At 38.7% G+C, this 137,355-nt stretch overlaps 2 protein-coding genes and 1 long non-coding RNA gene across 3 annotated transcripts in view; 1 reads left to right on the forward strand and 2 right to left on the reverse strand.

Annotated features, from left to right (window-relative positions):
- The window catches only part of LOC114230743 (uncharacterized), a 161,787-nt gene extending 156,731 nt beyond the window's left edge, over nt 1-5,056 (reverse strand). The window contains exon 1 of the long non-coding RNA XR_008557181.1: nt 5,011-5,056. This is a non-coding gene — a long non-coding RNA (uncharacterized LOC114230743). The remainder of the gene's footprint in view (nt 1-5,010) is intronic.
- Nucleotides 5,057-23,509: 18,453 nt separating this feature from the next.
- On the forward strand, nt 23,510-26,761 carry CCN2 (cellular communication network factor 2). Its single transcript, XM_008162448.3, has 5 exons — nt 23,510-23,797; nt 23,929-24,148; nt 24,430-24,681; nt 24,813-25,024; nt 25,405-26,761. The coding sequence occupies exons 1-5, from the start codon at nt 23,732-23,734 to the stop codon at nt 25,699-25,701; spliced, it is 1,047 nt and encodes a 348-aa protein (XP_008160670.1). The 5' UTR covers nt 23,510-23,731; the 3' UTR covers nt 25,702-26,761.
- A 33,271-nt stretch (nt 26,762-60,032) lies between these two features.
- ENPP1 (ectonucleotide pyrophosphatase/phosphodiesterase 1) lies at nt 60,033-120,526 on the reverse strand. Its single transcript, XM_008162454.3, has 25 exons — nt 120,290-120,526; nt 99,021-99,093; nt 96,588-96,704; nt 95,776-95,901; nt 93,658-93,718; nt 91,198-91,295; nt 89,887-89,966; nt 88,774-88,893; nt 87,612-87,721; nt 85,848-85,913; nt 85,484-85,556; nt 84,379-84,487; nt 82,807-82,938; nt 80,245-80,276; nt 78,896-79,023; nt 77,186-77,255; nt 76,194-76,281; nt 74,502-74,671; nt 73,655-73,706; nt 71,587-71,741; nt 69,892-70,021; nt 68,739-68,819; nt 67,515-67,647; nt 65,154-65,316; nt 60,033-61,550 (listed from the first exon to the last, which is right to left on the reverse strand). The coding sequence occupies exons 1-25, from the start codon at nt 120,524-120,526 to the stop codon at nt 61,380-61,382; spliced, it is 2,775 nt and encodes a 924-aa protein (XP_008160676.2). The 3' UTR covers nt 60,033-61,379.
- Between the last annotated feature and the right edge of the window lie 16,829 nt (nt 120,527-137,355).

Below are 137,355 nucleotides of genomic sequence, written 5' to 3' on the forward strand. Positions count from 1 at the left end.
AGATGCATGGCAGTTGGGGAAGCAGTTCTCATGATGCAAATTACAAAGATTTGGATAAAAAAATTCTGCTCTCTGCCTAACTTTCCAGAAACAGAATACCTTATAGACTTTTAATGTAGTAAAAAGGTAAGGAACATAAGCACTGTACAGATAAAAATGGGAAGCAAGAAAACAGGAGAAAGTGGAGGGGGCAGAGATCTGCTAATGATCCAAATTGTTTTGAAATGAAAACTAGAATAAGAATAAGAAAGAACTAAAACACAGAACTAGTAATCCATTCTCATGGCACTGCATTATTTCCTATAGGAAGAAAACTTGGTCCAGATTATTCCTACTCCCCAGAATTTTACTCTGTTCAGTCATTGTCAAATTTTGAAAATAATGCCATTTACAGAAGAGATTTTCCATTAACATTAAAGTTAAAAGTATCTCTCTATTCCTTAAGTTCCATTGAAATCTAAATGATTTGCATCAGCAATGGAATTAGGTGTGTCTAAGTATGTTTCCAATAGCATCCAATAGTCCAGAAGAAAGCAATTCATAGAGCTCCTAACTGTGAAATCTCTTTCTGGAGAATAGTGACTTCCGAAGTCAGTATGTGTACTACATGTCTTTTATGCTCTGTTCTGTTTTCTCTTCTACCCTAGCTTATTTTTACCTGTTTTCTGGTTTATTAAACCCTGGTGTATTCATCTGGCTGTTCAAAATATCCAAAGTTCTTAACGTTAAATATTGTATTTTTCAGTTCAAGGGTATCCATTTGACTAATTTAAACAGATTCCAATCTTCTGTTGAAGTTACCCATCTTTTCATCTCTTTTGTACATCATTTTCTTGATCTTATCAATCAGTTATTTTAAAGTCCCTATTGGATAATTGTAATATCTGAATCGCCTATGGGTTAATTATTGTCTTTTTCCTCTTGGGTTTTGGTTATTTCTTCCTGTTTTATAGCATGCCTTGTAATTTTTTATTGAATGATGAATAGGATGGAGGCTCTGAATGTTATCTTCCTTCTAAAAAAATTAAAATTTTTCTGACATTTAGAAAAAAAAAAAACTCTGGTAGATCATCTGATCCTATCTAGGCTCAATGTAATGCTCTGTTAGGGCTTGTCTATTTCAGCTTTCCCAGGGTAAGGCACCTACTCCTGGGCTTGACAGACAGTGTCTCCATTGAAAGCCTGCACTTGTTTACCAATGCCTCTCTACCTTGGCAGTGCCTGGATTCCTCTTTCTCCCCAGCATTATGTGACTACAAATATCCCAGGTCAGTTATCTGGCCACCTAGATGTCCTTTTGTGCCAGGTGTTGGAGGGTCTTTGTCCTTCCTGCGAGCAGATTAGTACTTGAGCAGAATTTATTTGCAGATATTTGGGCCATTTTGTGGGTTCCTCCTCTGCAGAAATTTGTCCCTCTTGTCCTAGCCACTTTGCCCAACATTCTGTCTTCTTTCTCTTTGGTTCAATAACAATGACACTCTTCTTGATGCATCATTCACCTGTGTTATGATTTAGAAAATGCTCTCCTCATAGGAAAAGCCAAGGAGAATTTAAGTTCAGCTTATAAACTCTTTCCCTCTAAAGGATCATACCCCCTCTTATGTCCTATGTTGGTTACTTTCCAATGCCTTCAATGTACTGTCTTACCGATTCCGTTGAGCTTTACAGTCATTTACTGCAGAAGGATTTGTCCAATACAAGCGATTCCATTATGGAAACGGAACCTTCAATACAAACTTTATTATACAGAATGCTTAAAGAATGAGGTGAGATTTCAGACAGAAACAAGCACAGACACATGCATCATGACACAGGCATCAAATACCCTCCTTAAGGTTGGTATATAATTATGTAAACATGGCTTGACATAGAATAAGGTTAGGTAGTGTTCACTGTATGGTGGACAGCCCACTATGACAGAAACAGCCTGATTTACTGTCGCAGACAAGGATAGGCACAATTTAACATCAAGATGGCAGACAAATAGGTACGCACTCATAGTGGGGAGGCTAGGTGACCCTCAAAGCCCTGAACTCTTAACATGAACAAGGCTTCAAGATGGCAAGGAATCCCGGAAGGAGACCTAGCATAGCCGTATGGGTCTCTGGTGCTCCAATTAATTTTCCCTGTCAAAGGAAGTCTTTACTTTGTCTAGATAATGGCTAATCAATCAAGCCCAGTCATTGAGAGGAAACACTCAAGGCTGAAAGCAATTTTGACTAGTTATAGTAAACAGTGACCTTCGCCATCAGTAATTACATAAGGAGACATATTTCTATCAGGACATCTACAATCCACCACCTCCACACCACCCCTTCAGGTTCCACTGAATTAGACTGAAAGTGATAGACCCCTTTCTCCTAAGCATTATTCAACCTCTCAGTGACCTAGCCATCCAAAAGAGATCAGGGACAGCCAGCCCACAGGATTTGTGACTCACAACAATAAGTAAATTATCTTCTTAATAAAAATCATTTACAAAAAAATAGGTTTTTTGCTTTAAATATATCAAAATAAAAAATCAATTACCCTGCTTTTCTGTAAATATACATGTTATATTTACCATGGAAAGAGCATTATATAACAGTTAAATTTTAATGTTTAAAGAATCAACATTTTAAACACAAATTTTACTTTCTAGCTAAGCAGCTGCAAGAGGCACAGTACTTATTTATGTGTCTATTTTTATATTTCTCTTATATTTAAGAGGAAAAGATGGAGTTTTATCAATGTGATATTCCTAGGGCTTAGCATGATGCCCAGCACATAGTAGATGATCAAGAGGTACATAATTAATTAATTGATTAAACTTTGAGATGGGATTGTACTGGTCAAACAGCATGCCCATCATGCTGATACCAAGTTAAATGGACCTGCTCATCAGATACAGCTCTATAATAAAGGCGGAGAAGAGAAAGGAATCTGGATTGTTAAAGGTTCTAAATTATAGATTCTTTACTACGACAGACATAGGGTGTAATCGAAAGAGCTGCAGAAGAAACAATATTTGTTCCAGGACTGGCTCTACCATTGTTTGTCTGGGAGGGAGTATCTAAGCAAGGCACACACTGCCTACAGAGTCAGTGTCCTCACCTGTACAAGGAGAGGTGTGTGTACCTGCTCTGCAGAGCCCGGGTTCCACAGGGGTGCTAGGCCCAGCTCTAGTCCCCTCCCTCGCAGCAAGCACAGCAGCTCCTCTTGGCTTCTGTAGAAGATTACATTCGAGCAATAAGGGGCCGTGGTTAGAAGTTTGAAACGCACAAGACCACATGATCCCAAAGATGTTTTCCAACTCCATGAGTCCCTAATACTATGAATATGTTTAACCAGATTAGGAAAACAAAAGCTGTCAACTTTTATAATCAGAACCAAAAATGAAACTACTTTCATGGTGCTTAGTTTTTGGCAGATTTTCTAAGACAAATTCCCAAGACTTTGATCAGTTTTAAACTTGCATACTTAATAAATATTTAATGCATGTCTTAAATTTATTTACCCCAAATTCATCACAATGCTTATTTTCTGAGAAGTAAGTTCACTTCAAAAAAGGACTTCTTAATCTATTTAACAATTTTTTTTAGCATAAAGCCTGAGTTTCGAAGCAACTTAATTTAGTAACTAAGCTGCTAATTAACCTGGTTTATGAAGTTTTTACTAATTGAAAACGCTGTCCTCCTGTTTCTCACTTAATGGCCCTTACCATGAGCTAACACCATTTTTAGCTCAGATCATGGGAGCACTGAGAAGCACTCTCCAGAGAGTAAACTCCCACTTGATCCACAATTTTTTTTAGTATTTAAATTGGGATAGCAAAGCTTTCATCTTCCTGGATAACATTCATTATTAAAGTAACATAATAATATCTAACATTTACTATATGCATCAACACTATTCTAAACACTTTAAATAAACTACGCTTCACCGAGTTCTCACAACAACCCCATGTTTTAAAGGGAAACACTACTCTCACTCTGAGAGGCAGAACCAGCTTCATCCAGGCGGTCTGACTCCAGAGCCCAGGTTTGGAACCACAGGGCCACATGCCGCATCAGCATCCACTGAGGGACATCCATGTCGTGGGAATGAAATAAACCAGGATGTTGAAAATTACTAAAAACAACAGTCCTAAATTAGAATTCATTTTACTCTTTTCCATTTATTTTTATTTTCCTCAGAATATATTTTCCCATAAATTAAATAAATTTAAATAAAATAGATAAGTTGATTAATTAAATAAAATAGAATGCAGTAATGAGGAGGGAAAAATAAACAAAATAAAGAACTAAAGTCAGGAAACCAGCATTTACCAGTTCTGCCACTAACTGGCTACATGGCTTTAGACAAGTCTTTAAATATATAATCTAAGACTTAAGGAAAAAAAAAAAACAATTCTAATTTTGCTTGCATAAAAATTCATAAGGAAGTCATGTCAATTGTGTTATTAATGACCAAAACCAGTGTAATAATTTTATTACTAAAGGAATAACTGCAAATAACAGTCATGCTTTAATTTCTATTATATCATCCTACAATGAGCTTAAAAAACTATTCTAAGTTTAAGAATGGTTTCCTCTGGTTCATGGCACTTTTCCTATAGATAAAATTGACAGCATTTCCTGTATGATTCTTCCTCATTACTCTGCAACTTTCTGAAGTTGAACCACATTGAATAAACTCTAGAGAAGCCACATTTAGAAGAAATGGTAATTAGCATACGCTGCTTAAAGTTTATTCATCTTATAGGACAAATGCCTTGCCTTTTGTTTTCATGGGGGAGGGGAGGACATATTGATCGCACCTTACCATTTAGTATTTCCATTTGTAAACTAGATTTTTATTTGACATAAATATATCCAAAAATATGTGGATATATTTATGTCAAATTTTTGGATACATTTATGTCAAATAAAAATCTAGTTTACAAATGGAAATACTAAATGGTAAGGTGCGATCAATATGTGATCATATGTTTGAATTTCCACAGCTATTGCTCCTTTCATTCATTCTTACCTTTTTCATTGTGGGAAGTCAGGCTCTTTAGGTCACTTCTTCATCCTGTTACCTGAAACCAAAGAAAATAGTGTTATTTTCATGACAAGCTAAAAAGAAAAGTCCTATTTCTAAATTTGTTAGCTGTGTATTCAAAGTGGCATTGCATTTACCTCACTCAAGACTTGCCCTTATAACAATATCTGCTAACATCTATATATGTAGAGCTTTTATAACCATTTAGGTCAACTCAGCTTTAATCAACTCAGTGAAATGTGTGGGTTAAATATGTCTAAATTTTTCTTTGAGGGTAGGGAATGGAGATAGAAATTTGCCCTCACTTTGCATTTGATTTTTTTAATTTGGGGTTAAACATATGCATCAAGAATTAGTCTACAAATCAAATGAGTATAATATTAAAAGAAAAAAGCCACCAATTTTAGTTTATTTTGATTTAATGTTCTAAGTCTCTCTCTCTCTCCTCTCTCTCTCTCTCTCTCTCTCTCTCTCTCTCTCTCTCTCTCTCTATTATATATATATAATCACAAAACACTGACTCTATATCATTTTACCCATTCATCTTCTAAGTCAATTGTTGTTTCTTTCGATTGATAATAACAATCACCCACCTTCATAACAATCAGGCAGATATAAAAGTTTCCACTTGGCTCTCAACGAAAGTGATTTAAAGTCACTTTTTTATTTATGTTGGGTTTTTCAAGACAGTTTATATTAACTGAAACTTGGAATAAATATTATGCCTTCATTAACAAATATATTTTAATTAGGCTTTATAAATTTAGGGGGGGAAGCTCAGTCTGAAATTAATGAGGTGATAGGCTTTTATCCTGGTATACATTAGACAACTTTATAATTTCTTCCAAGTATACTATACTAGGAAAATTGTTCATTTTTCTTATTATACAAATCAATCAAACAAAATGTATGCTCTATGGATGCAATGGTTATTAAAAAATTTAATTTAATTTAAAAGTTCCTGAATTTGGGCTTTCACATTCATATTTACATGTAATTCCAACTTACTGTAATGATCATAAATCTAAAAGGGTGATTTTTTTTTCTTTTTAAGAATAACATATATTAGTCACTTATCTAACAATGGATAAGCATTTAAACTCTATAGAAAGCATTATGCTTTGTTCTTAATATATCATATTATCTGACATACACTGAGTGGCCAGATTATTATGATCTATGAATGCATAATAATCTGGCCATTCAGTGTATATCCTATATAATAAAAGGCTAATATGCAAATTGTCCCCTCGACCAGGAGTTCGACCAGCAGGCAGGCCGGCCAACTGCCCATGTCCCCTCCCCCAGGCCAGGCTGGCCGGACCCCACCCATGCATGAATTCATGCACCGGGCCTCTAATATATATGTATATATATATACTGAGTGGCCAGATTATTATGCGTTCAGAGATCATAATAATCTGGCCACTCAGTGTATATTGATAGGTTACTCCTCTTTACATTATAAAAGGTGATGTGGGATCTGGTAAAACCTATGGAATTTGGGGAGCTAGAGAGGCCTGGTGGGAATCTTGGCTTTGCCACATATTGGCTTTGCAACATATTGGTAGCCTCCCACCACCTCTCTTCCCCTTATCTGTAAAAAGAGAGTAAATTTCATAAACTTGCAGGGTTGTGTGAGGATCTGCATTAACCTACATAATCAGTCTAGCATAGGTCCTCAATAATGGCAGCCACTGTTGTTGTTAGTAATATATTGTAAGTGAGGGTCCTGTACAAACACCTGTACTGTGGCAACTCCCCTCTTCCTCCAGAGCATACGGATGGTCACAGGGAAGCAGTATGTATGAAGAAGCAGGACCACCCACCAGGCACCTGCCCCACCCGAGCTGTTCACTGACTGGGAGGATGATGTGGTGGAAAGACTGGTGGTGGCAGAGTTAGAGGAACTCCCTTCGCTTTATGTGAGTTATAGCAGTTGGAAGACGAGTGGCTTTATTTCTTCCATAAAGCAGAATCTGAACTGAATGATCTCTAAGGCTCCTGCTGCCCTGCTCTCCCATTCAATGCACACCGTAAAGTTTTAACAGAAACACTAGATGCACAGTAAATCTGTGCCACAATAAAAATAAAATGTATGTCTTCTCACAATTTGAAGAGTTTATTAATGGTAATACACACCTCATTTTATATTTATATTGTCTTTTTATGACTTTTCAATTTTTATTTCTTGTTCAATCATCTTTTGTCTCCCAACTGTTATAATCCTTAGTAGAGTTTGTTGTTGGTGTTTTTTGTTGTTGTTTTTTTCAGTTAGTTTTCTGAACACAATACTTAAAAGCCAAATTTCCGGCTCAGAGCCAGATATCTGACAACACCATCATTAGGATTATATTTGTTCCACAAACACTTACTCAACAAACTTTCATCAAGCGACACCTATAAACAAGGCATTAGGCTTGGTACTAGGGACATAAAGGTGAATGACTCAATTCTGCTCTTATGGAGCTCTGTCTGGTAAGGAACAAAGTTAAATCACCATACAGTTAGACAAAGGGTAAGTACCCAACCCAGTCTGGATTGCCAAAAAAGTAAGTGACATGTGAGCTGAGAGCTGAAGAATGAGTAAGAGTTGGCTAGCCTATACAAAGGCATGAAACTCTTGCTAAAATCACTATGAGACTAATAGTCCTCACATTAGACAGTGTTCAGTGAATGCACCCATTACTGAGTGATTCAATGTAAGAATTTGTCAGATAGCTTGGCCAAGTAATATTCACTTTAGCCATTTTTGTTCCCCAATAATATAAACACTTTTATACTTTATAGTTATTGAACGTCCACTGTGTGTAAAACATCCTAGTAGGAGTCATGGAGAGGCAGAGAAAGAAAAAATATATAATCTCTGTCCTGAAGAAAGATGCGTTAATTCAACAAATATTCATTGCGCTTTCCGTCTTTTTCCATATGCCTGGCACTTTGCAATTTGCAGAGAAAAAACAACAGATACAGTTTATTAAAGCAAGCGGGGAGAGCAGAAACATAACAATGATTTCAGCATTACTAATTCTTAGTTTTGAGGCTATCTTAATTTTACCCTCTAAATCTACAAATGTCTTTTAGCATTCTCTAAGCCCTGCAAACCATTATAAAGTAAAATGTATATGTTCTGAAAGAATAGAGGACTAAAAATTATAAGTGATGTATTCAACATTATAGTCAAGAAAAAGCTTAGGATCCTGGTTCCTACACTGCAATCCCTTACCCAAACTTTCCAATTCATCCCTTTGTTGGTTTGGATCAAAGCAGTCCATTTACTCTCTTCCATATATGCCACAGCATTCGCAAAGTCAAGACGGTTCATACCATTTACTTCTAAATTTTAAGGTTTAAAATGCTCTTGCTGCTCCTCTGTTCCTTGTCCTTTAATTAAGCTTATGGCCATAAAATTCATACTGATTACTTCTCCCTCCTCTTCACTCACAAAACACTTAGCACTATATCCCTCCATACCATCCAACCCATTGACAGTTGACAAAGAGCTCTAGAGCCTCATAGTGTGTAGCTCTATCACAATCTGTGCTTCAAAGTTCCTCAAAAGTTCTAATTCCAGGGTCATGAATGTTACATCACACCAATTCCCCAGAGTTTTCAATGTCTCGAGGTTCCCAACTGTGAGAATAACGGTTTAATGCAAAGTCCATATATAACGTTCTGTAGATAGATCACCACCTCCTTATAAGTAAGAATGAGGTAGCATTTACTATCCCATTGTTTATCACCTTATTAGAATTATAGCCAAAGCTCGAAATATTTGTGAAATATTTATTTCATTGAGAGGGAGACAACAAAGGACTGACTTTTAATTTAGGGCATCTGCATAAATGTATTAGTCTGGAAGAGTTTCACACTAAAATCTTATGTTTAAGGTTAGGCAACTTGGACAATTGCATTACCTTTTAAAATTACAACTTTTCCTAAACACCTACTAATGTTACTATCCAATTTTCTAGAGAATTATTTACTTTAATAAATTATTGCCTTGAATAACATAAACACTGTTTTCTCTAATATTCTGAAGAATATAAACTTACCAGGTATGAATGCATGAGCCTCAGAAATTTTATTTATAATCAATAAGTACAAAATGCTTACCTATGAATTGATATAAATATAATATCATATAAATCACCATAGTTCCTAAGACCTTAGTAATTATGCAACTTGAGCTAAATATAGAATATTTTAAAGTTCAAGCTAGTTCTCAAACTTTACATAAATAATTCATTCAATGGTGGATTTGTTTGTACTTGATGCTGTGAAAGGTTATTCACAAATACTCAACTTCCAAGAAATACCTTAAATTACTTAAAAACTTTTTCTAAAAGGAAGCAATTTTCCAGTTAGCTCCCCTATGATCTTTGATATCTTTACATCAAAGGGATTTCTATGCCATCACCATTCCAAAATTTTAGAACTTTTAGAAAGCCTTTGCCCCAGATGCCATAAAAATGTTGTCGTTTTCTATGTGTTCCATTATGTTTTTTTAAATAAAAAGACTCTCACAGAGGTGAAGTCTGCATCAGCTAGGACATTTTATGGTACAATATTCAGAAACCATTGATAAAAAGGGACATAGTAACTCATGAAATTTACAAGCTTTATTTAGTACCAAGAAGCCAGGCTTTCTCTCTGTCTCCATTTTGTATTTCACTGGAACTCCAAACATTGGTCTCCCAGCCACTACAGGTGCTCCATTGTTGGTCCCAAAATGTCCATAGCACCCCAAACCTCACATCCTCACACAAGCTCCCACCTCCCTCCACTGCTTATTCAAGTAGCCTACCCTGATCACCTGGGGTTCCAAAGCCATATATATGTGTGTGTGTGTGTGTGTGTGTGTGTGTGTGTGTGTGTGTGTGTTCAGTTAGACAGTAAAATAAACTGTGAGGTCAAGACCAATGTGTGTTTTTTTTTAATGAAATATAACATAGTTTAAAATACCAAAGGTAGCACACATAAGCATTGTTTCTCTATTTGTTTCACTGTCTATGTGTATGTGTGCCCGTATATACACTAGACCCGTGGTCGGCAAACTGAGGCTCGCAAGCCACATGCGGCTCTTTGGCCCCTTGAGTGTGGCTCTTCCACAAAATACCACAGCCTGGGCGAGTCTATTTTGAAGAAGTGGCGTTAGAAGAAGTTTAAGTTTAGAAAATTTGGCTCTCAAAAGAAATTTCAATTGTTGTACTGTTGATATTTGGCTCTGCTGACTAATGAGTTTGCCGATCACTGTACTACTAGACCAAATGCGAAACAAGTTCCTACCAAGTCAAAGTTCATTTAGTGTAAATATACCTTACAGCTCCTCTAAGTGCTGAGTGAGAAAATGAGCATGTTATAAAGGTATGAAATGGCATGATAAAATTGTGAGTTACTGAAACTGACTAGAGCAAAATAGGAGGCAAGAATGGTGGGTAGTGAGAGATCAGACTGAAGTATACAGGAGCCAGACAAGGGGCCTTATCTTAGGGGCAATGGACACCCTGTGAAGGCTTTAAGTAGGCGAGTAAGCACTTTGCATTGACAGATTCTTCAGGCAACAGAGAAGGGAATAAATTGAAGAGGGCAAATCATGTGGTCAGATTACCAATTAATCACATGAACCTTTGAATTGCTCTATCCGGCTTCCCTAGGACTTTTGTTGTACCGCACTTTCTCCAATGAAGCAGAGGAAATAACCACATTTTAGGCTATCCTATATAATAAAAGCCTAATATGAAAATTGTCCCTCAGGCAGTCATTCAACCGGATTTGACCGGGAGACTGAGTCCGACCGCTCACTATGATGTGCACTGACCACCAGGGGGTGGTGCGGAACATGGCGGCATCAAGACACGGCGCTGACAGCAGGTGGTAGTGGAGGCACTGCCGCACTCCAATTGCTAGCCAGGTCTACGGACCACGTCTGTGCACAAATTTCATCCACCTGGCCTCTACTTAATATTATAAAATTTTTGCAACTATCTATTATATAAAAAGCCTGTGGTCATCACGCCATCATGCCGTTAACAACCGATGAGCAGGAGGCTGTGTGCGCGGGATGGAGGGGACTTGACTCTGGAGCACTGGACCAGAGGCGTGGGTGGGTCTCTGGGTCCCACTGAGCCACAGGACTCTGGGTCCTGGGTCTCATACGATTTTGCACACTGGGCCCCTAGTTAAGTATAATTTTATTATTCAAAGAGATATTTCATTTTCCACTTCTCCAGTTGTCTATATTTTGGAGTTGTCTTGTCTAGCTATTGAATTTCATAAGGTTAAATGTCCCCATGTGTACACATGGGTTCAGTACCATCCATGGTGTGGAGCTGTATCACATTCCTATATTCAAGCCATTCTCATCCTTGTTTTATATATATTAGCACTTACTCACCTTTTCTCTGTCCTTCATGATTTTAATGGCAAAATTATAAACTTAATTTTCTTCCCTCTCCTACAGCGCCAATATTGGTCATGTATGCGCGCGCGCGCGCGCACACACACACACACACACACACACACACAGAAACTCACTTCTCCATGTCACACAGAGACATTTTCCAGGCACTGTTTTTTGCAACAATCACAAAATTATTAAATCAAAGGTTGAACAGTGGTCCAATTTATTATTTCATCATCAAGATTTGTACTTAATGTAATCTGCTTAGATGTTTTAGATAAGGTATTCTTAATAATAATTGGTATCAAATTCCTATATTCTTTGCATCTTTCAGGAACTTACACTACCTCTTGTGACAATGTGATAGCAAAAAACAAACAAAAAACAACAACAAAATGGGATCCTTAGAAACAGAATCACAATTCATAACGCATTCACAAGTGGCATAACAATAGTATGTGTCTTTCTAGAAAAAGATTGTCAACAGAAACTGTCACAACATTCTTCTCTTTCCATGTAATCTGCATAATGCATGACCTAGGAACCTCCTGGGCTAAAGGCTAATATTTGGCAATGTGTTGTTAAGGCAGAAATTTAGTATCTGAATGTATTTAGAGATGAACTAAAAGGAAAGTTTTATTGTACTTTTAACAAACATTTATTACTCAATTACTCTGTGACATGCAATGTGCCCAATTTAGGATATATAATCCTCACAAATAGTCACAACAATCTTCTGTGGTGACTGCCATTAGTTAAGAGGAGTGAACTGAGGCTTAGAAAGATTAACTAGTTTCCTCAATGTTAGGTAATTTAAAAAATGGCTAAATAATGAAATAAGGGAAAAAGAAAAGACCTCTCCTGAAATAGGAAGGGAAATACAATGGCCATCAAATTATATATTCAAATAAATTTTATATTGTCTATTAACAAATAGGACATTCAAAATCAAGGTAACAAAAAGTTGGCCTTGCTCAATCCAAAATGGTGGCTAATTTTATTAAATGCTTTAAACTATAGAATGAACCTATTTTAAAGTAATAACATTTCATAGTAGGATATCAAACTAGAATTGTTAAAAATCTCATTTAATTAGCCGAAACCGGTTTGGCTCAGTGGATAGAGCGTTGGCCTGCGGACTCAAGGGTCCCAGGTTCGATTCCGGTCAAGGGCATGTACCTTGGTTGCGGGCACATCCCCAGTGGGGGGTGTGCGAAGGCAGCTGATCGATGTTTCTCTTTCATCGATGTTTCTAACTCTCTATCCCTCTCTCTTCCTCTCTGTAAAAAATCAATAAAATATATTTTTAAAAAATCTCATTTAATTAAATATGAATCCAGTTTATTTTGTCAGACTTTATTTTTGAGCTCTTAAAAATAAATGTAAATACCAAAAAGGTATTTTTTTATGATCTATTAGTATCTTTTTTCCCCTTTGCTTTTCTTGCCTAGCTTGATTGAATACTGAGCTGTCTGAAATAGTAAAACGGTAGTGTTTTTCTACTACCACCACTGCCAGGAAAAATAAGGAACCCCAAGCAAAGGGACCCTCAGCAGTGCTTCTCGGAAGAATGTCAATGCATTTGGTCACCTGCCCTCCGTAAAGTCTAAGACTTCCCCTAGCCCTTGGCACTTATTGTAGACCAAATGGCTTCCTGAATTGCTATTTCTGCTCAATATAAGGTCATTTTCCCTTCTTGGAAAGTTGGATGTGATGTGTGAGAAACATAGGAGTTTGGAGTCCCTGAGCCCTCTGGAGATTAAGACCAGGCTTCGGTGAGTAAGAAGAGAACATCAGAGACGCATAAGTGGTACCACCACACTGTGGGGCCTCCCTCGGTCAGCTCCTGCAGAAGCTGGCCAAGAAAAATCGGCTTCACTGGTGAGAGAGGAGCCTGCCCGTAAAGTAGTCACAGCCAACAGGAGATCCATTTGGCTGTGGCAGTGCCCAGCTCTACTGCAAAGTAAAATTGGTTCAAAGTCTATCTGCAGCTGGACGGGAAGTTTGCTTACTTCCCTACAGAGCTGAAAGCAAGCAGCCAGAGTCTCAGGAAGCAACCATATATGGAAACAGCAGGGCAAAATACATGAGCAAGAAGAATCAACAGAGAGCAGTCAGAAAGGATGAAACACCACAAAAGATTCATTTGATCAAAATCCGCTTTCACCATCTGTACGTGAGAAATGGCTTCATGGTGAAATCTTTCCAGACATTAGCAAGTTTATGATTAGACGAAACTTTATCCTGAAGTTGTTAACTTTCACACACATGCATGGATCTATAAGAAAGCTCCCTCATTATAAACCTGCCATTCCTAGACAACACTCTTAATCTCTGCCATGTGTAGGTCTGACATAGATCTCATTCCATCAACAATATGAAACTAGTCGTGATTCAAATCAAATCATTCCAAGGCAAAATGAGAGAGGAGAAAGCTGTAAGCCTAAAATACAAACTATATTCTGTCTGAGGAAGGTGCATTTGCACTGAATATGAAGTTCATAAAATAGGCACTATGTCAATAACATGTGGGGACATGGCTATTAAGGGATACTAGTGAAAAAAGATCTATGTGTATAGTAGACATTGCTTCAATGCTGAGGGCCTGTCTGAGACTGTCATGATTTTTATTCAAGAATAGCTTATCAGTGAATGATGCAAGTACTTAAGAAGACTTTTATGATGTCTGTGGTTGGTCCCAGTCTCAGCCTAAACAAGATCGCCCTGAGTTAGAGACTGAGCGTTTTCAGTGTGGGCTGAAGCTGATGTCACAGTAGTACACACCCTGATATTAAGCCTCCCAAAGCACACCCATCATCTTGATTCACTTTTCCTTTTTTAGCTACACCAGTTCATTAGCGGATAAGAAGCAACACATCTGTCGACAAAGCAAAATCACAAAAATCTTAATAAAAGAATCTTTGTCTGAGTCCAAGGTTCTCTCCTAATACTGATCAGTAAACATTATCTTTCTACTTCATGCTCGTCTCAGACAACAGCTTAATACCGACTGCCAATTTAGCCCACAGTGTTTGATGTGCCTTCCAGGGTGTGCTCTTTAAGAATATCCTATCTAATAAAAGAGTAATATGCAAATTGATCGTCACTCTAATACACAAGATGGCCGTCCCCATGTGGTCAAAGATGGTTGCCCCCATGTGGACACAAGATGGCTGCCACAAGATGGCCAGCAGGGGAGGGCAGTTGTGAGGGACCAGGCCTGAAAGGGAGGGCAGTTAGGGGTACTAGGCCGGCAGTGGAGGACAGTTGGGGGGGGACCCAGGCCTGCAGGGGAGGGCAGTTGGGGGGGACCAGGCCGGCAGGGGAGGGCAGTTGGGGGGAACCAGGCCTGCAGAGGAGGGCAGTTGGGGGTGACCAGGCCGGCAGGAGAGGGCAGTTAGTGGCGACCAGGCGATCAGGGGAGGGCAGTTAGCAGCGACCAGGCCGTCAGGGGAGGGCAGTTGGGGTGACCAGGATGACAAGGGAGGGAAGTTAGTGGTGACTGGGTCAGCAGGGGAGGACAGTTGGGGGGACCAGGCCAGCAGGGGAGGGCAGTTAGGAGCAACCAGGCTGGCAAGGGAGGGCAGTTAGGGGTGATCAGGCTAGCAGGGGAAGGCAGTTGGGGGCAATCGGGCCGGTAGGGCAGCAGTTAGGTGTCGATCAGGCTGGCAGGGGAGTGATTAGGGTGATCAGGCTGGCAGGCAGAAGGAGTTAGGGGCAATCAGGAAGGCAGGCAGGTGAGCAGTTGGGAGCCAGCAGTCCTGGATTGTGAGAGGGGTCCCAGGGTAGAGAGCGTGCAGGCTGGGCTATGGGAGACCCCACCTGCCCCGTGTACAAAATTCGTGCAACAGGCCTCTAGTCTTAGATAACTATCTTAAGAACAGAGATTGCTACACTGTATATAGAATGTGAAGAAAAAAAAGCACTGGAGTTTGGAAGAGAGGCAAGGGTGTTCCCTTTAGAAGAACTGAATTAAAACTCACATCTCTACTCTACCTCTAATCAAGCTTGTGTTGTTACTTAGCCTTCTTGGACCTTAATATTCTCATCTGCAAATGGGGAGAATAATACCTCACAGGGTTGCTATGAAGCTGAAGTGAGATTGTGTTTTCAAAAGAGTTTTGAAAAAGATTTCTACATAAACAGAAAGGGATACAGCCTTATATCCATTTTGGTTACCCAGACAGAGCTCTAAGAAGCATTCTTGTTAAATTGATCATACAAAGTTGGTATTGTGCATTCTAATGTCAAATTAAACAATGCATTATGATTTGTATCTGGTAGAAGAGATACACAATGGGTTATTGCCTTGTAGAACATTAACCAGTTTTGTGTCAAACTATCAATCTTATTCTAATACTAGAAGCCTGGTGCACGTGGGGTCCCTCGGCCTGACCTGTGGGATAGGGCCGAAACCAGCTCTCCGACATCCCCCGAGGGGTCCCAGATTGCAAGAGGGTGCAGGCCAAGCCAAGGGACCCCACTTGTGTACGATAGGGGCTGGGAAGAGACACGGGAGATTGGCCAGCCGGGAAGGGACACCAGGAGGGCTCCAGGGCGTGTCTGGCCCATCTAGGTCAGTCTCGATTGGCCAGACCCCAGCAGCAAGCTAACCTACTGGTTGGACCATCTGCACCCTGATGGTCAGTGCACATCATAGTGAGCAGTTGAGCGGCCTTAGCATATTACACTTTGATTGGTTGAAGGGCCGACTGGTCGACCGGACACTTAGCATATTAGGCTTTTATTATATAGGATTCTTTTTTTTTCAAGTTGCCTATAAATAGTTCCTCAAAATGTCTTATGGAAACCATTTTATATTCTGCTGGTGTCTTCATTAATTAATGAGTTGAATAAATTTTGTACATGTTCATTTAAAAAATTAAACAATGCATTAGTTCACTTTTACTTTAAATCTGATGATGTCAAGAGTTTAGAGTGTGCTTTTCTTCTTCATAAATGGTGTAAGCTCCAATCCAGAAGGAAACACATCTTCTCAAACAGTCCTATCCATTTTCTGATTTTAATAAATCATTCCCATAGGCACCGTCATTTAAAAATTCACAGGTAGGAAAATATTTTAGAAACTCTTTGGACAATTTGAACAACTTAGTTTGCAGCATTCTAGAATGTACTGGCTGCCAGTTTCCACTTAAGTTGAAAATTTACTTGTCACTGTCATGATACTACAGTTTACATTACAAAATGAAGTAAAACTAAAGTGCTAAAAAAATAGGTAGAGTGTAAAATGTCTGTGGCATTATGTTAAACAAAAGGACACCATCTTGGTTCCTGAGAAATAAATAATCTAAAGAAAACATCATATATACAGGCAATAACAAATTTTTAGCTGTTTTTTTTTTTTAATATTTACACACCATTTCTTACTTAAGGATTAGTGGCACATGCTTTCACTGAAGAAAAAAGAACTATTTTGAACCTTCCATTCCCTCTAAAATGGAATGAAAACTATAAAACAGAAGTGAAGGGAGTAGATGCTATCATGTGACCAAAGCTGGGTATAGAATTTCTTTTTATGTATCCTGAAAACTATGATTAAAAGAGAAATATATTGTCATATTTCTTTTATACAGGTAACATGTAAGGGACATTAGAGGCATAAGACAAAAAGTTTCCTTTGTTAAATATCTCTACCAATTGTGAGCATCTAATCTACAAACTGAAGAAATAGGATTTGATTTTTCTCAGAGTTTTAACACTAAAATTCCTGCAAAGATGAATGGTGTTATAAAGACTGTGATGGGCTTTTATAGTCAAAGCTGAGTTGGATTCAGTCTTAAGGGTAAGGAAGAGCGACTGAATAACAGAAGAAATGGGTAAATTTAAAATCCTACTACATTATGTAAACATACTTTCATAAATATGATCTCCTTGGGCTGAAAAGTAACCATGACCAGGTGGGTAATTTGGGGCTCAGAGAGGATTACTGCCTTCCCTGAGCTTACATGACAGGTAAATGGCAGGTATGGTAGCCAACCAGTCCTCTGGGCCCTAGCTAATGATTTTTTAAACTGTTCCAGGGAGCCCTGAAGTTGTGAGAAGGGACTCGGCCTTCTGGGCAGGAGGTGGGAACACATTTCCAAGGATGAACCAATGACATCTGGCTTGCTTTGTCTCCACCTCCACCCCTCCAGCAGAATCTCTAGGGACACATTCAGGTACATATTACACTAGTCCTTTCCAAATATTTATCCCTTACCTTACTCTCATTCTTTAAAATAAGTTATCTGTTTCAATTCTCTCTTCCTCTTAAGCCTATTGATTTGTTTCACCAAATTACACATTTGAAAGAATGGTTATCTCCACTCTTTTTCATTCCTACACACTAACACTTAAGTATCACCAAAAAGGCTCTTCACATTTAGGCTGATAAAACCAAGACTGTAAAGACTCCTGGTTGCTAAATTGTAATAAATTTGAGTTCCTGATCTATCAGGAAAAGTAGTAGAGACATATCTCCATCAGTAGTAGCATCCGTGTTCTACAGCACCATCTCAGGGTAATGCAGGATTCTTTTGTTTTCTTCACAACAGAATTCTAACTAAACTAATAGAATAAATTAAACTATACCACCTTCTTAAACCATATATAATAATAAACTCTAAATGGATTAAAGATATAAATGTAAGACTCAAAACCATAAAACTCCTAGAAGAAAACATAGGCAGGAAAATCACTGACTTTTCTCTTAGCAATAGTTTTCCTGATATATCTCCTCAGGGAGGGAAAACAACAGAAAAAAATAAACAAGTGTGATTATATCACACTAAAAAAATTTTTGCACAGCAAAAAAAAAAATCAATGAAATGAAATAACCTACTAAATGGGAGAAGATATTCGCCAATTATATATCCAATAAGGAGTTAATATGCAAAATTTATAAAGAACTCATACAACTCAACACAAAAAAAAAAAAAAAAAAAAACCTGAATAAACACTTCTTCAAAGAGAACATATAAATGTCCAATAGACATATGAAAAGAAGTTCAATGTCACTAATCATCAGAGAAATGCAAATTAAAACCATAATGAGATAACACCTCACACCTGTCAGAATGACTATTATCAATAAGTCAACAAATGACAAGTGTTGGCAGGAATGTGGAGAAAAGGGAACCCTTGTGCACTGTTTGTGAGAATGCAGATTGGTACAGCTACTGTGGAAAACAGTATGGAGGCTCATCAAAAAATTAAAAATGGGACTGCGTTATGAGCCAGCAATTCTACTTCTGGGTATATATCTGAAGAAACCCAAAACACTGATTCAAAAGAATATATGCACCCCTATGTTCATTGCAGCATTACTTACAATAACCAAGCTATGGAAGCAACCCAAGTGCCCATCAATAAACAAGTAGATGAAAAAGCTGTCGTATACATGTACAATGGAATATTACTTGGCCATAAAAAAGAATAAAACCCATATCATTAGTGACAGCATGGAGCGACCTAGAGGGCATTATGCTGAGTGAAATTAAGTCAGCAAAAAAAAAGACAAATACCATATGTTTCACTTATATGTGGAATCTAAAGAACAAAATAAATGAGCAAATGAAATAGAACAAACTCATAGATACTAAGAACAGACTGATGGTTGCCAGAGGGGAGGGGTATTAAGGGGGTGGGTAAAAACGGTGAAGGAATTGAGGGGTAGAGATTTGTAGTTGTAAAATAACCACGGGCGTGTAAAGTACAGTATAGGGAATATGGTTAATAATATTGTAATAACTATATGGTACCAGGTGGGTACTGGAAGTATTGGGGGGGGGGGGGCACTTTGTAAAGTACATAATTGTCTAACCATATGCTGTACACCTAAAACTAATACAAAATAATATTGAATGTAAACTGTAATTAAAAAATAAAAATTTAAAATATAAGTGAGACAAGCAGTAAACTGAAGGAAATATCATATTTTAAAAATATATATATTATCCGTTCTCACTCCTCTAGCCTCTACTCCATCTACAAGTAAATGAACAGGCAAACATAAAACCCAGACCACATGAAACAACTTCGACTACCTTCTGACAAATACCTTTGCATCAGAAAATATGCTAAGAAAGTCACAGAACTAATTATAAGGAGGAAAAGCATGAAGGAAATGAATGTAATTTAGATAGTAAACATCTGTGCTTCGTTCCCACCTCTGAACTCCCAAAGAGTACACCCTCTCTTTAACCTTCATCTTAAGCAAATATAAGGCAATGTAAACCAAGCCAGGTCCCTGAAGTCTTCCAGATAATATTTATTAGAATTTTCAAAAAGCCTTCTGGCACATTCATTTACATGATTGAATTTGAGGCATGCTAGAAACATCAGAAGCCCACTCCCAAGCCTCCATCATGACAAATCGCTCACTGTCCAGATGCCCTTATACGGCCAGACTTCCTATAAATCTGACCGTTCAGTGTATGCATTGCGTATGTGTCTTGGCTCTGAGTCACATTCCTCCGGTATGTTTCCTTGGGAGCTTTGATTTCCGCTTTGAGGGCTGGCACAGACTCCTACTTGCTCTTATAAGAAAATGCCCAGGATTCTAAGTTGAAAATGTGCAAAATTCCTTCTTTAAGTACACAAACACTCCAAGTCTGGCCACTTTCCTGTAGTCCTGCCAGGTTTTCTCTATGTCTGATACCTGATCAAGTAACCTTTTTTTTTTTTTTTTTTTTTAGGGGGGAACAACAACAAAAAACATAGGAGAAGGAATATAGTACATCCACAGCTGAAGATCTTACAAGACTTAACTAAACGACCTGTACAAATGATGCCCACATAGACACACACATACCTTATATAGCTCTGTAAACAGGGTTCAGTGGCCAGCTTACTGAATTCCTCATTTCACCAGGGGGGAAAAATGCTCTCTAAAAAGCATTTGCTAGAAAAACACTTGCTTACAAGACAAAATTAGTGCATCTTAACCGTTTTGTACACAAATTCAAAGACCTTTTTCTCCCAATGCTGGACCTGCTGTCAATCAAAAGGGTTGGGATAAGTCAGAGTTGGACAAAGTTATAAGAAGCCACTATATCCACTCTACCGCCCAGGCACACACAAACATTTGCTGAGTCATTTATAATAGTGCAAGAATTCAGATCCCCATGGCATGAGTTAGGGACTGAGTGTCAGCCCTTCCTTTTGAATTTCCTGGCACTTAAGATCCGTATCACAATATAAACATACTTTTGAGTCTGTGAATGTCTTGGGTGTCATCTCTCTCTCTCTCTCTCTCTCTCTCTCTCTCTCTCTCTCTCGATAACAATCTTTTACTTTAAACCCTTCAAAAGAGTTTTGATCATATACCTTATAATGCACAGGGTATTTTTCTATCCTGAGATTCTATGTTCTGTATATTTCAATATGCTTATTTTCTCTTAGCCATTATTAAAACCACCCATTTGGAGCTGCGATGGACATTTACGACTTTGAGGGACCATATGAATTTTATAGTAAAAAAATGTACAATGTCATGGTATTTTTACCATCACAGCAGAATGGTAATGTATTTCTTATGTTTGAGGAGAAAGAGAAAATAAAGGAAGACTAAATAATAATAATAATAAGGAAGCAAGTCCCCGAAAATTAATCTAATTAACCATCATTAAACCCTATGAAATAAAACATTCTCATTATTATCATCATTTTATAAATGGAAACTTGGGAATATGGCTCCTACTGGTGACTTCCCTAAGATTTGTGAATGGCAGTTCCCAGAATACAACCCAGGTCAAACAAATGGAACCCAGTCCAGCAATGTATCGCCTCCATGAATGAAAGTCTTCACTCTGTTTCACACGAAGCTGTTGATGGTGGCTCTCAGACTCTCCAGAAGATTCAAAAATCCCCAGCCTTTCTCTCAGCTCCCTCACCCTGCAAAGCTGAGAGAGCTCACCGCTGAGCCCACATCCCACCTTAGGTGAGGTTAGAGCTTCACATCCCTACCCTTCCCCATTTACCACACCTTTCCAACTATTAGTGGTAGATGTAATTGGGGGTTTAGGTCTTGAAAGATTTCGCTGTGGCTTCCCACATATTTTGGACTTTTAAAATCATCCACAAGGGAAGAAGCAGTTGGGGGCCAAGTCGCCTTTAATACACATGTGGCTATTAACATAACTTGGAATGTTCCTTCTTTAAATAGGAACTTTTAGGCCTCTTCTCTTTGAGGAATGCTTGGAAAGAACGTTCAATAACAATGATGAAAACTCCTCCTGAGCTTCAGAGGCCCCCTTGGCTGGCCATTCACACTGTTGACACGCAACTACACTGTACAACATGTGGATTGCTTAACGAGGTAATTGTGCACAGATGATGCGGTCTCTGCTGAAGTCGGAGTGGTTATTTTTTTTTTCCCCTTGGCTATTTTTCAACAGAATGAATTGAAACTTTAAAAAGATATATATGAAAAAAAATATGGCCAGCTTACACGGGCTGTTTTCAACTTATAAAGCTACAGTGTTGTTTCTGAAAGTTTGTCTCTGCAACAGAAACAGATACGGGTATCTTAAACCAATAAAATGAAGCATCAACAAGTCATTGGTACCACCACTGTCAAATGATGTGGCATTACAGTAGAAAACACTGGGATGGCACTGGAATCACTCTCTTTACACAACATGGTGACTGGAGCTATTAACAAACAATAAAAACGACTAAACTATAGATGCCAAATGCAAGCACAGTTCATTAACTCAGTCCTTGGTGAAGCTAACTAGCAAAATTAAGAAGTGGAGAGAGGCTTAGGCTTTGTTGGCCATATTTGAAAACTGTACACAAGCAGAGGGAATAAAAACTGTTCTTTCCTTGACCTGATCTCATCCCTTTAGAATGCATGCTCCTCAGGTAATAAGAAGTTACAATCACTATTCATGGATGGGTGGAGAGTCACTAACATCTATTATTCACTGACACTCTCACTTCATAGCCAGACAAATGGAGGACAGTGTTCTTCCTATATAAACAGATATTTTACTGCAAAACAAGCCAAGTATAATCCACATTTGAATATTATAGGTTTGAGTGTAAGAAAAATCACTCATTCAAAGACCCACAATGGTATTTTCAACACAAGTAAACCCCAAGCATCTTGCTGGCGCGCTCCTGATTCCCCTCTCTTCCCACTCCTGTGCTCTCACCCCAACATCCAGAGCCTCTACCTACCCAATTCATAATCTGCTCTGACATAACAATAAGACCATTTTCTGGAAATATTGATGCCCACTCATCTGCTTTCCCTCCCTACACCCCAATAATAAAAATGCTACATGAGTTAAGAAAAAACCAAGCCAGAGTGCTGGAAATCTCCCCCAGAAAGCTGCGCGCGCGCACACACACACACACACACACACACACACATACACACACACACCTCTGGCTTTGTTCCCTTTCTTGTCTGGCCATGGGCATACAAACCATTATCCCAAGACCCTAAAGATCAAAGTCCTACTGTCCAGTATGGCATTCGGGGTTCTGCAGGCAGGCTTCTTAGGGATTTCCACTTAAAAGCAACTAACTCCTCGTCTGCTCTCTGAAGAGTTTCAAAGGCAGACAGCCTCTAAAATTAAAATCATTACAAGATTAATAAAGAGGAAACCCTTTCGAATTTTTTAGGAACCCCTGCTGTTAGCCTCTTTAGCCACCTACATCCTAAGAAGGATTTGTTAGGGGGCAGAACAGGCACAGCTGTTAGAAAGAGAAGTGAGTGGTATAAAAATAATAATAATTGCTGATGTGTTTTTAAATGATATAAATCAGGAGTGGTGCGAAGAAGCAAGGGGGAGGAAATCCTATTTGGTGCTAGAAACACTGAGCCTTTTTTTTTTTTTTTTTTTTTTTTTTCTTTTGGGAGAGCTGGAGTGTGCCAGCTTTTTCAGACGGGAGGAATGCTGAGTGTCAAGGGGTCAGGATCAATCCGGTGTGAGTTGATGAGGCAGGAAGGTGGGGAGGAATGCTAGGAATGTCCCTGTTTGTGTGGGACTCCATTCAGCTCATTGGCAAGCCGGGGCCGCCTGGAGCGTATAAAAGCCGGGGCCGCCCGCCCCAGCCTCACACAACAACTCTTCCCCACCGAGAGGAGGCAGCCAGCGCAACTCCAACCAACCACAGGCGACCGACCGCCTCCAGCCCGACGGCAGCCGCCCGGCCGACACCTCCAGACACGACAGCCCGGCAGCCAGGCCTCCACCTCCGGCCCGAGCCCTCACTCAACCAGCGCCCCGCCGACCGCGCCGCGCCCTCCCCCGCCGCACGCTCCGACCCTCCGTCCGCTGCGCTCCGACCATGTCCTCCGCCGGCCTGGGTCCCATCCCTTTCGCCTTCGTGCTCCTGATCGCCCTCTGCAGCCGGGTAAGCGCCGGGAGACCCCCACGGCCGGCGCTGGCGGGGAGGGACTCGGTGGGAAGGGGAAGGGGGAGGGGAAGGGGAGGGCTGGCGGCGCGGGGGGCGTGCGCCCGGCTGACCGCCTCTCCTCCCCGCAGCCCGCCTCCGGCCAGGACTGCAGCGGCCAGTGCCAGTGCGCCGCCCCGGCTCCGCGCTGCCCCGCCGGCGTCAGCCTGGTGCTGGACGGCTGCGGCTGCTGCCGCGTGTGCGCCAAGCAGCTGGGCGAGCTGTGCACCGAGCGCGACCCCTGCGACCCGCACAAGGGCCTCTTCTGTGACTTTGGCTCCCCGGCCAACCGCAAGATCGGCGTGTGCACCGGTAAGACCTGCAGCCCCGCCCAGGCCCCTAGCCCCCAGATACCACCACCGCCCTCCGAGGTGCCGGGACACTTAGGGAACCGCCACCTCCTCCCTCACGCCCACCTTCCAGCCAGAAAACGAGCCTCTGGAGTGCCTTCCTCTGGCTGTTTCCAGCCCCCCTGCCCTCCCCAGCCCTCCCCAGCTCTGCTCCCAACTGGCATGTCCAGCGCGCCTACAGGAACCAGGGACCTATGCCTGACCCCAGTAACCCCCCCTCCTTTTTTCCTTCCTCTCCTTCAGCCAAAGATGGTGCCCCCTGCGTCTTCGGAGGGACGGTGTACAGGAGTGGAGAGTCCTTCCAGAGCAGCTGCAAATACCAGTGCACTTGCCTGGACGGGGCCGTGGGCTGCGTGCCCCTGTGCAGCATGGACGTGCGCCTGCCCAGCCCTGACTGCCCCTTCCCGCGAAGGGTCAAGCTCCCCGGGAAATGCTGTGAGGAGTGGGTGTGCGATCAGCCCAAGGACCACACCATGGTTGGCCCTGCCCTTGCCGGTGAGTTGAATCTTCTGAGTTAGTGTCGCAATTCTCCCCCAGGGACTGAGTCCTCACTTTGCCAAGGGAAAGGGGGGGGAAATGTCTTATCCTGGCATCTTACCTTGTGTTTGTGTGCTCTGCCCTCCCAGCCTACCGACTGGAAGACACGTTTGGCCCAGACCCAACTATGATCCGAGCCAACTGCCTGGTCCAGACCACAGAGTGGAGTGCCTGTTCCAAGACCTGTGGGATGGGCATCTCCACCCGGGTTACCAACGACAACGCCTTCTGCAGGCTGGAGAAGCAGAGCCGCCTCTGCATGGTCAGGCCTTGCGAAGTGGACCTGGAAGAGAACATTAAGGTACCTGCTCTGCTCCTCGTAACTGATTTTCATGCCGTGATAGTAGATAGGACCAAAGTTAGGTCTCCTACCACCCTGGTTATTATAGGCCTGTTCTGTTTCAAAAATATCTAACTCTTGTGCTATGTCGCTGGAATGAGATGTTGTGTAATCGGAACCACCAGCTTTCCACTATAAAATCTTCCACAGTGGTAGTTAATTCAAGACATCCCAAGAGAGGCTATGCCTATTTTTGGAAAACTGGCAAATGAGACTCAAACTTCCTCTCCCCAAAATATAAACAGAAGTCAGACAGCATAAGCCTAGAACACACAGAGGTTGGAGGAAGCCGCTCCCCTCGTAGAGTCATTGATTTTTCTCTTCTCCCTTGTCTTCCTTAGAAGGGCAAAAAGTGCATCCGTACCCCCAAAATCTCCAAGCCTGTCAAGTTTGAGTTTTCGGGCTGCACCAGTGTGAAGACCTACCGGGCTAAGTTCTGCGGAGTGTGCACGGATGGCCGATGCTGCACCCCTCACAGAACCACCACCCTTCCCGTGGAGTTCAAGTGCCCTGACGGTGAGGTCATGAAGAGGAGCATGATGTTCATCAAGACCTGTGCCTGCCATTACAACTGTCCCGGAGACAATGACATCTTTGAGTCAACCTACTACAGGAAGATGTATGGAGACATGGCATAAAGCCAGAGAGAGTGAGAGACATTAACTCGTTTTAGCTGTAACTTGAACTGATTCACATCTCATTTTTGTGTAAACATGATTTCAGTAGCACAAGTTATTTAAATCGGTTTTGCTAACTGGGGAAAAGGAAAATTCCCTCTGAATTCAAAATATTGTGCCATGTGACATTCAAATAGTCTTATCAACCCCAGACACTGGTTTGAAGAAAGTAAGACTTGACAGTGGGACTACATTAGCACATAGCACCAGAATGTATACTAAGGTGTGGCTTTAGCGGCAGTGGGAGGGCTTGAAATCTTAAAGTAGCAATGTGCCTGCTATTTGCAGTGTTATTGAGAAGGAAAACCTTAGCATGCTCACTGGCCTGCCCGTAGCTCCAGCCTGTAGCTGACAGCTAGGATGTGTGTTCTGCCATCATGAGTCTGAGTCAAGTTCTTCTGTAAGTCAGAACAGCAGATTCAGCTCTGACATTCTGATTCGAATGACAGTATTCAGGAATCAGAATCTTGTCTATTAGACTGGACAGCTTGTGGCAAGCTAATTTGCCTGTAACAAGCCAGATTTTTTTTATTGATACTGTAAATATTGTGTGTATATATATATATTTGTACAGTTATCTAAGTTAATTTAAAGTTGTTTGTGCCTTTTTGTTTATGTTGTTAATGCTTTGATATTTGAAATGTTAGCCTCAATTCTGAACACCATAAATAAGACGTAAAGTTTGTCTGATAATTCAAAGCATGAAGTGGATATTCAAATGGAAATTCTGCTCAGTTAGAGTGACAGTCCATCAAAACAGATTGTTTGCTGAAGGTGAGCCAGTGATGCCCTTGGAAGTCTGATTTGTAGGTTGAAATGTGACAGCCTCACTTTGAATGAACAAGTGGCTTTTATTGAAATAAGAGTGGCTCTGTAGAGCGGATCAATTTTCCACCTGGAAGCATTTGTTTCTACTTTGACTATGACTGTTTTTTGGACAGTTTATTTGTTGAGAGTGTGACCAAAAGTTACATGTTTGCACCTTTCTAGTTGAAAATAAAGTATATATTTTTTCTATAAAGAGCTTGGCTATTCATTTATTCTCTGATTTCTGAGTTTTCTTGCATATAAATGGGAAGCTTTTGTTTATCTTAAAACTATTCTATAATTTTCTAAATATCTTACATACTAATAAATTGGTGAATCACTTCAATAGACTCTACATAAATGTATTTTACAGTGAATCAAGTGTCAAACTTGAAGGAATATACACTATATTGAGAACACGGGCATTTTTTTATCTTCCCGGTACTTCATAAACACAAATTCAATTCTCTTTAGATTACTTCAGTCTCCAGGAGCCCCTGTTGTATTACTCGTGGTCCTCTTTACATTTAATGCCTCTGGCTACTGTAGGCATTTAATTTCCAACCCTTCACATCACAGACTGTGCCTTGCACAAAGGAAATGTTTAACTATTTTTTGAATTTTTATGCTCTAAGTATATCTATTTCTGAACTTTAATATCTTACTGTTAAATCTGAAAAGTATAAAATTAAATCTGCATTAAAATGGAGCAATGTAATAAATCTTATTATATATAATTGCTTTTAGTTGCCATGATAAGCAAAAATAAATGATGGCATAAGTAGAAAAGAAAGGATAAGCAAATCTTTGATTCATTAACATTAATAGAAATTTGTCTTAAAAGCAACCCCTCCATTTCCCTAAGTTGGCTTTTTCAGATCTCAAGAGTAATAGCTTACCTAGTGGTTTGTTAAGTGACATGAAATTGTTCAAGAAGCTTGGTTTGGAAATTATGTGTGGCCCATCCAGGCCTCTACTAAAAACAGTGAAGTGAAGTAAGTGGCAAACAGAAACACTGCAAGCACAACTAGAAGGCTTATTTTTTCCAGATCAGAATAGCTGTAGATTCTAGGGGGGAGGGGGACTAGAAAATAGTTGCAGACAGACTAACCCATCTCAGAGTAATTGGCAATGTTGTAGTGCCTGTGTCATTTCAAGAGACAAAAATACATCTGAAAATAAAGGCTAGTTCTACAAACAGTGCTCATGCCACAAACCAAAGGGAAAACTTCCCATGTTCAAAATGTGAAAAGTATTTCTGGTCAAAACATTGGACTTTTAGGATACACCCACAAACATATATAGCAATGCTGTCAGCAGCTAAATCCCACTTCCCCAAACAAATCCACATGAGCGAGTGTGTGTGCGCAAACACACACAAACACACACAACAGAGTACATTGTATTTAGTTCACTTTTTCTTTCTGTCAATTGACTCCTAGCTGCGAAGATGAAGGACCATGGTAAATTAGCCAGATTGTTTTCAAAGGAATTTGAGAATTCTGGGAAGATATAAGTAGAGCCGAAACTGGTTTGGCTCAGTGGATAGAGTGTCAGTCTGTGGACTGGAAGGTCCCAGGTTCGATTCAGTCAAGGGCATGTACATTGGTTGCGGGCATGTCCCCCGGTGGGGGTTGTGCAGGAGGCAGCTGGTCGATGTCTCTCTCTCATCGATGTTTCTAGCTCTCTATCCCTCTCCCTTCCTCTCTGTGAAAAATCAAAAAAATATATTTTTTTAAAAATAAACGATATAAGTAGAAATAGGAGTATAGATTTTAGATTTTCCAAATCTCCACATAAAAAATAGAGTAACTAGGTTGCAAAATCATAACCTCATGAGCAATATTTATTTAAAAACTAGGTGGCAAAGTATCCCATAAACCCCCAAATATGAATGGGATCAACCCCCACAAGACCTATACTATGTGAGCACATGTGAAGGAAAAAGCAAAGGGATGCGTATACGAGGGTATATGATGCTTCTGAGAACAGGAATGCTCCAAAACAGCCAACAGTGAAATAGAGGATATGATCTGAGAACAGCTACTGAAACTGGTAGGGGTTTTGCCCACTCTACAGACCAAGGCTCTTTCCCAAGAAAGGATTCCGCACTCTTGGGAGCAGAATCAAAATTCAGCAGATCAGAGACAACTAAGACATTGAAAAAGAAGGTCCAGATAAGAAGGAGGAGAGAAGCAGAGATTCAAAATATCAGGAAGAAAACAGCCATATTTTTTAAAATGCACAAAAACAAAAGAGGAAGCTCTGTGGAGTTAGAAAAGTTATCTAAACCAAGCCTCTTTCCTGAACAAAGTTCAAGAAAACAAATTTCACATAAAAAAATAGAAAAATAAAATTATCAAAGCCAAATCCCAAACAAAGCAATCATATGGAAAAGAAAAAAGTAAAGGACAGAAAAATATCCCTACAGATAATAAAACCATGTCAGAAATACAAGTCCAGAAAACATGTCAAAACTATAACCGGCTATTTAAAAAAAAATTTAAGAAAATGACAGTAGACATAAATGATAAAAAGAAACAACTAATAACAAAATAGTGACATAAAGCAGAGTTAATAAAACAGAAATATGGTGATAAAACTCAAGAAGAAATTAGAAATTTAAAAAGTCAAAGTAGAAGAAACACAAGAGTGAATAAATACAACAGATAATTCCTTAAGAATAGATTATGAGAAGGATAAAATTTATAAATAAATAAAAAGAAATGTAACTGTTTCAAGAAAAAGTAATAAGTATTGCAGATAGGCAAAGAAGATCCAACATATAGATATAGGAGTGCCTGAGAAATTTAAAAAAAACAAAATACTAAAAACTATAAATCAAGAAAACTTTATTGAAATAAAAAATGATTTGAGCCCTAACTGGTTTGGCTCAGTAGATAGAGCATCAGCCTGTGGACTGAAAGGTCCCAGGTTCGATTCTGGTCAAGGGTATGTACCTTGGTTGCAGGCACATCCCCAGTAGGGGGATGTGCAGGAGGCAGCTGATGGATGTTTCTCTCCCATCGATGTTTCTAACTCTCTATCCCTCTCCCTTCTTCTCTGTAAAAAATCAATAAAAAATATATTTTAAAAAAATGATTTGAAAACACATATTGATAAAGCATGTCATGTACCTAATAAAATCAATCAACACTAAGACATACTTAAGTAAAATTACTGAAATATAAGGAAAAAGGAAAAACCTTCAGGACATCTAGGCAAAAAGAACATGAGCCTTTTAAGTAAAAGAAAATTAACTCATCATCAGTGTTTTGACAGCAACACTTTATATCTGAAAAATTAGAATAACATATTTAAGATACTCAAGGAAAGAAAATGTGTGCCCAATTAATTTTTATCCTCCAAAAATGACATCCAATAATAAATGACACAGCCTAGCTGGTTTGGCTCAGTGGATAGAACATTGGCCTGCGAACTGAAGGGTCCCAGGTTTGATTCCAGTCAAGGGCACATGCCTGGGTTGCAGGCTTGATTCCCAGTGGGGGCATGCAGGAGGCAGCTGATCAATGATTCTCTTTCATCACTGATGTTTCTCTCTTTCTCTTCCTCTCCCTTCCTCTCTGAAATTAATAAAAATATGTTAAAAAAAAGAAAAAATAAACACGTTTAAAAATAAAAAAGAATAAAAGACACAAATAGTAAAAAACATACAAGAACGCGGGCAGATTTTTTCTTTGAGCTCTTTCTCAGGAACCTACTAGAAAACAAGCCCAGACAACAAAATGTCTGAGACTTATTAACATAAGAACTGGTGGTAAACATTTAATATAGTTTATCTTTAGAACCACAACTAAATAAAGATTAAAGATGTGAAAGTATAGTAAACAGTGGCTATATGTTCTGACAGTGTAGACCACAACCATAAAAGGTGGGGGAGAGAGTAGTGATAGCATATGATCCTCCCAAAATATTTAATTATTTTTCTTGGTGTTAATGGTATTATTAATACTGACATTCTGAGACTGTCAAGTATGGAATGTGTGATAAACTAAATGAGCCATTATAGATCTTCTAATTCTGTCCCTAGTGTTGGTAAGTACTAGAATTCTTAGTGAGGAAGCCAGAAAATACAAATGTAATGTAAAAATAGTTAAGCAAAATTCTGTAGTCCTGAATTTGAACTAAATGCCAGCATGAATTTATGATGCATTTTATCTTTAACACACACACATGCATACATATATTTTTTCCTTCATCTGCTCACTGAAAAGGCTTAGATACAATGTCAACCCAAGAGTAATAAATATCCCTAGGCCCAGATTGTACTCTTGAAATATTACTTTCCACTAAGAGAAATTAGAGCTTCTTGGAGAATGGCTGATTCCAGGTCTACCAAGAAATGAGTAAGATAAATACACATACGCTTGAAATATCTTTTCATATTGTATAATAATGAAGTTAGCAAGGACCACTAAGATTATATCAAAAGGACTCAGGAGGCAAATTGAAGAGAACCTTATTAATGATGGGGAAATTTGAGCTTCAATAAGGATAAGAATAAAAATTGTGTGTATTAAGAGTATCAACTATCCTTAAATGCATTAGTTCATAATGATAGTTAAAGAGAAAACCTAGTTGGTCATCTGAGAATGGTAAGAATCCTATCCATTATACTCAAAATGTAATCTTTCTATGATCACTTTAGTATCATATCTTTGGTACTCTGCACATCTCACAGTGCCTCAGAACAGATTGGCCCAATCTGTACCAACTCCAGTCTAAACCAGAGATGACTTTTAACAGAAATAAATTTCTTAGTTAATAGTGTTCATCTCATGATGATTTGTAGAAAATAATTTCATATTCTTTTTTTATAATTTTCTGTAGTTTTCCAAATATCCCATGTACTATTTTATAAATCAGAAAAAAAGATAGTTGAACTATTTTATCTCCTCATTTAAAAATATCAGAGAATATGCCAAAAAAAGTTAGAGTTTTCATGATTTCAGATTTAGATAAACAGTTCACAATACATAAATCAATAAATGGCTTAGCTATTTAAACCTGTTCCTTAAGTAGCCATGTGCCTGGATACATGTGCAACACACATATAACTTCTAAAGAATTTCTGTATTCATGGATATTCAGTATATGCTTTTACCTCATTTTCCCTGCTATAAATAAAATCATGAAAGATTTTCCTACATAAGTTCATGTTCTTTATCTCATGAATCATACTGATTACATATAGACTGTTGCTAAGACTATGAGTAAAATAAACACATAAAATATACCTTTAAAATACTAATTCAGATTCCAATTCTAAATATAGGACCCAAAGCAATACACATGGAGACTATGTCCTATGTTAGATGTTAAAAAGACAGTCAAAGATGAGTTTTAAGAAATGTAGAGTATCATTGATTAATTGGAATTTACATCTCAAGAATACAAACCATATTAAGACTTGCTTGGGTCAAAAAATTATAATACAATTTTTGTCAGGACACTTAACATATGTAATTTAGAGAAACAGAACTTTAGAAAACTGTATGACAGTATCCACTAAAGCTAAACCTAAGAAAAATGAATAAAATGCATATACAAGATTCTCAAAGTAGCTGTATACATTGAAAACAACCCAAGTGTATATCAATAGAATAAATAGAATATAGAATATTCATGCAAAGGAATAATATACATCAATACAAAGAACAACTGACATTATGCTGAATAAAAGAAGTCCAGATTATTACCTATATTTCTGACCAACCTGCTATAAATCAGAGGTTCCCATAACCATGGCTCTTGGAGCTCTTAGAAACAGGGCAAAGACCAAATGTATATTTCTTATTATAAATCCTAATACCCCAGAGTAGAAACTCAAAGCTGGAAGTACCTATAGAAAGAAAGGATCTTAGAGAGGCATTGCCTTCCCCTTTAAACATCAGATAGACTCACACCAATTCCTACTGAAATCTCAGAAGACAGGTTGACCTTTGACAACATTCATGTTTTATTAGCTTATCAGCAGGCACATTCATCAAAACATACTTCCAAAATGAAAGTAATAAGTAGAAGTCAAAAACTATATATTTGATGTACATTTAATTGGACTCAATAAACATCATGTAATTATAGAACACAACAAGATTTGAAGGTGTCTGGAGTCCCATGTGGAAAATAACCTCTCACTACATAAAGTTTCACTTCAGCAATGAGAGTTATCAACACATTACATTATGTTTATGCACGTTACATTATGTTTATGTACATTTCAACAGGATACAGGCAGGCAAAAAGTTAGAAAAAGCTACTTTTATTAAAAACAAAAACTACTCTGATTTATGCTGCCTTTACCTAATTAAAATAAACAAAACTGAAAAACTAGAGGCACCAGTTAATGAAACATTCTGGGGCAGGACAGAAGGAGCCAAGAGAAGAGAGGAGGAGGTGATAATTCCAATAAATTTTATTCATATGTGAATACATAAAAGTTTCAAACCAAACCCAGCCATCTGACTTTAAAATAATAATAATTACTCTACATACATTCACTTTCATACAAGAAACCATGATTCATGAATGTTAGTTAAGGTATCTGGGTTCTTCCCCTAAGGAGGGTGTGCTATAAACACTGTAGTGAAGACAAAGGGAATAATAATAAGGCCAATGAATCTAATTGGATGAGGAACATCTTGTACTCATTATCTTGTATTTTCAAGTGACCTTCAGGCTATCATCATTTTTATAAAAATAATATACAAAGTACACAAAGCACCCAAATCTAACTGCTGATGTGATGGGTGTTATAAAAAGCAGTTAGAATTGAAGAAATACAGATTTATCACAAACCATATGTAATTCAAGATTTAGTAGAGTAATTTGAGTTGGGAAATTGTGATAAATGTTTGAATTTATACATTGTCGTTCACCGCTAACCATTTTTCAATCCAAGTCATAGTGATTTATTCTGTTTGGGACTAAAGTCTTTAAATACTGAAACTCTTAACATTACAAAAAAGATAAACTATTATTCTTTTCATCTTTTTCCAATGTTCTTTTATATCATTCCAGAGGAATTTTTAAAAAATTAGAATAGACCTAACTCCTTATTTTTCTCCCTAGACTGAATTCTTCTCTAGCTAAATTTTTTTCTGATCTGTGTTCAGTATTTGTTATATCTTCTCTAGTGCACTATTATGAAATATTGAAAATGGCATTATATCTGAGGGCTTAGGAAATATTTTTTACACAACTGCTTTTTTAAAAAAAATTCTACTTATTTGTTTTAAAATTTTACCCATAATTTGAGCTGAAGAATCCCAGTGCAGATTATTTCCTGTCATTCATAATTTTAAACTTGGGGTTATTAGGTCTGGAGCCTAGATGCCTTGATATAGGAATGAGAGAGAAGGAACACATGTGGGGCATGAGCCAAACACTACAGTTCCCTAGATATGGGGAGGGAGTTATGGATCTCATAGTGTGACCTTTGAGGGATAAAGACAGGAGCTCTGCCAGGGCTCTGGGAAAGTCAGTTCATTTTTCTGCCTTGGTAAACAGAAAAAAAAAAAAAGTGGGAAGGGCAACAGAAATGGAATCCTGAATAATATTATATACACTAGAGGCCTGTTGCACAAAGATTCATGCAGTAGGCCTTCCTTCCCCTGGCTGCCGGCACCAGTTTTCCTCGGGTACCTGGGACCCAGGCTGCAGTGTAGCCAAGCCTTCAGCCTTCAGGCTTGGCTCTGGCCACAGCAGAGCCTTCAGTCTTCAGTCCTCAGTCTTCAGTCTTTGCTCTGTACCTATGTATGCAAATTAACCCGCCATCTTTGTTGGGTTAATTTGCATACTCACTCCTGATTGGCTGGTGGGTGTTGCAGAGGTATGGTCAATTTGCATCTTTCTCTTTTATTAGTGTAGATTCTTGGATCACTCAAACAGTATTTGGTGGCTTTCAATCTTTTGGGTATGAAGTCTTTGTACATTTTCTGCGTACATTATGGTAGTCTTTCTGTCACACTGTTTCAAGCATGGTTGTTTAGTGACCTCCCTGACACACAGATTGCTCAGCTAACTGAAGTACATAGAGGACCCTGCAATGAAAAACACTTATCAGTCTTTCAAGCCAGAAGCCCAGCATCTCTGTCTATAGGACTTTTCTTCCAGAGGCATGTGGAGTAGCCAATGGAGACATAAAGGACTTAGAAAGACAGTGTGGCATTGTAAGTGCCACAAAGGGCTTATCGGGAGCCTATTGAGAGCTGGCCTAGAGGAGTGGTGCTGGAGGTCTAATGTTCTCATTAGCCACTGAAGGAAACCAGAAGCTTTTTTGAGATTTTGGGATTGAAGGCCTTTAAAATTAAACCTTTTAGAATTTAAGGGGATCCCACAGAAATAGAAGTCAGGAGCTGCTGGCAATCACTTGGAGCAGTGTCCACCTGCAGGATGACCTGCTGGGAAGTGTTGCTGCTGGTTAGGGTCTGTGACAATGTGAGTGGCCACTGGAAGCTGCTGCTATGGAAACTCATGCTAACACTGTTGGAAGTAGTGGCCAATTGAAGCTGTCATTGCCAAGAGCAACAACCAAGAGACTACTGGGAGATGTTGACTGGAAGCACCACTGGGCGTATCTAAAAGAGAGCCAGGTCTGGGTCATGTACTTGAAGAGATTTGGGGGAAGGAAGGTTGTTTGCTTTGTTTAAACATGCTTCAGTGAATTATCCTTGGTGTTAGGGAAAAAGAGAAATATTGTTGGTTTTATTATGCTCCACACTAAAAGAACGTCATAATTTCCTTCAAAACCAGCTTCTCCTAATGATCCTGAATTTCTGGTAATCTACTTGTTACCCAGATAGAATGCCACTTCCCTTTCACTCATATTTAAATGTTTTAACTTCAGTTTAGAAATTCACTCACAGAGAAAGTAGTCCCTCACTCAATCATGAGGGTGCAGGGCACGTTTTGTGAGTTTTGCCTCCAGGAGCTATGTGAAAATTGGAGACAAATCCCCTTTTGCTTCATGCTGGGGGAAGGGGAAAGTGACCATTTTACTTATTAATTATTATTCCCTTTGCGGTTTACTTATTTATTTATTGTAATTTTAATTTTAAAATTACAGTTGACATTCAATATTATATTAGTTTCAGGTATGAAGCATAGTGGTTAGACATTTATATAACTTACAAAATGATCCCCCTGGTAATTCAGTACCCACCTGAATTTTAGTTGATTTTTAAAGAGAGAGAGAGGGAGAGCAAAACATTGATCAGCTGCCTCTATAGGGAATCGAGCCACAACCCAGGCATGTGCCCTGACTGGGAATCACACCAGCAACCTTTTCATGCATGGGATGATGCTCAACCAACTGAGCCACACCGGCCAGAGTCAAAAAGTAACCATTTTTAAATACACCAGAGCACTCTGTTCCTAACAAGGCCAACCCTCAGAAAAAATTATTTTACCAGAACCTAACCTATTGATATTTTGTCAGAGCCTCTGTGCAGGAAAGAAATTCCTAACTCTAGCTCCCCCTAACTATACGTTCACACTTAAAGTGGGGAAAAACTGAGAGGGAACAGGTTCAGCCCTGAACCATCACTCATGATAGTGGGATGGAATGTGCAGACTGGTTCAACCCAGGTGATCCTTGGAGTCCATGAGTAGAGTCAGCTTTACCCAAAGCACCTGGGCTGAAAGCTAGGGGGACGATGGTTATACCAGTGGATCCCCAAACTTGTCCTATAAAAGGCCCAATAGTAAATATTTTAGCTATTGCGGGCCATACAGTCTCTGCATATTCACCTCTGCATTGTAGCTCAAAATCAGCCATGGACATTTTATCAGGGAATGGGCACAGTTTTATACAAATAATTCTTTGTTTACAAAATCAGGAGGCAGGCCAGATTTTGCCCACAGGCTGTAGTTTGCCAATCCCTGAACTAAGGAGAAATTGAGTACAGTTTTCAGGATGGCTGTCAGGCAACCAAAATAAAAACAACAGATGTGTACATGCATAGTACAATATGGTTATGCCTGCTTCTTTAGCCCTTTTCCCTTTTTATAGTAAGAATCACAACAGATGACTTTTAGATGTATGGGTTTTGTTTGTTTGTTGTTGTGTTTTTCTAAATTCACCTGGCTTTAAATTAAAATGGTCTACTGAGTGTTCAGGTGGCTCTTGTAAACACTTAAAATCCAGAAACAACGATGACAGCCTTCAGGGTAACAGCTTGTGGGCAATAGATTTGCCTTTAGAGACAACATTTTCATATGCTAAAATATATAATCATTTCCGCCCTTGACCCCCTCCCAATAATCTGCTTCTTCCTTAGTCCTTCTCATGCCAGGTAAGGCCAGTGCTTTTCATTTAATCAATGAGGCTGTCATCCTTTTTTCTTTTTTTCTCACGACCCCACAGCCAACTAGTCAGCAAGTTCTACACCCAAGTTGCCACAACTCCAGTCCTTGTCACCACTGTCCCTTTCCTGGATTTCTCTAATAGCCTCGCCATGGGTCACCTGCCTTCTGCTTGCTCTTCTCCTGTCCTTTCTCTACTCAGCAGCCATGGTGATCTTTCTAAAATATACACCTCCCATGGCTTCCCATTATGTTTAGAATAAAATTTAAACTCCTTAGCATAGTTCACAAGACTCCCATGATCTATCTAGACATTCTCAATCTTCCTAGCTTCATCTCCTAACACTCTTCCCTTTTTAGCTTTATTCCATCAGCATTGCCTTCTGGCCACTCCTTATGTGCTCTAAACTCGGCCTGGACTTACGACTTTCGGACTTTCTATTCTATCTAGGCAGATCTTTTCCTACGAATTTTTAAGAAGGTTGAATCCAAGAGAACTGGGTGTTGTTGCTCTTCTTCTCCACCATATCTGTAGGGTATAGAATAGTACTTGACATGTAGTCAATATATATTTGCTGATTGAAGGAATGAATGAGGCCAATGTGGAAAGTCTAATGAGGGCAGGTTTCTGGACAATGGGAGAATGCAGAAATGTTCAGATTAGTGGAATAATTCCAAGATTCCAAAAGAGAGACAATTTCTGTTAAATTTTCACTGTCTAACCAGATGGCTACACCATGAAAATTTTAAAGTAGCATTTACTTAATGAATAAAGATAATCCAGAAATAATAGGAACAAAAACTCTTAGTAGTTGCTACTTTGCTATAAATGATGAAATGTTATGTTCTTCTGAGTCAAGGAACTTCATTTTTCTAGAGCTCAGAGAAGAAAAAAAAAACAGATTCACATCATGGAAAAATAAGTGGTGTGCTAAATTAAGCCATTGGGAAATGAGTTGATTTAATTAATACTGATTTTTCTATGAAGTGCAGAAAGAACCTTGCAAAGAATTACTAACACCAGCAAATTGGCAACAAAAAATATTTCACACTTGTAATTGAAAAATGAAAAATGCCTACATCAATAAATCCCAGAAGATGTCATTAGAGACACATAACCATTCAAATATCTCCATGACTTTACTCCCAGCATTCTGACATGGAGCCTTGTGGCCTTGTGAAATGGGTGGTAGAGGGAATTGCCTTTAATATTAACTTTATAATTCTGTTAAAGTGCTAATTACTATAAAGCATTCACAACACTATTTATGCTGATTAATGCAAAAGTCCACTTTTTCCGAGTTAGATCCATAAAAGAACAATGAGAAAAACCCTCTTACCTGGGCGAGCTTTCCTTCTGAATATCTGTATTAGTCCGCCTTCCAGTGGTGATAAACCAGTCCCAAATCTCAGTATAACAATAAACATTTCTTTTTTGCACAATTCTTTTTTTTGAAATATATTTTATTGATTTTTTACAGAGAGGAAGAGAGAGGGATAGAAAGTTAGAAACATCGATGAGAGAGAAACATCGATCAGCTGCCTCCTGCACACTCCCTACTGGGGATGTGCCCGCAACCAAGGTACATGCCCTTGACTGGAATCAAACCTGGGACCCTTGAGTCCGCAGACCAAAGCTCTATCCACTGAGCCAAACCGGCTAGGGCTTTTTTGCACAATTCTATGTTGGCAGCTGTACATCATTGCTATGGCTTAGCTCCATGTCTCTTCTTATAACAAGAACCAGACTAAAAAAAAGCAGCCCCATTTGGGACACAACATCATTATTGAGGCAGAGGGGAAAGAGTAAGAGGCAGAGCCATATCACACAACGGCCCTTAAATCTGTTGCTTGAATGTGGCATTAGCACTTTCATTGGCTGAAGCAAGTTGCATGGCCAAGCTAACATGGTTGCGGGAAGTGTATTTTGCCCATAGGGTGACTCTGCAAGTCACATGGCAATGGAGGGGCAATGGAAGTTATAATTATTCTACAAGGAAAGGAATGAGTCTGTGGGAACAATAGTGTAATATCCCACAAGCACAATCATCTTAAGTGTATTCTTTCCCCCCAATAGACTACACTGAATTTTATATAATTTGAGGTTCTGAAGCCTCCTGTAGTTTTTAACTCCTTAGTTAAGTCCTTGATTCTGAGTTCAATTCTGTGCCTCTGTTCAAGTCTGTTCTCCTAAGGAGTACAAGGTTTAATCCATCTTCCCTCTTATCTAGACCATACTACCAACCTACTAGGTATCACATCCTTTTGTCATCTTCTGTAATCCTCCCAGGAATCTTTGCGTATTCAGAATGGAGTGTCTGAGAGGCTAATGAAGTTGCCAAATTTCTTACTTCTAGAAATTAATATGTCCAGGATATGCATTCTATTGACTTTCTGATACCTCAATACCTACTATGTGGACTTGCCTTATTTAGGGATGGGAAAGGCCAGGTATGGGCTGGGTAGAAAGGGGTTTGCAGGGTTATTTTAAGACCTTGGTAGGCACTGAGTTCTTTTACTATGGAAGCTCTACTCTGAATCATATAAAACATATATAAAAAAAAAAAAAAAAACTTCATCCCACACTAAATAAATTTTTGGCTGTAAATTTTTTGAAAGGATGTTTATAATTTTACTTTCAAAATTATTTGGTTCTCTGCAGGATTTGATTTATGGTTGACTATCATTTGTCAACTATTACCATGTGTACTTAAAACATGTTTCAAAGTACGAAATTCCAACTTTCAAAATTATATTCACATGCAATGAAATTTGTATAAATACTAAATTTGACAATGAATACAGTTGATATAGTGTTATATTTATTTGTAGGTTTTAATTAAGCATTCACTACTTTCAACTCTCTACTTTTCTTACATTATTTGGAGCCCATACTTATTTTTTTTAGGACTCTAGCATTTTTGTGGGCCTCTGAAGAGCTCATAAGCTCCAGACTTTGTATCTATGCTGCCCAATGAATTAAATAGCCCTGAAGATGCTTTATCCCAGAACTATCTATTCTGGGTGAGGAAAAAACACATCCTCAAAACATGGAGCCCAGAGAAACGAAAATAACAAATCGGGTATTGTCCAAAGGTCAAAGAGTAGAATCTATGTGTGAGACTCCAGGGCAAGTGAGACATTTGAGATTAAGCCTGAAAATAAAATTGAATGGGAGGAAGGGTGGGACAGTGTGCTTAAGCAGTAAGATCACTTCAGGCATTGGTGCCTCTATGGCCACTGTGGAGGTTGGAGCTGCTGAAAAACTGGCCTTCAAGTATAACACATTTTTTATGGTTGATCTTGGCCAAAGATTACTTTCTAGCTCCAAATGACTACTTCCCTAGTCTCTAGAACTCCTTGCTGATGCCATTCTTGCCCTCTCCAGTTTTCTGAGAGATCCCTGTAGCTCCCCCGGGAGATACTTTTTTCTCTTGTGTGGCCCCAGGATCCTTCCCTTGGACATTTGGCTGTCCTGCACTTTCAATGAAGAGTCACTGACTCCAATCTCAGGAAAGCCTATATCCTTTCTGATGTGTTTCTCTCTTGATTTGACATCTCTAATGGAAATTGTTCTTCTGCGGGAGAACGATATTTCTGCTCCCAAGATTCAGTGATTTCCATGTCCAGCTCTCTCTCCATTACACTTACTCTATTCCTCTTAGAGTCATGCGCCTTAATGATTAAAGGATTTGTTTGGCTGTGATGGAGCATCTCAGCCCTCTGATTTCTTCCATTTCCCATTGAATTCATGTTTCCAGGCTGAAGAGGACCACTAGGTTTCCAACTGATTTTGAAGCAGAGGTGATTGACATACCATCAGTAAAATTGTTTCCATAGCTTCTCTTTAATGATAAAAGTCAGCTGTCTCTTTACCTAATCTCAGCAAAAGAACTTCTAGACTCTAATTCCTGTTTATTTTTTGTTTAATAAAAATATAATAAAAATATTTTTCAAATTTAATAACGATGCCTTGATGAGGTCCAAAATTATGAGCATGACCCCAGGCCTAATCTCATGAAATGTGAAAACATTTTGTCAAGCAAGCTTTTATGGAGATGTCTGTTCATGGTAGAGCTTTTCTAGAGAGAAGTAATATCAGAGGAAACATGGCTGCCTGCCCCAATCCCAGGCAGATTTGGAGGGAGGTTAATGAGATGCAAGATAGCACATCATGAATAAGGCTGATGGTGGGACAACCTAGAGCTGAGGATGTTCTGAATGGCCTGACCCCCCAGGCCAGACTTTAGTTAAGGTATCTGAGTGACCTTACAGTATCACTGAAACCTCTGGTGGCTATGTGAGTGATGTCCCCTGAAGTTATGTAGTTTGTACACTGTGGGCCTGACAAAGGGAACTGAGCCTGGTAGCTGAGAAATGGTGTTAAGAGTAGGACAATCTAGCAGAGGGTTGAGCCTCAGCTGACCTGGATGTCAGAACAGGAAGAGCCATCCTCCAAGGTCTAGAAGTAATCATGCAGTTCGAGAATTCATGAAAATAACTACTGCTGTATCTTCTAGAATGTAGCCACGTGCCACGTGCCATTATTGATACTTGAAATGTGTCTAATGTAACTGAGAAACTAATTTTGAAACTTTATTTAGTTGTAATTAATTTAGTTTTAAAGTTGATAATCAATTCAGTTATTGGAAAATTTTCATGTGTGATTGGAATAATGGTATATAAATGTAATTTTCAGCTATAAATTATATGAAATTTAAACACACAAAATATTTCCTACAAAAATTAGTGTCCAAATTGACATGGGCTATAAGTGTAAAATACACACTGATTTTAAACACTAAGTATGGAAAATTTAAAATATATCAATAATTTTATATTTATCTCATGATGATATAATAAATTTGTATTGGATTAAATAAAATCATCATTAATGTATTTTGTTATATAGATTAATATATTGTTAAAACATTCATAAATTGATTTATTTTATTGAGTAAAATATATCTCAATATAAATATGTTAAACATTTATATACTTTATGTAAAATATATAATTATATAAATTTAAAATAAGTAATTTTAAAATATATTAATATACCATTATAATTAATTTTACCTGTTTCTTTTTACTTTTTAAATCTGACTTCTAGAAATTTTAAAATTACATATGTGATTTAAATTTTTATTAAACAGTGCTGCTCTCTTACATATTCATGTATATCCTCTAGATTTTTAAATAATATAATTTTAATGGTCAAATACCATACAAATAACTTAACCTTTTCCTACTTCTCAACACACCAAGAACATTATATAAATAGATATTCATCCGGGTTTACAAGGATTAAAATAAATCAGATCCTTGTTTGTTGGGATAAGCTTCTTACAGAGAAAATTATGTAACTTGAATCTCCATTTTTTAATTAAATTTTTTCCTAAAATATCGAAGGCAGAAAGCTAGCAAGAGGGGAACTCTGGACCATTCAATGTGTTTCCAGGAATCTGAGTAGAGACTTAGATGAAAGGAGTGTGTATGTATGAGGTAAACCTTTCATACTGCATTTTCCCTGGTTGCAGTAACAATAACAGACTATTGTCTGTCAATAGTATCTATGAGCTATTCTCTCATACAGGTTTATGATCAAGCAATAATACTATTTTTAGGAGGTGACTCTATATTGTTGACAAATCAGGTAGTAGCCACAGACTGCCTCTAAGCAACCAATACAAAACAGATTGATGGACTTGCTACATTTAAAGTCTTATAAGAGAACAGGGAGTAATGAAGACTGAAAATAGATTTTTTATAAGAAAACTTAAATGTCAACTTTTGAAGTTCAAGTTAAATATAGCAAATCTGGACTTCTCATACATAAGGGATAATTATTTTGTACGTATGCCTACATATACTGGCATAGAAAGAAAGGCTAAATTACTTCACAAATTTCCAGATCCCAAAGCAATAGTTAATGGTCTCAATATTCCTTGCACAGTAAAAATTGTCCAGAGACAATATTCACTATTGATGCTACTTCTCAGAGAAGTATTATGGCACTGTATAAAAATCATGAGTTTCTAGTGCTTCGAAGATTGGTATTTAAATTCTGGATGCGCATTTACTGGTTGTGTGACCTTAGAATATACTTTAACTTTCCTAAACCTCAGTTGAAAGGAAGCAATAAACTATTGAATATACTATTGAAAGGAAGCAATAGTATATGCGTTGTATGTCGATGTGAATTTCAAATTTAGTATTACATTCAATAGATCCTTTAAGCATTTATTATGTGCTAGCCCATAATAGTAATATAAGATAAACCATCAGTAAATATTCTCTTTTTTTTCCTTTCCACCTTAGGTTACTTAAACATCTAACCTGGAAGTAAGAGAATAGAGATAAGAAAAAAATAGAAATAAAGCACAACAGGCTAATAAAACTATATATAGTTTTGGGGTTTTGTTTTTTTCTCATTTCACTTGCCTGTAATAATTTATTTTTAAAAGACATTTGAGAGGGAGTTTACTGAAATATATCATTTACTCTTTCCTTTAATTACACCGACATTGGTGGTCATCTCAACATAACTGGAAATTGACTAACTGGAAATTGACGATTATTATTCCCACATTTTTAACCTTCATCTGTAGGGTTGCTATATGAAGACTTGAGTCTCTACATTCAAGAGTTAAATAACAAAACACAACCGAAGTATATATACTTATTTTGGAGGCTTTATTACACATCATGTCAAACATTAAAATGCATGCATACTTCCAATTAAACATATTAGGTGGATATTTATAAAAACTGAGGTTAGTTGACTAACTACATTGTTCTCTATTATAGATAGTTGATGAACTATTAATTTTGATTTAGTTTGGTACTTTCTTCCTTTGACTTGGAGATAACATTTTGTTTTTCAAATTACAAACCTTTTTTTATAGGCTCTCATAATCTTGTGTCCCTGGGAAAGCACTCTATCTAGATTACTTAGTAGATAAAAGGCTGTATGTACTGTATGGCAAGGTTTCTCAGACTTTAGGGAACCATCAGAATCCCCGCAAGGTTTGTAAAGCAAAGATTGCTGGTTCCCACCCCTAGAATCTTTGACTCAGGAGGTCTGGGGTAGGATCTGAGAACTTGCATTTCTAACAAGTTCTCTGGTGATTCTCATACTCCTGGTCCATGGACAACACTTTGAGAGCCACGAATGTGTTTGCAACTACTAGGATCCAGAGGATCAAAAACATACCATTCGTGAGGGGAACTACACTTAAATAAGTCAGGGTGCAGGTGAATATACAGAAGATATTTGGTTTTTACCTCAAACTGCTTACTGTGCGGTAAGAGTTAGTGTCTGGAAGACATGGTGTTGGTGTGGAGAACAGTGGAGTTCCAGTTTTCCATTCATTTGCAGAATTCTCCCGGGAAAGTCACTTCCCTTCTCTCTGGGCTTCAGGGCTGCCAGCATAGAATAGGTTTTGAGTATCAATGAATTATGAGATGCTAAGCCACTATATCAATGAAAGTTATTATGTTTATTAAGTGAGAAGTCAAATAAATGGGGAGCTTAATATCCTTGGAAGAAATATATGCAGTCTAAACACTAATGCAAACTAAAAGGAGCAGGGAGGATTGGGTGAGAAAGAGCCGGTTTGGCAGACTCCTTGGCTGAGGCTAAAAGACCCTCAGTACCATCTACTGTGTCAGAGTTTTAGAAAACAGCTGCTGAAAATCTAGGAGTGAACTAAAAGGGCTACAGCCTAACTACCTAACTACCCAAGCCAGGGTTCCAGCAAATTGTAGCAATAAACAACTGGCCCCTGGACTCTTCAGGGACTCATGCTCAACAGTGACACCACATGACAATGACTGACAATAGTGCTGAGGGACAGACAGGTTCTCTCTGTCTGGGACTTGGAAGAGGTCTGATTCCCTTTGTATCCATATTCCTAGGGGTTACTGAATAATTTTCTGGAGAGGGGAGGCCTCAGAAGAGAGACTCTATACTCGTTTAATGAAGGCATTTAGATTTAAAGTGATTACACAGAAAAATAAAGAAAAGTGACCCATATGTGTACACTGAAATTGGTGATTTGAGTCATGCCTGGAATATAGTGTTTCTGCCGTGAGAAGAACCATCCAGGTCTCAGTCTTCTGTATCTACACCTGTAGAGATACAGATAAATCAGATAAGGAGCAGCTGTCACAGGTCTCACCCTGTTGTATGTGTCTATGGATGCTAAGGACTGCTTGAATGTTGTTAGGCATTAAGAATTTGCTGGATAGATTTCTGTTTCTGGGCAGTAGATAGCATTCTCCCACTAAAAACCTAGAAATTCTGGGTAAATATAGCCAACATTCTTTAAATGTTGAACTCTCAAGAAAATATGAACTCTCATTATTGAACTCTCAAGAAAATATGGCAGTTCCATAGGGCCTTCAAAGCAAAAGAAATTTAAAACTACAGCTATGAATGCAAATAACATGGAGGCTACCTGGGAGGGAAGAGGATTTTCAGTCCTAGTAACCAAGCGTCTGAGGTCTTAATACCCACATGAGCACAGAATATGAAGTCCTGAAGCCAGAAGGTAGAGATGAATGTAAGACCACCAACCCATGCCCCTGCCCCAGTAAAGCCAGAACACTTGCTGTCCCAAACCGCCAGTGAAAGGGTAAACTAGAAAAAATTCACTCACTAACTCAGGAGAAACAGTGTGGGTTGCCTGGATATTAAAAACATTTCCTCTAGGATATATAGTCATAAGCAGTTTGAGGTTTGAAATAGCATTACTTATGTAGTCTGGGAACCCCCAAAGCTGGGAAATTAATGTAAAAGTTAGTCCTAAGATGCTAAAGCAAATTAGAAACATTTTAAGAAGGCGTATTCCCAAGCTAGGCTGTGGAGCATTTCCATAGATGAAGATGAGTTCACAATTCAAAATTATAAAACAAATATTAAAATAATCTTTCACAAGGAAACATTGGGAAAATTGAAAAAAAAAAAGAATAAAAAACAAAAAAAACACAAGGAAACATTGGGGTAGACACACACACACCACACACACACAAGAATTTTAGACCCAAAAAAATTAACAGAAAGGAGGAACAGAATACCAGTTAGGGACAGAGGTGGGGGTAAGAAGTAGGTCTCTGCTCTTGGCACATGGTATCTGATGATGGTGGCTCCCTTGAGCTCTGTGTTGAGAGGATCTGAGGCCATATCCACGCTTATGGAAGAGCATAATTGTCATGTACAGTGTTGTCTTCCTATTGGCAAAGTTTGTTTATTTTTTCTCTCTGGATCAGGAATGCCAAGAACTATCAAGCAACTAATGATAAAACAGTTTGTAAAAGAAAGAAGTAGCATTGAAATGTTAAGTCCTCTATCATGTCTTCCCCAACGTACTCCCTTTATCTGTTCCCATTGCACTTTGTACAGTCATATATTATTATAACTTATCAGGAACTAAGATTAGAGCTTTACAAGTCTGCCTCCAGCACTAGGCAGTGAGCTCTTTGGAGGAAAGTAGAATGATGTTTTGTTCAAGTAGCCCTAGGGCCTATCAAAGCACTTGGCACATAGCATGGGTTTAATAAAAGTGTGTACAACTGAACTAAAGGACAAGAGTAAGTGAGAGAATTTAAAATCAGAAGATAGTATCATTTTTAATATAAGCAAGCACTTCATTCTTTGTGTTGTCTTTTCAGACAAATGAAAACCATTCACTTTATCCAAAGCACTAAACAAAAAAATTGACATCTCCTCCAGCATCTGTCACTGTTCTTGGCACATGATGGGTGCTCAGCAAATTCGGATAGATCGGCATTTCTGAAACAAAGCTTCTTTAACTCTTGGCGAAGCGACCTGTCATCCTGGAATCCTAGAACCCGTGGCCTGAGTAGTGGTACCAGCTGGTTGGGAGCATCAAAGACAGCCATCAGCCCCCAGAAGACAGTCCCGGTGGGGCACAGGAAGTGAACTAATGAATGGGTTAGCAGCAGAACTGCCTCAGATGCCTTCTGAAAGCCACTATTTTTACTCTTCACAAGATATTTTCCACTTCAAAATTGTTGCCCTTTTCACCTTGATATATCTTTTACTTCTCAATTAAGTTTCAGGCTTTCTTTCTTCCAGTTTCAAACCAAAATTCCCTCCCCAGAGATATCTCTCCAAACATGGTTTTATGGGGAAGGCTAACAGACCTGGACTGGAGAGTGTTAACGGCTCCTTTGATATGGATGGGAGCACAAACAGCCCTCTCACCTCCAGGGAGTGCTGCCAAACAGGCAACCACTTTAAATAGACAGAACTCAAGCCCTCCTCCCCCTTCATTATACCCCACATCCGAAATCTCTATCCATCATTCACACTCCTGTTTGGTCTGGACAAGGGAGTAACTTTGGCGAGGTTCTCAGAATATTCTTCATGAACTCCGGCATTCCTCTTTGCGGTCTAGTCAACCACAGTGGATTATTTCAGTTTCCCCTTTTAACGGAATTTTAGGAGTTAGTGGACAAGTTTAAAGACTCATGCTGTTGAGAGATCAGATTACTTGGAGTATAGCAGAATGGAAAGGACAAAGATAAAAAAGCTCCCCAGAAGAAATAGCATTTGAGCAAGACCTGGAGGGAAATGGGGGAAGACAGTTCATGGGGACAGGGAAGAACACACACAAAGATGGAGAAGAAGATGGGAGGTGCCCATGGGGCACACCAAGAGTCATGGTCTGACCAAAATGTAATAAATATAACAGGATGAATGGAGATGAGAAATTAAAAAATGATGTTAATACATTGGTTGGGATCAGATGGTGAATGTAAAAGAACTCCAAGTCCTTCTGTGGCAGTAACCAAAACCACAGCCATTTGAGTATCTACCATGTGCCAGGTTCTATCATAGCCACGGAGGTTACCAAGTCGTCTCAGACACAGGCCTCCAAGTCCCCTCTAGGAACTCACAGTCTAGCGTCTAGCCACTAGACTCTTGAGAAACACACATAATAAAATAAGGGCATTTTACCATGTGACTTAACAAAGTGCCTTAGAAGACAGAAGCACAGGGAAGAAACAGCAGGGGTTGGGAGAGCAAGTTCAAGGTCACTGCAGGAGAAACTGAATTTGTTTGTTTTGTTTTTACCTTTCTACCTCCTTCATCCATTTCCCCCACCCCCTACCTCTGGCAACTACCAACCTATTCTCTGTTTCTATGAGTTATTTTTTAAGATTCCATATAAAAGTAAGAATATACATTATTTGTCTTTCTCTGTCTGACTTATTTCACTTAGCATAATAACCTTAAGGACCATATTATTGCAAATGGCAATTTTTCCTTTTTTTATGGATAAATAATATTTATTGTGTATATCACATTTTCTTTATCCATTTAGCAATTAATGAGTAGTTAGATTGTTTTTCATGTCTTGGCTGTTGTAAATAATGCTGCAGAGAACATGGAAGTGCAAATGACTTTTTGAAATAGTGATTTCATTTCCTTTGGCTATATATCCAAAAGTAGAATTGCTGGATCATATGGTAGTTCTTTTTTTAAATTTTGGAGAAACCTCCATACTGTTTTCCACAGTGGCTGTACCAATTTACATTCTCACCAACAGTGCACAAGTGTTCCCTTTACTCCACATCCTCACCAACAATTGTTATCACTTGTCTTTTTACTGATAATCATACTACTAGGTGTGAGGTGACATATCACTGTGGTTTTTGTTTGCATTTCCCTGATGATTAGTCATGTTGAGTACCTTTTTGTATACCTGTTAGCCATTTGGATATCTGTTTTGGAAAAATTTCTATCCCTTTGCCTGTTTTTAAATTGGATCATTATTATTATTTTGCTATTGAGTTGTATGAGTTCCTTATATATTTTAGATATTAACCCTTCATCAGATATGTGGTATTCAAATATTTTCTCCCAGTCTGTAGGTTGCTTTTTCATTTTGTTGATTCTTTCTTTTGTTGTGCAGAAGCTTTTTAGTTTGATATAGTTCCACTTGCTTATTTTTGCTTTTGCTGTTTTGTCTTTTAGGTGTCATATTAAAAAAAATCATTGCCAAGACTAATGTTAAGAAGTTTTTTCCTCTATATTTTCTTCTATGAGTTTTATGATTTTGGATCTTATGTTTAAGTCTTTAATCTATTTTGAGTTAATTTTTGTGAGTGGTGTAAGGTAGGCATCTAGTTTCATTTATTTGCATGTGAATATTCCGTTTTCCCAGCACCATTTGTTGAAGAGACTGTCTCTTCTCTATTGCGTATTCTTTGCTCCCTTGACAAATATTGGTTAAACATGGGAGGAAGTGAATTTCAACTGGGCTTTGGAGAGTGAGATAATCTGAGGTTTATGGATGGGATGTATGAGCAAGACAAGAAGCATTGTTAAAGGCCAAAGCAAGTGTATTTGGATCAGTGGAGTACTGGTAAATATTTAACAACCAGCAGGAGTTAATGGAAGGTGTTGGTTTGTAGCAATAGAAGATTTCTATTGTAAATGCTTTTGTGATAGCCAATTTCAAACTACCAAAGCAAAGTCAAGCAGCTTGCAAAATCTCTGGCAAATTATCAATGGGCTCTTATGAGCCCATAAAGGCTGCTGTATCCAGCACACCACTGCCTGGTGTGAACATGCCGAATTTGAGATGACTCTCAGACATCTAGGTGACCAGAGAGAATTAGAGGTGGGTTGTTCCCATGAGAGGGTGAGCCAAAGCAGGGTCTTGTAAGGCCCAATGGTCTGATTTATTTGGGCAGAATGGCACTGAGAAGTTAAGTTCCAGGCCCCCAAAGCAGCTCTGCTGTGAATCTGTTTTAGGCTTAAAAGGCAGGTACCACTTCATCAGTTTAAAGGCACCAAGTAAGACAGTATTTCAGGTGATATGCAAATTAAAAACTAACTTCAGATGAGCATGATGACCAACATGCTCTTGGAATTATCTTTTCCAAACAGCCCTAAGTAAACTCCCAAGGATTTCCACTGATGCCTATTACAGTATTTCCCATAATCATTTACTGCCATCTGCTGGGTGAAGCGATGCAACACTCAAGGACAAATTGCAGCTCGAGAACCACTTGAACTCTAAGTAGCTAGGCTGTTAGTCTTCTGCTGTCACTGTTGTTATTAAAGCAAAGCCATGAAAATATACCCAACCAACTTTTGTCAAAAGTCTAAAAGTGACACAAAAGTGACACATGTGGTGTGGGATATTCATGGACAAAACTATAAACCCTGCCCTAAACCTCACATTTTGTGCAAAAATTAATCCAAAATTTTGGGTCATAGAAAATGGAAAACATAAAACTATAAAACTTTTAGATGAAATCGCCGAAGAAAATATTCAGGATCTAAGGCTTGGTAAAGGGTTCTTAAACCCTTTAAGGCACTAAAAGCATAATTCATAAAAGAAAAAGAATGGATACATTAGACTTCATCAAATTAAAACACTTGTTCTTCATAAGACCCTGCTGAGAATATAACTACAAGGAACAGACCAGGAGAGAATATTTGCCAACCATGTATCTGATAAAGAACACCTATCTAGAATTTATAAAGAATCCTCAAAATGCAAAACAAACAAACAAACCCTAACTGTTTAATTAGTAAAAAGGCAAAAAAAAAATAAATAAAAATGAAAAGTTATATCACCAAAGGGCATATAGATGGCAAATAAGCACATGCAAACAGCATTATCAAATAGGGAGATGCAGTAAGATCATCCCCCCATCACACACCCATCAAAACAACAAAAATGATATATAATGACAACCCAGAATGCTGGGGGAAATTAGGAAAACCTGGGTCTTTCATACATTAGGATGGTGATGTAAAATGACACAACCACTCTGAATAATAGTTTGGAAGTCTCTCAAAAAAATGAAACATACACTTACTAGACAACCCAGCATTCATCCTCCTGGGCATTTAATCCAGAGAAATACAAACTTAGCTCCACACAAAAACCTGCGCATGATTGTATATAGCAGTTTTATATACTGAAAAGAGCTAAACACTGGAAATAACCAATAACTACAAGAGGTGAATGTTTAAACAAACTATGTAAATCTATAACAAGAACACAGCTCAGCAATTTAAAAAAGAGGAATAACAAACTGCGGTATATGCAACAACTTGGAAAGACCTCAAGGACACTGTACTGTGGGGGGGAAAAAAGCCAATTATCAACAACTCGCATACCATACGATTCCATTTCTATAAACACCCTTGCAATGATATGGGGATGGTGGAGGGAGGAAGTGGATGCGACCATCCAGGGGTAGCACTGGAGGTCTTTGTAGTGATGATGTACTTTCTTTTTACCCATTGTTGACTTTCTGTTTTCGAAGATGCAATCACTAGGAAAGTGGGTAGGACAATCTGCACTATCTCTGCAACTTCCTGTGAATCTGTAATTATTTCAAAATAGAAAAAAGGAATGCTCTTTGACAATTAATGTACTTGTGTGCCCAGTTATGATCAAATTAGCTCTTCATAGTGACTTCTAAGGGTAGGAATCCAGTTTACTAATCATACTTCTGCTGAACCTCTTTACTACCTCCTCTAAGCCTCAATTCTTGTACTCTAGTACATGGATGAATTCTGTCACACTTAGAACTTTTTATTGCATCTGATTTAATAATTTACATGTCTAAGTCTGTTTGATGTCAAACACGGGTCCATACCAATGTCATTTTAAAAATATATAGTTTTATTGATTTCAGAGAAGAAGGGAGAGGGAGACAGAAACATCTATGATGAGAGAGAATCATTGATCAGCTGCCTCCTGCACACCCCTTATTGGGGATTGAGCCCACAACCCGGGCATGTGCCCTGACAGGGAATCAAACCATGACCTCCTGGTTCATAGGTCGATGCTCAACCACTGAGCCACACTGGCTGGGCAACATCATCATTTTTGAAACGTGTGTTTAGCAAATGTGTATTAGGGGTTAAATAAAGGTTGGTGAGTGAGTGAGCTATATACAAATTAACTGTTCATTAATTTTAAGAAATAGAAGAATGAATGAGTAAATAATTTCATAAAATAGCTATGGGAGTTTAGTGTTCCTACAGGAAATATTTTAGAGACTGAAAGCACCTTATCTTACAGAAACAGGCAGTCCTCATTTCCTAAAGCTGAACAATTTCAAGATGGCCAGCAGGGGGAGAACTATTCCTTAGTTTATAGTTGAAATCTAACTATCTGTGGCTACAGGAGTTTCCTATGTTTAATTTTATCCAAGGCTTTCATTTATAGAACTAACAATGTTTCTAAAATGACGGGTTTTTCTTATTCTTACTGCAGTTATATTCAACTTGCAAATTCCCATCTACCATCGGACTTACCATCTATCCTGTCAATATGACCTCCCCCTCCTCAATTATTTTTAAATTGCGATAAAAACAAACACACACACAAAAAAATTTTTTTAATTACCATCTTAACCATTTTTAAGTATACAAATTAGTAGTGGTGAGTATATTCTCATTGTTATGATAAGCTGTAAAAAAGAAGGATCTCTTACCCTTTGAGACAACATGGAGGGACCTAGAGAGTATTATACTAAGTGAAATAAGCCAGTCAGAGAAAGACAATTATCACATGATCTCACTCATATGTGGAATCTAATGAATAAAATAAACTGACGAACAAATAGAGCCAGAGACGTTGAAGCATGCAACAGACTGGCATATTTCAGAAGGAAAGGGGAGAGGGGAGAGATTAACCAAAAGAATTTATATGCATAAAGGCATAACCCATGGATACAGACAATAGTGTGGTGAAGGGCTGGGGAGGGGGCAGGAGTCGGGTAAAGAGGGCCAATGGGGAGGGGGCAAGGAAGGGGACCTCTATAATACTTTCAATAATAAAGATAATTTTTTTAAAAAAGAAGATACAATATAAAGCAATAGAAGGAGATTTAAAGGGGGGATAACAGGCCCAAAGAAATAATAATATAGAAATAAATTACAAATAACAAAGAATAAAATAAACATTGATGAAAAATGGAATCAGGGGTGGTACACGGATGCTTGAGATAATCACAGTGATTGAAAATGTAGAAGAAAAAGTTGAATGCAATAATCAAGAAGCTAATAAGGTAAGAGGGGTGTTAACAATAGGAGGATGCATGGGATGATTATCACTTTCCTCCTTTTACTTTACAGTATATCTTTTTAAATTTCCAAAATAAAAATGAAATGTGTCAATTAGAAAATCATTGTTAGTTTTTATTTTTTGAATATATTTTTATTGATCTCAGAGAGGAAGGGAAAGGGAGAATGAGATAGAAACATCAACGATGAAAGAGAATCATTGATCAGTTGCTTCCTGCATGTCCCCACTGGGGATTGAGCCCACAACCTGGCATGTGCCCTTGACCGGAATTGACCCCAGGACTCTTCAGTCCACAGGCTGATGCTCTATCCATTGAGCCCAACCAGCTAGGGCCATTGTTAGTTTTTAAAAGAGAGGTTATTAGGAAGGTTTGGGGAGGTGGTTGAAAAGCAACTTACTGGAGTCTTAAAAAGAGGGAGAGCTTGGTGAGAAAATGGTCAGGAAATGGAAACCAGTCCCTTATCTGTCCTGTCCCACAGTGAAAGGAGAAAACTGAGAGAGAGCTGGGGGACAGAAACAACTAGGTGAATACTGTAGGAAAATGCAGGGACAAGTACATAGTCAAAGCAAAGAGATGGATGCAGTACAGAGGTCGGAATCACAGGTGTGTGTGTGTGTGTGTGTGTGTGTGTGTGTGTGTGTGTGTGTGTGAGAAAGAGAGAGAGAGAGAGAGAGAGAGAGAGAGAGAGAGAGAGAGAGAGAGAGAGAAAGAGAGAGAGAGTTAATAATTAATGAAACAAAGCCATGGAGGAAGTGAGGAGTCAGGTCTGGGGGGAAAAAAAAAAAAGAATCGCACCTCCTCTGTGAAAGACCAGAAGGAATGTGAGCAGGTGCAAAAACAGAAACACTGAAAGTGGAAAGGTAGATGATAAAAGACAAAGTCCTGTTCAGTATGTCACAGTGGTCGGCAAACCACAGCTCGCGAGCCACATGCAGCTCTTTGGCCCCTTGAATATGGCTCTTCCACAAAATACCACGGCCTGAGAGAGTCTATTTTGAAGAAGTGGTGTTAGAAGTTTAAGTTTAAAAAATGTGGCTCTCAAAAGAAATTTCAATCGTTGTACTGTTGATATTTGGCTCTGTTGACTAATGAGTTTGCCAACCACTGGTATGGCAGAATTCAGGTCAGCATGGGCTTTTTGGAATTGTGTTAACATCGCCATAGTGAACAGCACTGCAGTGAGGGAATATCTCTTATTCACTACTCTCTGTTTGGGCAAATAGAGAGGGTGTATGTGGTTATCAGTACCCAAACTAATACTTTATGAAGTTAAACATTGTTTTTGCCTAAATGAGCTTTCTGAATTGACTTTTTTTCCAGATTATAAAATTAATGCATTGTAGAGAAAGTGAGGATCACCCCAAATCCCACCACACAGATATAATCATGGTTAATATTTTAGCGAATTTACTGCCAAGAGAAAAGTGTGGAAAAACTAAAGAGGAGAGTTACAGAAGAAGAGGAGGGAAAGGGAATTCTATTTTTCTTTTCACCAAATGGATAAATGATCATATGCTATTTTAGAAGCCATCGTTTTCAATTCCTATATTGTGTATATCTTTGTTATCACAGTAATACTACTGAAAGGTACATGAAAATTTGAGTTTTTTCACTGTCAACTGTCATCAGAAATCTGATGGATGGAATGATTTCATTCACCTCTAATACTCCTTGTTCAATACATCTCCACCAATGCTAGATTCCATTGCCCTGGATTTCAAAGGGAGGAGGAAGGGGTGGGGAAATCTCTCTCCTCTTTGGTAAAGCAAAGTTGCCTGAAATGTGTTTGTTTCGGATGTTTCACCTGCTTATACCCTTCCGGGCTGACGTGCCTCTCCCCACAGCAGAAGGTTGTCTGGAGTTGATGAACGTGAGAACTGAGATGCTCCTGTGCGTCTCCATCCTTGCCAGCGAAGGTTTACAGCAGCAGCTTGTTGCTGGGAAACACTATGTGCTTTGTAAAGAGGTTTTCATTTGAGATGTCAAAACTCTGAATAGGTCATTCTTTCCCGTTCGGTTCAGTAGGCAGCATACTTTCCACAGGATGCAGGCAGTGCAACAACTGTGAATGGCCCTTGAACGGCATTACTTGATCTCTATGTACTATTTTTTAAAATTCTGCCTTGCGGTCTAGGAAGATATCTGTAAATGAACTTCTTTTTAAACATATCCCATTTGCATCCCCATCTGGCACTTAAAAAGTAGGGATGCAAAGAAGAATTAGTTTCTGTGTGATTGCTCTAGTTGCCTTCCTGTCACCTGTGATTCCTTAGCTGTTTTAAATGGATGTTTTGGTAAGATCGTGTCATTGGTTTTTACTCATCTCAACAGTGGTTTTTAATTGACCAACTACTCTCTGCCTGGCATTGTGCTAGAAATAGGGATAGAAAGATGATTTCTCTTATCAATGACAGATGACTTTGGAGACAAGGCAATAAACACATGAAAAGGAATCTACAGATTTGAGAAACATATTCTAAATGCCAGATGAGAGTTACCACCACTGGGGGGAAATATCCCACAGTATTGAATTGTAGTCCCTGTGAAACAGCTGTCATCACATCTCATCAAAGTTACAGTTTTGGGGAATAAGGCCAAAGGATACAGTCTTCGCAAATTTAACAGAAGAACACGGGCTGGAAAATATTTAGATAGTGCAGCTTCTTGGAACTTCTCAATTTCCTCGTGAGGTTTGTGGTAAAGTGTTCTCTTTAGGATACAATCTTGCCAGGTCCCTGGAAGCCCCAAGTGGATGCTAACAATCCTTTTATACCTATAACCACACCATCCTGAGATTATTTTCTTTCCTTGTATGGTTTCAGACTGCCTCTAGTAAGCGCTGTATTTGGATCTAGCATCAAGGGTCTGGGTACTGTTGACGTAAGAAATATCCAAGCCTGTAGAGAATTTTATAAGATTTTATTTGAGCCAAATTGATGACATATGCTGGGGAGCAAGTTCTCAAATAATCAGGAGAATAACACGTTTGCAGCTTCTTTTATGCACTTGAAATTGAGGAAAGAAGGAGCAGAAGATTATAAGAAGGTGGGAGGAAGAAATGTGGGATCGGATTACAGGTTAACAAGATTAAGTGCTCTCTGGAGGATTAATACTCCCTTTGAGGGATATGTCAACGATGTGTTAATTCAGATGCATAAGAACAATGGAGAGGGCTAGTTTAAAATGTTTCACTAAAGAAGCTAACGAGATTATGTCCTCTTTTGAGGGTGGTTACACCTTCAAGGGGTCTGGAAAAGAGGGCTGCTTCTGGCATTTTAAGGGTGTTTACCCATAAGCACAAGGAAAATGAACAGGGCTTGCTTAAAAAACTTTTACTATAGAAGTTATATGCCTGAGGTGTGACTACCCACCATTACCTGCCCAATACAAGGTTATGATCAAATCATCTTGTAAGATTATTTTTGGTCACCAAACTTATATATACCCCTTTCCATCCACAATGGGCAAGTTGAACTTAAATTTAATATAGCCTCTGGTGGCCCTAGCTGGTTTTGCTCAGTGGATAGAACATCGGCCTGTGGACTGAAAGGTCCCAGGTTCAATTCCAGTCAAGGGCACATGCCTAGGTTGTGGGCTAGGTTCCTGGTGGTGGGTGTGCAGGAGGCAGCCGATCAATGACTTTCATCATTGATATTTCTGTCTCTCTCCCTTTCCCTTCCTCTCTGAAAGCAATAAAAATATATTTAAAATAAAATAAAATAGCCTCTGATGGAAGGGACTTTTTTTATGTTGTTGTTTCCTTTTGGCATCCCATAGATACACAACCTATTCCAGAGATTTTTTTTTTTTATTTCTAGTAGGCTAAAACGTACTTTATGCATCTATGGTTTCTGGTATGCATATGATTTCTAGTAAACATCTTTATTTTTTCTCCAATCACTATTTATGTACAATGGAGAGAATAGATGCAAAAATTTCATGTTGAAAAAAATCTATGGAAGTTACAAGTTGGAAACTTTCCCTCTGGTTTCAGACCATTCTAAATACTGGAAGGATATTTATATATGCCTGTTGCTTGCTTTTACCTGGAAGTATGATTAAATGTAATTAAAATACCCAAAACAAGAATATAGGTCACAGATCAGAAATGGATGTTTACTCTGTGCCTGAAGTGAACTTTGGATCTTTTTTCTCCTCCCAACAATATAGCTGTGGTTTATTGTCTACAACCCTTGCCCTCACTATCAGTCCCTGGATAAACACCACCCCCCATATGTCCTGCCCCCACCTTCTAAACACACACACACACACTCTCTCTCTCTCTCTCTCCTCTCTCTCTCTCTCTCTCTCTCTCTCCACACAGGAAAGCAGCCAAGCTTCTGTATATACAACTTTTATTGGTACATCCCCATTTCTTAGCTTAGAGACTCTTATAGTCTGTAGATTATTTTTTCTACCTTACAATATAGACTGGCCAAAAATCCAGGGAGAATGTCTTTAGACTGTAGCCAAAATTTTTTACTTAATGCTCATGAAAGTGCCCACCCACCAATTCCTGTGATAGGCTTCAGCATGAAGTGTAATCATATTTAGTTTCAAAGTTCAAGTGCCATTTTCTATTATAGATAAGTATGTACTCACAGGACAGGGCAGGACAGTTATTGTAACAAATGAGAGAAAAATGTCCAAGGGGGTAAGAGCCTCTCCTGTAGGAGAAGGTGGTTCAGCTCCTTCCCTGTCTGTCTTATCTCCTTAAACAGAACCAGGCCAACTGGCCTAACAGCACTCTACATATCTACTTACCTCCCTGGACCCTGGACATTCCACTTCTTCCCCTAAGATCTGCCCTCTTTCCTCTAATATTTGAACGTATTTTTAAGTCCCACCTGTTTGTTTGCCTGCTGTGCAATTGACTAGCTATGCAATTTTATATGGAAGTTACTTACCTCGTTCTAAGAAATACTGACCAGAGGCACAGCAGTAAAATTAGGAATAAAAATTTTGCTTAGCATTTGAGAAACAAAGGATAGCCTTTATTGGAGAAAGTAGAAGTGTTTCCCTATATGGTCATATGAATTCACCATTCAAATTGGGAAAGTGGTAACTAGTTACATGCTTTAAATTGATGAAATAGTGAAAGGAGGGATCTCTTTCAAGACACGACAAGAAAAAAAATAATACTATATAAGAGCAACTGGGGGGAGGTGGGGAAGCTAAGCAGAAAAAGATATGGATGCTGTTTCCTTTAATGAGTCAGCACAGAATTTATAGTCTGACATTTCCTTTAAGAACAGATTATTATAACAAAGCAAAAAATAAAATAAAATAGTTGTATATTATAAGTTGGTCACGGTGATACTTGTAAAAAATACTAGCAATAGCAGTAAATGGCAAAATGTCAAAAATATATCCATCCAGGGGAGGATACAATGTCTTTTTTTAATCCATTCACCCAAAGAGCTTCAGTTCATCCTTCAAGTCCCAGCCCCAATGTCACCACCTCTGGGAAGCCCCACTGATACTGCCAAGCAGCACCTAGTGCTCCCTGGCACCTCTCCCCTGGCTCCATTATAACATTTACCACTTCTTAGGGATCATTTACACTTCTGCTGCCTCTTCTCTTTCTCCAAGATGCTAAGGATTTTAACTTTTCTTTGGGCTCCTGCTGTCTGGCAAAGGTGAGAGATATCTGTTCATTTCATTAAGATCTGCTAAGATGCTTCATGTAGAGGAAATCATGTGCCTGCATGTATTTTGAAGAATAGATAAAGATCAATGAGACACTTCTATGAAGAAGTAGATATCCTTCTGCTAAGTATAGATAAAAAGCTTGGTTATCTATATATATAAAAGAGTAATATGCAAATCGACAGAATGGTGGAACAACCAGAACAACCACTCGGCCAGTCGCTATGAGGCGCACTGACCACCTCTCGGTCCCTCCCCCTGGCGGGCAGGCTCCGATCCCTTGATGGTGAATGGGGAACTGGGGGTGGGTGGCAGCGGCTGCCAGCAGCCAGGGAAGATCACAGGCCAGGCCTAGGGACTGTACCCATGCACGAATTTCATGCACCAGGCCTCTAGTTATATATAAAACAGGAAGATTCTGAAAGGTAGAGAGCAGAGAGACAGACTAGAGTACTTGAGACCCAAGGAACAACACTGTGATGAGTTTCTGAGTTTTCTTGTTAGCTCATATATTCCAGACATGGAAGTGACGAAGTCAGCAACCTGGAAAAGCTGAGTACAGACAAAAAGACACCCTAAAAATGGCCCATGCTCTCTCTCTAGCCAAATGAGCAGAAGAAGAGTAGCCTAGCAAGAGAAAAAAACAATAACTGCTCCCACTTCAGCCAAACACCACAGAAAAGATCATGACCCCACTCAGGCAAGTAAAGACAGAATTGGGAGCCTAGACTTCCATCCTTGTCAGGCTGCGAATAGGTGCCCCAACTCTCCTGCCACGGTAATGATAGAGAAGGCTGAGTAGGGAACTGGTAATTTCCTTCCCACCTGGTGATAATAAACCTTCCCCTGCCACCCCAGCCCACAGTGTCAGTGGAGACCACATGGGGACAGTTCAGGGAGCCCTGCACATCCCAACCACGGAGGCATCAATGGAGGTCAAGTAGGGAGCTGAAGTCCCACCATGTCCAGTAGCAACAAGGGTACCCACTCATCCCAAGTATCAATGGAGACTGAGTAGGGGACACACCTATCAATAATGAGGCAGTGACCCCAATCCCCCTGCTAGGGTATTAGAGAAACTCAGCTAAAACAGAAGGTTTAAAGAAAGTTCATAGTCATATGACATAATACCTAAAATATCCAGATTTCAATTGAAAATCAATATCACACTGTAAAACAGGACAACCATTTTGAATGAAAAAAGACAATAGATGCCAACATAAAGGTGACAGAGATGTCAGGATTGTCTGACAAGGATTTCATAGCAGCCTTTATAAAAATGCTTCAATGAGCAATTATAAACATTCTTAAAACAAATAAAAAAATACAAAGTCTCAGCAAAGAAATAAAAGATACAAAGAACTAAATAAAAATTTTAGAAATAATAATATAACTGAAATATTTTTTTAAATGAACTCAACAGCATAATGGATTAGACAGAGAAAAGAATCAGTGAACTTAAAGATAGAAATTACTCAATTTGAACAATAGAGAGAAAATAAAACATTTTTGAATTAAAAAATAATGTGCTGAGCGCCAGGGATCTGTGGAATGAAAACAAAAACTTATGAAACTTTCTAAATTATTAAATAATTTTCAGATGCAAATTGTATTATCTAAAGGCCTCTGTGACCCCAAGGCTGTTGGAGAATAAATATCATCTGAAGGACAAATACAAATCTTTGGTGCACTAATAGAACACCTAAATTAGACCCAGGGAACCTAAAAGTGAATGTAGCCTTTGAAGATTCACAGGTTGGCACTGAAGGATGTAGTCTATGCAGTGGATAAATCAAGTTCATTTATCGTGACCACCACGTAGATATGAAGTGATGATAACATGTTCTCTTCAAATCTATGGAACTTCAAATAAACAGCTCAGTGCAGTATAGCTCTGCTGTTGGTGGAGTCATTTTTATGTACAGAGGAAAACATTCCTACCATCTCGATGTCAAATGCCACCTTGCATGTGTTGACAGGTTCTCTGAAGTTTCACCAAGATAAGACATTTTTAACAGTCTAAACACACCACTTTTAGAGCTGTTTTCAACCTATGTTAATAACCAGTGAGCAGGATGGGAATATTTTTCGTTTTCAGAACAAATATAGAGTAAACTTTATAAAGATTGACATATCAATTCACAGATCTTCCTCAAGGTTTAACTTGTTAAAGCCTTTAAACCTGGAGAAGCCCAATCATAATTAAAAAACCAACAACACAGGATTACATATGTTGCCTTTTGAGAACCTCAGAAAAATTTTGTTCCCATTAACGTTTTTTATTAAAACTAAAATAAATGAAATTTCAAAATCACTTTAAAAAAAAAATCAAGAATCGTTTTTAAATTCTTGTGAAGATACTAACGTAACATGGATTAGTCCAATCCTATTCATACTCCTGCTGTTGCCAGCTCCATCAAAGTTTATTCATGATAATAAGAGTCAAATATCTGGTATCCAGACAATGTTCACAGGCTACTTCTTCCTTTAAGAGAAGTAGAAGAGCAGTTTTAGGTTTGGTCTGTCTTTATTTCCAAATTTGAATTGTTACACATTCAAACATGTGCAAGACTCGATAGGAACACTTTCCTAACTGCTATGCCGAGGCCACGCGTTTCCCTGAGATGGTCGTATCACAGAGGAGTCCCAGTTCTAACTGTGGTCGACAGTCTCCAAACAATGCAATCGTGTGAACAGAGGACTGTGTAAAATAGAAGGCTCTTTCAAAAAGATTTATGGTCTGTTTTTGGAATAAAAAATGTATGTCAGTCTTCTTGGTTAAAAGTTAGCAAATGTGTTTTCAACTTTAAAATGTCTGAAATTGGCTCTTTTCTTTCTTGATAGAAGCTCAGTCCAGTGATGTGTTCAACATCTGTGATCCGAGCTCTGTGTAATTTCAACAACTCTTCAACCCATGAGGATTCATGCTTCCCATGCTGTGAGGGTAGAAAATAAAGAAGAAAAGTCACTGGAAAAGAGTTAGTGCACTTTCCCTACCAGCCTTCCATGTCCCCCATTTTAATTAGCTTTGACACTTTGGTTCCCAAATGGCAGATGCCACAAGATTTGTTAAAATAATCCCTGCTCTTGAGTAATTTACCATTTAATATATACGATGCTTGTTTGTTTAATCAGATGTATCAATTTTGGGAAAAGACAAGTATACCTGGATTAGATGCTCATTTATTGCATTGGTGCAAGAAATTTCAATGGTGTAGGGTTAAAAAATGTTGGAAAACAGAAGCAACATGGGACGGTAGAAAGAATGTGGGAATTAGCTTAAAGAAACTTGGATTCAAATTCTGGTTCTGGCATCACCTCATCAGGTAAACTAAGGCGAGTTATTTAACATCTGAATACATCCTGATTCTCGTACCTTGCACCTTTCCTAGAGGGTTGTTTAGAGGATCCAATGTAATGATGGGTGCAAATGCACAATACAAACACTAGTTCTTATCAGAAACAGTTATGTACATATTTGCAATGAAGAAAAGGTTGAGGGAAGTGGTAAAACACAATCATTTCTGGTGAGGTAGTAAAGTCTCAGCTAATATGAGATCAGTAAAGAATTAAAGACATATGCTCTGCTCTGGCACATGGAAGCAGAGCTGGTAGCTGAAACAGGTGATAGAGGTGGCAATTGCACATCTATGTAAATCCTTCTGAAAAAAGCTCCTGGAGGACAGATGAAGAAAGTATCCAAGGGTTGGTGGGATATGACTGTACTTTAAAGACATCTCTCAATAAGGTTCACATACCCTTAGGACATTATTATTGAAAACTAGAGGCCCAGTGCACAAATTGAAGGCATCTCTCAGCGCAGCCTGCACCCTCTCGCAATCCAGGACCCCTCAGGGGATGTCCGACTGCTGGTGGGATCGGGCCTAAATGGGCAGTCGGACATCCCTCTCGCAATCCAGGACCGCTGGCTCCTAACTGCTCGCCTACCTGCCTGCCTGATCACCCCTAACCGCTCACTTGCCTGTCTCATCACCCCTAACCACCTCTGCCTGCCTGCCTGATTGCCTCTAATCACTCTGCCTGCCTGCCTGATCACCCCTAACAACTCTGCCTGCCTGATCGCCCCTAACCACTCGCCTGCCTGCCTCATCACCCCTAACAACTCTGCCTGCCTGATCGCCCCTAACCACTCGCCTGCCTGCCTCATCACCCCTAACAACTCTGCCTGCCTGATTGCCCCTAACCACTCGCCTGCCTGCCTCATCACCCCTAACAACTCTGCCTGCCTGATCGCCCCTAACCATTCTGCCTGCCTGCCTCATCGCCCCTAACCGCTCGCCTGCCTGCCTGATTGCCCCTAACCACCTCTGCCTTAGTTCCCACCAATGCAGCTTCATCCAGAAGGACATCCAGAATGACGTCCATAAGGTCATTCGGCTGTCCGGTCTAGTTAGCATATTATGCTTTTATTATTATAGATGATAAATATAGACTTTTCACATAAAAGGGAAATAGGCTAATAATTTCCATTTTCTCATTAGCCTCCAATCATCCACTACTCAATACTGCTCAGCCTGCTTCTCTGCAAATGTCTTCCTTCTGGCTCTCAAGGTAACAGCTCTGACTCAGTAGACTACTTGGCCAGTAGATAGTTTCCATCTGTTCCAATGTTTACAGGAATATATAAAAAGTACACATAAGGCATCTGTTCTCCTAGGCCAATATCCAGCCAATCCTTAGTCACTGCTTGTTTATATTTAAGATATCGGTACAATAGCTTTTGGAAAAGTAGAGATGGAAAAGGAACTCAACACATAATGCATGGCATTTAATATCATTTTGGTCAATGTGATGTAAGCATAAGTCTGTTGATGACTTTTTTTTTTTTTTTTTTTTTTGGTGTAGGGTCCCGCATTCAGACACAACACCTAGAGAAGTAGAAACCATCTTTAGCCCACATAGGCCACATGCTAAGAACAGTGGCACAGAAAGACAGGAAGGTCTGGGTCCCTAATGGTGCAGCTGAGCTGTGCATTGTCCCAAGACTGTCCACCTCTGGACTTTCTATTATATGAGGAACCTCGTATTTGCTCAGTCACTGTAACTGGGTTCTCTGTTATTTGTTGCAGAACACAACACTAACTGATACCTTTAATGACTATTTAATCTCTCAAGGAAGAGAAAGCAATGAGCAAGGAAATGTTTGGTATGTGTCCAACAGTAGGCACAACACTGACCAGTTAGCAGAGTTAGATGCCCAACATAAATCCAAATAGCTAGCATCCTGTTATTCTGTACTTAATTCTGAAGAATGAGGGGAAAAAATAACTTAATGAGAAATGTGTTCTAAAAGGACTGGTCAATTGGTTCTGAAAGTTTATCAGAGAAACAATTAAAACGAGACATATCCTCATTCATTTTAATGAAGGATATAGAGCAGTGGTTCTCAACCTTTCTAATGCTGCGACCCTTTAATACAGTTCCTCATGTTGTGGTGACCCCCAACCATAAAATTATTTTCGTTGCTACTTCATAACTGTAATTTTGCTACTGTTAACGACCCACAGGTTGAGAACCGCTAGCAGGGTCGCCTAAGACCATCGGAAAACACAGATATTTACATTACGATTCATAACAGTAGCAAAATTACAGTTATGAAGTAGCAACGAAAATAATTTTATGGTTGGGGGTCACCACAACATGAGGAACTGTATTAAAGGATCACGGCATTAGAAAGGTTGAGAACCACTGATATAGAGAAAGACCACTAGGTCAGGGATGGCAAATGGGCCACTGTACTATACTCATGGGCCCACCACAGAGCAGTGTCTGTTTTATTCACTGCTATGTCCTTAGTTCCTAGAGTACCTGGCAACAAATATTTATTAAAGGAAAGAATAACTGGACCAAAGAAGGCTTAAAAGAATAAGTGAAGGGGTAAATGAATTAGTGACACAGCACTCTCTCCAGCCAGGCTCAGACTGGGCCTTGAGATCTTTTTGACCACAGGACTCCACATGTCAAAACCAATCCATTGAGACTGGTAGAAAAGCCAAATATATTTGCCAATCTAGGTCTAGACTTACTTTGTATAAATTCAATGGCAAATAAAATAAAAATAAAAAAAGGAAGAAAGAAAGAAAAGAAAAAACCAACTAGGATATCTTAGAAGTACTCTGAAAAAAAAAAAAACATTTTGACTCACCATAAGGAAAAGCTTCAAAATTGCTAAAATTTTAATGAAATCTTGATGCTCAATGACTACAGTTTAGATTTTTTAAATTTTGAGCAAGCAAAAGAACATAAAACAATTATTTCTAAACATTCAAATGACAACAGAATAAGAAAAGATAATTAGGAACAAACATGATTTTTATAATAAAGTGATATATAGAAAATTAATTTGAAATGTCTAACCAGGTCCCTCTGAAGATATGTCTGTTTAGAGGATCAAATTTAAAATCATCCTATAATTTCAAAGTATATTCAAGTTATGTTCTCTCCCACAATAATGTTAGATATAAGACACACACGGATATATTTTCAATGTTTAAAGTAAATTAATAAAGGCTACTTACCACACAGCTTTCACTGTTATCAGTCCTGTGAGGCAAAATGAAAGCTAATGTATCTAAATTTTCACACTGTGAGGGCGTCTGGGATATATTTTTACAACTTGTTAGCACAATGAAGAAATGGGTTGGTATCAGAATTTCTTGATTACGGATGAGTCTGCTGTTTCTGTAAAACAAGACAATATTCACTTTAAGAAAGAAATAACAATCTTCCTTGTAACGAATATTTCAGTAAAGCATTTTTTCATACAATATTTCTAAAAATCAAATTCAGTCAAATAAGTAAATATATTATAAGAAGTCAGTAATCATAATACTTCAACCTATTCTGCCAGGTTGAGAGAGTAAGAACTAGAAGACAGATAAACTCAACCCAAATAATTTTTATTTTTTATAGAAATTTATTGAATTTGGAATTTTTAAAATTCTACCTTAACACACTGGAATTGAGACACAAATATTTTTTAATACCTACAACTAAGATACTAAAGCAATAGTCTTTTAAACTCTGTGTAGTTGTGGACAGACAGTGGACAGAGAGAGAGAACTGGGTTGAGATTTTTTTTTTAATTCCGGCTCCTTCAGAGATGCCACATTGCTGTGAATTCTCTGTTTTAACTAGATTTTTTTTTCTGTACCAATAACTTTATATTTTTTCATTGCAGCATATTCTCAAAGTTATTCCAAGTAACACCTTTGCCTCATCTTAATTCTGTTTCCTTTGGTCAGGAAGCTAGGTTTGTTTTGTTTTGTTTTTTCAGCATCTTTCAAAATTTAAGGTAGTGGTATCATTGTTTTCAAATACAATTTTATGTAGAAGCATAATATATAAAACACATTAAACCAGAGAACTCTGGCCCGACTGGTGTGGCTCAGTGGTTGAGCTTCGACCTATGAGCTAGGAGGTCACCATTAGATTCCCAGTCAGGGCACATGCCTAGGTTGCAGGCTCAATCCTCAGTAGGGGACATGCAGGAGACAGCCAATCAATGCTTCTCTCTCATCATTGATGTTTCTATCTCTCTCTCCCTCTCCCTTCCTCTCTGAAATCAATACAAACATATTAAACAAACAAACAAACAAACAAACAAACCAGAGAGCTCTGGTTAAAGCTGTGAATGGGAAAGGTATGAAGTTGTTTTCTTTTCTTTTTTTTAAATATATTTTATTGATTTTTTACAGAGAGGAAGGGAGAGGAATAGAGAACTAGAAACATCGATGAGAGAGAATCATCGACCAGCTGCCTCCTGCACACCCCCCACTGGGGATGTGCCCGCAACCAATGTACATGCCCTTGACTGGAATCGAACCTGGGACCCTTGAGTCCGCAGGCCGATGCTTTATCCACTGAGCCAAACCGGTTTCGGCTGAAGTTGTTTTCTTTACCCATTTTATTGCTGTGATCTATGAGGCAGTTACAAGGGACCTTGATGCCTCAAAGGATATTAGTAAGAAATTGTGATTTTATAAATTAATATGTGTATAAACAGTAAGCCCTAAATCAGCCTGCAAGAGTCATTCTTAGAAAGAACCTCAATCTCAGCAGAGTGTTCAGTCCCTTTTTCTCATAGCCTTAATAGCAAAATTAGTCCAAAAAAAATCTTTGAATCACTGTTTTAATAAAGATCAACCCATCTCTAAAATGTTCTCCACCTCTCCTTTATAGAAACAGCCTCGCTGATGTTTCCTCCAGATGATCACTCTATCCTTCCCCTCCAGCCAGAGTTGGGTAAAAGCTATGACATTCACCCTGGCCTACAGCTTTATTACCCTGTTGATTCCTAGACTCAGGATGCCTCTAGCTGCATCATATGGTTCTTTATCTTCTAACTGGAAGTATGTTAATTAAGATAATATCCTAGCTACTCACAGAGATTTTAAACACTGATGTTCTCTTCTTAGTGGAATCTGAGCTCAAGAATTACTCATCTGAGCTCAGTGGTGGAGGAACACTTCTTTCAGCTAAAAAATGTTGTACTGCCCGGAGCCAGTGTAACTCAGTGGCTGAGCATCAGCACGGGAACCAGGAAATCAAGGTTTGATTCCAGGTCAGGGCACATGCCCAGGTTGTGGGCTCGATTCCCAGTACAGAGAGTGCAGGAGGCAGCCAATCAATGATTCTCTCTCATCATTGATGTTTCTATCTCTCTCTCTCCTTTCCTCTCTGAAATCAGCAAAAATATCTTTTTAAATGTTTTACTGAACACTGAGCAAAACATTAAAACTAATCAGATATTTCAAGGGCTTCCAGTGTAATCAGACATGTCACGAACATAAATCTGAATCGTAAAGGTCCTGCTGACTCATCCAGAAGATAATCCCACTCGACAGCTGTTGTTAAGGGTTAATAAAATATGTTCTTACTGTTTCAGAGTCTCTGCGGCATCGTAATGTCCATCGTAGTCAGAGTCAAACACGGGACCACTGACAACATTGACGCCGTTTCTTTCTTCAGCATACCTTGGCAGTAGGGTGCCGTGAAAGTAGCGCCATATCACTGAAACAAGGACAGTGCAGTTTCAAAACAAACAAGGAGCCATGCTGTCATGTAAAAGAGATCCAACACCATGATTCAAAACTAGCATTTGTAGTAATTACAGATAAAAGTCAAGTTTGGCTTCAGTCTTAGTGTGAGGTCAAAAATTTACTGTTCAACTTTGGCCTTTGGAAAGACTAATACACAAATGTTGCATCCAACTCTATGTCAGCCTTCCCTGGACCTGGGCAGCATCATGAACTTGTAGTCACATGTCATCACTAAGCATTAAAAAGAAATGACCAGCCGGAACCGGTTTGGCTCAGTGGATAGAGCGTCGGTCTGCGGACTGAAAGGTCCCGGGTTCGATTCCGGTCAAGGGCATGTACATTGGTTGCGGGCACATCCCCGGTGGGGGATGTGCAGGAGGCAGCTGGTCGATGTATCTCTCTCATCGATGTTTCTAGCTCTCTATCCCTCTCTCTTCCTCTCTGTGAAAAATCAATAAAATATATTTAAAAAAAAAAAAAAAAGAAAGAAAGAAATGACCAACAGGAACAAGACAGGTTATTCAGATTTATTCTCAATATCTGAATATTCCCTTTGAAATATTCACAAATATTCTAGATGTAAATTAGAATAAAAATCTATTTGTATGCTCTATATTTTGAATTCCCTATGTCACTTGAAGTACATTTATTCTTGTAAGAGTCAAATGCTGCAATAATCAATCATGATATAAAATCTATTCATTTTGAGATTTAAAAAAAAAATTATTAGGAACTTCCAAATAGTGACACAGACTGAAAGTTAATAGACAATGTTAGCTTGGTAACTTAGAAAAAAACATTATATACTTTTTATCACCAAAAACGTTTATAAACATTTAAGGAGAGAGCAGAATAATTATATTGGGATATACCGTAATTCTAATACTGATAAAATTTTTTGTATATTAGAATTCTCAATATCAAACAAACCAATAAGAATGTATTTGATATTTAGTAATTTCATTTAGAGCAGGTCTTATCACATAAATTATAGTTATTATAATTTATATATATATACAGAAATCCATTGAAATTATGAAATGTAGAGTTAAAAATTTTTACCTTGAAAACTTGGGTACATTGGTACTATGTTAGTGGTAAGCAATGCTTCAGAATATATTTTATTTGAACCTTTGTTTAGTTCTACAAAGAGAATAAAAAGAACAACTATTTCATTCTTCACAAATAACACTGGAAATTATACTTTCTCATAGGATGTATTTAAAAAAATAAGCTGAGTATTATCCCAAACCCGTAAAACTTTCCCAGATAGTGGTTCAAGGGAGAAATTCAATGCATTTGGTTAAGTCCCTCAACAAAATAAAAATATTCAGATATGTTGTTCTTCAAAGAAAAAAACTTTACAAAAACTTTAATAAGAAGGGCCCCAAATTAAACATTTTCATATTTTACCTTATTTGTCTTATATTTTAACTAAAGCATATTGTGTTGACAATCTTCTGTCCTTAAACTCTTTCACGGTGAAAAGAAAAAACACAATATCTGGCTTCAGAACAACATCTACTACCAGAAAAAACATCACAGGATGTCTGCCTGGAAATGCTGTACAAGGCTTCTTTGTATGGATTCTCAGCTGGGACCTGGTCTATTTTTATAATGCAATGGCCAGGTTCTGACTTCAGACATTTACTCTGGGGACTGGACTGGGTATTAAGGGTATTTGAACACCAAGAGCCTTCTGATTTTTGCCTCTTTAGGGCAGCCTCAAAATGTGTTCTCATTCGCATACAAATCTGCCACTTTTAAAAACAGAACATTTAACTTAACAAGAAAAAAAGCCACTCCCTAAGGCCTATGTATTGGTGAGAGAGCAAGAGCATTTAGGCTCTACCTTTACCTAATTCTTTGACAAATTACGTTTTTGTTTTCAAACAACAAAATGATATCTGCTTCCAAAAAATTCAGATGCATTTTTCTGACCTCACAGATTTCTCAAATTCTGGTTAAAAGAAATGCAGAAAAACGCCTTACCTACAGTATCTGCACTAAATCAACTATCCTTTCAATCAAAAATAAAGTTTTCTAAATTTTACATTTGAGACCTAATTTTAAAATTTTCCCTAGTAGTTGTATTTCTCACTCACAATTTTCATCAATCAGTAAATATGATAATGTACATTGTCCCACAAGAAAAAAAAAAAAGGAAGAGAGAAAGAGGATGGGGGAAGAGGAGGTCAGGGAAGAAGAAACTTACGTGGCGGAGAGAGAAACCCATAACTTATTTTAGCATTATTTTTATAAAATGAACATTTATGGACAGGACTAAGGGAAATTCGAAGATCCTCATAAAGGCAGTTGGAAAAGTCTTCTGTAGAGAAACTGTCCTGAAAATCAAAATGAAAAGCACCATCAGGTATCAGGTATGTAAAAGGGAAGGAGATTACTTTGTAAGTAGTTGAAAGTGAACTACAACATAAAATTACGGAGCTCTCGCTGTCCGTGTCTTTCATCAGTTTTCCATTTCCTACTATGGTATTCATCTCTTTTCTATCTGAAGTGCAAAACTCTTTACAAATGAGGACATTAATCGTTTGTCATTTATGTGCAAATAGTTCCCTCTAATGGTGTGCTAATTTTGTTGATAATAGGTGTTTGTTTGTTTTTTACTCGAATTCAAACTTTTATATAGGGAATTGCTGATTTGTAGAAATTTGAGACTACCTTCAAAACTCAGTTACTCACTTGTGGGTGGGCGAGTGTAAAAAAGCCACTGCACAGCAAGGTAATGTGAAAACCTCGGGAGTAGTGATGACTCAGAAGTTTTGCAGCTTTGGTTACATAAGAAAGCTGATAATTTAAACAATCAAAACACCACAGTTGAGGTATTAAACAACAATAGATGGATGAGGGCCAACAAAACTGTGTGGAATGCTACACAGAACAAAGTCAAGTTTAAAAAAATGTGAAGAGTGTTTACTGTGTTTGAATATAGTCTTCAAAATGTATGTATTTTTAATTCAAGTTTAAGGTAGAAATTTTATGTAAATATCTGAATGTGTGTGTACTATATATTTTTAAACAGAAATTATATATATATATATATATGTATGTATGTATACACACACACACACACACACACACACACACACACACACACACATACCCTTATATTTTTATTTATCAATCTCACTGATATCAACAATAGTTTTATTTTTTAAGTTCAACTTATCTAAGCTCTCTATCTTTTAAGGACTTCACACAGCTTGCCAGATACTTTCAGTTTCTGAAAAGCTGGTCAGTCTGGTTTAAAACTTCCATCCCAAGTAAGATCTAAATCTCATCTCCACCCTTGTTCTCTCTTTCAAAGCCCATCTCTTATTATTTTTTCTTTCCACCACAGCCCCCAGGAGTGAGCAGGAATGGTGGTCTTATTCTGGGACATTTCCCTCACTCCTCTCAAGGCCTAACTCCTCTGGTTTGGGGGGGTGAACAGGACCCCCAGCCTCTCCCTAGTTTGGTTCAGGGGTCCTCCTGTGGATGGGTGGTATATGCAGGGAGGCAACTGAGCCTTCTCCATCTGTGAGAATCCGCTAAGAGTTGAGCAGTTGAGGGAAATCTGTGTACCCACATACTATGCAAATTGTGACTGATTGTAAAAATGATTTCATAAAATTATAAAGTAAAATCATAAAGTATTTAAACCAAAGCAAGAGAGAAGCCTTAACTGCACATCCCTCGTTTCACAGAAAAAGAAATATTCTCCAAGTCTCAATGTCACGAGCTAGTTACTGGCAGAGCTGGAACCTAATTTTTCTGACTCCATTTCAGTGACCTAATTTGAGAAGTGATTATAGAGCCAAGATTAACAATGAGAAATAATGCTCTCAATGGTTTGCTTAATGATAACTTGAAATAACCACACAGAACTAAAAGCGTGGCAAATACTTGCATTTCTGTTCACGGTGTAGGATGACCAGAGGGGCATCTGGATGTCGTGGCTGTAACCACTCACGAACTGGTGCTGGTAGAGCAGACAGACAGTGCTGCTCTTCTGGAGAACTCTGGGTCTTCCGTAGGGCAAGGTGCCACGCTTAATAACCTTCTCTTGGGTCACAGGAGGAAAACACAACCACCTTTTAAACGCACTTAGAGTGCATTACATGATAATATATATGATACACTCATCTAATTCTTTCCCCTACTTAAAATATTGAAACAATATTTTTTTAACAAAAAACTAATTAAAAGAGCAACACCATAAGCAATTATGGAAACAAAGGGGATTCACTGCACTTTTTGTCCATGAAGATTCTAAAGAGCAATGTAATATGAAGATATCACAATAAACACGAAACTGCTAGAAATTTCAGCAATTAGGACTTCAATTCCATTGCTAAAATTCCTTAACATTATTTCAATTACTTATTATTCAGGATGTACTCCAGAAAGAAAAATGCATGTACTTGGAAAGCAAAAGTGCAAACCTGAAATTATGAGACTAAACTGAATGAATCAATAATAGTATATACTGTTTATTGCCCTTTTCCCAAGTGTCATGTGCTTTGTAGAGTTCTTTGTAGACACCATCTAATTTAATTATTAAATAGCCCTATAAATTAAGGTTATATAACCATTTACATGTGAGAAAACAGCAGCTTATAGGAAGTAAATACTTTTTTCCATGGACATAGAATTTCTAAGCTCATGTTCAAACCCAGTTCTACCCAATTCCAACGTGCCATTCTTTACCACAACACTTTAACACCTTGGGAACACCGAAGGTTTCTCTAACCTGAACATTTATAGAATTTTATACAGATAAGTTCAAGTAAAGAATCGTGCAGAATTCACCTTTTATCCCAGCAGGAAAATAATGTGAGACAAGTAACTTAATCTATTAGAGACTCTGTCAAGTGTATCAGACACTGTATATTGAAGTGTCACTGAACATCCAGTCACAACTAACAAATTTCATCAGATGTCTGCATAGTCTTAATTTTCATTCACAGGTTATGAAGAAATAAATTTAGATAGTGATTCAATTTATACTCTCTTGTAATTAACTAAGAACCCAGTGAGATAGACATTTAACATGTATTTTAAATGGAAATTGCAAGATTTATTATCCTATATAATAAAAGGGTAATATGCGAATAGGCCAGATGGCAGAACAACCAAACAACCAATCAAAACGTAATATGCTAATGACATGCTAAGGCTGCTCAACCACTCGCTATGACATGCACTGACCACCAGGGGGCAGACAGTCAACTGGTCAACCAGTCACTATGACGTGCACTGACTACCAGGGGGCAGATGCTCCGGCCAGTAGGTTAACTTGCTGCTGGGGTCCGGCCGATGAGGACTGAATGAGATGGGCTGGACACGCCCCAATTGTGCACCAGTGGGGTCCCTCAGCCTGGCCTGCACCCTCTCGCAATCTGGGACCCCTCAGGGGGTGTCGGAGAGCCAGTTTCAGCCCGATCCCACAGGCCACTCCCCTTGGGAGGGCACCAGACGCAAGGCTCATGGCTGGTGAGTGCTGCTGTGGCAGTGTGAGCCTCTCCCGATCCGGACTGATTGGGCACCAGCCTGCGGCAGGCACAGGGATGAGCGGGAGCAGCAGGTAGGAGCTGCAGGCGGTGTTGGACTGCGGGTTTCAGCCCAATCCCTGCAGGCCACCAGAGGAACCCCATCTGTGCACAAATTCATGCACCGGGCCTCTAGTAAACCTATAAAAATCTTCAAAATCTCAAAACATCTTTACTATGTTCATAAAGAGTGATTCAGTTTCCACTAAATATACTGCATACTGTTTCCACTATAAATATCCCTTCTTTCCTTATGACTAACAGTCTAGACTGTCAAGCAAAGAAATCTCTATGTTTTATATCAGGTGGTCCTCCACTACTCCCTTTATTTTATTGGATATTCTAAAAATTGCCACCAAACAAGTTCTCTGTGGTTCACACTATTGAGAAAAAGCCTGCTTCCCTTGAAGAGTAAACATGCCTTACCTTCTGCCATGGTCAGATTCAACTGCGTCTGAAAATCCATGACTGGAAACATCTATAAAGTTAATAATACTATTTCTAAGGAATGACAGACATGTTTTAATTCTGTAAGAAACAACATCTATAGATTAATTATTCCATTGTGGAACAAACATACAATTTAAAACCATCTTGTACAAGTCAAAATTATTTTTTTTATGTTGAGGATAAAGGGATAAGGATGACAGTTGCAAAAGGACAAAATTGTTAGCACAAGCACCCTATTAATTGAAAGATAAGAATATAATTGCTACTTTAAAATTCTTAGCCCTACTCTACAGTCTTTCTAAAAGCCTAAAACAAAATCAAAACAACAAATTCAACTACTCCCCAAATTTCAATCTGTAGGGATCTTATGTTTTGCTCATAACCTGTTACATATTTTCATCCTTTTACGATACCTATATATTAAAGTTGGAGAAAACTGGAACAGTGTCATATATCCATTTTGTATCCCAAAAAGAGATATTTTCCTCCTAAATTTAAAATAGGTGGGGATGTACTTTATGAAAGGAATATGGTGACTGGTTTATAATCAAGACCTCACTGCTGGGATAACAGGACTCAGCTCAACTTCCCCCAAAACTGCAAGTCAAGTCACAACACCCAGGGATAAAAATAGAGGCAAAAATAAGGTAGAGGAAAAATAAATAATAAAAAGTCTGCATGTGTCACTAGAATTAGAAATAAATATTATTTTTACTCTCACTCATAAATTTTAATTTGATCATTAAGTCTTTCCACAGCACATGCTATGCAGAAAGTGCTATGAAAACATACACACTGGGCTCAACCTCTCAGCAACACTTACCGAGGGATCACACGAGCAGCCAAGGTTATCGCTGGGGGTCCTTGTGAAGGGGCACTGCACCGGGGGACGGACTTCTTTGGGATGCTTTGGGGTGTAAACAGGATTCTTTAGAAGGCGGTTAAGACTTCCATGAGTTCCATTATTAGGAGCAGGTGTCAAATTCAGTAAATCTGCATAATTCCAAACATGGTAAAGATTACTTAAAAGTTTCTAAATCAAATAAATAGTAGACTTATACTATTATTTATATTATTTAAAACTATATCTATATGAATCCTTAATTCTTTACCTAAAATAGAACTCTAAAACTCTCTTGGGATTTAGAGTATTTTTAACTATGCTAGTTTTTATGGAACTACTGAGATATATGCTGTACTTCTCTATAAACTTTTCTGAATTTTAATGTTTGTAATAACTATAGTTAGCATATGTTGAATGCTTATTATATGCCAATCACCGTGCTAATATATTTTTCTTACTTAATCCTCCAAACATTTTAATAAATTATTGTCAATGTTTGACAGATGAGTAATCAGAGCCTTTTGCTCAATGTCTCAAAGCTACTAAAATAATAGACCTAGGATTCAAAACTAGCTTTGTCCAAGTTAAGATTCATGCTCTTAATAATGGTAATAGCACACACTTATATAATAAAGCACTTACTATATGCCAGGCACTGTTTTAAGTGCTTTAAGATCTAGTAATTCATTTATGTAAATCAGCTCCTATTGAAAGAATTGTACTTAGGACATATTTAAGGTTTTGTAAATGCCCAGTATCATTATCAGAAAAAGGAAGTAATATTTAAGATGTAATATTCCACCCATAAAGTACTATTTTGGGTACAGAGTTCCCTGGCTGGTTTTGCTCAGTGTTTAGAGTGTCAGTCCGAAGACCAAAGGGACATGGGATCGATTCCTGGTCAAGGGAGTGTGCATTAGTTGCAGGTTCGATCCTGAGCCCAGTCCCAGTTGGGGCCAACTTGGAGGGCAAAGCCCTCCCAGAACAATTATAGCCAAAGGCTATGGTTGTAAGCTTGACCTTATAGTCCAACCTTGTAGTCCTAGGTAGCTGAGGGATGTGGGCTGCGGGAGGTGCAGCCAGTGCTGCCAAAACAAAGCTTGATGGAGTTCAGAGAATGGCAACAACAAGAAAGAAGCAGATTTGAAACTCGCAAGAACATTGTAAACATCTTGCCCTTGTTTTGCTTTGTGTGATCTGACTGTAAAATAAAGATCCTGCTTACAGGCAGGGTCACTGTTTCCTCATCCAGGCACAGTGATCCACCTGGCCCCAACTGTATTCTCTTGTCTGTTTTCGTTAATCCTTCACTGCCCCTCCTCAAGTTCAACACTGGCTGTGCTGGATGCAGTTCACACACTGATCTGATTCAATGGTCATATAATTGAGCCCTGGCACAAAGTACCAAGCACTGAGGATGTACAGACCTCCCTACTCTGAGTGTTGTACTTCACCAATGTGCAGCTTAGTGGAAAAATCAGATAAGTAATCAGATGGTATGTTGGGCACATTTTTTTCAATGACTCGGGATCAGGAAGGAAAAAGGGAGAAATGTGAGGGTCTATCTTGCCTCATCATAATCTCCACAAAGGTGCCCATCAAGTAACTTATTTTTTATAATCCTATTTCAGCTCTGTTTTCAGAAGGGATGAAAGCTGCCTGTTTACTTACCACACATTAAGTTATAGACTTCAATATTTTCAAAGGAATCAACTTCAAGGCCGTGCTTGAATCCAGGTCCATAGCCAATAAAGAGGGCCTAGATTGACCAGGAAAGTAGCAGTTTATGAATTCCAGTTATATATATAGTTGGTCAAATGTAAAGTACAGCATAGGGAGTATAGTCAATAATATTATAATAACTATGTATGGTGCCAGTTGGGTACTAGACTTACTGAGGACTCACTTAGTAAGTTACATAAATGTCTAACAGCTATGCTGTGACACCTGAAACTAATTATAATATTGAATGTCAACTGTAAATGAAAAACAATTTTAAAAAATTTTAAGTGAATTTATATTATTTACATTGTACATATATAAACTGATTATGTTAAGAGGAAAAATACTATGCCCAATGGACTTGGTGGGAATTTTTTTAACCCCTGTTGCACAGATAATCTAAGGACATCTAGAATAGTTTTCTTAACTTTACTGTAATTCCCGACTTGACATTCAGAACAATATTACAATGAAATCTAATTTCATCTATGAAATGGAATATAAACCTCACCCTGCCCATCCCACACAGTGTTGCAGGGATCAAATTAGATAATTATTGTGAGTATATTTTTAAAAATTTTAAGTGCAAAAAAAGTTTAATGTATTATTTTCATTTAGAACATAAGTATGATGTCTTCTCAAATATTAACAAATTTTCTTTCATTTACTGTGGAACAATATTGTTAGTGGAGCATAATATATACAAAATAATTATTGGAAATTTAGTAGGAGATATATGTCACATGTTCATGAAATATGAATATAAATTTTAACAAAAATATATCACTTTAATTAATACCAAAGAAAAACAACTATATGAAAGTATATTTCAGTATTTCTCATTCAAGACATATGTCAGTGTTTTTAAGTCTAAAACTTTATATACCAGTTTTTCTTCAGATATAACTATTATTTTTTAAAAATATAATAGGTATACTCACTTGCATATTTGAAAATAGGTTGTCAGAGCCATGAAATCCACCTCCACAATATTTCCTTTCTGAAGGATTCCTAATTTTTACATAATATGAATTAACAATGTAAAGTCAATTCATAAAGCAAAATTGATAACCATGGCATTATTTTCATTAATAAAGAATAAGTATTTTTTAAACAAACCAAGAAAAGGTAAATAAAATCACTTGGCTTTGAAAGCATTAAAAACCACCTTTATCTTTTATTTTGTAGACAAATCAACTATAAGCTATAGGATATAGAGAAAAAAACCCACTATCATTGAGACAGAACTGGTTCTGAACCCTGTTTGTGATAATAATTAGCTGTGACTCTGGAAATTTACTTATCTACTCTTGGTTTCAATTTTGTCATGTTAGGTTGTTTGTAACAATTAAATGGTTTAACCTAAATAAATGCTTGAAACATAATAGATGCTCCCTAAATATTAATTCTCCCTTAAGGGTAAGAACCATCTTGTCTTTCATATTTCCGAACACTGCAAGTGCAGGTCTCTAATAAAGTAGAGACAGTGCAATTCTGTTGACTAAATTCCTCATCCCTAGCTTTCTGCCAACCATCAAAAGAGTTAATGATCAAGTTTTGAGATGTTAACCATATTAATGATCCAAATAATTTGCTGAACACACCAATAAACTGAGGTTTATTGATAGACTAGCTTTCCCGTTGCAGGAAAATTCCTGCAATGGGATTTCCTGCTGCACTCTACCCCGCCTCCGTTCCTCCCTTGCTGCCCGCCTCGCCTTCTCCTCCGGCCCGCCCGCGTTTCCCTTCGCCCCCGGCCCCGCCTCCGCTCCGCCCTTGCCACCGGCCCCGCCTTCTCCTCCAGCCCGCCTTTGTTTCCCTTCGCCCCCGGCCCCGCCTCCGCTCAGCCCTTGCCGCCGGCCCCGCCTTCTCCTCCAGCCCGCCTTCGTTTCCCTTCGCCTACGGCCCTGACTTTGCTCCTCCCTTCTCCTCCCCCCGCCCCCCTGGCTTGCTTGCTTCTTCGAAGCTTTACTCCCCTTTGCAGCTCTTGGCTTCTTTCAACACTGTCTTGATATGCAAATTAGCCGCCATCTTTGTTGGGGCAATTTGCATACTCGTCCTGATTGGCTGGTGGGCGTGGCTTGGCTGGTGGGCGTGGTTTGGGTGTAGTGAAGGTGCGGTCAATTTGCATATTTGTCTATTATTAGATTAGATGAGTATAACAAGAATGAAAAAATAACTGTGTATAATGATGAAGTTAATTGGTCATTATAAGGTAAAGAGCTTTTGCCAATTATCTGCTAGACTTTGAAGACATTATTAGGCATAACTGTAATGTGCAGAAGAGATACAATGGCAAGTGGCAACACAAATCTGGAGCATAAGAAATAATCACTGTAGAGTAAGTGGACAGAGCAGTGGTTCTTAGCTGTAGGTGATCCCCCCTTGCTCGGGGACATTTGGCAATGTGTGGTGACAATCTGGTTGTTACAACTATAGAAAGAGTACTTTTTCATCTAGTGAGCAGAAGTCAGGAATGGTTTCAAACACTCCACAATACACAAGACAGCTCCCCACAATATTATCTAAAACGTCAAGAGGCCAAGGTTGAGAAACCCTAGAATAGAGTCTAGAGAATCATATTTGTGCAGTTTTCATATGGAATTACTAATAGATCAGGCTAAGTTTACCTAGGAGGCTATCAAACTTACAATGCAAGTTGCCACTGAGGGTCCAAATAGAATGTCAAGGGCTCAATCCTGTCACTTTTGGCAAAATGCAACCGCTTGGGTAAGAACTGTTTTAGGTAAGGTTTGAAGTGCTGGTTTGGCTCCCGGCACTAAAATCATAGAAGGCAAAGAAAAAACATTATTTGCAGATTTTTCTTAAGTGTAAACTTCTTTTAAAAGTGCTTTCTAACTCCATATGAATTTTTTCCTCACAAATATTTTACCAGCATGCCCAATAAGTCACATGTGGAAAATTAATGAGTTCTTACTATTTTGTATAATGTACAAGTTAAATATTCCCAGCTATTAAATATTCTTATTTTTACATGAAACCATAATCACTGCTTAGATGTCCCAGGATACTTAGACTGTGTCACAAGATTATATTTGAGTTACTACTGATGATCCTACTTTCAAACACTCGTATAACTACAATTGTAAGAGTTTTCTCCCAAAGTGAAAATTTTTGCCCTCGCTGGTTTGGCTCAGTGGATAGAGTGTCAGCCTGCAGACTGAAGGGTCCTGGGTTCAATTCTGGTCAAGGACACATGCCCAGGTTTCAGGCTGGATCCCCAGTAGGGGACATGCAAGAGGCAGCCAATCAATGATTCTCTCTCATCACTGATGTTTCTATCTTTCTCTCCCTCTGCTTTCCTCTCTGAAATTAATAAAAATATTTTTTAAAAGGAATTTTTTAAAAAGTAAAAATTTTCTATCAAGTAAAATAAAATAGTCTAGATCAGTGGTTGGAAAACTCATTAGTCAACAGAGCCAAATATCAACAGTACAACAATTTAAATTTCTTTTGAGAGCCAATTTTTTTTAAACTTAAACTTCTTCTAATGCCACTTCTTCAAAATAGACTCGCCCAGGCCATGGTATTTTGTGGAAGAGCCACACTCAAGGGGCCAAAGAGCTGCATGTGGCTCGTGAGCCACAGTTTGCCAACCACTGGTCTAGATAATTCAGCACCAGGACAAAAACTTACTTAAAAATAGGCATTAAAAAAGACTGGTAGAAAATAAATTGTGATGCTAATACAGTGTTAATGGTGGTACAGCTGTAGGTTTTTCCCTTCTACTGTTTTCAATTATGCTTTTCTTATACTGTCACATAAATTTAACAATGTCAATAAACAAATTCTTAAAACTTCCAAACCTAAATTATTGGGACATGTCCTTGAAGATCTTTAAAATCTACAATGCATTTAAATGTTGGCCCAGTTACTCAAAAATTCTAATCCTATAATCACAACAAATATTGAACATTTTCTAAATATATATTATACGAAACTAACAGTAATTAGATAATAGAACAATAAAGATACTCACAGAAAGATTTCTGACAATGGCTTCATAATTAACTGAAGGGGGACAAAGATAAAAAATTAATTATTGATAGTATGCTACAATTAGAAATAAAAATAATACAAATATATAGACTGTCAGATTCAAGGCCTATATTTCTAACAGCTCATTTAAATCATTATATATTAGCCATTGACAGAAATAAGATAGATGTTAGGAATCCCCACCCAAGCCAGTGAAATTATATCACACTGTCAAATGAAAAGGCAAGTTACAGAACATCCACCTAACCATCCATCTATCCATCCAATTGTCTCCATCTGACCATCTATCCAACTGCCTGTGCATCTGTCTACCCACCCATTAATCCATCCATCTATCTGTTCATGCAGTCAAATACTCATGCTTCCATCTACTACAGCTAGTATGATTTCACTGAATAAAAATAAAAATGAATGTGTTTTATATACCCATAGAAAATATCTGAGGAGACACATCCCAAACTTAACAGTGTTCATCTCTAAAGCAGCAACTGAGCTATAAATTAGGGGAGCTTAGGATAGGAAACTGTTACTTTTTGCTTAATATACTTTGTTAGTCACTGATAATTCCAGAATTTCAAAATAAGAGAGATAGAGAGAAACTCAGAAAAAAGAATAAATAGAATAGTTTTGGAACTGTATTTGCATAGCAAGTCCAAAGTTACCTACCTAGTGCACCTTGTGTTATAAATCAATTCCAGTCTAGCTTTCTAATTAGTTAGACTTTACATAATTTTGACAAAATTATCCAGATAAAAGAATATGTAATATATATATATATATATATATATATATATATATATATATATATGTGGATAAATAAATATAGGTATAGTTTTTGCTTTAATTTGGGAAACTTGAGGGCCTAACTGAGCTAAGAGTGTGGCTAAAGCTTAGCCATCCCATCCTAAATCCTAAACATTTCTGGGACTGTCATTCCTCTAACAGTTTTATAAGAGGTTTTATAGTTATTGTATGTTACTCTTATACATTTAAAAAATACTAATTAGGGGCCCTGGCCAGGTAGCTCAGTTGGTTAGAGTGTCATCCTGATACACCAAGGTTGGGGTTTGATCCCTGGTCAGCACACATACAAAAATCAACCAATGAATGCATAAATAAGAGGAACCACAACTTGATGTTTCTCCCTCTCTCTCTTTCTCTCTCCCCCCACCCTCAAGTCAATAAATAAAAAATACTAATTAAAATTTGTTATGCATATAGAGTCTATGCTTTGGGTCACTATGTTAATATATTTACATAACCATTTTCCTGCAGCAAAATCTATTTTTTCATCATAAATATTCAACAGTACCTATTAGCACATATAGCACTGCAGTGCCCAAACCTAACTCATTTTTTGTGTGTGGTTATTTGATGTTTATACCATCATTGTATATGTGGTCCCAATTTTGATAACTGTCAGATGAGCTTTCTTCTCCTTCCATTTTAGAAGTAATTCTAAAAAAAGATAAATAAAATTGCCCTAAGTATCTGAAAGTTACCAAGATGGTAATCAAAAAGAGGAGTATACATAAAAATTCTTTAGGAAAATTGTCCTCTAATCATTTCCTTAAGAATTTTGTCCTCTAATTTTAGAAAAAATTGATAGCCTTACTATTGTGAATTTTCCTATGTATAACAATAATATTTTACAACTTGTAAAACAAAGAGAAAAGAGGGGTATAACAGAGGTGCAAACAATTATGAAATAGGCTTGACTTTCAAAAGAATAAACATTTAAAAATATTTCTTGGTAGTCTGGGTGGTCAAGAGAGAAGGTACAATTTCTTCTTCTCTGTTTACAAAATACACTTTTATTGCTTTTTAAAATGGTTTTTAAGAAAGTCACTTCTGAGGACAGAAACCAGTTGCTTATAGAATTAATCACCTCTGCCAACATTCTTCCTCATAATAGAATATTATTCTATAACCTGAGTAAATTATTTTAATGGAATGTCATTAATTAAAGTTGAATAAATGTTGCTAAACTTTTCTCTTAAGTTTTTTTGTACAAGTAATCTTGAGCCTAATACAATCAAAACACATAATACAACATGAAATTGTATTAAGCTCACTGAATAATATTCTAAGCCATGAATACTATGGTGGTCAAACCTATCCTCACATTCAGTCCCCTGAGGGGAAGATTTGCACTGGAGATTATTTAATCATGAAAAGGAAATTAACTTCAATTGATTCTCTTTTTACTTGTTGTTAATCCTCACCCTAGTATATTTTTCCATTGATTTTTAGGGAGAGTGGAAGAAAGAGGGAAAGACAGAGAGAAACATTGATGTGAGAGAAACATTAATGGGTTGCCTCCTGCACAAGCCCTGACCAGGGTATAGGTTCGGAAGGAGCCTGCAACCAAGGTACATGCCCTTGACCGGAATCGAACCCAGGACCCTTTGGTCTGCAGGCCGACACTATCCACTAAGCCAAACCAACTAGGACTGATTCTCTTTAGTTTAGACATATCATGATTTCGAGGAATGTATTCTAGATATAATCATATTCAAGGTCAGCATAGAGCTATACTTACATGAATAGTATTTATCTGGGACATCAGAGGGTCTCAATCGAGCTGCAGGTCCATATACAACTTTAATATTTTTAACATCCCCCAGATATTTATTCAGATATACATATTTCTTACAACTGCCTTGTTCCATGCCTAGGTAAAAAAAAAAAAAAAAAATCCAAAACATGTTGCAACTTGAATGAAAAATTTAACATGTAGAACAAAATGTCTTTCACTTCTTGAATTTAATTCAATAAACATGTACTCAGTACTCATGTTAAATATCTAATAGGTAAGACACAGAATCCTAACTATATCTACCATTTTACTTTTTTAAAAAAATCTTTACCCTTTCCTTTATCCAAAATTAGTTTAATGTTTCTTCTTATGTATGTACTACTAGAGGCCCTGTGCACGGGTCCCTCGACCTGGCCTGCGGGGATCAAGCTGAAACCGCTCTCTGACATCCCTTGAGGGGCCCTGGATTGTGAGAGGGCGGTTCTTGGGTGAAACACCCAGAATCAGGCTCCCTCCTCTCTGGTTCTGGGGGTGTCACCCAAGAACCGCAGCTGCCAAGTCACCGCAGCTCAGCAGCTCCTGCATTGAAGATCTACTCCCTGGTGGTCAGTGCGCATCATAGCTACTAGTCAGAGTGTCTGCCTCCTGGTGGTCATTGCACCTCATAGCTACTAGTCTAACAGACAGATGGTCGCTTAGGCTTTTATATATATAAATAATATCTTTATGTCTTTATGAGAGTGAGGAGGAATATCACATTTTTAGAATAAATATGAAAGCCTCATTATTTCCCCCAAATCACCTAGGATATTAACTGTAAGTATAAAATTCTTATTCTCATTCCAGGCCTAGAGTTTCCTTAGGATATGACTTTTTAGGACTGTTTCTAGAAATAATTTTCAGTAATTATTTCTGAAGCAAACAATAACAACAAGAAAAAAAAAAACAATAAAAAGAACTTTTTTTCTATTTTCTTGTATCCACACCACTTCTACAGTCCCAAGGCTATTTAAAAACATGTATTGTAAAGATCACAGTAAGTAAAAATGAAATTAAAATAGTGCCAAAATTAATATATACTGCCTCCAAAGTCAAACTTTTTGCTGGGGGGAGGGGGTCAACTAGGGGGAAGGGGGGTAGGGGACATCTGTAATAATTTCAACAATAAAGATAATTTTTTAAAAAGTCGAACTTATCATGCTAAAACAAATAGAAAAGGTACATAATAATCTGTTCGAATTAAATCAAAATTGTTAGAGTAGATTTACCAAAATTTAATATAAAAGAATTTTTTTAACTATCCAAATTCCTGGTGTAAGTTTTCCCCAAATCAGGACATGGGTATAAGTATTTTTATTGATAGGCTCTTAGACTTCTGTGAATTCTGTGTTTCATTTGTATTTTATATTTAATATTATGTTTTCCTAAAGACTTTCCACATGAAACTATGTTTTTTTTAAAAAGAATTAACTATAAAAATAAGAGGAAATAATGAAACAATAATCAATCAAGTAAATTTGGGGGGGGGGGGGGCGCCATTTAACTTGAAGGGTAAATGATGCAAATTCAGATTACCATGATCTGAAATGAGGATGAGGTTCAGGCACCGATGCAAATTCAGCTCTTTGAGACCATCCATCAGCATGCCGACCATGTTGTCAACCCTCTGCAATGCTTTGATGATCTAAGAAAGAGAACCAATCTTATGTGATATATGCCACACTAATGGCTGTTCCTATATAAAGCTATCTCTGTTTAAAGAAAAACGGGAGGGAGGGTTCGGTGGATACAAATACTATGATGAACTGATTCACCTTTAGCCTAAGACAAGTCAGGTAACACAGGAAGGGCATGAAATAACTGCTGACAATTACCAGTGAAAGAGCCCAAATTCCACACATGCTTAATTCTAAATCTTGGGAATGGTGTTAGCTGAGCTGATTCGCTCTCCCTCCCTGGGTTCAAATGTTTCTTGTGCTCCATGATACAAAATGATATGGCCACCCAGAAACTGAAAGCAGTATTTGAGGTTTTAAAGCACTGCACCAATTACAAACCAGCCAGGAGTGGGCTCAGTTCCTAAGGGGGTCAGGTCAAATAAGATGTTACGTTTATTAGAGAGAGAGGGAAACAGCCTTAGTCCATGAGCTGTTTCCCGATCTCTCACTTCCTAGTAACCACTCAATGAAAGCTCTCTATACTTTGGATAAAATCACCACTCCTTTGGTGCCCCAGCTCTGTTGTAAACATGGTCTATGATGGTCAGAGATATATTTCCTAAGGTGGAGAGTTCATAGGAGGCTTCTTCTGCTATTTGACATATTACCCTACATTTTCCTAGAAAAGTGGAGTCTTACCCATTTACAAAATGTTTAAAGAGCACTAAGTTTTAGGCCAACAATGGGGGATATGGAGTGGATAAAGGCTTTGGAATTGAAAATATTGAATTTAATTCATCATCAGTTCAATTTAGCACAGTAAACATATAAAAAAAAAAATCCGCCCAACTCTTATTTTGATTAAAGTGCATTCTGTGGTTTAGTAAAATTGAGCTTAATACTCACTCTTTCCAGAAAGCATGGAATCTTACAGAACAGTCTAGAAACCAACTTCAAATCAAGGTTCATTCAGCTACCCATTACCAGGTTTAAGGAAGTAACCACTGATAAGAGGTACTTACTTCACTGCTGACTGGTCCATAGGCATGACCTGAAGAATCTGGTTCTTCTAAATACAGAGTGTAAAAGTGTGGTCTAAATCAAACAGTATCAAAATGTAATATTTTATGAACACATTGTACAACAGAATGAAAAGAATAATTCAACAATCGACAGTGAACAAAAAGTATACAACACTGGGGTAACGTTTCTAAACTTGCTGGGAAATAATTTGCAGGTTGCAAATTCTTCCAAATGTGACTGTAATAGCTCAACAAAGAATTCATTTGGATATCAAACCTCAGAGCCAATATCAAAGTTTTCTTGCAGTATGCTTTAAAATATTGTGTAATTTCTATAAGACGAAGGAGTATTTATGATACATACCTGTCATCTTTAGGAAGCTGTAGCCATTTAAGAACACCTAAAATTCTTTCTTCAAATGGTACTGAACTAAAATTAAGAATAAACAAGATGAAACAAAGCTGGGACCACTGTTTAGGTTTAAAATATAAATGTTTTTCTTCACAAAATTGCATTAAGAAAGATTAAAACAATCTAATGCATCAATTGTGTCTGAAGCCATGTAAGAGTTTTATTTGGAAACTTAAAATTGTTTTCCCAAAAAAGGAAGAAAAGTTAACCCAATGTATGCCATAAGCATCTATAGATGCAAGCAGCGGACCTTCCCCATAGGCCATGTGCATCTATAAAAAACAAATGTTTGTCCTAAGTGGCAGCCCTGACCAACTTTAAAATCATTTTTTGTAAGAATTTCCAACTGAAAATATTCAAGAACACCTGAATTGTAATTTATTTATTTTTATAATATTCATTGCAAATTGATTTTTTAAATTAAATTCAAAATATCATGGCATGTGGGGATGGTTTTCGTTTTGGACACGTGGCAGTTAACTGTTTAAGTTTTACACATATGAATGTTGTCATTGGGCTTAAAAATATGCTTCCTAAACTCTACTTGAGGTATTTCTCCTATACCTGAGAATAGCAATTGCTACCACGTGAAAAATCCATGTGTCAGTACACTCTTCCAAGGCACCTCATGAAGACTCACTTATTGATGGCTCAGCAAAAGAAGGAAGTAGGCAGCTGATGAACAGATAGTTCCCCGGGCAACATTTCCTCAGCAGGATTCACTACACCTTCCTCCAGGCACAGGATTTTGTTTACAAAACTCCACTAAAGTGTGTGCTTGCCCAACCCCATTACAGTTGCATGAGTTGTATTCTCTATTAGATTTGGAAAAGCCAGAGAACATATATCACTAATCTTTGAATCCCCTCTGCCTGGTATAGTGAATGGCAATAAAATCTCAATCACCATCCACGGAATGAAAATAATCTTCTATTATATAAAAGTCTAATGACCCTTACAGCGGAACGACCAGAACGACCGGTCGCTATGACGTGCACTGACCACCAGGGGGCAGACGCTCAATGCAGGTGCTGCTCCCTGGTGGTCAGTGCCCTCCCACAGGAGGAGTGCCGCTCAGCCAGAAGCTAGGCTCACAGCTGGCTAGCACAGCGGCGGTAGCAGGAGCCTCTCCTGCCTCCACAGCAGCGCTAAGAAGCGGCTAGCCAAGTGGTAAGGAGCAAGCAGGCAGGCAGTTAGGAGCAAGCAGGTGGGCTATGTAAGGAGTGAGCAGGCAGGCAGTTAAGAGCGAGCAGGTGGGTGGTTAGGAGTGAGGGGTCCCAGATTGTGAGAGGGCACAGGCCAGACTGAGGGACCCTCTGCCCCTGCATGAATTTCGTGCAAGGGGCCTCTAGTGGTAAATAATAAGGTGGGAAGAGGCACTGCACTATGCTCCAGTAAACCAGAGAGAGCTAACAATGACATAAGATCACCAAAGAAGCCCGACTGGTGTGGCTCAGTGGTTGAGCATTGACCTATGAACCAGAAGGTCACAGTTTGATTGGTTCAATTTCAGTCAGGGCACATGCCTGGACCCCTGTAGGGGATGTGCAGGAGGCAGCCAATCAACGATTCTCTCTCATCATTGATGTTTCTATCTCTTTCTCCTTTCCCTTCCTCTGAAATCAATATTTATTTATTTATTTGTTTGTTTGTTTGTTTGTTTGTTTTAAAAGCTATTCTATGTTATAGTCCTAGAAAAAGTACATCTACACATACCCATTATATATTTTATAGATGTCTGGGAAAATTCCATTAATTTCCACATCTGAGCCTGGCCAAAAATATGTGGCAGTCTTCAGACCTTGATATTTCGCTGTGAGCCAAATCTGGAAAAGATTACAAAGGAAAGTTAGGAGATTATGTAAATATTGATTTCTTAGGAAAACGTGTGTTCATGCAACACCAATGCATTCTTCTCAAGTGCTAGGATGTTTGCAAGGTTAATAAAATCCAGCAGTTAGATTTAAAAATAATAATGTAATATGACTCTGAACAGCAACAAAAATAAATAAAATAGAGACTAAATTAACCTAAAAAATATGGGCATAAGTCAGTTGGCAACTACTGCAACTTTTAGAGCCATACCCCTACTTAACAGGTTCCCCTTGAAAAAAGAAAAATTCACAAATATGCATGTCCAATTTATCAACATCTTAACTTATATAACCAATATTTATTAAGCATTTATTATTGCCAATTACAGTTCTAAATAGTAGTCCAATAATTATCCTAGATTATTAATTTAAATAACCCTCAAAAAACCCTTTGTGCTACTTAACAGTATTATCTACAGTACAGATATGAGAAAACTAAGGCACAGAAAACATAATTTGCCCAAAGTCACAGAGCTTTAATATCAGAGCTAAAATTTGAATTTTATAACCTGTAAATTACACATCATGCTCTTTTTCCAAGAGGATCACTAAGACTATCCAAATAGACCCTATAAAAATATTGTAACTATTTTTAAAAATAGAAAGGATACATCTAAATTACAGTCAGAGAGAATCTTCCAAGTTTTCATATGCAAAAGAAGTAAAAGTTTACCTCCTTCAGACATAGTTAGCTTGGTGTAGATCAAAATATTACTTCCCATTCACCTACTGCCATATGCTACTAATACAAGAAGATAGGGTCAAGCAGAAAGAAAAATGGCTCAGAATAACCCGAGCCCAATTCTGAAATAAATCACTACTCTCATTACACAATGACACAAACTGCATTTAGGATTATCAGCATTCATCTACAAAGGGATGGCCATAGACACGGTAAATGAAGCAGATTATTAAGCGTGCCAGGGAATCGGGTATTTTACTCTGACTGTAAGAGATGAGAACAATAAAAGAAACTGCTTTAGTCACTAAAACAAACAACTTACCGGTTCTCCTTTGTACCACTCAGGATTAAATTTCTCTTTACTTTTAAGTGCAAAGGAAGCATTCATTTTTGGATCGTACATTTTATTGTCAATTATGCCATGGGATTCTGGATAAAGACCCTAAAAAATATAAAATGCAGGTTTTATGCGAGCAATGAGTATTTTCATCAAAGAAAAAGAGGTTACTGAAGCTATAAGAAACTTAACACAGTTTGAGGGAAAAACAAAACAATGAGTATTATCAAAACACAACCAACCACTCAAAATGTTATGTAGTATTTGTTAGCAATGCTACGGATGAAGGGCTATATAAATAGGCAGCCTCCCAAATTGTGAAAAAAGGACTATGCTATCTTTTTGCATTGCTGAGGAAAGCATTTCTGCAGAACAAACTTTTTTTGGTTGGGATCCATACAAGCTAAAGTATTAACTTTCTGGCTTCCAGGCCAAATGAATTCTACTTTTCATTTTCCTGGATTCAAATTAAATCTGGAAACTTGGACTGAAACAAGAACAGGACTGTAATCCTATCCAGAGTGAGGCAGAGTGATTTGCTCAAACTCATCCATCAAGATGATTGATGGGCCATGGACACAGACAGCAGAGTGGTGGAGGCCAGGGGAGGGTTGGGGGCAGGGGGGGATGGGTGGAGGTGGGCAAAGTGTGTGTGGGAGTGGAAGGGGACATCTGTAATAGTGTCAACAATTAAAAAAAAAAAAGATGATTAGAAAGATAAGTTGCAAACACACCAGTGTGAGATAGTTTGGGGGCTTAAATAAAGTAAGCTACAAAACTAGTCAGATAAAAACAGGACCTAAGAATCAGAGATCTTAAAACTAAAAGGAACCAAGAAAGCATTTGTTGAGGTCTTTGGCCACCTATTTTCAGATGAGAAAATTGAGACTCGGAAGGTAAAGTGACCTTCCCAAGGCCAGGGCTAGTTAGTAGCAGAGCAAAGACCGACCAGAATCTAGGTTTCTTGGCTTAACTATACTTTGGAAAAGAAGTTGTTTGTTTGTTTTTTTCTGATCTGATATCTAATTAATCTCTCAAAAAATGCTACATTTACATCTCACGTCTGTGAACACATAAAAGTTGAAATGCAGAACTTACCGTGACAATGCTGTAGTGATTGGGGAAAGTTTTTGAAGGATATACTGGTCTCATGTTTCTAGCATACGTCCCACAATTTTCTACAAAGGAAAAAAATTAAAGATTGTTATTAAATGCAACTGACAATCTGTTTACGTTATTTAGTTGTGGTACCACAGCAGTCTATAAATCATATAAAAACATTAACCCATGAGGAGTTTATAATCATATACAAATTCAGGGTGAATTATAAAGCAAAATTATTAACTCAAATTCAATGTTAAAAGAGAGTTAATTTTTCTCCTAGTCAAAAATATTAAACAAAATAATTAAGCCAATGAAGTAATTATCCTATATTAATCAATAACATTAAGGTCCAGATGGACCATTTATAATAACGATGCTTGCTAGATTTTTGTGACTATTTAGTGGTCACATACCTAAATTGCAAGAGGTAATACAAAAAAAACCTCAAAAAAAACAAGACAATAGCAACAACAACAACAAAACTGAACTAGTAGCTAAATCTGTATAAAATTAAAGCTAGGGTGAAACAGTAGCTGGGGTGACAGTGTCCCAACCCATAGATTCAGAACTAGCTCACATTGGACAAACTCAATGCTGCTGGAAAAAAAAAAAAAGGCAGATTCTGTTTTCAAGTCAGAGAAAGCGCAGAAGTCAGATTGTTCCTGAATCAGCTCCTTCTGCATCTGCTACTGAGGAAGGAACATATAACTAATGATTCTAGCATTTTAATACCTCATTGCCTCAAAATGTTCCCTAGATTGGCATGTGTCTATCTCATTGCCTTCCAAACACTTCATAATGACAGACCACATTCCCCAGTTATCTCAAGCTAGACAGGCTAATTGTGTATTGGTAGCTTATAAACTTCACATATTGGTACCTACAGCTACTTAATTCTGAACTCAGGATGCCATGTTTGATGCCATCAAGACAAACCTTCCTCTCACTGGCAACAAAAGGCCAGATGCAAGCGTGAAGGCCCATGGTCCTGGCTGGTGAGAACAGGGCCTTCCTTGCCTATGCAGGCTCTTCACTAAGGAATTTTTATGTCAAATGGTATTTCTAAAAACTATTTTCTTCCAATAAGAAATAAAAAACAAATTTTAGAAGTACTTAAAAGGCAGCTTAAAGTAATTACAATATTAAACACTAGTTCCTTATCATCAAGTTCAACCACTCCATATCAGAGAAGTTTAGTAAAACAGTCAAGTTCAAACTGCCAGTACTTTTCCAAAAAAAGACTGTGTCCTTCGACTATCTCATTGAAATCGTGATACTCCAATAGTAAACTCTGAAGTTACTCACTTAGTCTGCTAATAACAGGAAGAAGTCCACCCCAGGTGTGTAAATATTCTGCCCTGAAACCATCCAACGAAAATAAGAGGGTAGGAGGTGTTTCAAACCTGGGCAATAGGAAAAAAGAACATGTTTAAAGAAAGAAGACACACATCCAATGAGGATTTTCCACTGAGGTTGCTGTGTAATCTAGAGTTAACCAGCAAACTCGGCGAGCAATTTCATGAAGGATATTTTATAAGCATTTATATTCATATACATGCTTTTACATTTTATTACGTATCTATTATCAAACAGTATTTACTAAGCACTCATACCATTGAGTCACCTTACAGAGAATATCACTCATGGTTTCTTCTATTCTACGAGCTAACCAAATGCTACTAAAATGCAATATTTCCCCAATATGCATCAGAATAAATGTTAACACAAACTATTTTCTAAATTATGTTTTTGTTTCCATTAATTTTTTCCCTGAAAAACCACTTTCTGAAATTGTCTATACTTAAATCTAATAGACAGCACCTAATATCACATAAATTATATTCAATAGTTTTTAGCTTTAATATATTTAAAAGATATTAATATTTAACAGAGAAGTTTAAGAGGTATTTACTGCATTTAAATATATAAACAACAAAGAAATGATCTAAAGCTAGGAATGAACAATGACAGCACACACACAGTCTGTGGTGTGGAAATCTAAACAGGGAAGCAAAGAAGGAAAAACACACACACACAATGATATACTCAGGAAAAGAGAACAACTATGGACAACTGTTACGTGACTACACCAAAACAGGCATGGTTCAGGAATTTTGCAGCTTCTAATGCTATCTGGGAGATGGCATGCAAGTTATATATCATTGGATAACCGTGGAAAAAACTTTCCACTGAAAATGTACTCAGTAATTCAAACTTTGAGAGCTTGCTTTTTTCAACTCTATCTCCTCCCCAGCTTCCTCTCATATACAAACACAAATAGAAAAAGGAAGAGATGTGTATGTAATTTATATAACTTACACTAACTAGTGTTAATACCACACTCTGTTGGGTGACTCTGCAGAATCAGCTGCATACAGTCTCAATGGTCTGTATCTTTATAAAGTTATTTATACTCAATCAACAGCAAAGACAAAAACAGTTTCCTGAACCACCAGGTAAATATACTGGCAAATCAATTTCCAGTATAATAAAATGTGTTTTAAATTATAATCTTCTTGTAAAGAAAGAAGGCATGTTTTTCCACTAAAAGAAAAAAGAAAAGAAAAACCACCTCAACATTATAATTGAAAAATAATGATCAATGTTTAGAAGAAAAGAAAAAATTCAAAATTCACCAAGTTGAAAATTTCCTGTATATCTTAGACTTAAAAGGAAGCTTAAGGTACATGAGAAGTGTCCTTTTTAAAAAACTCTCTTCTTTTGGAACTTTTTGGTTTGAGTTTAACTGTTTCTATTGCTGTTACTATTGTTTTGAACAACAAAAATATATTCTCCCATTCCAAAGAAAAAAATACATATTTTATAAAGCAAAAATAAGTTATATACATAAAAAATAAACTAAAATACAGGCATAACATTTTTAATAGTTTGGAAAAATCATCATTTTAAAGAGGTAAAAATATATTTCATGAAATGAATAACTCAAGCCCAGCTGGTGTGGCTCAGTGGTTGAGCATCGACCTACAAACCAGGAGGTCACGGTTTGATCCCCAGTCAGGACACATGCCCGAGTTGTGGGCTTGATCCCCAGTGTGGGGAATGCAGGAGACAGCTGATGAATGATTCTCTCTCATCATTGATGTTTCTCTCTCTCCCTCTCTCTTACTTTTTGAAATCAATAAAAAATATATATTTAAAAATAAAAGAATAAATCAAATTATATGGGGTAGATCTCAAGTGGAGCAAAGCTAAATGTATCTCACATCTTTTATAAAATTTCCATTCCCTGAATTCCACAAAACCTTTTTTTTTTTTTTTTGATGGCCTAGTATATATAAAATACTCTAAGTGCCAAATACTCTAAGGACAAAAAGAACAAATATGAATTGTAAAAACTATGTAACATCCTCTCACAGACATGTTGCTTATCCTCCAAATTTATAAATGAACTAAATGCAAAAATATAAAAAAGAAGCTGTAAAGTAATTTGCTACAAGTGCAACTCTCAAAACTCCATACGAAAGTAAAGGAGCCCTTCCTTCTAAGAAGGAAGATACAAATATTTCCACCCAGCACTCACGAATACTAAATACTACATATTCATGACTTCTCTTTTTCCACTACATTCCAGAGTGCGGGTCACAACACTTTATACCATCTCTATTCCCCCAGTGCCAAATATGAGGCCTGAAATTCATGTTTAATAAACCAATGAATAATAATTATTTTATCTTTTCAATTTGGAAAGAAAAAAAATGATATTTCTAAGAAAGAAAAAATTGGTATCTCAGAATATCATCTTACCCTGATGGACACTGTGGCTCATTAATGCTCTCACACGTTTCTTCTACCCAACTTTTCTCACCTAAAATATTTTGAAGAAATAAAACAAGATGAACACACTTAATAGCAATAACAATATGATGCTGTGAGACAGATTCTAAAAACAAAATGTGTTAACATTTACATAGGTAACATGGGGCATGGTTCTAGGAAAATATAATGAAAAGAGGGAGGTAATCTGTTTCAAAATAAAAATGTTTCCAAAGAGTTAATTGATATCACGAAAAAAAAAGTGAATGTATCATTGCAGGACTAAAATACAATATTACATTTGTGAGATCTTGAAGGCATCTTTTCCATTTTTTTTTAATATATTTTATTGATTTTTCACAGAGAGGAAGAGAGAGGGACAGAGAGTCAGAAACATTGATGAGAGAGAAACATCGATCAGCTGCCTCCTGCACCCCCCCCCCCCCCACCGGGGATGTGCCCGCAACCAAGGCACATGCCCCTGACCGGAATCGAACCCGGGACCCTCCAGTCCACAGGCCGACGCTCCATCCACTGAGCCAAACCGGCCTCGGCTCTTTTCCATTTTTAAATTGTTCATATTTTCAGCCAAAATTTACAACCCTCCTTCTATCCCACCCAACAAAATCTTCTGGTATTAAATCTATGATGTCAGTTCCTCTCACTCAGAGCTAGATAGTGCCAGAGAATTTCAAAGAATCCTGTAACAGCTAGACAAGACATCCTAATAACATCAGTTTACATACTAACCTATAATCTTTTGCAGTAATTTCACATCCACTCTCTCAATGCATGGCAGACTTTTTTTAAAAATATAAAAGTGTGAGATGCTGTCTATTTGCTAAGAACTCATAATCTAACTATGGAGAGAAAGTAAACACATGAGACAACAATCACTGACAAAAGAGAATATGCAACTGAGTTTGAAATCAGTGACACAAGCAATATATGAGAGAGTAGGTCAGAAATGAAGTAGACAGGATGGAAACTCCTCTTCCTGTGTTTTAACATAAGCTTCCTTTTAATGATCTAAAATATGACCTACTGAAGTCTAAGAACCTAATGTTTAAAAAAAAGAAAACGTAATCTTAATAATATGCCTTAGGAAGTTGAGTTTTCAATATTTTCCCACTGTACCTTTCACAAAATGAACAGATTATCCTAAATGCCTAAGTCATTTCCAATAGGAATTTAGGCAATGTGTAGTCATTTTTTTCCCCCCGACATGATGTTACTTTTGATGCAATGCTATATTCTTGCTGCATTTTCCTTTTCTTAATTTGAGGAAGAGATCACTGCCCTTCCTGAGACCCTCTGACCTGGCTCTGTGCTATGGATTCTCAGACAACCTGCCACAGCTACCTGGCTATACTTTTAGGAAATTAGGAGACAGAATCATCTCATGTTCATATGAAACGAGCCTCATCATTTTTAGGAGAGGTAAAGGCCATCATAAAGGACAAATTTACTTTTATGCAGTGAGGAATATAGAGATATTGTTCATTCTTTGAGCAGAGTCCCTGAAATTCATGAGCCAACTCCCTCACCTCTATCTCAGCATGTTGTGACCAGGCTCGTATTTACAGAGCTATGTCAAGCTATAGTGGGCCCAACAGTAAACCTATCATTTAAGCTCCTCCTATTATTCATGTCATAAATTCAGCCTCTAAGTTGCTGCTATTGTTTTAATTGAATTTATTGGGGTGGCATGGAAGTCATTATCCTCGTGTTTTTACAAGGGAACCTGGGACACAGGAGTCAGCCGGGATGATCTTTCCACAATTCAGCATTAAATATAAAGCTAATGTCAAAACAACTGGAGGGGGTGGTAGCTGGTGAATGAATGACTATAGACAAAACACGGTTCGCCCTCTGCAGATAATAATTATTAATCTGGGTGTGGGTACAATGTTCACAATACACTTTCCTTTTACTCATGTATATGCTTGAAATGTTCTCTAATAAAATGTTTAAAAAATATTTTTTCAGCTAGTATGGCTGGCCAATAAACATGACTCCTAATGTGAAAAAATAAAACGTGTGCAAAACCCAGCTAAGACCTAGGAAGACGTCAGGCTGTAGAGACGGCTGAGTGCGTGGAAAGCTGACCTCGACACACAGGGCTGTAGTTGATGCAGCAGTCACCATGCTCCTTGCAGTCATCTGAGCAGGAGCAGAGGCTTCGGGACAGCCTTTTCTCGCCACACCTGAACTTGCTGCAAGTCCATATGTGCTCTAGGAATAAATATCAACAACAATTTCAGAGTCCGACCTGAACACAGAGCTGTTGTCTCCTGGAGCAGGACCCGTAAGAGACAACAAACCGGTCCCTAACTTTCCGTCAGTCACAGAACCTGCCATCACAATGTCAATCAGAACGAACAGGGAATATGCAGCAGCAGTTGTTATTATTTCACTAAAACCCCAGAATCTCATCATTCTAAAATGTGGACAAGCAGTTCTTATGATGGAATTCACAGGAAGGTCTTGGCTTTTTCCACCAGCCATTTGCAGGGTTCTCAAACTTGAATCTAAATCTGGCTCACTCCCACTTAAATATTATTCCATGTCAGATGTAGAAAAGTCAACATCAAACATGAGAAAATTTTCCATGTCCTGAAGGTTTTATTTTAAAGTTTACAGTGGACATTCAAGAACTCTTGCTTTAATAAAATAGTCATATATGTTCCTTTGAACTTAGTTTAAATGCAAATTAGGTTGTACATTAAAAATCGGCACAGTGTTGCTGGCCATATAGTGTTTAATGCCCAAAATATGTGGAATTGTTTACTCTAAGGAAATATAAAAGCCAAATTTTTAAAAATCTCAAATGAGTTAGGTAATCACATACCTAAAACATGCAGAACCATCCTGTGGTTTTACTAATGCCAATGACTGCCTTTTCCCCAGCACATTTTTACCTGGTTCTATACAGGTCTCCTGGTAATCGAGGCAGCAGTTTCCAAGTTCAACGCAAGCAACATCACAGCGACAGTTCCCAAAGGTTCTTTCAAAACAGCGACCTTTGCAACTTTTAACTGAAAATATTGAATAACGAGTTAGATGGTTCTAATCATTAGAGAATTACAAAGCAAGCACCAACTGATACACCTAAGTGCATCTACTCTGTACAATTCAAATACTACTTTAGAAAACACAGATGGGATAATAAAGTTACCTAAGAATCTTTCAAAAATACACACGGAAACTGATACAAATAGAAGGTAACCTGTGTACAGAGTTCATGATTTTCTCTCTTGCCATAGAAAAAAGAGAAGTTTTTTTCTTTTGCTGATTACAACCCTACTGTGTTTGATAAGACTTAAATACTTTATGGGATGGTAAAGAAAAGTCAGAATAGGGGCTTGTTCTGAAGGTTGGCTTAAACAGCCATGAAGTTCTCTAAAATTTCAAAATGTGAGAAAAGATGTTTAAAGTGATTATCTATGAATCTCTCAGAGAGAGAATACCTGACTTACCTTACTCTCTGTCTTAGCGTAAAGAAGTAATGGGATTATGCAGAACACATTCTTCAGGACGGCCCACCCCCTCAATCACCATCACCTTGAACACCCATTTCACCTTCAGATCCAGCCTAGCTCCCTCTAAGAAGCTCTCCCATACTGCCCAGTCTCAGTCCACTTAGCTTTCTTAAATTTTATAAAATCGTATCCTTCCTCTTAGTCACTTAATTCCATTTGTAACTGGATTATTTGATCAGTATCCCAGTCTCACACTAGACTATAAACTTCTTAAGAACAAAGACCACACCTAAATTTTGCCCGGCACAAGGTATCCCTTGTACCCACAAGACACGTGACTATCATTGGTACTAATAAATTTTCCCTAAATAGATAAATGGAGGATATGAAAGAAAATACTTTTCACTAAAAACAATTTTACATTGAAACTCTTTACTAGATATCTAGAACAACCTAGGATTTTATTGGATTTCTAAAAAATCAGGATGATGAGAAAAAAATTTACATGTAAGATAATGGAAGTCCAACAGAAGAAAGGAATAATCCTAGCTCTTGACTTGAATAGTCTCCTGACCCAGCAAGACACTGTCACAGAACTTAACTCTTATGACCCTGGGATTTTAGGCAATTTTAAGGACATAAAATGACAATAATTTTTAGAGTCAGAAGTGCTTATTTTCCTGACACAGGGTGGGGAAAAGCTATTAGAATAATAGGTATTATTTTAAGCTCATTAATATGCACCTAGAAATTTTTTAAAATATTATGCACACTATGTCAGATTTAAAACTGCTATTTCTGCATGTCAAACTGAACTCAAGGTAAATTACTGCATGCCAAAAAAACTACACAGTGAACACTAAAGGCGGCAGCTTCTTAATTTTTGCTCTGAATATAGGCACACCTCCTTTTATTGTGCTTTGCTTTATTGCACTTCACTGATGCTGTATTTTTTTTTTTTTTTTACCAACTGAAGGCAAGACCCTTAACCAGCAAAAAGATTACAGCTTGCTTTATTGCCATACTGGCTCTATTGCTGTGGTCTGGAACCAAACCTGCAAGGTCTCTAAGGTATGCCTGTAAGATTGCTGACTAAATACATAAAATTACTACATTTCATTCATTTCAAAATAAATAACAGCTTCATAATCTCTAAATTTTTTAATGACTAATATTACAATTACAGAATCATTCGATAGGAAAAGAATTTTCAAAATTGAATTCTCTAGGAAGACCATCAATGACTTTTACAAGGGGAAAACAAGCCTACCTCAGAGGCAAAATAATGACTCCTACAATGAACTGTGATTCGGTTTTATGATTTATAGTGATCTTATCAATGCTGGATAATTTCTACATTCGATACAAACACACACACATGTATTAGCTTAAAAATATCACAAATGATTGAAACCACTAAGTCCACAATTTTAAGAGCCATGAGAACAGATAAAGATAAGTTTCTGGTTGCCCAGGGATGCTGGCTGGTCACCTGGTAACCTCTGGGCTGCCTTTGCAACTCACGGCTGGAGGAGAAAGGAGTGCCTGGGCGAAGGCAGGGAGCAGTTGCAGGAGCCTGATGCCAGAACCTGTGGGCCATGCCTGCTTGTTTGTTCCTTTGTTCTTAATTTACTTTTGGTTGTTTTGGGAGTTTTCTGTTTGTTTGGTTGGTTTTTCTACCATAGCCCCTCTTTATTGTTTTAGGATGAAATTTTGCAAGTAAATAAAATATGGATAAGATAAAAGAGTTTTAAGGTGGCTCAAACCAGCACCAAATACGCAATATCATGGAGCAGCCATAGGATTAGAACATAACACTTATCACATTCTGAAGAAGGCTGAATATCAACACACATACACAGCACTAGTTACCTTCTTTGGCACAGCTTGGTTTCAACCCAAATATACAGCCAAGGATTATTGTTAAGACACAGACTGACAATACCTGTGGGGAGATAAAAAGAAAATTATGTAGCTTCAAAACTCTTTATTTCTTCAAATGTTTTGTTTCTTTAAATGTTTCTAAACTTGCTGATGCTACTCTGTTTCCTGATCAAAGTACAGGCCAAACAATCGTATTCACTTTGTGACAATTCAAACTGCACTTCTGCATTATGATCTTTTCTGTATGTATGTTATACTTCAACAAAAAGACGACTTATGTCCAGCCAGCATGGCCTAGTGGTTGTGCGTGAACCTATGAACCAGAAAGTCAGGGTTCAATTCCCAATCAGGGCACATGCCTGGGTTGTGAGCTCAATCCCCAGTAGGGGGCGTGCAGGAGGAAGACAATCAATGATCCTCTCTCATCTTTGATGGTTCTATCTCTCTCTCCCTCTCCCTTCCTCTCTGAAATCAATAAAAATACATTTTTTAAAAACACCAAAAAAAAAAAAAGACTACTTAAAAGCAATAAATCTATGCTATCCAAATTTATTGTTGCTAGAAATTTTCCATTTGATATAAATTAATCCAATTATAGAACTTACAACAAGTAACAGAGAAAAAGAGGAAAATCTAGTTAGTAACTCAATTTCCTATTTGAAAGGCAACAGGAACATTAGCTGCCTCCTTTAACAGTTGAACTACACACACCTAAACCATACCTTCATGTGCATTCTGGCACCTTGTGGGAATAAGCACTGGACAGGGTCAGGTGACTACAACTCTGGTCCAAATGTTACCACAATTTGGTTGTACAATTTGGGGCAAGTCACTTACGCATTCTAGACAGCAGTTTATTCACCTGTAAAATTAAAGGGTTGGACTACACGGAATCCCTAGAAATATTTTCGGTTCTAACATCTTGGTACTTCCTCATTCTCCACTCTCCTGGCCTTTAACATTTTAAAATAAGTGGATACATCATACAACATCAAAGAACAACAGAACTTTTATTCGTGAGTCAGAAGAAAAATAAAGAAGAACTCGTAAAACAATTCTTAATATTTTTAGTGGGATGGAGTTTCCTTGACAGCTCTGTGGGATGCCATTTACAGGACAATCCAACAAAATATTCATTGAATACCAACTGTGTGTAAGAACTATGTTACACATTGAAGGAAAGAATAAGAGATTCCTCGGGGAGCTTCTATTTTTGTGGGAGGAGGTAACTATAACAGCATAAATGGATCATACTTGGTAGCCTCTACAAAGCAGTTGCAGAGGTCTATAGTTGTTTAAAGGAGAAAGTCTGGGGTGGTTGGGGAGAGGGAGATCAGAAAGTGTGTCACAGAGAAAGCCTTTTGGGGGGCAATGATGGTCTGGGACTGCAGGCAGAGTAGAGGGAAGCAGAGAGGACAGAGCAGAGCAAACATCTAGGAGGAAGGCCAGCTTAAGGAGACGCTCAAAGAAAGGAAGGCATGTGAAAGGCAGCAGATGAACAATGAGCAGTCTGCTTTGGCTGGAACAAAGAAAATGCACAGCGAAATGGATATGGATGCAGGGAGAAGGCATGGAAAGATGGAGTGGTATTTCCCAAAAGCCAAAATGAAGAGGTGGTAGGGAAAGGAAGGATAGATGAATGGGCCAGGGTGAATGGTGGGTAGTGGCTTTTATGAACACATTTCTTCAAATAAAACTTAAGTATTGATCTTATGTCAATATCTAGGCTAGGTACTGGCTACTCAGTAATAACACAGGCATGTCCTCAAGATGCCTATTCTTAGATGATTGCAAGAACTAAGAGGAGAAGAATAGTAAGTGAACTGAAGCAGTCGGTCTAACTTATTTTTTAAAAAATGGGAGTAAAGGGAAGGAGAACAAGAGTATCATGGGTCTAAAATGCAACAGGGTTTAGGCCAGCCCCGCCCTTTTTTAGGAAATCAAAAATCTACTTATGTCCATTAAAATAGGAAACAATCAGAGGAAGAGCTTGAACAAATAGCTGAAAACAGCAGAGACAGAACAAGGTATCAGAAAGAGTACTAATGGATTCTCCTGAACCTTTGATGGTGGTATAAATTGACACAACAGTACAGAAGCATCATTTTAAAGCATCTATCAAAAATATTAAAAACTCTCTTACTGTCAATTATAAATCTATAGGAAAATGAAGAAAATAGTAAAACTAACCTGTATTTAATACACTGTAAGTTAAAACGTGGAGAATTAAGGTTTTATTTCTTTGTAATAAACTTTTCAAGAATAGTTTGAACAGTGTTTTGTCTTCTCATCATGTAACTTACAATACAGAGTGAGAATTTTTCTAAGTTTTTGTGAATTGTCACATTCCTTTCTATGTTCAGATCAGTTTCCATTGCTTTGACCTTTGCCCTTTTACTACCGTGAAATGTCTCCAAGAGTTCCTTAACTATGAAATTTTTGGGTCAGTGTCACTTCCTCTAAGGCATCTTCATCCATTTCATCACAACCATGCTCCTTATTTGTCAGTAAATTCGTGACCACCAAGCTCCTCTGGCTGGGTATCTAAGGCCTATTAAACAGCAGCAGTGTTAACATTCCACAGTAGCTCTTTCTTCTATCACCCCATTTACATTCGATGTGAAATTCACTTCCAGCATTATCGCTTTTATTTCCTTAACCATTGGCTTAAAACATACATGGTATATGCAGACTTTTACCCTCTTGCTGAGCTGCAGAAGAGGTACACTGATTTTTTGAATCACCTCTTCTTCGCTAAATTATGTTACTTAGATTTACCTTTTATAAGATAATGCATAGCATGTAATTGAAACAAAAGTACAACAACAAAAGCAATAATTTCTCGTCTATAACCCCATCCATAAAAGATGAAATTTAGATTACCTACTACTCCATTACACAACACCCAATCAGAGTAGTTTTCAGTAGGGAATTTCTCAATAATTTTGAGGACTTTCAAATCTAATTCAACTTGAATTATCCTCTCAATGTAGTTTAATTTTACAACACAATAGCACAATTTCTTTACACAGTAAAATTATGACTTCAAAACTTTATCTCCATTTCTAATTTTTTATAGCTTTCAAAATATATCCTTTATATCTCTGTCTTTCCAACCCACACTCAACCTCATCAAATTAGATTTAAGACATATTAATGACCGCCTGTATTGTGCCAGGGAACATCTAATATGATAACTGTCTTAAGCCGAATGTCCTTTATCCTCACAACTGTGTCAGCTTTGGCAAATATGAGAATAGTGAGATTGTTTATTATCTCATTAACAGATCTCAATTAAGAGTCAAAGAAATCATTATAGCAGTATCTATCAACTTATGGCTTAGCATAGATTGAAGACTACAATGACAGCAGAAAAGGTGCTGAAATAAAAGTCATGTAAGAGTTATTTTATAAAGTTTCAAGTGCGCACACACACATACATACAAGACAACAAACTCCAAATATCTATGGTCTTAGTGGACAAACCACTGCTTATGAAAGTAACTAAAGGGCCAATCAGAGGCTAATGACAACATAGCAGAGGGTAGCCCTCTGGTGAGTTCCTTTGGCTCTAACACAGATCCAGACAGAGGCAGAGCTTGTCACTACATGATGAAGCCCAGTCGCTAAAGCACTTGGAAGACCCTCTATTACACACAAGTTAAGACCACAAGCCATACAACTTTTCCTCAGAGAGACTCCTATTTCTGTGGATAAAAAGAATCTCTTTGTGGATACTAGTATAGCACCTTCCACAAACATTAAAGGGAAAAAGTGAGATAGTAATTCCACAAAAATAAGCTTCAAAGACACAGAAATTTTGTTTGGCTTTCCAAGAATCTACCATCAACATGTTTTTTTGCAGTAATGATTAATAGAATTGCTGGATGTATGCCGTAATTTCAAACAGTACTTGCTTCTAATTCATGTCAGAAACAGTGCCATGAATCTGGTGCCGTTTTTTAAATGGCAAATGCTTCTCATATTTAGTAAGTGGGGAAATCAGCAGCAGCAGGCTGAGGTCTAAAAGACTCCACCAAAGTGGATTCTAGTTATGAGTAAAGAGAATTATATTCGTATTTTTAAAAACCACATGCTTTTCTTTGGGATCTTTATGCTCTTTTTCTCATGTTTTAAAAAAAAAACTGAAGAAAAATACAGTTAGAAGGAGGTAGAGCAGTTTTGTAAGGCACAAAATAGAAATCCTTAAATTATTATTATTTTAAATCCTGTCTCTCCATCAGCCTGCGGACAGAAGGGTCTTGGGTCAGATTCCAGTCAAGGACACATGCCAGGGTTGTGGGCTCGACCCCCGGTAGGGGGCGTGCAAGAGGCAGCCAATCAATGATTCTCTCTCCCTCTCCCTTCCTCTCTGAAATCAATAAAAATATATTTTAAAAATACTGGCTCTCTTAAATGCCCCCATGTGTTACTCAGAGGCTCTGGGCTTTTAACCATTTCCTAAGTGAGAAAGACAGATAATAGCTGATACATACTTTTTAAAATTTAGGTATAAGACTATGTACATGAAAGATAAGAGAGGACAATGTCTCCAATCTCATATAAATTTGCTAGGCGTCTCTGGTAATAGACAGTGCAGTTAAAAAACAATTATTTTGAATAAGCACAGTCCACATTTGGTTGAACTAGTCTCTGGGGAAGATAAAACATGAGATTCTTCTCCAAACTAAAATTCATATCCAGAACGTTTTTCTTGGCACCTTTGATATTTAAGCAAATAGTCATTTTATCATTTCCTTCATTTTCAATGAATTATCCCGGTAAATAAACATTTAAAGAAAAATCGCAAAGAAAGTTCATATCAGTAGCCTATGGGAGCTGGTAATGATCATTGAAAAATATTTTTTTAGGAGGACAGGTTAAAATAAAATATCAAATTGCCCTGGCTGGTGTGGCTCAGCTGGTTGAGTGTTGTCCCTGCTCTGAAAGGTTGCTGGTTCAATTCTGGGTCAGGGCACATGCCCAGGTTGTGGGCTCCATCCCCAGTAGGGGGCATGCAGGAGGCAGCAGATCACTGTTTTTATCTCATATACATGTTTCTCTCCTTCTCCCTTCCTCTTTCTCTAAAATCAATAAAAACATTTTTTTAAAAAATATCAAATTAAAAGGCTGGCCTGAAAATTAATCCTAGTACTTTACCACAAACTGTAAGAAAATTGTTAAAATTCTAGCCTTTTTTAAAATTAAAAACATAAGTATGGCAAAATTGTGGTCCTGATCACAGAAAGACCAACAACTATTATACCTGTATATCCAAAATTAAGATGTGCAACATGGAGGGACCTGGAGAGTAATATGCTAAGCAAAATAAGCCAGTCAGAGAAAGGTAAGTGTCACATGATCTCACTCATATGTGGAATCTAATGAACAAAATAAACTGATAAACAAAATAGATCCAGAGATATAGAAGCAGGGAACAGACTGTGGAATCTCAGAGGAAAGGTGGGGATGGGTGGGTAGGTGGGAAGAGATCAACCAAAGACCTTGTATGCATATAACCCCTATAGACAATAGGGTGGTGAAGGCCTGGGGCAAGGGCCGAGAAAGGGCGAGAAGCTGTCAGTGTGGATAAAAGGGGACATATGTAAAACTTTCAACATTAAAGATTTTTTTTTTAAAAGTGTGCATTACATTTGGAGCTTAGTGGTATTGAGAGAGCCATGTCATCTATAGTCCCTTCACCGGACTAGCCTGGATATTCTCTATACTCCTTAGTAAATCTGAGATATCTATGAGTCTACTTCTCCCTGGCAATTGATCCTACTTTTATTTGGTTCCCTCCTGACCCCACATCCTGAGCTATATCCTTCATATTAGACATTTTTCCTGGGACTCTGCAAGGCCTCCAGAAAATTGATTTATCTAGGACAGTGATTCCCTTTTCCCATCATGTTGATGTATCTTTGTTTCAAAAAGTACCAAGCATTTTCAAGGGAAAGACTATCCAGCACTTGTAACTTTTGCCTGAGTGAGCAAATCACTTCTCCCAGTTCTCACCTAGTACTTTCACAGACCATTTTCTCTTTGAAGTTCAAGGTCAAAGGGTAAAACATCAGTAGAGACTAAGCTTGGATGGCATCCTTCACCCCATGACTTGTGCATTCTCACTAAATCTGGAGACGTAAGCACCGAATCAACAAGGTCAGTAACAGAAAGTAGAGAGCACAAAGCAAATCACTTAGGAAGGCTGGGGAAACTCCGCACACACAGCCCCGTAACACAGTGTTTCTCTTTACACCCACAAACGGGGAATGCCACAGTGATCACAGTATTCATAAATACCAGCACTCTCGTTTGGTCTCATGGCTTATGTAACCGTCTTTTGTCTCCAGGGGGACTGTTAGTACAGCAAAATACATTCTCATGGCCTTTATATAATCTTTTGATTTACTAAAACTCTTAAGAAACACAATCTATTGAGAATATAGATCTTGAGGGAAGTGTAGTATACTGCTTTTCTATCTCTTGACTTACAACAAAATAAAATGACAGATGGGGTAGATATCACTAGAAGAAATTATGGGGAAATATTTTTTATAATTTTAGGGTGGTGAACACCTTTACAAGCATTGTGCAAAGTTCAGAAATTATAATGGAAAATTTGATACATTCGAATCCCTAAAAATCCAGAGATTTCTGTAAAGCCAAAAAAACAAAATCTATCACAAACAAAATTGGGGTGGAAGAAACTAAGATATATCATTTTCAACATATGACAAAGGTTATGTCCATGATAGATAATAAGTGTATAAAAATCAAGTAGGAAAAGATAACCCACAGTTTTATAATACCAAAAATAATAAATCAGATGTTTAAATAAATAAAACAGATAAAAATATAGGATATTTACCTTCACTAAAAATCAAAGAACTATAAATCAGAGTCCTTTTTTTTACCCAATGAAATTGGAAAATGTTTTTTAAAATTACAATTTCAATGATGACAAGAATGTGAAATAAAACAGGCATTTTCACTATCTTTGTTGAAGTATAAATTCCTTTCCAAAAGGTCATTTATATGACTGCACCTAAATTTAGCATGTGCATACCTCCACTCCTGCAACTACAATTCTATTCATATATCAGATAGAAATTTTCACATAAGCACATAAAGATATACATAGATATTTTTTAAATATATTTTATTGATTTTTTACAGTTAGGAAGGGAGCGGGATAGAGAGTTAGAAACATCGATGACATTGATGAGCTGCCTCCTGCACACCCCCTACTAGGGATGTGCCTGCAACCAAGGTACATGCCCTTAGACCGGAATCGAACCTGGGACCTTCAGTCCATAGGCCAACGCTCTATCCGCTGAGCCAAATCGGTTAGAGCTATACATAGATATTTATTAGCATTGTTTGGATAGCAATAATGAGAAAACAACCCAAATTTCTGTTAAAAATTTGAGCAAATGTAATGCAATAATAAACCCAAACAATATAAAATAGTATCTAATTATTTTTAAATTATGTAGATCCATCACTGGAACACTTGCTCTTAAAGCCTTCAGACACGCATCAGCAGTCTACTCTGAAGGTATCATGCTATGAGTAAGCCCAAACTGTCCATACCTAGAGACCACTTGGGGAAGTCCTAAAACTACAGAAAGTGAGAGAGTGATACCTTGCCAGCTCCTACATGTTCCATCCCCTGCTGCTGCAACTCCAGCCACCATCTATCTGACTGCAATTGCAAAAGAGTCTCTGAGCCACATCTTCCCAGCCGTGCCTTTCCAGAATTCCCAACCCGTCAAAAATTGTGAGAGGTTTTGGGATCTACAGAGCTGATGACCAGATGCTGAACAGAGGTCAATTTATCACGTTGGTAGACCTAACCAACATGACTCCCTGACCACATGAGAGAACACACTTGCTCTTCTCCTTGTCCCAGATTATATGCCTAAATCACTCGTAAGGTGAAACAACCCATGAAGAAATCTAAGGATTGGCTCTGATGAAAGCGCACAGGGGGCCAGCTTCACTCAGCGGTTCTTCATCACTTCATTGGAGGAAATGACTACAGGTTGTCTCATTGCCACAACATCCCTTGTTTGGCTTTCAGCTCTTCCAACACCTTTGTAACTTGTTTTTTATATTGAATGCTCCTTATTCAATTACCAAGTATATTCTTTGTTTTTCTGATTGGACCCTGGCCAGTACAGTAAATAATCACACACACACACACACACACACACACACACACACACACACACACACACACCATACTCTAAGCTAAATTTAACATAGGCAAAGAACTTTCCATTTTGAGGATTCACTTGTTTTAGGTTTTTTAAAATTGATTTTAGAGAGCGGAAAGGAGAGGGAGAGAGAGGAGAGAGAGAGAGAGACGTGAGAGAGCAACATCAGTTGCCTCCCCCATGTGCCCCGACCATGGATTGAATCTGCCATCTCTTGGTGTACAGGACAGCACTCCAACCAAATGAGCCACACCAGCCAGGGCAGGTTCACTTTTTTTAATTCTCAACCTCTTAGATGCAAAAAAATATTTTAACTGCATCTTGCTTCATATGAATTTCAAGGATGAGAAAGAAAAACAGCATGACCAAAATAATCCTGAAAACAGTTTGGTTCTTCTAAAGCTATGATCAAGAAAGATATGACTCATTAAGTAAAAGTAGTATTAAATGATTTAGAAAAAACAGTTTAGTTAAGCTCATGAAATGGAAAAGTAGTTTATTTAGGACACAGGACAGCCCTTCCTACCCTCAGGCAGAGGAAAAAAACAGACTAAAAGGTAAAGCACCATGGGTTTTCTCTAAAAGATGTTTTTCTTGCCTAGGCAGGGTTCCTGCCTTCACAGATAGTAGGTCAGAGATGAAACAAAAATGGGGGAGGGGGAAGGAGAGGAGGGAAGAGGGGGAAATCATGCTCAGTTAAGTTTCTATGATTTATTTCTTTTTATTCTGAAATAAATTTTAGAACATAATGACTGGAGCTAGAAATTAAAACAAACAAAAAATTCAATAATTTCCAATTGCTCTTAAAACCAAAACCAAACTCTCTAAAATGGCCTGCAAGGCCCTGCTTGGACCTGTCCCCTGACCACCTTTCTGGTCTTCTCACCCATCACACACTTCTCTGTACACCAGCCCCCCTGGTCTTCTCCCTTTCTGGGATGGCCCATGCTTCCTGCTATCCCAGGGCCTTTGCACCTGCTGCTGCCTCCCCTCAGAATCATCTCCTGCTCACCTGTTACCTCCTCAGACCTCCATTACCAAGCCCTGTGTATAGCTTCTAAGAAGCATTGTCATAGCTGCAACGTGAGACAATCTTTTGAGATTCTTTGATAAATATCAGGTCCTGGAAATCCTAATATATAAAAAGCCAGGGGCCGTCACGATCTAAATGACCAGACAGACAACCGAACAGCAGGCTGCGTGGGGTGACCAGGCCGGCAGGGGGGTTAGTGAGGGACGACCAAACAACTGAACAGCAGGCTGCGTGGGGCGCCCAGGCCAGCAGAGGGGGGCAGTAAGGGGTGACCAGGCTGGTGGAGGGGGGGTAGTAAGGGGCAACCAGGCTGGTGGGGGAAACAGTTAGGGGCGATCAAGCAGGCAGGCAGGTGAGCAGTTGGGAGCCAGTGGTCCTATACTGTGAGAGGGATGTCCAACTGCCAGTTATAATAACCGGCAGTTGGACATCCCCCGAGGGGTCCTGGATTGGAGAGGGTGCAGGCTGGGCTGAGAGGATCCCCATCCCCCCCCCCGCCCCCCGTGCACAAATTTTGTGCACCAGGCCTCTAGTATATTCAATAATATGGTAATAACTTTGTACAGTGGCATATGGTTACTAGACTTATTGGAGTGATCACATCTAAGGTATATAAATGTCAAAGCACTATGTTATACACCTGAAACTAATATGCTATTGTATGTCAAATATACTTTAGTATACATACATAAATAAATAACATCTGGCCCTGTGGGCATGGATCACAAGGACAGGGAATAAGTCTTTCCCCTCCCCTTGTCACCATTTAGCCCCCCCTCTTCCCAAGAACTGCTCACACAGTAGGAACTATAAATATTTGTTCAATGAGTCACTAACCACAACAATAAACCCCAATCTAGTATCTACTATCTCTCAGGCACTTTTACAATTAGTTTACATATAATAATTCATTTAACCTCAACATAAACTTATGAGGTAGCTACTATAATTATCCCCATTTCACAGGTGAGGAAACTAAGGCACAGAGAATTGAAGGGACTTGCCCAAGTACAGAGAGCAGTTATTGACAGACAGGATTCACAGCCTGGCAGTCTGCCTCCAGAGTCTGGCCCTTAACCACTAAACTCTATGGCCTCGATCTGCTTGTGCGACAATGGATTAGTTCAGGGACAGGGGAGAGCTGCCCAGAGAGCAGCGAAGGAATGTTTCCTGTGGGAGGATAAATTGAGTTGGATCCCAGTGTGTTGCATAAGAAAAAGGGAAGTGAAAAGGTCATTCCTGGGGTAGAGAACAGAGTGTGTTGGGGAACAGTACAAGTCTGGGCCGAGGGTAATGGAAGGTGGTTTAGCAGAACTGGAGCATCTGTAGGGCATGTGCTTCTTGAGCCCTGACTCTCTTAACTGATAAAGTGCAATAAGAGCAGAAGTTGACTGAAATATACTTGAGCCCTTTGAACTCCTAATTCCACGTTATGCATATAACACACATGTCCCATGTAAGATAAAGGACACAGGGACCCACTGAGATGTGGGACCCAGACCAGACTCACTCACCAGCCAACAGGTTTGTTCCCTCCTACCTCACACACGTGTGTCAATTAAAGGAGATAAAGTGCTAACATAGGGTCTGACAAAGAGTAAACTCAATGAAGGCATGTATGGATCCAACGAACATTTATATAACACTCACTGTGTGCTGGACCAACACTGCCTAATAAATGACCACATATGTATGCCACAGAGCTTCAGGAGTGCTGTGAACAGATGAAACTGCTCATGCTAAGCCCTCGAGTTACTCAAGTGATAAGAAATCGGGCTAAAGAGAATACTAAGTTGAGGAGTACACATTTCCCCACTCATGTGGCATCTCTGGGAGACTGAGTGGATTCATAATGAAGGGAAGTCATTATTTTAGGAAAACTAATAATAAACCATACAAAAGAGACACAAGCAATGGCAATGGAGTTGAGACGTGAATAAATCAAAAATGTGTCCTAAAAGAATTATTGGGGACTGAGTATGCCTGAAGTACTAGTAGGGATGGTTTCAAAGTTTTTAGCCCATGAACTAAGGTTAATGCAATAAAAGCCTCAAATCCTATTCCTGGAAGACACACTGGAAAGATTTCTAGCCAAAATAAATTCACAACTGCACATAAGTGAAAAAAGGAAATGGTACCGTATATACAGTGTGATCCCATTTTTGTAAAACAATAAATAAATAAGTGATCCATCGGGAAAAAACACACACAATATAAATAGCATATAATAAGACAGCACTTTTTATATTCTTCTTTATACTTTTCTTTGCATTTTCTGAGCTTTCTGTGATATGTATTATTTTTATAACAAAGGCAAAATATTGTAAACTCTCTATGCAAAGATTTTAGACCTGGAAAGAACCCACGAAGGAAACCAAAAGTCAGAGGAGCAAAGCGACTGTTCAAAGGTCACCAGGTAAATAATTCCCGTGACTCCAAGTTTAGGACTCTTTACCTGACCGCTGTCTCTCAAAACCTTTGTCGGAATCACCCCAGAAAGATCAACACTCTTTTTTCCTTTGGAAGTTTCCACGAGATGACAAATGTAAAGCACTTTCATATGTCAACATGCTTTGCACTTACTTCCCTTGAGTTGATCAGTAAGATATTTAAAGAAATAGTGTACAAGTATAGAGTTGTTTTGTACTTATTTCCCTGGTTAATCCAAAGATAGAAAAGACCAACACAGTCTATTCATAATGCTCCCAACCCACACCCTTCCCACTTGAATAAACTTCATTCACCTGTTTCCTACTCTCCATAAGGTTCTATCTAAGTGATGCTGGGTGGTACTTATAGGAAGCCAGTGTGTTTGGCCCAAGTACTAGTATTATGGAACACACAGGCCAAGGACATTTAACCTGATTCAACATCACTTGAAAAGCCCTGGGATCAGATTTCTTTGTTTTGGTTTTGCATCAAGTATATTGTTGGTTGTGGAGAAGGTGCTGTCGTGGAAACTTTGAAGACCTCTATTGGTGGTGAGGTGTAAAGTGAAATCTACCTGATATCCTGATAGGGAAGTGGTTGAATTGGAAAGAACATGGGAATGTTATCAGATCACAGCAAAGGCAAAAGATTGGCACAGCTGAGAGCAATAAAGAGCAATTAAAGGACAAGCCAGGAAGAGGCAATTGCAATACAAGAAAACAAATGAGAACACAGGTAGGATCCTGAGAAATAGCAACTGCACAGTGAAAGGAGTAGGAGACTATGTATCCAGAGTCCTGCGCACAGAAGAGCAATGGGCTACTTTCATCAATGCACCTCTGAGCTCCAAGGAAGGAAAGGGGCAAAATGCAATCAGCAGCAGCAGCATCTGAACCCAACCCCAGTATGGGTGAGGTCAAGGAACATTTGATGATGTTTTTATTTTTTTATCGTAGCATCATGTATGAAGTCAATGGCTGAACAAGGGTTGATTAGAAGTACCAGCTAAAGAAATTCCAGTTGCTATGCCTCTGTACCAATCACAGCCTATGGGTGCTGCTCCTCACACTTTCCCATGCAGACAAATCCCTGGGGATCTGTGGAAATGCAGACTCAGGTTAGGTCTGGGAGGAGGCCCAAGATTCTGAATTTCTTACAAGTTCCAAGGAGGGGTGCTGACAGACTGGCCTGCACCACACTTTGGGTAGCAAGGATGTAAAGTGGCTTCTGAGGAAGGAAAAAGAAAAAAACAATCCCATCACACTGACGCTTAGCAATAACAAGAAAAACAACCACTTATTCAGGGTACACTATGTGCCACTTTGTATGTGATATCTATTTAATTCTCCTATAACACCTGAAATGGTTTTCTCACCTCTCTTTTGTGGTTGTGGAAGCTGATATTCAGGAAACTTATTTGCTTCCATTCAAACAGTGCCAGGATTTAAACCCAAGTCTGTCTGCCTTCAAGATCATTTGTCAATAAGCTACAATGATGAGATTAAGAAGTTTATTAGTTCCGTGATTTTGGAAAGCCCCCCATATTTCTCTGGGCTGTGATTTTTTTTTTTTTTTTCATCTCTGGCATGGGAATAATGGCAGAGCTGTGGTTTGGACCAAAGGAGGTACTAGATGTAGGAGAATTTTGAAATCTATAAAGAACCTTATTTAAATAAAGATACAATTGTTCTAACTAACTTTTTGAGAAAACATGCACCAAATACCCTAGTCTGAATAACCACAGTTTGTCAGCTGTTCTTTCTACCAAAAATAATGATCCATGAAAAGAATCAGCTAGATCACCTTACAACTCAGTCGCACAACTGCTTTCTCTCCAGAAAACAACGGTACCTCGGTGTGCAGCAGATGTGCTATGTGCACACTTCAATTTTGTGCTACAGAATACTAAACACGGGTAAATTAGGGTTGAAATTTAATAAAATCTGCTTCGTTATGGAAATTTTTACGGCTTCATCTAGGACATTCTTATAAGCAAAATATACCTTTGTATTGCAAGTGCATGACTACTTGTACAATTGGTGCCATTGCCTTGATTTCCGCTAAGGGGCCAGCAGTTTTACTGGCACCCATGTTTAATCCCATCAGTGTAAATGTCAATATGGTGAAAAGGGCAAACAACATCTTACTAATGATGTTACAATACTTTGGACTGCATGGTCCCCCTGAAAGGCCCCCAGCGATCCACAGGGAGCCTCTGAGAACTGCCACCTGAAATATTTTGGCTGAAACTCTACCTGTGTTATCTTATTTGTAAACATATTTATCCAGGACCACATAAAAGTACTCTGGAGAGCACGAGGCTCTATTTAAAAACAAAATCTCGTGGCAGTTGTATTCATTTTGCTGCACGACAGCTTCACAGAAAACCACTTGCGTTTCTTCTCAGTTCTCTCTCTCTGTGAGCGACCATACGCTCTGGATGCTCACTCACGTCAAAGAGCTTCTCAAGGGAAAGAACCCTGCTTCAGAGCAAGCTGCACTCTCAGGATTCCTCTCCTGAAAACCAAGATAAAATGATCGGCAAGGGTCCCCAGTCTCCCCTGTGAGAAAATGTCTGCCACCTAAAGGTGTGTAAAGTCCTAAGATAGGATGAGAAAATGATCAACCCACAAGTGAGAAACTCCCTCCCTCCAAAATGACTTTCTATCATCGCTATTATCCTAGTCTAGGACAGTTTAAATGTATTAAGAAGGAAACTCAAAATAAGAAGAAAGCCACTTTCCTGTATACCCTGGAAGCTCACAATAACCCAGGACCACTGACCTCACACAATGCACAGGGCAAATGGATGAGATGGCAGTAGCCACTAGTCCAGAATAAAAATTTGAGTTAAAAGTCCTTGCACTTATCATAGCTTACTTGGGCGCATTCCTGTCTTAGTCTGCTCAGCTACTGTAACAAAATACCGAAGACTAGGCGGCTTAAACAACAGAAATGCATTTTCTCACAGTTCTGGAGATTGGGAAGTCTAAGATCAAGACGCTGGCCAATTCGCTTCCTGGTGAAAGCTCTTCCCTGGCTTGCAGATGGCCGCCCCCTCGTGTCCTCACGTGGCCTTTCCTCATTGCATGTCCCGAAGGGAGATACAGGGTAGCTCGCTCTCTCTTCTCACTCTTCTTATAAGGCCACTAATCCCACCAGGAGAGTCCCCCTCTCACGACCACATATAAACCCAATTATACCTCCCACAGGACCTACCTCCAAATACCATTGCATTGGGAGCAGGGCTTCAACATATGAATTGGGGTGAGGGGTAGACACAAACATTCAATCCATTACAATTCCAAATATTCCAAATCACAATGTCTGGGATTGAAGCCCAGGAATCAATGTCTTTAAGTTTCCAAGTGGTTCCTATGCACACTAATGTTTGAGAATCCTGACTGTAGCCCTGTGAGCCAGATAAGTTTCCTTATCTGTAAAGTAGGATTGTCACCATACTTTCCTATTTCAATGTTGTTGAGGTATTGAGGATCAGTTAAGAATATATGGGAAGCCCTAGCCAGTTGGGCTCAGTGGAAAGATCATTGGCCTGGAGACTGAAGGGTCCCAGGTTCGATTCTAGTCAAGGGCGCATGCCTGGGTTGCAGCAGGCTCAACCCCCAGTGTGGGGCATGCAGGAGGCAGCCAATCAATGATCCTCTCTCATCACTGATGTTTCTATCTTTCCTTCTCCCTTCCTCTCTGAAATAAGTAAAAATACATGTGTGTGTGTTTTTTTTTTAAAAAAAAGATGTTTAAAAGGAAAAAAGAATACATGGGAAAATGCTTTCAAAAACTGCAAATTGCTATGTGAATGATTATAATCATCTATGCTTTTACTACTGACATCTCAATCAAATCTTATTCTAAAAACTACAAGTGAGTGAGGAAGCCCTAGCCCATTTGGGTCAGTGGATAGAGCATCGGTCTAAGGACTGAAAGGTCTTGGGTTTGGTTCCAGTCAAGGGCACATACCTGGAATGCAGGAGGCAACCAATCGATGTGTCTCTCTAACATCATGTTTCTCTCCCTGTGTCTCTCCCATTCCCTTCCACTCTCTCTGGAAAAAAAAAAAAAAATCAATAGAAAAAAATCCTCCAGTGAGGATTAACAAAAAAATAAATAAATAAGAAATAAAAGAAGAAAATAATGAAAAATATATAGGTTATCCTAACTCTTATAATTCAATCTCAGATAACGAAAATACTCAGGAACTAGAGTGCTCTAGTTAATATTTAGCTGAATATTCTAGTCATTTATTAAAATCCCTCTTAAATGTACTAGTACACTGTCTTTCCTTGGTAAACACATAACTTAGCTCTGATCTGATGCCAAAGGGTTTTCATGTAGGGTCTCCATTCTGATTATTGTTGCATAGGATTTAGGCTTAGAAGAGTAATCTCTGTTCTGCTAAATGCATTTTTGTTTATTTTTTGTTGTTTGGAGGATATTTCATGGTTGATAGAGGCATGTTTATTTTAAACAAAGGCAGAGCTCTAATTACAAGTTGTATTCCAAAAACTTATTTGTCCCTAAATTGTTTGGAACTTGAAATGCCCTTCCCCCTGGCCAAAAAAAATTATGAATCACAACTAAGTTCTCTGGCTTGTCCAACAAGCCCATAATATAGATAAAACACATTTGCTATGTCTTGAAAGTCCCAAATGTTTGCAATAGGATTATCAAAAACAAAATTAGGATATGATGGGGCAAGAAACAGCAAAACAGAATGTCCAGAGTTAACTGGAAAAGTAGAATAGAAGAGAAAAAGAAACATGTTGAATGGGTATCTCTGAGAAAGAGACTTCATGGAGTAGAAAAAGCTAGCATATAAATGCTGAGAGAGAGAGAAAGACTAGAATATGACTCAAATCAGAAGATAGGAAGTAATAGAAAGCAAGGCCGGAGGCAAGAGTTCCTTACAAGACCCACAAAGACTGAATTTGGAGTGTGGCAGCAAAGTCACCCAAACAGAAAAGGCCTTGGTACAAGGGAAGGAAGTCATGTTTGTACCTGCAGGATGGCCTTACTGGCACATGCCCGATGGTCACATTGAGTTGTTTGTACCTGAGCAAATGCCCAATGGCTAGATCCTAATTCTGAATCCAAGTTATTGCAGGGGCCCCGTTTGTTCTCTTAAGGAGGGTGGCCTTACTTGTAACTTTTATTTATAGCTCATTTACTGCCTTTTCCTTCTCCCTTTTATAGCAATAATTATATTACATTATTATATACTGTTATATATTACAGTGATAATTATCATTATTCGCTAATAAAATGTTTGATCTTCTCCCCGAATTTACGCCCAAGTGTCATCTCTATTAGTGCATCTATGTTTGAGTTCCTGCCCTTCAACTGGCCATCTGAGTAAGTGGTTGCACATTTGGTCTTTCCATCTTGCCCTTTTCCAAGTCAAAGTGTCACTAGGTCTAAGTGAAAAAACACAGTGCATGCATTCATTCATTCATTCAACCAAAGGTTGACATTGAGTATAAGGCACTGTGTTAGGCCCAGTAGTAAACACAACAGTCTTGTTGAGTTCCCAGAAATCTTTGGCATATTTTTTTAGAAAATGTGAAACAAATACCACAAGGAGCAAACAGGAGACTTCTCTGGCCTCTGAGATGCTCTGGTTATCTTGAAATAAAATGCAAAACTATCGCTGGATTGATGCAATGTCAAGTCCAAGTAAGATTAAGAGCAAAGAACTATCTTGAATATTCTCCATGCAATATTCTAGAAATAAGATAATGTGTTACAAGAGGAAGGACAGAGAAGCTAACATTCACACCCAAATTTGATAAACAAGGCCAACTACTGCTACTTACAATGATGTAGGGTCATTTTGCAATAACATGCTAAACTATGGCTGGACAGATGTTAAATTTCATAAACCAAAGAGCAATGTCAATTCCAAGCCAGATTAAGAGCAGAGAATTATCTTGAACTAGAGGCCCAATGCACGAAGATTCCTGCAAGAATGGGCCTTCCTTCCCCTGGCTGCTGGCACCGCCTTCACTCTGGCGGGAGCGACCTTTCCACCTTCCCACGCTGCCCAGAGGCCCAGAGCAGCTGGGGCGGCGGAATGCCTGTGTCGTCGCCATGGTGACGACACAAGTGTCCCGCCCCGCCCCCCGCCGCTCAGCGCCTGTGTATGCAAATTAACCTGCCATCTTTGTTGGGTTAATTTGCATACTCACTCCTGATTGGCTGGTGGGCTTCGTGAAGGTATGGTCAATTTGCATCTTACTCTTTTATTAGTGTAGATATTCTCCATGCTGTATTCTAGAGATAAGATAATGTATGGCAAGCGGAAGCAGAGAGAAACTAACAGAATTAGTAACATCCACACCCAAGCCCTAACTGGTTTGGCTCAGTGGACAGAGCATCAGCCTGCAGACTAAAGGGTCCCAGGTTCAATTCAGTCAACATGCCCGGGTTATGGGCTCAATCCCCAGTTAAGGGCATCATTGATGTTTCTCTCTCTCCCTCTCCCTTCCTCTCTGAAATCAATAAAAATATATTAAAAAAAAAAAGAATTCTTTCATTGAAAGGTGAAGTAGTCTTCACTCACCACCACTGAGACACACGGGTCTATGTATTCAAAAGTATAGCAGAAGGTCACAAACAAAAATAATGCTATAGAACAGCAAACTGGAGAATGAAGAAATATACTGCCATGTGATTGAAAGTTATATGACCCTTTAAAATTATCCAGGCAACAAGGACATTTCAAATAAATATTTAAGTCCAACCTCAGTGGAAGTGGACATTTCAGTTCAAGTTAATTTGGAACCAAAGAAAGGTATTTAACATGCCTACTGAGGCATATAGAGAATACTACTTTCTATACAAGTAGAAAACTCTTGGAGTTTTCTGCAGAATGGCTTGGTGCCTAGGAATCAGCATTTCTAGGGCCTACGGCCAAAAGTCCCCAGAGCAGAGCCAGCTGGTCTCCCCCTGGGATCAAACGCAATTGGGGAGAAGCAAGGACAGGGCAGGATCTTCCCCTCCCGCATACCTACTCCTCATTTAAGTTTATCTGAAATATCTTCAGAAAAATGCAACAGTCATGTTGTCACTGCAAGGCGATGCAGTGTTTATCCTGCTAGATAAAAACTGGCTGAGACCTCCCCAGTGGCTGGCCTCTCATAACCTCAACACCAGATGCAATGAGTCAACCCATTTCTCCAGCTTTGTGAGGAGTGTGCTCATGTTTAACCTGAAAAAGGAATCCCATAATTGCAGCTCCTTTCCAGAAGACATGTCCCAGAGCTCTTTGATGACAACTGTCACGTTCCTTTTGTAGACTTTTCCCTTTGGAACTGCATCGTTTGGAAAAGGTCTGAGGGGGAAGAAGGGGATTGAAGTAGGGAAGGGAAAGGTGAATGAGTAAATTAAGAGTTTCAAAAATACAGCAATGTGTTTTGGTGGATATTAATGCCCACAGTACTACATAGGAAGACATGGGGCAAAAATTCTTTCCAATTCAATTTGTGTTAGAGCAAAAGACCCCACCTTGTGAGATTAAAAATATATATATATTCAGGATTGTCCTACTTGTGGAAGTAAGTCCTAGCTCACTTCCATGTCAAATACCGAGTTGCGTCATCAGATCATAACGGAATGCGGTTTCACCAGGGGACTGCAGAGGCCAAAGACTGGAATGCATGTTCCAAAGGTACACCTTCACTGAAGCTGATTGTGGATCTCTGAGTAAATGAGCTGGAAAGATTTAGAAACTAAATTCAGCAACTGGAAATTTAGCAACCTTTCAAGAGTATGGGCATTTAGATATGATTTCACATTGGAGTTCACATACAGATTCATTGTATAATTACTGAGTACCTTGTAGAGTGCTAAATGCTGAAAGTACTGATACTAAATAATTTAGGTGATCTGGATGTAAAAGCTAAGGTCCCCCATTAACAAAAGCTAAAAAGATGGCTCTAGACAACCACTAAGTTCTCATCAATATGAGTTCTAGACTTAAACTGTGGTACATGATGCAAAAATATATCTTGAGATAAAAATATATGTGATCTGGGACACTACTCTTTGAATCTTAGGATTCTTTTTTTTTTTAAATGCTCACCCTAGGATATATTTATTGTATTGATTTTAGAGAGAGAAAGAGAGATTTCTTTCTTTTTATCTAGCAGTATAAACACAAGCATCCCCTTGTGGGAGATAATCAGTGATAACGTGACTGTTGCATTTTTCTGAAGATATTTCAGATAAACTTAAATGAGGAGTAGGTATGCGGGAAACATTGATGGGAGAGAGAAACATCGATTGGTTGCCTCCCCCACATGCCCCAACCAGGGATGGAACTCTAAACCTGGGTATGTGGCCTGACTGGGAATTAAACCCGAGACCCTTCGGTGCACAGGAGGATGTTCCAACCAACTGTGCCACACTGGCCAGTATATGACATTATCTCTTTACTCTAGGAATGTTGGTTCCTCAAAATACATCTCCATGATACCCAAAATATAGTGAAAATGTAAATTCCTATGAAAGGAAAAAAAGATTTCAAAATCAGAAAAGATATTTTCTACACAGCATTGTTCAATCAATATGTAAGTGAGGATATAATTTAGGGTACACTATACACGGAAATCTGTTCTTTCCAAATAACACAATTTACTTCCACACATACATCGTTCCATTTGCTCCTCACAATAATCCTATGCGTTGTGCAATGGGTTGATGTCCTCATTTTAACACAGAAGAAACTGAGTTTTGGGGGGAGAGAGGGTACACAAGGCCTCAGCAATTAATAACAGCCATAAAACCAGTAACATGTTTCTGACGCTCAATCGAGCCCTTCTCACCACAAATCTAGACTGAAAAACAACCCCTTCCTTTCAAAAACTTGACAGTTGATCCTGCAACGATCATCATAAAATAGCAGAGCAATAATGAGGATTTCTGTTATCAACAAAAATCGTGTAAACTATGGTTAAAAGAGTGGACAGGGAATCATAAACATTTCTTTACACTCACATGACATGCATATTGATGGGCTTTCTGAACAGCTGCAAGGGAATTCCTAAACAGAGCCAAAAGAAGTATTTTCTAAAGTTCCTGATAAAACTTGAGCCCTGATAAATCTTTTTCGAGTGGAATCAGTTAAAAGAATCAGAAAAGTCGTGAACACTGCACCCAGGGCCGCCCAAAGCCCGCCCTCAGGGGTAAAACACCATGGGTGGTTCCTAAGACCCACAGCTTTCTGGCTGGCCATTTCCCCCTCTGAACACCTGGTACTCTCTGAGGGTTGCAGGTGGTATTTCTAAAGACCACCTTTTTTTTTTTTTTTAACAGCCTGCTTTCATGAACAGACTCTTTTATTAGCATCCGTTAATACAATCGAGAGTGAACTATTCCCCCGGGGTAAAAAGGAGGCACAGAAGCAATAAGCATGTATTCCGCCTGCAGAGCGGAGCGGGAAGGTGAAGATCTGAACACGGGCGGCCTCTCTCCGGGCCCCGGTGCTGACCGCGGGGGACCGCAGGAGCGGGGCGCCGCCCTCCCCGCCCGGGGTGCCGCGCGGGCCGCGGACCTACCAGCGACAGCACTTTATAGGTGTTGGGGTCCTTGACCGGCCGGGCGCGCGCCGCCTTCTCCAGCGGCTCCTCCCCCAGGTCCATCGGGGCCAGCAAAGACGCGGCCGTCTGCGGGTCCCCGGGCGCATCGGCGCCGTGGCCATGGCTCGGGTCGCGGCCGTTCCCTGCCGGGCCCTCCCGGCGGCCGTGCCCGCCCTCGCCGCGGCTCCCACCCCCTGCATAGCCGTCGCGATCCATAGTGGCCCCGGCGCTCCCGCCCCGCCGCCCGGCCGCGCCTTTAATAGGCTCCGGGGCGGCCCCGCCCCGCCCCGCCCGCGCGCCCGCCCCTCGCCGCCAGACCCCTGGCCACTCGCCCGCCGCCGCCCAGCGCTAGAAGAGAGGGGAGAGCAACTCAACGCCCCGGATTATTTGGCTTCCTGTCTGATTTCGGCCACTCGGCCTGTGGGTTATTTTGGGTCCTTTACGTGGGCGTGTCTTTAACTTTCCCCAAAGCCTTCCCCGCCCCGCGCCCGGGCACCTTCCGAACACTTGCAGGAATCGCCCTGCGTGGCCTCGAGGCGCTCGGGCTGGACTGGAATTGCAGTGTGGTCTGCAGAGGGCATGAGATCATGGGGCCCCAAAATAGAGCAGGAGGAGAAGGATGCAGCGGCCAGGCTGCAAGGTGGGAGAGTGGAGCCGGACAGACCCGTGTTTCTGGATGCACATGCACATAGACTACAGGGACCAGCATGGGGCACCGCGACCTTGTACTCCCACGTCGAAAGGAACAAGAATCCCTTCAAAGCCCTGCTGCCCACTACCTACCCTACTCAGGGAGGAGCATCCAACCTTGAAGATCTGGTTTTACAAAACACACACAAAAGGAATACTTAAGGGTGCGTGTGTGTGTGTGTGTGCGTGTGTGTGTGTGTGTGTGTGTGTGTGTGTGGTTCCTGGCCTTTTGTCCTTGACCGTGTTTTAAAATATTTACTTATTAGTTCTTTTACACTTTCTATATTGAAGGCTTCCAAGTATCTTGTTGCCTGTCCTGTCCCGAAGTTGACGCTGATACTTGGTAACTAATATCAAACATTTAATTCAATCTGAAATACTTTCATAGTTTTTTGACCAGGACAGGAACAGTAGGCCATAATTCTTAGTGGGTGTTGATTCACCTTGGATTCTACAACTTTTACATTTCCTTGCTCATCAGTTAGAAAAACCACAAATGGGTAGTGAAGGGAGTCCTGCCTGTCAAGGGGAAATCAGTGACTTCCAAGGGCTTTGCAATACTCGGGAATGCCTTCCCTGACTAAGGAGTTATACAATCCCAAACAAGTCATGTTCAATGCATTTTGATTACACAAATGTTCCTAAAAATGAGAACCGGTGTTTTAACAGATATAAAGCGTGTCCCCTTTGAAGTAGTCAACTTGGGATGCTTTTCCTTTAGATTGACTCATTCATTCATTCAATTCAAGCTATTGGCTTCCAACTATGCATACCACATCAAAGATGAATAAAAGTAAATCTCTCCCAAGTGGCTTTCAGTCTGGTCCAAGGGAGTGAAGGCAATAAACAAAAAATTAAAACCCAATTCATATATGCATTGTAGAAGCACAAATAGGATATTTTGAAAGCTTGGTGGAAAGAGTAAAGACAATCTGTCAAAGCATTATTGAGATTTTCTTTTTATTATTTGTTACTTTTGAGTCAGCCTACAAGCCACCCAAAAGAAACAAGTTTTCACCATTTCGTAGTCACACATATTTTTTACCCCAATCTTGGCTCCCAATTTTCCCTTAACTGGTTCCAGAAATCAGAGTCAAGGACAAAGATTTGCTCAAAAGTGACTGGTCAAATGAGTGTCAAAACTTCTAAAAGCAACTCAACGGAGATATTCCAAAGTGGCTTTGAACCTAAATTCCAAAACAAATGGAATACGTGTATTGTCTGCATCCCAAAACCATAAATCACTTAAAAGACTTGCACTATTGGAAAAGTCAGCGTACAGTCTGAACTCAAACATCTAGGCATCCGCAGGAACGAAAAATAAGTGAGATAGCCTCCCTCCTTTCGGTGAACAATGTGCCCAGTTAAAGGGGGCAACATTTACTCCTCCGTGAGTGGATTGTGTGCCCATTGTGGCAATAGATTTCTCAAGAGAAACAGGAAATGTAGATGTTTGTGTGAATTCTCCAGATTGCAAAATTTTGTCTACAAAATTCAGAAAAACAATTTCTTTAAACACTTTAAAGGCCAAACAAAATGTAACACATCTGCAGGGTGGGCCTGGCACACAGGCCACCAGGATGTGGCCTCTGCCTTGCGCTCATGCCTTGCCTGTGCCAGCGGAGACTTTTATGGGCAACTATAAAAACCCAATTGCAATTCTAAAATCAGAGGAATAAAAACGAATCAAGTATGCCACTCATATTGTTTAGCTGTAGGCATCGCGATGCCTGTCATTTAGCCTTGCCTTGGTCTTATTTAGATTCTAAATGGTCTGTGGGACAGCTTTACACTCCAAAGTACAATGAGGTCATGAGACATAAAACTGCAACACAACGGGGTCCTCCGGCTAGGGCAAAGTGAAAAATGAATGTTTCACTCTTAGTCCTCAAACTCTCTGCTCTAATGATTGAGGGCTCTAATCTAGTGCAGCAGTGAAGATGGTAGTTTAAGCTTTTAGAAGACCTTAACTTTTACTATACAGACATATTTAAACATTTTTCCCTTGGTGCTTTAGATATAGATGAGACCAAAACACCAAACAAACCCCATTTATCTATGTTTGAACTACGACTTCTCAAGGCTGAGAAACAACTCCTCAGCTTTTAGAAAATGAAAATGCTGTAGAGTAATTACTTTTGCAGCTGCTCCGGAGCTTCCCCGCTTCCCCCAATCCTCCGGTGAAACACCAAAGACATCTAGCCCAGTCTAAAACAGAAAAAACCGCAAGGCCCTTTCATCTTTATGAGACTTAGAAAAAAAAAACACACGTCTGTGACGTTCATTTATGTTTAAGATTTTTGCATGACATCTTAATTTCTCTTCCTTTTTTGTAAGCACAGAAATATGCCCTCTGGAAGAAGCTCGGATAACTATGTGACCTGGTACAGATTACAAGAACGCTCTGGGATTTGTTTCCTCACTTATAGAATGCCATTACAGCCCTGCAAGCGTGGCTCAATGGTTGAGCGACAACCCATGAGTCAGGAGATCACGGTCTAATTACTGTCAGGGCACTTGTCCAGGTTGTGGGCTCAAACCCCAGTAGGGGGCGTGCAGGAGGCAGCCGATCAATGATTCTCTCTCATTGATGTTCCTGTCTCTTTCTCTCCCTTCCTCTCTGAAATCATAAAAATATATTTTAATTGTAGTACAAATAATATCATAAAAGTACACTGCTATCGCTAAATGCAACAAAATGTTTTACATTTCCCAGCTTTACATAAAAGTTTAAATGTATTTTTTTTATATTTTTGTCACCCAATTCTTGCCTTTAAGACAGAGAATATCCCTATTTTATTGTTCCATAAATTAAGCATGATTTATACATAATTTTTGGGAAGGTTTGAGCGCTGCTTTTGGATATGCATCTGCAGAGGGAGAGCTTGTGGAGGCAGGAAGGACTATTTGCCCCTCTGGGGCAAGTTGTTGTCTGAATGAGTGAAGTGAACCCGAAAGTGAAAGGTGCAGTTGAGAATACTAGAAACTGTAGAAAAATGGAAGATGCATAATACCCCCTCTAAAGGCACCTGCTACCAGTTCTTCACTTTTTGCTTGTCCACACTCTCTGCCTCTCCCCATTATCACTTGTACCTCATTTTGCACAAAATCTAGTGTTGCCAATAATCTGCATTTATGCCTCTCCCTTTGCTATTGTTTTCTATATGCTTCATGTCTTTTAATTTTTTTATGTGTCCTCTCTTTCTCCTTCACTTCTTTAAATTTGTCTTAGACCTATTTTTTATTATACCACTAGAGGCCCGGTGCATGAAATTCATGCATGGGATGGGGGGGGGGGGGAAGGTCCCTCAGCCCGGACTGCACCCTCTCGCAATATAGGACCACTCGGTGGATGTCCAACTGCTGGTTTAGGCCTGATCCCGCTGCTGGATTGAGACTAAACCGGCAGTCAGACATCCCTCTCGCAATCTGGGACTGCTGTCTCCTAACCACTCTGCCTGCCTGCCTGCCTGCCTGATCGCCCCTAACCCCTCTGCCTGCCTGCATGATCATCCCAACCACCTCTGCCTCAGCCCCCGCTGCCATGGCTTTGTCCTGAAGGACATCTGGAATGACGTCCAGAAGGTTGTTCAGCTGTCAGGTCTAATTAGCATATTGTGCTTTTATTATTATAGATGTTACTAGTAATTTCTCTGTTGGATTTTAGCTATTTTTTAAAATGTGATTTTCTTACTAGTTGCTCTGGAGGTTATAATGCACATCTTTACCATCTACTTCAGATTAATACTGACTTAATTTTGGTAAAATATAGCATTTTTCATGTGATACATCTTCATTTTCTGTGGAGAAATAAAGCAGAGCCTTTTGGGCTCTAGGACTCCAGGCCTGAGATACAAGAAGTTACCATATTATAATTGACATTCAATAAACTGCACGTATGTAAAGGATAAAAGAAAAATAGACATTACCATATTAATATGTTTAATTAGTTGCCATATAATTACCAAAGTAATATATTTAGTATGGAAAATAGATTGAAAATCTTTATACAGAATGCTAATACACCAGCCCTCTGAACAACCATTAACTGATTACCTACTGTATACTGCACTAGAAACACTGGGGATAAAGAATAAAAGCAAGAATAATCCATCCTGTGGAATCACAGAGGGAAGGTGGAGAAGGTTGGGGTAGGTGGGAAGAGATCAACCAAAGAACTTGTATACATATTAGTATATGCATAACCCCTGGACACAGACAATAGGGTGGTGAAGGCCTGGGGCAGTGGGGTGGGGGGGGGGACAAGAAGAGGTCAGTGGGGGAAAGAGGGGGACATATGTAATACTTTCAATAATAAATATTTTTTAAAATACAATAAATAAACCTCTAATTCATAAAAAGAAAGAAATTAATGTAAGATGAATGGAATAGTAATTATTCACAAGTCTCAAACTTTCCATGTGGATCTAAAATCAAGTAATTCTGAATTCTTGCTATCAATACATCTAGAATCAAAATTAAATTAACTTTATTGTAACAAAAATTAATTATCCAGTAATTCCCATATTATTGGGATTACTATACTTGTACTAAAGAAAAATGAAAGTCTTTAACTTATAAATTTCATTAAAGTGTTCAAATTAAAATGAAGAAAATCAAAGTTTCAAAAAATGTATGAATAATTAACTGTTTATGCTATATAGTTCTTGATTGTGGAAATTTTGATAACTGATAAAACTTATACTAAAAATTTAACTGTTTTTTAATAAAATTAAATAAAATCAGGGTGAATATACATTTTAATATATTCATGATTACTAAATAAAAAGATTATTTCACATTCTTTACATCTAAAAATATTGATTTATTCTTTGTTAACATACATTCACATATACACACACAGGTGTTTATCTTTACATACATACTAGAGGCCTGGTGCACGAAATTTGTGCACAGGTAGGGTCCTTAGGCCTCGCCGGCAATCAGGGCCAATTGGGGCCTTCTGGCTGCCAGCTGCAGCCTTCCTTCCCTGGCTGCCAGCTAGGCCAGGGCCTTCCTTTATTGCACACCACCCCCTGGTGGTCAGCGCACATCATAGCAAGCGGTCGAACTCCTGATCAGTCAAACTCCCAAGGGAAAAATTTGCATATTAGCCTTTTATTATATAGGATCTGTCTATTGCACAACAATAGAAAGCAATTAAACTATAGGAAACAACATACTTGAAGGAGCACATAACTTTCAGTTTCTAAAGCCATAGTCAGGTCTTCAATAAACTAAAATACTCAGCAAATTGATTTGATCTGGAATGGAAACTAACAATAATAACATTAACTATCATTTTCTGAGTGTATTGGTTATGGTTCTATGAACTTCAGTCGTTCATCAATTTGTTTTACCTCTTTACTCTTTCATTTACTTACTCACTTATTCATTAAATATTTATTGAATCATTAATATGGGCCAAGAATTATTCTAGGCTCAGTCTTCAAGGGTAAGAGAATATCATTCTTCTCCAGGAGTTTAACAATCTAGTGAAGGGAGCTGGATATTAATCAAATAAGTGCTGAGAATTATAATAACAAATGATAATAAATACTATGGTGAAAATGTATGGGAGGCTGGGATGAGTGTCTGAACCAATCTGTGGTAGGGGTAGGATGTGGTCAGAGAAGAATTCCCTGAAGAAATGAGGCTCAGGCCAAGATTTGAGATAAGTAGGGCTTAACTAGAGGAAGTGGAAATAAGACCACAGAGCCAGATGATTTTTAAACATGGCTTTTGTTGGTTGTGTAAGATCTGTATATAGGAAGAAATGAAATAGATTGACCATGAGTCATCAGCTGGAGACTATCAGTCCTTAATCCACCAATTTTATTCATTCTCTCTCATACATGAGAACAATTCAAGAACCTCTGCCCCTTCCCCCCAACTCAACATTGCCAGAAATAGTTTTGGTATCCAGAAAGTAGGGAACACTTGAATTAACAAGTTAAATTTTTTTCCAAAGGGATAATAATAATATACATTTGAAATGTAATTCAGGTATAAACATTTTGAAATTAGGAAGAGAGACTATAAATTAGGTAAACTTACATTTGAACATAGGATCAAATATATATTTTGAAAATAAGGAGAGTCACATTAAATACAAAGGAGATTCAGAAAGAAGGCAAGTCACTGAACAATGTTAAGGACAGAAATCAGTAAGATGTTTTTATTTTTATTTAACTTGAGTTGTGAGACACTGTAAGAAATAAATGGCCACCCAGCCAGCCTGGTTCAGTGGTTGAGCATTGACCTATGAACCAGGAGGTCATGGTTGGATTCCTGGTTAGGGAACATGCCTGGGTTGTGGGCTCGATCCCCAATAGAGGGCATGCAGGAGGTAGCTGATCAATGATTCTCATCATTGATGTTTCTATCTCTCTCCTCTTCTCCCTTCCTCTCTGAAATCAATAAAAAATATTTTTAAAAAATAAAAAAAAGAAATGGCCTATCGTATGTTATAATAGGAAATTGAATGTCTTGTGTTTTTTCTCCTCAATAATATGAAGTTAAACTTACAAAGACATTTCATGCGAATGAATGCTTGGCAAACAAAAAAATGCAACAAAAAGATTCATTTTGGTTATTTTTATACTTTCTCCAGAATAGACATGTTTGAACCTTATAAATATGGAGTTGTAAAATGTATCAAAATTTCATTTTAGTAAATTATCATGTGTCTTCCCAAGCAAGGGGATGTGGACACTGTGGGCCACAATGTTTAGGCCTTTGTCTGACTGTCCACAAGAAAGCAGTCGGCTTCCCAGCCTGGAGCAGCGGCTGCCACAAGAACAGAATGAGCCACCCTGGTCTCTAGCAGCTGCTGTATTGTAAACACAAGTGAAGTCACCCCAAGTGGAGACAAAAGGGACTTTAGGGATTCACTCAGGCATGCTCTCCTGCTCTGGGGAGTAAGCCATGACTGGGCCTGGCTGGGAAACAGCTGCTGCTGACAGACCTATCAGGGGAGCAGCTGAGACCTGGAGGTGCTCTTCCTGAGCAAAGGCTTAAAGCCAATGGTACCTCTAACAGGCACTGACACAAACAGCTCTAGGCACCTCAGAGATTCTTGTCGTGGCGTGACTCTATTACACGGAGAAAATAAATGGTGGCAAATAGTAAAATGATACCAGGTATCACCTTAGGGGCGTTTCCAGTGTGCGAGGCATTGAGCTGTGCCATTTGCAGATGCTCTGTGATCACTTCTCTTTGCTGTTCACAAACCAGCAACAGCTAGAAAGCTGTTGCCGCCACCACCCACAGGCAGAAGGCAGGTCTCATCAGCTCTGTTTACTGGCGAGGAGACGAAAAGTTTTCACCAGGTTCACAATATTCAGTTGTACCGAGGAACCACATTTTAAAACCAATTCCTTGTGGATGGAGTGGGGTATCAGGTTGTTTCTAATCCCATTACTTCAATGATACAATGAATACCTCTGCAGGTACCATATTTCTCACATGTGTGACTACATTTGTAGGAAATGCTGGATTGTCACTTATTTTGGTTTCTAAGGGTCCTGGCAAATGGCCCTCTACTTAGGATACATGAGTTGACTCTCCCACAAGCAATGCATGAGTGTTCCTGTCCCTAGCCCCATTGGTAACATGTTTTCAGGAGGTGACTCTCGGTGGGCTCCTGGATGGGGGCTGGCCACCAGAAAGACCAAGCGATGATTACAGGCTTGAAATGTTCAGCCTGTGAGATAATAGTTAATATAATTTGTGGTCTCTGCCCCCGTTGTTGGCACGGGGCTCCTAAAACCCTTGTAAATTCCTGACTGATAAGAGCACTAGAAGCATCTCTTATTTTAATGAGGAGACTCCAGGTGGGCTCCTGGATGGCTCCTGGGTGGGGGCTGGTCACCAGAAAGACCAAACCATCATTTGAAGCTTGGAATGTCCAGCCCTGCCCTCCCCACTTCGCCAAAGAAAGGAGAGGGGCTGCGATGGAGTTAAAAATGGACCCTGCCTACATGTGGAAGCCTCCATGCAAAATCCTACTGGGAAGGGGTTTGAAGAGCTTCAAACATCCATGTACTGGGAGGGTGACACACCCAACTCACAGAGACAGAAGCTCCTCCATTCAGGACCCTCCCCCTATGTACCTTGTCATCTGGTGCGGGGGCCTGATTCGGCGGGGATCTCCCTTTTCCGAGTCCAGCACAGAAAGAGAGATGAAACCGGTTCTTGGTAGAGGCGGCCGGGGATTGAGAAATAAAAGAAAGAAAGAGAGAAGACACAGAGATAGATTTAAAGCTGGGTCCTGGGTGGGTCGCTGCCCTCTTCTGCTGGAGAGACAGACGACCCTGAGCCACGCAGCACATTTATTTATATTCCAAAATACAAGGGGGTTTCACCGAAAAACTTAGGCTCAAAGGAGTTTGGGTGGGCCCAGGTCCTATTCATTCCCTCATTCCCGGCACCTGGATAAAGAAGTCAGTACTGATAACAATCTCCGCCTTCTTGGGGAGGCTGTTTCCAAGAAGCGGCTCTGCCAGTATCTCGGACTCAGCTGACATCAGTTTAAAGAATATCCATGTGCATTTCCAGGGCGCCCTCTACAATCTGGCTGTGAAGACATACAAGAAAGACCATCATGAATGTTGATATAATGTTTCTGCAAGGCAAGGGATGCCCATGATTGCTGGGAGTCACCGGCAGCTAGGAAGAGGCAGAGAAGGAGCCTCCTCTAGCCTTCAGAGAGAGCGTGGCTCCACTGACACCAACACCCTGATTTTGAACTTGCAGCTTCCCAGAACTGTGAGAGATTAAATTCCTGTTGTTTTAAGCCTCCCGGTTTATGGTACTTTGTTAAAGCAGCCTTAATAAATGAATACAGTTGTTTAGACCCTGTATCTTTGCTTCTGAGCATTAAAACTCATATAATCAGCCCTAAATGGTTTGGTTCAGTGGATAAAGCATTGGCCTGCGGACCAAAGAGTCCCAGATTCGTTTCTGGTCAAGGGCACATACCTCGGTTGCAGGCTCCTCCCCAGCTCAGGCCCTAGTCAGGGCTCATGCAGAAGGCAACCAATCGATGTGTTTCTATAACATCAATATTTCTCTCTGTCTTTCCCTCTCTCTTTCACTCTCCCTAAAAATCAATGGGAAAATATCCTTGGGTGAGGATTAAAAACAAACAAACAAACAAAAACCTCACATAATCAGAAAATGGCTGGCACCATTCATTCATGCTCTTCAATTTTAGCTGGATCTTTAACATCATTCAATTGTACTTGAAGACATTTCTGGTCTTCTTGTTTTTAACTATAACTGTGTTAATCTTTATCAACTTTCTTCAAACCACCCCAAAGGCCACCACTGCTCACTGCCATGTATAAACAGTAACCCTAATTGGAATTCTGACTTGTGTTTGCAGTAGTCCATTTTTATCTGCTGTGATCTATCTGGTTTATGTAGGGACCATTCATTTAATTTGTCAGTAATTAATTGGGGACATGAAAGGGACCACCACCCAGGAGTCCTTTAGGTCCTTAGGAGCAGCACAAATTTCTGCCATTTCTTCTGGGGTGTGAAATTGTTTTAATATAAGTTAGTATTTTGTCTGGAGGAAGGCAGTTCTAGAGCTTCTACCTGGCCTTTCCATTATGGGATAGCTCTTCCCACACAGGCCACGGAGTCCAAATGAGCATCTGACAACTACCAAGTGTATCCACTTTAATTATACATTCAGGGACCTGAACACTCTGTTAATCCAGGGGTCCCCATGAGCCAGACATGGGCCAGGACTTCATTCATTGGTTGACCAACATAGGACCTTACTCTACTAGAGTAGCCTGGATGAGACTGCAGGTCCTTGACTCAAAATCAAGTCAGACCTTAGGTTCAGCAGTTCTCAAAATGTCTGGGTATAAATAGCTCTTTTCCCAGACTATGCTCACCTAGTAAATGGCTCTAGATTCCTTTGGGAAAGAGTCATCAATGCATCCATTTACTGTGGTGTTACAATGGTCCATCCTCATGGGGACCCAGCCTCCCCTTCAGTCAATATCTTATGGGTCTGAAAACTGCTACAGTTCTGGAAACTAGGCTAGGGATTATGACATCTTATTGGGCTCTGTGCCCTCACCCTCCCAATTAATCATTCTTTATTGTTTTAGTAGTTTACATTGAACAATACCCTTGTTGCCTGCCCAGCTACTTTGCCCTAGGAACAGCATGCTCCATTAACCATCTTCATACTCTTGGTGGCCCATTGCCAATCCTACCATGGTGTTCATTGTGATAATTGCACCCACCTTGCTTCAAAGAATTAAATGCCATCATCTGGCTTCATTTTTCTGTGGCTTCAGGGAGTCCAGTTCTATAAAGCTGTTCCCATTCTTAGGAAAGAATGGCCTCCAGAAAAAAAGTTACATTGAGCTCTACACAACACTGGTGGACCCTCAGCAGTGTATTCTTTATGGGTTTAGTTAAATGCTTTGTTCTGGTCTCTCCCACAGGGGATGGGCTTTCTAGCCTCACAGAGTATTTTCACTCTAGCATGCCCACATCTATGAGCCTTTTGATTCCTTGCTCAACCTTTTATCACGGACTTCTGAAATTTCTATTTAAGTGAATGTGAGCCATCATTTCCCCAAAGTGTCCAAAGCCAGCCTAAGTCTAGCAATGTATTAGCACCATCTTCAGTGGGCCCTGCCAGTTTAAATCCCATGTCAAGAGAGGAGGTTCCTGTATCAATAAACTCTTATTTTACTACATTAATATTATATATTTCATCCCACCTGATTTGGCACACTCCAAAAAGTTCTCTTAGAAACTGCCAATATATGTTAGCATATATTGTAATGTCCCTTTTCTCCCCTACGAAGCCCAGCAGTTCCTCAGCTAGATATCATTTCCCCTAGTTATTGGTCTGGCTGGCAGGTTTGGGGGTAGGAGGGGGTGGTTACATTCTGAGGTGGGCATGCATGTATTGTTTTGTTTTGTTTTCTTTTGCTAGGTCTCAGCATCGATGCCGGAAACCGAACATTGTCACTTGGTAGTTATGTGAAAAGGGAACTCGGGAAGGCTGGTCAACCTTGAAGCTAAAGGTCAGAGCAAACCACTCCCTATCTAATTGAGACAATGGTAACTGAGGCAACTTCCCCACCAAATAATCATGTAAATCCTTATTGATAAAGATCATCTGTCTGTTACTGGAATTACCTGCCTAAGGGCAATGGGTGTATCTCAGAACTCTAATAAAAGGGATAGAGCAAAGGCCAGAGCTTGGGAGTCCTCCCACTAGAGGTGGCTCCCGCCTGGCCCCACATTTTCCCAAATTAATTCTTTTCTAGCTTCTCTTCATTTTGATTGCGGCCTTCTCCAGAAACCGGACCCGAACGGGATCCCTGAAACACGCGGGACGTGACAAGGGATCCCACACATCTGGCGCCCGAACAGGGACTTCTGGAGGAGATGATGGTTTTCGTCTAGAGCGAAGGAGGAAAAATACACCGAAAAAAGGTGTGAAAAATTAACCGCACTCAAAAACCCACGGCCAGCTGCAGAGTCCGGATCTGTGAGTAGGGTGGGAATGTCTTTGTTTTTAACCAGGCTAATGGGGAAGAATTAGGTTATAAATATAAAATAAACTTTATTATAGAATTTTGGTTTGTATGCTTAAAGAATGTGGTTTCTTGTTCAAATTAAAATCTTAATTTGTATTTTGAATCTAAAATCTGTAATAAGAAATGAAACTCCACTGCTGAAGCCGTCTCCAGTGCAGAGAAATTCAACTGTGGCAGGAGAGGGCAAGGCTATCTGCTCTCCCGCAATGAGATTACTCAATGCTTTGTTTAAAAATTATAAAAGAACTCGAAGAGAAGTTCAAATCTTGGCCAAGTTGGGTGTTAGTTATTATTTTGGAAAGAAAAAAAGAAAGAAAAAATTTAAGATCTGTCTGTCTTTTAAGCATGAAATGAAATTCGGCCAGATCTGTTGCTGAAACTTCCCCTGAAGTAAGTAGGATGTGGGGGAAGGGAGACACGTGGTGATCCAATATGGACGCCACTCCCCAAGAAAGCCACTTCGAAAGGCCTCATCTCGCCATCTTTATTTATTTTCCAGCTAATGACTTAAAGCTTTTTACAAATTCATAAATGCATCCGGGATTTCTGTGCACATGTAAGGGGAAAGGACCAGTTTAAAAACGAGTGCGCATAGTTTTGAGCTGAACTTGACCTTTTGCTGGGTACAGAATAAAAACCCGAGACTCTTTTGGCCTTAAAAATGGCGGAGATGAACCGGGAAAAGAGATACAGGCGGGCTTTCCAAGGCTTTTGAAATTTCCTGCCCAGAGGCAGGTAACCACCAGGAAGTAGAAAGCAAGTTTACATGTGAATAGCTATGGGTTTGTTTCTTGACTTCCTCAGCAGGAAAAATTCTTTAAAAAATTTAGTGGCTGTGCCAAGCCTATTGGCTGGAAATTTAAAACTTTTAAGTTCAAATGATCTAAATGTATTGAAATTTAAAATAATGAAATGTTGATCTAAGTATGCCTAGTATGAAGTCTAGATGATATAAGTTAATTAATTGAATATGCCTTATATTTTATTTGAAATGTCTCCTTAAAAATGTAAAAGTATTATTGATTTAAGAAATGCTAAGTATTTAATTTTGCTACCTAAAATTTAAAGCTCTGGAAGTTTAAGGTCTCTTTCCTTGCAATGAAAGTTTTTAAAGCTACACCCTTTGTTAATGGCGGAAGGGGCAGACTATGCCCTTCTCCCAGAAGAACAGGTAATCCAATTTCCACCAGTAGCCATTATTTTAATACCTACAAGTTTGCTTCTCAGTTTCCCCAGGCAGAAAAAACATGGTTTAAAGTTAATTATTAGATTTTAAAATTTATTCTTAAAAATATAAAGGGTTATTAATAAAGAACTGCTAAATATTTGACTTACAAACTCTGGAAGTTTAAGGTTCAGATTGAATTGGGAGAACTTACATAATTGTGGTAACTAAATGCCTAGAGTGTAGTAAAATGTGTTTTTGAGAAAATAAAATGTTTTCTCTTAAATAATTAGGAATTCAAAATATGTTACTTCTTGGTCTGATTTAAAAAAGAGAATTAATTCTGTGATACAGTTTAAATTTAATTGATATTCTTTAAGATAATTTAAGTATATAATCTTTAAATCATATATATAAATATATATATTATATGTTTGATCTTTCCAAGGTATTTCAAGGTTTTGAGAATAGCTTTTAAGACATTTCACAGGCCCTGAAATGTATTACAAAAGTCTATTCTCTCTTAAAAGAAATTTTTTTTAATTAAACCAATTGATACTTAAAATCGCATGGAAAGCTTTATCAAATAAAAATTAACTAATATGTTAAATGTTATGAAAGTTTATGCCTGTAAGAAAGGCAAAAACAATATATTTCTTAAATATAGCCAAAATTTTCAACAGCAGTAGAATTTCTAGAAAGACAAAAGCCTCAAGCAGCCTGCATTTTTTAATCGGCTGGAGGTGGGACAGCGTTTATACTTTTGGATCAGAACAATAAAGTATCAAATAAGTTTACTGAATAGCTTCTTTGCTTTTTTAATTTACCTACTTAAGTTACTTTATAAATTAGACTTTTTAAAATATAATCAAGGTCTCATATAAATTAAGTTACATGAGAAGCCAATGTCTTTATAAGTAATTGAATCCTAACTTTATGTAGCCCCCTGCATTTTTAATTAAGCTAGAGGTGGGGCAACATATTTGGCTTGTGAATTCAGACGTAAATTTACTTTATTTTTTAAATGAAGATACCTACTTTAATTACTTAAAAAAATTAGCTTATTAAATTATAATCAAGGTTTTCAGCTAAATGGAAAGCCAATATTTTATAAATAATTCTAATAAAGACCAGAAACAGCTAGTCATTGTCTGCAATGTGATTTTTGACTTAATTTTGAAAGAACAGATTGAGAAGCCGCCATGATGGCCACGTGGCTTACTGCCCGCCATCTTGAAATAACAAAGGCCAACCCCCTTCTTTTAAGCCAATGTCTTTGTAAGCAATTTAAATAAGTTTTTTAAGGAAGTGACTGAAGGCTTCCCATGATCCCTCTGTATATGCAAATTAGCTAATGGGAATACTCTTAAAAATTTCTTGCTTAATAAAAAGGAGAAATTTGAAAATTTTGAAATCTCTTTCACTGATATGCCAGGATAAACTGAGGATTGTTATTAAAATATTAAATCTAATCCATACTAGTGGTCACCATAACCTTAAGAGAAATTGTTTCATGTGGCAAAGATTTTTAAATGAAACAGTATAGCCTGAAAATTATTTTGGAAGGAAATAAAGAGAGGTGCAGAAAATGTAACTAAGACCTTGTTATACAAAAAGAAATTGACAGCCAGTTTGAAAAATTGAATTGCCATGCCTAGACAAAGTATACTTACATGATATTTTCTACAATGTCATTATAAATTTTGATATTTTACAAAAGCATATTGTACAATTATCCCAAACAAACTTAAGAATCTAATTTTTTGAATGTTTGGCAGCAATTTAATAAGGACATGAAAGGATTTAATCCCTTCCACTGTGTGGAAGGCCCCCTGGGAAGGCACTTGAGCATTCTATATTGGCCCTTCTTGCCCGTTTTGCCAAGAAGGACCCTCTTCTCACCATCCAATTGCCCACAGCTGTTGCCTGAGTTTTCAGTTTATGCTGAGGTTGAAGCCTCGTGGTGGCTGGTACTATGGATCTGTCTCTCGCATAATGGCGTGAGCTGAGCCCTCCATGGAGAAGAAACCTGGGTTCCCCAAGACATGTGATCAATGCTGGGGCCCCGCCAGACGGCGAGGGGATACCAAGGCAGGTGCTGTGCATGGAGGCCATAGGGGCATAGGCTATCAAGGAGACAGAATTGAACCTCACATCACCCTGCTTGGCCCCGAAGGATGGCTGGTTAGTCAAAGACGGGTAAGATTCCTCAAGGGAGGAACAACCTAAGACAGGCACAGTCGCAGAGGGGCCATCAGGAGAGAACTTGGGGGTCAACAGAGGTGGGGCACAGAACCTCACCCCCCCAACATTGCAGGGGCTTGAACACTCGCCCCTTCTGAGGGAAGTCTCCTGCCCCATGGCTGCTTCGCGCTTCCCATGCCCAGCTCAGATCGGGACCCAGGCAACATACAGAGACTTGGCTGAGCTCAGATCAGGAAGAGACCCAGATAAAAGAGACTTGGCCCAGCTCAGATTGGGACCCAGGCAACAGAGTTGGCCGATGGCAGCTGACTTATATCTAAATCCAGCCTAAATCCAGGAATGCTCAGGACTTTCTCAAGGATGCAAAATAATCCTTTTCATTGATATTTACAGTGTAAACTAAGATTCTGTTAGAGTATTAAATTTGACAGTGAAATAGTCAAGTTTTCAGGCTAATTTAAATTGGCTAAATGAAATTAGTGAATATTTAAGAAAATTTAATTGTACAAAAAGCTGTTCCTAAAGTATTAACCAAAATTTCTATTGATAGTTTATTTCATGGTAAAATTGCTTAGCATGCAGTAGACCTAAAGCAGTCATATTTTTGTCCAAAAAATTAAAATTTAAAGTTATCAAGACTGCATTATAAAAATTTTCCTAAAGCCTCCTAAAAATTAAATAAAAAGGGGGATAGTGGAAAAATACCATGTAAGAAAAAATATCCTGAAAGTAAATTACATCTTGAAAAATTTTACTTTGAAAATTAATTTTCATACAGCAGGACACCCATGAAAAACATACATGGTGTCAAAAAAAAAAAAAATAGCCAAAGGAAAATTGTTTGGGCAAAAAATAAAAGGATCTCAAGAAAAATTTATAGAAAAGATTCCTTTATTAACTTTTGGTCGAGAATATGTTTGTATATTTTCAGAAAACAACTCCTAGACCATGTGGATTCCTGCAACAGAGAGGAATTAACAGGAATACTCCAGCCATGAAGACAAGAGGAGAAATAGTCCAGAGATGGAAGATGCTGACCATGCCTTGCCATACTAGCAGTCAGCAGATGTGCAGTCAGCAGATGTGAATCACTGCAGGTTGCCCAAGTCCAAACCACAGAGGTCGGACCTGCATCGCCACTGTTTGTCCACCATCCAGATATCGTTGCTGACATGTACACTTGAGGAACTTTTGGACATTTAAACTTTGGACTCAGAACTTTTGGACATTGAAATTGGGACTCAAACATATTTTGTTCTTATTATGTTTATTTCTGGTCTGTAAATGCAAGATTTTTTTTTAAGGAAGGAATTGGGGGGAGATGCCGGAAACCGAACATTGTCACTTGGTAGTTATGTGAAAAGGGAACCCGGGAAGGCTGGTCAACCTTGAAGCTAAAGGTC

Source organism: Eptesicus fuscus, chromosome 10 (assembly GCF_027574615.1).
Source record: "Eptesicus fuscus isolate TK198812 chromosome 10, DD_ASM_mEF_20220401, whole genome shotgun sequence".
NCBI lineage: Eukaryota > Metazoa > Chordata > Mammalia > Chiroptera > Vespertilionidae > Eptesicus > Eptesicus fuscus.

Excerpts from the sequence above, each read along its gene's own strand:
- ENPP1 (XM_008162454.3), bottom strand. The coding sequence starts at position 120,526 with ATGGATCGCGACGGCTATGCAGGGGGTGGGAGCCGCGGCGAGGGCGGG. Across the intron at positions 89,967-91,197 it reads TCCTGTTATTAGCAGACTAA|AAAATTGTGGGACGTATGCT; the intron begins GTGAGTAACTTC and ends TTTCCTTTGTAG. Across the intron at positions 88,894-89,886 it reads ATCACTACAGCATTGTCACG|GGTCTTTATCCAGAATCCCA; the intron begins GTAAGTTCTGCA and ends TATATTTTTTAG.
- CCN2 (XM_008162448.3), top strand. The coding sequence starts at position 23,732 with ATGTCCTCCGCCGGCCTGGGTCCCATCCCTTTCGCCTTCGTGCTCCTG. Across the intron at positions 23,798-23,928 it reads TGATCGCCCTCTGCAGCCGG|CCCGCCTCCGGCCAGGACTG; the intron begins GTAAGCGCCGGG and ends TCCTCCCCGCAG. Across the intron at positions 25,025-25,404 it reads ACCTGGAAGAGAACATTAAG|AAGGGCAAAAAGTGCATCCG; the intron begins GTACCTGCTCTG and ends TGTCTTCCTTAG.